Source organism: Poecilia mexicana, unplaced genomic scaffold (genome assembly GCF_051168715.1).
Source record: "Poecilia mexicana isolate PSO_F unplaced genomic scaffold, ASM5116871v1 scaffold_12, whole genome shotgun sequence".
In the NCBI taxonomy this organism is placed as follows: domain Eukaryota; kingdom Metazoa; phylum Chordata; class Actinopteri; order Cyprinodontiformes; family Poeciliidae; genus Poecilia; species Poecilia mexicana.
In genome coordinates this window covers 28249820-28393998 of record NW_028263381.1, presented here as the reverse complement: position 1 = coordinate 28393998, position 144179 = coordinate 28249820, and the positions used below count along the sequence as shown (strand labels likewise).

Here is a 144179-nt window from a genome sequence, read left to right as displayed (position 1 = left end):
TGCTCAGTTAAAATCTGAATAAATAGGAATAAATACTTGCCCATGTTAAAATCTGACATAAATAAGAATAAATAGCGGATTAAAAGTCTGAACAGAGAATAACGTCGCTGCCCCTTTAAGGAACCAGCGTCACAGACGCGACGCCTGGGTGACGCTGCGGTGCACAAACCAGAGGGAGAGAGCAGAGGAGGAATCAGAGGAAAAGAGCGGTTGATTGATTAACGGAAAAAAAAGTTAATATTATAGTTAAGAAGACATAATTTACCTGGTCGGAAACTGACGGGGATTTTATGAGAACTGAGTTACATCGGTTTTGGTGAGTTTTGTGTTTATTTTCTTACATATTCACCGTGTTGTACTTTTCCTTTTGGCAGAAAGCTAACGCTTAAGACGTAGCTGTTTGAAAGAAATGCTCCGTTATAAACTGTGATCAGGTTAATGTATAAACGGTTATCCAGTTAATATGTTGAGTTTATGAAGAAGAATTTATTTGTATAATTTAAGGATTTAAAAAGAGTTTTGTCGTGTTTGTGGCCTGTTACACAGGTCAGGTTTTTTTGTTCGGTTGGAAGCTCGGTCGGAGCGAAGATTGGTCTGCCGTGTGCGACGCCCACATTCACAGACGGGATTCAAGATGGCGAGCCAGACCTAGACCTTCAATTCATCTTCTCCATCATATCAGGGAGGGACTCTCCTGCTATGATAATTCGCTGCCGGAGCGGTAGGAACTACAGGAACTAGTTCAAACCGAACTGAACAGGATTAAGAACTGATTTAAGAACTGGTGAAATTATTATTATTTTTCTGGACTGAATCAAAACTGAAGCTTTTCATTGAACTGAGAACCTGAACTCACATTTGGACTTGAACTTGAGTTTAAAGTGTCATGCTTAAATTTTCATATGTTATGTCTCTGAATGTGAATTGAATAATTGTGGTCCACTTTGATTTGTTTGAGGGTATTTCCTTACCTGTGAAAGAAAAAAAAAACGAGTTAACTCAGAGAAAAAATAGGAATCCTAAAATAGGTGCAACCTAAGAAAAGGAGACTGGTCTAACTAACTTAAATTAGTTTGACTAAAATAACCTAGGAAAAAGAGACTGGTCTAACTAAATTAGATTAGTTTTACTGAAATAAGCTAGGTGAACTAATGAGTAAAAAGAAGTGATACACTTTTCTTTTTCTTCTTTTTTTTGGGGGGTTTTGTGTATTGTGTTTCATGTGTGTTTTGCATTCAGTAAATTGCCGGCTTTTTCCATTTAAAGCAGCGGTCTCTGGTGTTGTTATTCTTGCTTCCCCACTCCTTAGAGCCTAGAACTGGTCCAGTAGCGCAGTTAGCCGTGTGATACCGGTGCTACACTTATTATTTGGGATATTATAATTTAATATAACTATTTTAGTTGCAATTGTTTCATAGATTTAGTTGTCATTTTATAGTTAGTATCTGATTAAAAAGTGGACTATTTGAGGCCTATGGCAAAGCGGACTCCGTATCCCATGTTGCTCGGGAACCTGTTTCCATGGTGATGATAATTCTTTTTCTAACAGCCGCAGTTAGTTTGTATCTTAGCTGAGTTCCGACTCTCTGACATGTATGTATGTTTCGTTCATTCTTAATCCACTAAAGTTCATCTGAAAATCCACCCGACTCCTTTTCGTCATTAAATCAGTCAGTTATTCAATAGACGCTGTTCATTGTTACAGGCTTTCCACCAAGATCAAAGGGGAAGCAGACATCAGAAGAAAAAAACGAAAAAACAAAACAGAACATCATTTGTTACAATTGTCCACTATGAGCTGAGACGTGTAACACATTAAGTGTGCTACAATTGGTGTATAAACAAAATTGGCCCAAATTGTAAGGTTAGCTTAATGTTGTCGGTAGCAGGTCAGCAGTGTGTTGATTAAGTATGGCAAGCCGTTTTAACATAAATTTGGTTTTACCGCACTTACATTCCAGATATCTCAAATGCTTTTATGACTACACATTTAAGTGATTTAAGATATCTTTAATTACATTCTGACTAGTCAAAATTACGTCAGATTTACCATTAAGTTGTACAGAGACTTCAGTTCAAGATATCTACAATGAATTACTGACTATCTGAAATACACATTTCAGATATCTACAATTAAATTGTGATGACTCATAAAGTAAATTCAAGGTATTGATTTTAGTTTTGACTAGTCACAATTCTAATTAAAGATATCTCTGACTCCATAATTCAAGATATCTTAAATGTATTTTTGTATAGGAGATATGTAGTTTTCACTCGTGAAAAGTAAATTATAGATATCTTAAAAGCAAATAATGACTAGACAAAACTAAATTAAATATATCTTGAATTGTAATTTTGACTAGTGAAAATTTCTTTAAGCTATCTCTAAATGAATTAGAGATATTGTGAATTACTCAGCTTTTCCATTTACGATATCTTAAACATTCTGACAAGTCAGAATGACTTTACTGATATACTGAATATGTATACTGTCTAGTCAAAACGTCCCTGACATACATAACAATTTGAAAGTTTAATAAAACAATGACAAATAGAAAAAAATGAAACAAGATATCTGAAAATGCACCACTTTCTGACCAGCTTTGAAAAGCTAAAATCGCTATTGTCAAACCATTTTCAAACAGAAGACCTCTTTCTGTTGAACATTGAAGACCTCTTTCTGCATTGTGGCATTTACAGGCAATTTTGTGCAGGAAACATAAAATTCTGCAGGCAACTGTTTGGACAGCACAAAGGGGCTTCAGATATCTAAAATTGTAATTTTGACAAGTCATAAGATGTGTCACGTCAAATGACGGATCCAGTGACGTAATTTGAGATATCTTGAAAGGAATTTTGACTCGTCAAAATGTAATTGAAGATATCTTGAATTATTATTCTTACTAGTCAGAATGTAAATGCAGATATCTTAAATTACGATTCCAGATAGTTAAAATGTAGTTTTGTCTAGTCAAAATGCAATTTTAGATATCTAAAATGTAATTACAGATAGTCAGACGAAACCGAAGCTATTTTTATGCTAAAAATGGCTTACCATATCCCCAGTCGCTTCATGAATACTATTCATTAATACATCTATTCATGAATACAAATATTCATGAAATTACATCATGAATAGATGTAACTTCTATTCATGATATAAGTTACATCTCTCTTTTCGGTCATAATACAATACTGTGGAAGTCAGCAGAAAAAGACGAAAAAGTAATTTGAGTCTTGTTTTATCCTCAATGTCTTCCAACCAAAACCAAAAATGGAATGAAGGACAACCATTGTCTTCTCACTTCACCTTCTCCCCTTCACAATAAAAGCATACATTCGGGTGTGAAATATATACATTGTATCCGCCACAATATTTAGTTAAACTTGTTCATGGACACACCGTCTATTATCAGAGAGCTGCTTAGGACAAAGGATCGTAATTGAGTTTAATCACGGGGAACGACTGGAACATGATCATTACATTTTGTAAGGAAATGACTGTGACTTAGCAGCACTGCTAGCAGCTCGTTTATCTGAAAAACTGACAGTAATAAAGACAAGAAAAGCAGAGAAGCTGGTCAGAGTTCTGAGCTGTCGTTCTGCGCTGACAGTGTAAAACACCAGAACTACATAATATTAGCTTGGTGTGATGTGAATTTTCCTTTTCGTTTGTATTTAAAAAATAATGAAATTCATAATCTGAGTGTATCATTATGATTGGGCCAGGAAAATTTTTTTATAAGATGAAATAAAATATCTGGGTTCATTCATCACAACCAGAATCGTTGGTTACGTATTGTAACCCCAGATTCTGAGTATAGGCGTAGCCCTTTAAGGTTATTGCTATTGGGTTTATCCCTCGCGTGCAGCACTGAAAAAAGCTTAGTCCACGCCCACCTACTGGGTGGGCCCCACCACGGTCTATATAAATAACGGTCAGACCGGATAAACGGCTCCTTAACAGCCTTTTTCTTCAGCTATTCAGGAACCAGTGAAGCCCACAGCTTAAAGGGCTGCGCAGCCCCTAACCCCTAACCAATGTTCTATTTCGTACAGGCTTCGCCCTTTAGGGTTATCGCTAGTGGGTTAACAGCGAAGCAGGATGTAGTCTATGCCTCACTGGGTCCATCCAGACCACCACCATGAAGCATCTGCACGCATATAACAAAAACAGTCTCAGCCTAGAGTGTGTAATTACGCACTCCCGGCCTCCCATACAGTAGAAGAGCGGAGAGGAGAATAACATCTGGTCAGAAAGGTTGAGACAAACAGACCTGCTGCTGTGAACAGGAACAACGAACGTTACGAACTATAACAGTGTAACGATGAACAGAAGAGGTAACTTATACAGCACTTTGGACGACCATGTTGTTCTCAAATGCTTTGTAAATAAACGTGACAAAAATAACTATTCTGTCAGAACTCTGAGGACAGAATGGGTCATAGAGAACGTGGAAACAGCACACAGGTAAAACTGAATAAATGAGCATGGAGATGACCAGGAAGCTGCTGTGCAAATGTCCTCCACAGACATTCCTTCACGCAGAGCTGTGAAGGATAAAATCCCTCTGGTGGAGTGACTCTCCGATTCTCTGGAGGATCCAATCCAGAAGAAGTGTAAGCCTGTGACAAGCAGGCTCACAAGGAGTGAGAAAGACGCTGGGCAGAAAGGACGCCCCACTGAGTTATCTCTGTAATGCATGAACAGACTCGGAGAGCGATGCAGTGCAGACGTGCAACCCACATAACAAGAGAGCGCGCCCACAGGGCAGAGAAGATGAGAAGCAGCTTCTGTCTCAGATTTATGAGGAGGGAGATAAGAACTCTCTAAAGATATCTTCCTTGATCTGAACAAGCTTGTGATGCTTTGAGGAGTAAAAGCAGGGTTGGGATGCAGCACAGCTGAGCTGCTGTCGACTAGTATTCCGAGACAAGAAGGAGCAACAGAGAGAGCGGAAAAATCGCTCACTTTCTTTGCAGACATAAGGGCCAACAGCAGAGCAGTTTTAAAAGACAGGAACTTCAGAGGAGCCTGATCTAAATGCTCAAATGGAGCTTCAACCAGAGCACACAGGACCACAGAGGAGCAAGTGGGCGTGACACCTCTCTACTTCTACGCACACCTCTCAGAAACCGCTTCATCAGCGAGTGGTTGAAGACCATTCTGTCACCAAAACCCTCATGGCAGGAGAAAATAGCTGCAGCATACATTTTAATGGTGCTGAAAGCTAAGTTTCTGTCTATCAGCTGCTGGAGAAATGACAGCACTCAGCCTAAAGGACATGAAATAGGCTCTGCCCTCTCTCCCGCACACCAGCATTGAAAGGCTGACCACTTCGAAGTATATGACGCTGTGGTAGAAGAGGCTCGTGCACACTGAATGGTGCGCACCACACCCTGAGGGTGTGGAGCTTTCTAGGTGCTCCTGTTCAGCCACCAGACCCAGAGAGGCTCCCCTATTTCTGGGTGGCTCCTGATCTCTGCCCCGGCCTGGGAGAGCGCATCCTCTCTCCGTGGCAGCTTCCACAGTCGACCTGACACCAGCTGCTGCAGACTGGGAAACCACGCCACGTTCTTGGGTGCCAGGATTACCGACAGCTGTTCCTCCTGAACTCAGTCAAGGAGCCATGGAATCAATGGAACTTGGGGAAACGCAAAAAAACCGCCCCTGGACATGATGTCTGCTCCTCTGTTCAAGACGCTGGGGCACCCCCAGCTCCAGATGAGTTTAACAGGATGGGGCATCGAGTTATTTTGGGGGCAAAATTAATCGACGTAGCTGAACATAGACAACAACATCAGTAACCTACAGGCTACTTGTTAACAAGCTTAAGGTGCTGTATTGATATTAACTAGTCATCTTTTAACTAACATCACCTGCATACAACAGCTTTACTCAACTCAGTTAGTTGGGGGGGGAAAACTGTGCAAATTTCTATGCATTATGCTGGTTTGCTGCCATGAGTCTAGCAGCTCCTGAGCCGCTCTGTACAGTAGCAGGTCTCCGTTGCTGCCGTGTAAAACCAGCGGGAGCATCTTAGCGCTCATGTTTCGTTTGAAGGCGCCTTGGAAAAATCAGGTCACAGCATGTTAACAGCAGATTTAATTGCTGATAAAAGTGTGCTTCCACACTTCCCAAGTTATGGGAAGTGTGAAAGTCCCCTACTGTATCAAACTGATATAGGAATCACAGAGTTGACCACTCTAAGGTAAAAACAACAAACAGCTTCCAGTCCAGGAGGGGGGCACGGGCCACGGTGGACTCTGTGGACGGGCAATGTCCCTCAATGCCGCTTGGCCTGCAGTGGGGATGTACACCACTCTGATTGAGAGCAGGTTTACATGCGCCCAGCACAGCAGCTGTCTTGTGATGTTTAACAGCTGAGTGGAGCGCACGCCTCCCTGTAGGCAGCTGCCACTCTGTTGTCTGTGTGGATCAGAACATGTTGACCCTTCAGCAGAGGAGCAAAGTGCTGAGTCACCTCCAGCACCGTGAGGAGCTCCAGCACGTTTATATGAAGAGTCATGTCGTCTGGCCACTGTGCTCCACCCACCTGAGACAGACACGTTCCTCCCCATCCCGATGCGTCTGTGAACACCGATAAGGTGTGACGTGGGTCTGCTGAGGGGAACTCCCTCTGCCAGAATGCCGGGACTTCCCCAGTGGGTCAGATTGGTTCCCACTGAAGGAGGAACAGAGATCATGCGCCTCTTCTTGCGCACAGGATCTATGCGCAGGCGATCGAACCATCTCTCAAGGCGTCTCGTGTAACAAACCCAGTGGAATCACAATGTAAGACGCTGTCATTCCAAGCAGCCGTATGACTGACAGAGCTGCCACTACGCTGCGAGGCCTGACTCGGCGGAGCTGTGCTGACAGAGCCTCGATTCTCGGCTGTGCTAATGGGGCTCCCATCATAACTGATTCAGCTACGCTCCCAGATAAACAATCATCTGGGACGAAATAGCCAAACTCTTTTCCTAGTTGATGGAAAATCCCAGACTCAGCAGATGTGATGTGTTCCTCTCTGGACCGAGCCAGTAAAAGCAGGTTGTCCAGATAGAAGAAGACTCTCATCCCTGCCATATGCAGTGGCTGCAGCGCTGCTTCCACACGCTTCCACACATTTGGAAAACGTGCGCAGGGTGAGAGAATAATTGAAGGGCAGACGGTTGTACTGATACTGGGCCCCTGGAAGGAGAAACGCAGATACTTCCCGTGTTTCAGGATGATGGAGACATGGAAGTATGCGTCTTTTAAATCTATAGAGGAGAACCAGTCGTCCCGGTGAACGTTTTCTAGCACCTGTCTGATTGTCATCATGTGGAATGACCTCTCCAAGACAGAGTTGTTGAACAGGGACAGATCAAGATTTCCAAGAGGAGGTCTCACTCCTCCTGTTTTTGGGGACCAGAAAATAGCGGGAATAAGACACCACATTTTCTTCTCCTTGGGGAACCGTGGAAATTGCACCTTTCGCCACCAGTTCCTGCAGCTCTGACATGAGAGCATCGTTCTGCTGGTAGAACCTCCGCGATCGGAGCTCCTTAAGTCCTGTGCTGTGTGAACTTGTTTAAACCGTTTTACGAAACAAACTGGATTCATTAGGATTACCTTCCCCAGGTAAGGATGAAAGATAAGAATTACTTGACTTTGCAGCCAGAAATTCGCTTTTAAACAACCGAAAAATATTTCCTATGTTGCTAAATTGGCCCGAAATAACCGATGATTGTTAACTTAGCAGCTAATGTTTTCATACTGTTTTCTAATGAGAGAGAGGTGATGAAAAACCACTGTTAGAGGAGAAGTTCATTAGAAACCACACTGTAAAAAAAGTCAGTAAATTTACGGTAAAAAAAGGTAAAAAACCAACAGTTTTTGACCGTCATATCCAAAAACATTTCATTACCGTAGAAATTACATGGAACCACCGTAAGTCGAAACTGCAAAGAAAGTCAGTAAATTTACGGTAAGAAATGGTAAAAGACCAACAGTTTTTGACCGTCGTATCCAAAAACATTGCATTACCGTAGAAATTACATAGAACTACCGTAAGTCGAAACTGCAAAGAAAGTCAGTAAATTTACGGTAAAAAATGGTAAAATACCAGCAGTTACTGACCGTAATATTCACAGCATTATACTGCCGTAGAAAATACATGGCATTATCATAACTGAATAAATATATATCCTAAGTAATTTTGACAGTCACGAATGTAGAAAATACAGAAATATAGTGTAAAAATATAAGTAATTGTAAAGTTCATAAAAAAATTGTAATATTGCCAGCAGTTAATTACCCTAAACTTAACAGTAGTAATCAGCCAAAATTACAAATTTAGCTGATATTTAGATCTACAATGTAAAAGCGTAAACTAGACTGCAAAAGAATTTTTTACAAAGAACAGAATGCTGGTGTGATATTTTGGTTTCTTTTTTAATAATGCCTTTAATACAGTGTTTTTCAACCTCTTTTGAGCCAAGGTACACTTTTTTAATTGAAAAAATCTCGAGGCACACCACCAACCAAAATTGTAAACAAAGATACTCTGTAGTCGCCTATATTACATATATAGTCATTCTTATCAAAGTGTCTTGAATAGGAATCAAATAAACACAAAAATGTATTTTTATTACATTTTACATTTCTTATTTCAAATTGCACGTAACATGTCCACTTCAAAAATACACCTGAACAGCCACAACACTGTGGTGTTAAATTTAAAGAAGTTGTAGAAAACTTCAGTGTTTTACAAACTAACCCACAAGCATTATTTTAGCCAGATTACAGAAAATAATTCTTATTCTGAAAGAAGCAATAATATTTGGGAAAGATTTCACTGTTACAATATGAAGATTTGCATGTACAAAATGTTAATATCTGTATATTTTACCCATCTAGTGTGAAACCTGTGAATGTTTGGATGAAAACAGCTGATTTCCTGGCAGAAATTGAAAAAAGACAAAGCTCTTCCTCAACAGCTCTCAGTCTCTCTCTGGTTTCAGTTTTTATAGTATCCAGGCTTGAGAAGCTCACTTCACACAGACATGCTGTGGGAAATGGACCCATGTTCTTTCCAACTACTGTTGAGCTTCACCGTCTTTTCGTCACTGTCGTCACAGCTAGATACGATGCTCTCACCGCTACCTGTAACATTCATGCATCACTAATTCTCTTGTTTTAATGTAAAATGCTTTGTACCTACTGCCATCTAGTGGTAAGAAAATTACATCATTACGCCGCTAGTCACTACTACAGCAGACACTCGAAGATGGCATTATTTGCAGATAATTAATTCTTTTTCAAAAAATCTTTTTAAACCAATTACCGTATTTTGCAGACTATAGAGCTCACCATACTAACACCTTCAATTTTTTTTTTGAAAAAAAAAAAAAAACAAAACAAAAAAAAACTGGAAGCTGCTCTCGGTTTTCCGTAAGGTCCCAGCAGAGAACTGCGTCCTATGAAATCTGCTGGATATATTAAGGACGCAGCACTACGTCTCCAAAGTCGAACCATGGTTTCGTTCACACAAAGCTTAAGTGCAGCGGCTTTATTTCCCTCTGTAGTGCCAGATCGACAGTCCTCAACTTAAAAGCTGCATCATATGAGTTTGAAAACATTTCTCCGTCGTGCCTGCTGCTAGCATGTGGTTGTTCTAAATGAAAATCAACGAGTTCTTCTTTGATTTACAATTTTGACTTCTAATGATTCACTTCCTGCTAGAGAGCCCCCTGGTGGTTGAAGAAAAATACACAGAAAAGCCTCACCGGGCTACAATCCGCATAGTTCAAAGCTTAGGAAAAAAGTAGCGTCGTATAGACCGGAAAATACGGTACCGTAGGTGAAATTGAATAATTTCCACGGCTTTAATACACCAAACTGAAATCTCAACAGTAGACCAGGCATCGATCTGGCAACCCACCGATTGCAAAGCAAACTCCTACAGCCAACGCCACTATCATTTATGAGAGCATTTGATCATTAACATTAAGAGAACTGTATGTTAGCCCCTCTTGCTTCATTGAAGCTGAAGTTGGTTTCCAATTGCTGCTTCCAATTTGGGAAATGGCTAAAGGGCAATTCCACCTAATTTTTCACTACAATCAGCATCTTTAATTTACTCTAGCTAAAAACTACAACACCTAGACTCTTCAAATCTGGACTAGATTATTCTCAACTCATATCAGAATATTTAAAACCAAGTGTGGGATTTGTAAAACCTTTATCTGATTTGTGAAACTTCAATAAAGAACAATTCTAGTGTTATCCAAAATCATACAAGTTGTAAAGTCACCCATCATTGAAGTTTCACAAATCCCACACTTGGTTTTAAATATTGTGCTATTAGTAGAGAATAGTCTAGAGCAGGGGTCCCCAAACTTTTTCCTGCGAGGGCCACATAGCTGTTCCTTTCTCTGCTCGGGGGCCGGTCTTAGTTTTTGGAGAAAGATACCTTAGAAAATTATTGTCGGCGGGGGGTGCTGTTCTGTCTTTGAAACTGTCGACGGGGGGGGGATTGCTGACTACGACACATTCGTAGATTTTTACCCAGAATGGAAATGGAAAAAACCGTGAGTGAAACGGTGACTGGTACTGACTAGTATATATTTGAGGGAAAGTTAGTTTCACATCTGCTCAAGAGCCCCCTGGTGGTTGAAGAAAAATCCACAAACCAGAAAATACAATATATGAAAAAAATACACTGAATGCTCTCTGGTATGAGGAGGCGGGCCAGATCCGGCATTGCCAGACCAAATGACGCAGGCCGTAGTTTGGGGACCCCTGGTCTAGAGAGTTTTTCATTTTGTTATTGTGATAAATAGCAGGGTTTACAGTAAATGGAGACTGTTATTTGTCATGTAAACAAATAATTATCTAGTTTGCATTGCTGCTTGATCCTTCAGCATCAGCAGCAAGATTCAACACAGTAAAGTCACTGTGCTAACTAAGGTTGCTAACTAGGGTGCTGAGAGCCCAGTAGGCCTGGTCCTTGTCAAAATGCTGCTACTGTCTTTGAAATCAAATTTCTGCTATTTTTGCACGTTCAGGAGGAGAAGGGCAACACATCACAGGTGAGTCCCTTTCACGGTTTTAACTGAAGTTAGCTAGCTTTAACCAACTGACAAAGAAATGTGTAGTTTCTGAGCCATGCTGTTTATGTACATGCACTGCAGCTATATATTTTTACTATACGGAACATTTAATCTTCACAGATGCAACACTTCCATTAATGTTTCTGTAGGAACGGCTGCATAGATTATATTTCTGGTCTACTTTAGACTACATGTGCTTAAAGTTATTGTTAATGGCAGAAGCAACTTTTTCCAAGTTTGGTTCAATAATTAATTTGAATTACTTTGAGTGTGAAATGTTCATGCATGCAAGTTAAATCTCTGAAGAACATGTTAGCTTTTGTTTCAATACTTTGGTAATACTTAGAAGTATAAAGCTTGGCATCAGAGATAATATTTAATATTTTCCTTTGACCTCTTGACTCTCACCCCCAAAATACTTGCACTAAAGTCACTGGGTCCATGACAGTTGATGGATTTTAAGATAAGAGAATTTAAATATTAATATTTTACAGCTTTTCTCAGTTTGGGTGCATCTCTCAGAACAGAATTGAAATTCCTAAAACTACCTGTTCAATCTTCAAATTACTGTGTCACTTCTGCACATCAAAAAAATTAGTTTTGCAAGTTTTGCTTTTGTACATCATGTAGCTGGTTATGTACACTTCTATGCTTTCCCCCCCGTTGTAATTTGCTTTTATCGTCTTGATCAAAATATGTTAACCCTCCTGTTGTCCTCGGGTCAAAATGACCCACCACTGTGTTAAACCCCCCCCCCATAAATCCACTAAATGTAATTTTTTTAACTTGAGATTTTAAGACTTTTCCTAGATTGGCCCAGACAATAGAAAAAGTTCAGTGTTGCTTTTATTCTCATTTCCATGTAAGCTGTACAAAAAAGGTACAAAGATGGTCTTCAGGTCAAAATGACCCGTGAGGCAAATGGAGTTGAAATCAAGGTCTCAGAGTTATTTACAAACCATAAAATGTTACAAAGTTTTAGTTGTGTCTCAGATCAATCAGTAGCAGAAGTAAGCAGAGAGTGGAAGGCCAATTTTCCAAGCCACAATGCCACTCAAACTCTTTCACACCTACTCAAGACTGATACGATTTGATGACCGTGAATCAAGACCAGCAAGACGTATGACAGACAAACTTGCAGCCATAAGAGAGGTATGGGACAAGTGGGTGGAGCGGTTGCCCTACCTCTACAATCCAGGGCCTGATGTAACAGTGGATGAGCAACTGGTTCCATTTAGAGGTAATCTATTTTCATATTTGTAATAAAAGTGATTTTCACTATTGATTTCTTTGACTGTTTTCTGTGACACTGATACTAATCACTGATGCTAATGTCTTTTGTCCAAAGGTTGATGTCCTTTCCGGCAGTATATGCCCAGCAAGCCAGCAAAATATGGGATCAAGTCATGGGTGGCTTCCGAATCAAGCTATGCTTGGAAAATGCAAGTCTATACTGGGAAGTCAACCAGTGGATGCCCAGAGAAGAACCAGGGGTTGCAAGTTGTGCTTGATGTGACAGAGGGACAGAGGGGTCACAATGTGATATGTGACAATTTCTTCACCTCTTATGAACTCGGACAGCAGCTCCTGAAGAGGAAGATCACCATGGTTGGTACAGTTCGAAAGAACAAGCCTGAGCTCCCACCTGCACTGCTTGGGTCAAAGGAGAGAGAGGTCTTCTCCTCAAAGTTTGCCTTCACACCCCACCACCACTCTAGTTTCCTACCTCCCAAAGAAAAACAAGAATGTAGTTCTTCTGAGCACACTGCACAAAGACGGCGACATTAGTGACCGTGAGGACAGGAAGCCAATCATCATCCTGGAATACAACCGAAACAAAGGAGGTGTGGACAACCTAGATAAGGTGATTGGAGCATATAGCTGCAGAAGAATGACTGCCCGCTGGCCCCTGGTCATCTTCCACAACATCATTGATGTGTCCTCCTACAATGCCTTTGTGATTTGGATAGAGATCAACCCAACCTGGATGTCTCATAAGCACAACAAGAGGAGGGTGTTCCTGGAGCAGCTAGGAAAGGCACTTGTAACTCCACTCATTGAAAGAAGGAAGCATGTCCCCCGCACAGAAGCCTCAGCAGCAGTTGTGAAAGCTATTCAGAGTGCAGCAGCTCCTGATCAACCTGAGGATCCATCTACCACAGCCACTTCCCCAGCTAAGCCAAGTAAGAGGAAGAGATGTCAGTTCTGCCCTCAGACTGTAAAACACATACTGTGTGCTGCAGGTGTAAGAAATATATCTGCAAAGGCTTTACACTTGCATACTGCCCTACATGTGCTAATTAGTTGAATGGGTTATGTTATTTTTCATATTTTTGTATTGTACATCCTCTTGTTCTCTGGAGAAAAGTAAAAGAAAATTAGTCACTTTGATGAATAAAAATGCATTCGAAACTCATTTTGCACATTTTTTTTCTTAAGCTATAGAAATTCAAGTGGAGAGGGAAAACTCAAGTATTCACACATTTTGTGGTGAGTGACAATATACAAGATAGAATTTGGTGCTTAAAATTCAATTAAGCTGCTTATATTGGGGGTTTAGTGAAGACGGGTCATTTTGACCCGGAGGATAAAGGGTGTATACAGAAAATGAGGACAACAGGACAACAACGTGTCTGTGTTGAATTCTCAACTTCCAAAATAGCATCAGTTCATTGTGTAAGTCTTAACATGCATAAGTCTTAAAGTTGTCATAATGTGAATCATATATTAATTAATTTATATTCTATTATTTTCTAAATCTGTCCTGAATTTTTCAAATTGCTCCCAAGTGAGTCCTGAGTTTCTCTAACAGGTCAGTGTATGAACCATTAGCTCAACCAATGATCAACCAGTTTTCTGAAACAGATTGGAGGTGCATCTTGTGAACCATCAGTTGGCAACAATATGCTCTATATAGCCAGAACACAACACAATGTTACATGTCTGAGAACTGATGAACAAGTATCTGGACAGAGTGAACAGCCAGAGAGAAGAAGAGGAGTGAGGCTGAGGAGGAAATAGTTGGGAGGAAAGCAGAAGAAGAGTCAGAAGAGGCTGAGGACATCTGCCAGTTTCCATCAGTCCAACATCAGGACATGGCTGCGACCCACAACATGATGCTGATGGAGGTCCTCCCACCCTACTGTTCATTCCTTAACTCCACTGAGGAAAAAAGATTCCTCAGTGGAGTTAAGGAACAAAGTGACTATGGAAATTAAAATGTAATGTAATTTCTACAGCACTGTACAGTTTTCCATGAGGAGATTGTCCTGTGGCTCCTTTTCTACTTTTTTTGTTCTCTGCATTTCTGTCTTTTTCTTTCTTAATCACCAAGGCATGGTCCATGAATAAATTATAGCAAAAGCGTAAATCAGTTTCTCAATCCTGGTCTTCAGCGCCACCCTGTCCTGCAGGTTTAGGTATTTCCCTTCTGCCACACACCTGAATTGTATCTCTGGATGATTAACAGGCTTCTGCAGTACTTGATTGTCATCCAATCATTTGAATCAGCTGTTCTGGAGTAGAGGCACATCTAAAACATGCAGACCAGGGGGGCGGTGAGGACCAGGGTTGATAAACACTGGCGTAAATGATCCTTTTGTAGTCTCTTCCCATGACTAATCAATTTGACTGTCTTATCTGTACATAGAGAAACTATAACTTATTATTTTGAGTCACTGATATGTTAACAGACAGAATTTTAAGAGCTGAACTAAGGATTTTGAAAGCAAACAAATGCTATTTTTCCTGTTTCTACAAATTGTTTTGAGAAATGCGCTTACTGTTTTGTAAATGCCAACAATGACTTGAGAAATGCACCAAAGTGACTGAGGAAAACTAATGTAGCATAAATTGTCTCAGCTGTATCTATTTGTTTGCCTGTATGAAAAGTGTTCACATTTACAGCTTTGTTTCTGCTAGCTTGCAGGAAATGTAACTTACATAAATGGTTGAAGACAACCTATTGGCCTTCATGAGACTCAGATAAATGGTGAGTATCTATTTCATAAATTGCCTAAAACAGTTATATTTGTTTTTATTTATGTTTTTTGTTTGTGTATTTTGTCTGGTTGCAGAGAGGATCACACCTGTTGACAACAAAGAAAGGTTTAACTACTGAATTTTCAGTCAGAAATGATCGCACCACCTGGTTGAAGTACCTGTGTCCATATGCAAGTCAACAAAGGTGAAACAAACATTTAAGCGAATAAGATGTTCACGTAGTGCATCTTTCTAACTTTTTCTTTGTTTGTTTTCCAGCAGAGAGGAAACACCCGATTGACAACATGTGAGTCTCAATTTCAACCTGTGACTGGGAAGACTACAACCATCCTGAGCAAAGTCTGATCTCAGCGACTTGTGACTCTCAACCCAGAACAAGAATCCTTTTATCACCATTTTTTCTTCTACAATATGTTATCTCTTATGTGGACACATACTGTTTTTTTTTGTTTGTTTTGTTTTCCAGATCTCAGTAATACCGTGAGGAAACTGGACAGAAAATAGAATCAGTTCTTTTTTTAACTGACTTTTTAAATAGAAATTGTTTCTTTAAGTGGATTACTCGTAATCTGTATTTTTGTTTAATTTGAAATTATTTTCTTTATAACTTTCTGTATAGAAATGCTTGACAAGTTACACTTCCTTGTGTGTTGTACTATAATTTGTATGGTAAAATTCTGGTAGGAACAGTGACCAGTAATTTACCATACGTTTTTTTTTTTGGGGGCGGGGGGGAGGGTTTACAATAAAATGTCAATATATCATACAGTCTGGATGTGTTTTTCACTCATGTAGATATTATGCCTCAGGCAGCATGACCGTATTTACTACGGCAAAACCACATTTTATTTTTTTTAACATATTTTAGGAAGTACGGTATTTTACCGTATTTTAAAAATACGGTAAAATCCTGCATTTACAAAATACGGTAAAAAACTGGCAGCTGTGGTTGCCAGAATTTTACCGTATTTTAGAAATACGGTAAAAAACTGGCAGCTTTGGTTGCCAGAATTTTACCGTATTTTAGAAATACAGTAAAAAACTGGCAGTTTTGGTTGCCAGAATTTTACTGTATAAAGACGGTAAACTTCTGGCAACTCAGCTGCCAGTTTTTTACCGTAAAATGAGGCCGTTTTTTTTTACAGTGCAGAGGATTTAGTGAGGAAAGATCAGTCAGGATCAGAGCTGGAGCTGCTGTTCTTCAGTCTGTTTCCCAGCTCAGCTTCACCATGTCGGTATTTAGCTATAAAGATGCTACGAGTCAGAGCCCAACATGCTGAAAATGTCTTTTTATGAATGTGAAGGAAACATATACGAAACATATCGTATGTATTTTCTATTACACTTTTGGATAATTTCTCTTTTATCCTTGGCTTCAGTTGGAATTATTTTCACTCTTTGCTGTCAATAGCAGAATTGGCATACTGTAAATTCTCTGGAAAAAAGTAAGAAAAATATGTAGTTTAATGTTTGACAATGACTGATTTATAAATCAAAAGTCATTTCTCAATAACGTATAAAAAATAAATACAGGAAAATTATTTGTTTCTTGTCTTGAAATGTTAAATGTACATTAAATTATGGAATTATGTAATATATTCTTCAATAAAACACTGTAAAAGTGTGTCTGTTCATCAATGTCATTATAAAAATTTTCAGAATCGTTTCTATCAAATAAAACATTGTGCTCTTTAAAGTTAGAAACGATCTCTTTAGTAATTTCTTTGATTGCCAAATATATTAATGTGTGTGAGAAAATGTGTCAATGGCAGGTATTAACTTAAAATACTTTGTAGAACGGCACTTTATCAAGTTCAGCCCATTCACTTGTATTACCTTACTGGCACATATTCCACATTCAGTAAATATGCACACACACACACACACACACACACACACACACACACACACACACACACACACATATATATATATATATATATATATATATATATATATATATATATATAATTTCTTATATATTATTCATATATTTATTATTTGAATAATAAAATATTTATTATTTGTTAACTAATAAAAAATAATATATATTTTATATATACATATATTTTATTATTTAATATATTGATGTCTGTGTGTGTGCATATGTTCATAAATGTTGATTACTGTATATATAAAAACGATTTATCCAAATCAATTGTATTATAGGTTCACATTTATTTTCTTTATTCAGAAATTACAATTAAAATATAATGAAAAGTCATAAATGTTGTCTTTGGTGATTTCCAAATATATTCACGTTTATATGTGAGTGGGTCGATGACGAACATTAGCTAAAAATACTTTGTGGAATGGCATTTTCTGAAGTTCGGTCCATTCATTTGTATTAGCTTACTGGCAGAGATGCCACATTCCATATGGCGGACGCTGTTACGTATCGTTGCAACGGGCCGACCCAGGTCTATGACCCCTCATAGAGGGGTCATAGACGTATTTATGTCTATTACCCCTGCTGATTAGCCTATCCATCCACCTGTCCAAGGAGCATGCGCACCGCATGCTCCTTGGACACATGGTCCTCGCACGAGGCACATCGCCCGTCCAAAACTGATCATCTCCATAATGAATATATGTCCGATCTTCTAATTTCCTTTGCCGCATAATGTACATCACATTTATTCTAGCGTTAGGTAAATGAATCTTGCAGGAGAATAGCACTTAAATAAAAGTTCAACAAGGATATTCATTTAGAATTAAAAATAACTCACCCTGAATTACCATGATAGATATAATGTATGTAATAAAAGTGTGTCATTAATGAAGGGAAAAACTCAATCCAGACTTTTAGTAAATTAAGGTCTGGTTCACAGAGTATAAAGTTAATTTTTATTCACAATTATTCAATGAAAAAATAAATAAACTAACCTCAGTTAAATAAAATAAAATTGTTATCAAAACTTTTGGAATTGTAATGATTTCTTTTTTAAAACCAAAACATTTTCTTAAAATGTTTTTTTAATTAAATAACTCATTTTTGTCTCATGAACTTAAAAAGTTATTTGTCAAACATAAACTTTTATTTGTACACATTAGAAATCTTTTGTTGTGATTTTGGGCCCTGCCGATGACATCATGTGAGAATCACAAGCAAAGCTTTGAGTCAAACAAAAACTTAGAATAGCAAAAAAAGATTTCTTACAAGCGCAAATAAGTTTGTTTTGCAAATAATTTTTTCACTTCATGAAACAAAAAATGTGTAATTTTAATTTTTAAAAAAGTTTTTTTAAGCCAAACTCAGTAGGCTTTTCTCATGGTGACATGCATTAACGATTCAAATTTTGCTTTTGTTTTTTTTTTCCTGCAGTTCCATGTTAAAGTTTGATGCAGCTCTGCTTTCCTGATTGGACCATCTTCATCTCCACTGCAAGTGTAGCAAACAAACAGCTCTTTTTTATAGATTACAGTCCACTAAAATGTTGCATTGTGTCCTTGTTTATATTTTTAATAGTGTAATTCTGTGAAGACAAAATATGTCTGGTGGTCTAGCTCTGATTTAATATCTTAGAGTATTCCAGACAATAGTGGAACACAGAAATTACAAACTTTTTGTGCTGTTGTAACCATTAAGCAACCTTATAAGTTGAAATACATTGTTGATGTTACTATTATAAAATAGCTTGCAATTAAGTTTTGGCAAAGCTCAAAGTAATTTTCACAGGTGGCGGAGTGTTAGCAGCTGCTGAAAGTAACTAAAAAGTTACTTTTAATGTAATTTAGTTACTTTCCAAATCAAGTAATCAGTAATTTAACTAATTTACTTTTTCAAGGAGTAATTGGTAATCCAATTAATGTTACTTTTTCAAAGTAACTATGCCATCACTGTCAGATGAGAGGTGGAGATCCTCCTGGACAGATCACCAGTCCATCACAGGGCCCTGAAAGCTAACAATGAATAAAATGTATGAGAAAGAAGTGGTAGATTAACAAGGGGAATAAATTCTGTCCAATTATTTTCAAATCAAGATGTGTTTATTAAGCACTTGCCGTTGGAAACACACCAGTGTTTGCTGATGTTAAAAATGTAGCCAGCTGCTCTGGTAAAAAAAAAAAAGAAGAAAAAAAGCTTTACACCATGAAGACAATGTGGAGGTTCATCCTCAGAACTGATTGGTGATCTGGTGGAGCCAGAGCCTCTTCTGAAACAGGAAAGTCTTTAGGTTTTCAAACACTTGATCTCTCTGGCTTTCTCTTTCATCTTGATTTGCTTAGACTGCAAAAATGTGTTAAAGACAAAACAATGAAAAATTAGTTATAACAGCCTCACAATATCACAGCCTCTTTGGCATACTGAGTTTAATTAAAACCAGGTTAAGTTTATCAAGAAAACTATATTAAGTTGCAACACACAGAGCCTCCATGCATTTGTAACATGAAGTTGAATGGTTGTTATAATAATATATATTGATTAAATGACTATTTCTCAAACAAACATAGGTATATTTATATAAATTAAGATAATTACCATTTTTATGTGAACTTACCACAAGCTAGCAAGACTTTAGTATCCTTTGCTCCTTTCGCACCATATTTTCCATACAGTTCTTGTCCTGTTGTGTTATTGTCCAACTTGGTCTAGGAGGTCACCAGCTTGAATTGACCAAAACCACTACCCCTTATCAAGGTGCTCTCACTTTAATCAGAGATGTTTTGGAAATCTTCAGCTCATTGGGCATAGATATTGGTCTTATTTTTATAGATCAAGAAAAAGTGTTTGACCAGGTTAAACATCAATATTTGTGGCAATATTTCACTGCTTTTGGTTTCAGCCCAGGTTTCATACCTTTGATCCAGGTTTCCAAGGCCGAGAAAGAGTCACACGCTGTTAGACAAAGGGCCCATAGCAAAGAGTTACATTTTTGATTCTGTTAGACACCAAGGTCCATTTCTCACGAGAAACAGAAACTTATCAGGCCACAGAGACATGGTGTGATTTCAGGGAGTGTCTTCAGTTCATATAATCAGCTGCCCTCCTCTTTCTCCTCAGACGCTGCACAGACTTTTTTAGAAACTCTTCTCGGATGTAATGGTAAAGCGTCTCCTTTCAGCGCTGAAAGTTAATAAAATAAGTAAAGTCTGAATGCTTTTCTTGGCTGATTTTATGCTCCGTGTGTCAATACAAATGATTCATCGATTGAGATTCTCGTTCTCAACAGTACCATGACATTGGGAGTGAACCAGGGGCAGAGCAGCCCAACGCTGACTTGTTCCGCCACTGGAGTGAACTTAAAATAAATGGAGGCTTAAGTGTTCCATTTAATGTTTTAAGGGGAGTGAGGCAAGGTTGTTCTTCATCAGGGATGCTTTATTCCTTGTTAAAATGCTAACATTGACAGGGGCCCTGAAAAGCCTGGGTGTTAGGATCCCAGGTTGTAGAATTGTTTTGGAGTGTGATTTATTGATTCTAGTTTTATTCTGTTTCTCATTGTGATTAGTTTTGTTTCTATTTTTCTTTAGTTCAGTCCTTTCTTAGTGATTCTAGTTTGTTCTTCTGTATTATTGTTAAGTATGTTTCCTATGTTTAGTTATGCTAGTTATGTGTTAGATTCATTTTTCCTAGTCCCCTGTGCCACTTTCTCTCATTCTCTCTCTTTCTCCCCTCCAAACTGCAGTCAGTTAGCCCAGGGGTGAGCAATCCTGGTCCTCGAGGGCCGGTGTCCTGCAACTCTTAGATGTCTCCCTGGTAGTGATGGGCTACTTGAAGCCAGGCTTCGATTTGTATCGAGTAAAAAGGGGGGGTGTCTGATGAAGCCCCGCTTCAAGGCTTGTACGATGCCTCGCATTGCATGGGTCACATGACTGCTTCAATTTGCGTGTCGGTTTTCAAAATAAAAGCGTGATGAGCCGTGCTGCTTCATGGCATGGGTTATTGAATTTGATCGCGCATCAAAGTAGTATTTATCTTCAGCAGTGGCAGAAATAAAAGAAACCTTTTATAGTTCATGTGTATTAACGATTTTGATGATGGCACTCATCAAAATGTAATGTTTGTTACCGGTTTTCTCAACTGTTGATATGGTATATTTTGTGACTTTATATTTGTGTGTTTTTTTTATTATGTAAAAATTGCATTGTTGCTGAAATGTGCCACACAAATAAACTTGATTGACATGGAGCCAGCAAGAAGAAAATATCTGACATCTGGGAAGACTTTGAGATGATCGCTCACAAGATTCTTAAATAAAAAGAATTAACCCCTTCACCTCCAAAATCCACACCTTCCTGAAATTTCCAATATTTCTTTGTTCTGCAAAGATATATCAGTCTTGAACAGCAGAAACACACTTAAAGTTGTTGGAAGAGTAAAATTCTGGCCTGATGAGTCAAAATAAAGGGGATTGGAGAGTCAAAAGAGAATTTTTGAAGAATTATGTCTATCTGAGTGACAAGGCTGTCACAGTTTCAACAGCAGATGTCACTAGTGAGAAATGAATGAACCACCGAGAAATGAACCTTTGGGCAAAGCAATGGGCTGGGAAGCTTCACTGCTTCATAAGGCTTCATTTGGCCATCACTACTCCCTGGTCCAACACACATGAATCCAACAGCTGAATCTCCTCCTCAGTGCAGTCAGGTTCTCCAGAGTCCTGCTAACGACCTCATTATTTGACTCAGGTGTGTTGAAGAAGAGACACACTTAAAAGTTGCAGGAGACCGGCCATGAAGGCCTGGAGTTGCCCACCCCTGAGTTAGTCAATCAGCCCAGGTTTGTTTTTTTCCAGCATTCATTCTCGCAGTACTTGCACACCTTTTAACCTCTTACCCCTCACTTTCTCTCGTTATCTCCCTGTCTATTCCCTAATGTAATTTTTAGATTCCTGTGATTTGCTCTGCTCTGGTTCCCTGTGACCCCTCCTGACCCTACTAAGGGACAAGGGTGTAAAGAAAATGGATGGATGGTTCCCTGTGCTCTCCATGGCTGTTATTGTAAGATTTTATTTTTTCATTAAAAACCACAAAATCTACTTGGTGCCTCCACCTGCTGCATTTTTTGTTGGTGAACCCACCAACAAACACTAAATATGACTCTGGGGATCTTAAGCAGTTGCTTTGTTAATTTTATGCCTTATGTCAACTCTGAATGTGACTAGCATTGTTTTTAATGTATTCTGGCTTATTACTTAATTTACATGATGCCATCTTTCAATTGTTCTAGGGGGTTTATCAGCAAGTGACCAATCAGTAGTACTCGCAATTTGCTCTTAAGTACATGCTTCTTATCTTGAGGAACTGAACCTCCAACAACATTGCTGGGCTTCTCATTGCTAACGAATTGCAGTCATAGAGATTTTGAGGAAAATAATAGGAAATTCTCATCAAACGTTGTCAGAAGGAACATGCAATCCCCTCACCTGTTATCCAGCTGTAAGGGCGTGGAATACAATTTTTTACATTTGCAAAATCCAAGAGGAATCTGGAAAAATGCTAGAGGTGGATTAAGGCCTGCAGCCGACCTCAGGTCCAGCTGAATGAAACTGTGATCGACAAATACATGTTCATCTATTCGAACGTAACTGGTTGTAAATGCAACTGGGTCTATATTAATATTGGTATAATTAAACTAAATATGTTTCTTTAATGTATTTGTCTCTTTATACCTGACTGTTCCTGTGTCTATCATTGGGGGTTTGTTCCTCATGCTCCACCTCACTTTCTTCTTTTTTCCAGGCTCCTCCAGGACTGTTATAATCACTTCTTCTTCCCTTTTGTTATTTGTTCTACTGTGAAGAGGCAAGTTTTATAATCCAGCACATGAAATTGTTCCAATTTAGCATGTAACAGTGCCTTTAATACAGTTCAAATTGTAACTTTCTAGACTTTAATCACAACTAATAAATATTAAGTGCAAAAATAGCTGTTCTGAAAAAGCATGCTTTAAATTAAATAATCATTAACAAACTTAAGATATTACCGATTTTTAATCTTGCTTTAAGTATGCCCAAGTATGCTAAGATTTAATTTACTTTGAATATTTATTTTTCACAAGGGAAGAATACCAGTGTTTTACATAGAAATCTATTAAATAGACATCCCTACTGCTCTACAGAGGGGCGTCCTGCTACTGAAACATCACCTCCTATCGCCCAGCCATTTCCTCACACGCCACCCAGAGGGACTGTGGGATGCATTCAGAACTGCTAATAAGAACAGACACGGCATTTGATCATAGCCAAAAGGCCGGGAATCATCTGCCTGACTGCGTAAGTCATACCCGACTTACATTTAGACATTATTCAGAATAATGTCTAAATGAACTGCAATGAATCAGACCTGCAGCGCCTATGGGACTGCGGTCCACTGCTGTTATTTTTCTGTAAAAGAAGGAATGACCCTGGTTTGTGCTATAGACAATTCTACCTCATTTTTACAGATATGTGAAACGTCGCACGAACCTGCAATGACGATTATCCTGGTCGAGGCGCGCAGTGTTCGGCTGCAACATAAGCTGCAAAAATCCTGCAGTCCGAGTCGGAGTACTGCCCGCTTATGGGACCTAGACACCGCATCATAGTTCAGCTCACCTTAAGCATTGGTCTAGTACAAAGTATGTTTTCAACATATATTTTGTAGGTGCTTAATTCCGAATGGAAGTGGCTCAGTGGGTGGAGAACTAACAAGAGGAGATCAGAGGAGTGTATTCATCATAGTCACCCTGAACCGCTTTATGGAGCAGGTTGGTAACTGCAATGCTTGGAGCATTTTTTGGCACTATAGTGTTATGCCGAGAAACGCATGCTTGTCGAGAATTGCATGCCCTATCGCGGGAACGCGCATCGCTCTAAACTCTCATATTGATGACCGAAGAGGGATCCGTTTCTCCGCATAACACCAGCGCACCCCTGCGATTTGATGAATGAATTCCTCCCCGGCCCTCTCGCCGCCCACTAACAGTGAAATCTTGCACAGAGAAACTTGTGCAACTGGATAGTTTCTTTCTGTTTTGCATACTGAAGTTACCATTTCTACCGAGGTGGCTGCTTCCTTGTTCCCTTCGCATTTACAGTGGTATGTTGCTTTTTATTAAATTTTTAGTATATTTTTATTAAGTTTTTAATTATTTTATTAAGTTCCAGTTGTTTTCACAGGATTACAAACCTCAACCTGGAGAACCAGTTTTATGCTGTATTGGACCAACATGCCTCCCAGCTCCAGAGCTTATTTAGGAAGAAAGCTGCTTCCACTGGAAAAGAGAATGATGTTTTCTGTCTCAGCTCTTCAGAACCCATGATGTCTAGGTTAGTGTTTGTTCTTATTCTTGTTTTGAGCTTTATTAAGTTTTACCTATTTTTTTTTTATTTTACAAAATAAACCAATGAATGGAAGAAAATGTTCTTATGATTCAGGAACGCTGATATTCATGTATGACATGCTGTTCTTCACACCATTTCTCCCTATTTGCACAGACTCCTCCACCTTCATCAAAACTTGGGATGAAAGTTTTCAGCAAATTTAATAATATAATTTATTAACCTTGTTCATGTTTCCCAAAACATAACACTTTGAAAGTGTATGAGAAAGAATCGCCATCCTTTGGGTCCGTCTACAACATTGTCCACGTAATGTCATCAAAACGACAACTATTTATGCTACTCCTTAAGATTATCATAAATAATAATAATTTAAGACTATCACTGCTAATTGTCATTTATTGTCATATGTTATTATTTTTACTTTATTATTTTAATTTTTATTGTGTACTATGCTGGGAAAAACAAAATGTCCCCCCATAGGGGATCCCTTATCTTATTTTATCTTATAATTTTCTAGCCCAACCAAAGATCACTGTACAGTTTACCCAGCTTAAAATTGGATTTCCAATTAATTTTTTTAGTTATTGCTATGACAATGTAACTTTGCTGAAAATATGGTGTATTTTGGCTTGTTGTAGTTGAAACGATTCATTTCTGAGGAGGAATCCAGAAATGTAATTTCTATTGATGAGACTAAGAGGAACAGGAATGTTCAAACAAGGAGAATTTATACAGAACAATTAACCAAACTGTGGGAGGAAGCCAGAGTACCTGGTGAGAACCCACCACGCACAGGGAGAACATGCAAACTCCATGCAGAAAGACCCCAGGTTGTGAATAGGGTATATGCCACAGACTTCCGTTTTAGCACTTCCGCATTTTTTTTCCACATAGCCTGCTTCCGGTGCACAGGTCACTCTGTGTTAGAGATGGAGTTTTTCACTTGGTCCTTGCTGGATTTGCCCAGAGTAACCGTTAACCATTTTAAAAACAAAAAGCATGTAACTTCATAACCTCATTCTCTAAGCAGAATCTCAGAGGGAAAAAAAGAGAAATTACTTTGTCTAACCCAAGAACAGATTATAGCAGCCAAGTGGAAAAATTCACTCTAACGTGGATAATAATGATGAAACAGCAAAGGTAGATAATATATTTGGGATTCGGGAAATACGTGATTTGCACCATTTGTTCTGTGGGTTTTTTATGTGGGTCGGTGCCACTTAAAGGTTTTGGACCTTAATCTGACTGACTTCTTGTGTGGTTTGGAGCATTGCTGCTCTCGGCTGTTTTTAAATTACCGTGCTCGGTATCGCTCCGACTGCATGTTAAATGTATTTTATATAATTGTCACATAAACAAAAACTAAGGAGTTGCCTAAAAATAATTTCATACTCCATATAACATAAACGCACATCAACACACGTATTGACTTACCTTGTGCTGAATCGCTGCCTCTGTTCTCAGCCTGTTCCCGTTGCAGTGGATTTCCTCCGGCATTATTTTCCTCCAACAAATTATTCCACTAAACGAACCACGTACAACTCCCTTTATATCCCCCATCTTCCCATTTCTGACGCTGGATCTTCAATATCCTCAAGCTTTGAAATAGCAGGCAGCTACAAACTGCATGTTAGCTGTAGTGGCTAAGTTTTGGCTACAGTCCGCTGTTGCCTTGATATCAGCTGGAAAATGAAAAAACTAAGCACTGGATGGTACCGACTAATTACTGGACACAACGGCACACAACAAAACTCGATTGTTGTACCAGCAGCTCGCAGATATTTTAAGTTTTGCGTCTTTTTCATGGTACAGATCTTGCAGCTTCGGCCAAGAACAATAGGAGCAAGCAGGACCCGGAACCAACCTATGTGGAATAAATTCAAACGAAAATATGTCACCACCTCTCGTGGCATATACCCCATTGAACCCAGGACCTTCTTGCTGCAAAGCAACAGTGCTACCTACCAACTGCGCCACTGTGTAACCCACCTTGCTCCTAAATCATCCAAAATGTTTGTCCAGCACATTCAACTTTATTCAGAAAGTCTTGATGGAGTGGCAGATGGGAAGTTGAAGTCCAAAGTACTGAGTCTTAAGAATGACTTGTTGGCAGCAGAATAATGCCCAGCCTTGAAGTGTTTGTTCACATTTTTCAGTATATAATTTTTAAGAGTCTGGATCAATTTTTAAAAATTAGAATAGAGAATGTTATTTGAAGAATTGATATTGTATTCATTACCTAACTGACAAAAGGTACTAAGAAGTTTTATAAAACTGCTTTATGTATTTCTAAAGCATTTTTCCATGTAAAATGTTACTACTCTGTTGGTGACAACATGGCTCCATTCTACATATTGGGTTTAACTGGCTTGGATTGAAATGTGTTAATTTACCATCCATTATAAGTCAGAGATATATTTAGTCTTTTTGGTCGTATCTGCATATTGTATGCATTAATGCATTATATACCTTAATATTATTGTTTACATTTGCAATGCTTTGCCAACTGTTTGGGCTAAATATATGTTAAAGTGACTGCTGAGCTGTAAACGCCATTAATGGACGGCAAGGAGAAGCATTGTTGTGATGACGCCCAGAAGGTATAGTGTTGGAAAGGCTGGGAGGAAAAAGAGACATGTACATAATTACTTGCATGATGTACAGAAGTATTTGCAATTTTCTCAAAGGAATGATGAGATTTTTTATTTTATTTTTTATTTTTTTACAAAAGACACAATGATTTGAAGATTAAACGATCTGTTTTGAGAATTTAAATTCTGCTTTGAGAAATGCAACCCAGAAACTGAGAAAAACTGTAAAACATTGAAGTTTCCTTATGTTAAAACTCTTTAACTGTCAGAAGGACACTGGTGTCTGCATGGACCCAATGACTTGCATGTAAATATTTTGGGGTGATAAGAAGTTAAAGGAAAGTGTTAAATATTAACAGTGATACCAAGCTTTCAATCTAAAATAAAAGCTAAAATGTTCTTCAATATTTTAACTTGAATTCACGACCATTTCACACTCAAATTAATTCAAACTTGAAAAAGCTGCTTCTGGCATTAACAATAACTCTAACCATATGAGGTCTAAAGTAGACCTGAAATAATATTTCAAGCATATAAATATATCTGTATTAAATAACTGTTAGTTATTTGAATAGTACTTGCCTTACAGAAATTACAGGGAAACATTTCTTTATCAGTTGCTTAAAGTTAACTAACTTCAGTTAAAACTCTGAAAGGTGCTTATGGGATACAGAAATGTGTTGTCCTTCTCCTCCTCCTGAGCCACAGAAATAGCACAAACTTAATTGCAAAGGTTGGGTCTCAATTCGGTGGCTGCATCTTTCTCAGCACCATTAGGTAGCACTTGAGCACTTGAACTGAAAATACTGTTTTGAGTAGCCCTGTCACAATAATCAATAAATAAATAAATCACATGATAAATTAAAACAAAAAGATGAATTCCATTGGAAAGATTTATCATTTATTTATTTATTTTTCTCTCTTCCTACCAAGAACTGGATGATAAAATCTTCAGTTTAGTGCTTTGGTCTCAACTGGCACTTTTTTTGAAGGACATTTTTGTTTAGAAGGACTTCAAAATTCATTTTATTTTTTGTTTTGTTTATTTATTGTGGATATTTAGCATGTCTTCCAGTTCCGGTGTTAAATGTTCATTAGAATTTAAAGTTTATTGAGATCTTTGAGAATGTGTTCTCGTAGTTTTATTTTGCCATTACCATTATATTACTTATAAATGGTCTCAAAACAGCAATATTATCATTTATCCTAATAACTTCTGGAACAATTTATCATCAAACAAAATTTGTTATCATTACAGGCCAAGTGGTGAGTACAGGAACCCCGGAGCCACTGCTCAACTACAGAATTGCAGCGTTATAAACAAGCAACAGCAGTCTTGCTTTAAGATTTCAATTTGATATACAAAGGCATTGTGAATTAATTTGATTATTCAAAAATAAAAGAAGCCAAAATATCATACCAAAATTCTATTCCCTATAAAAATGATTTTTGCAGTCTGGTTTATGGTTTTACATTGTACATATATCAGCAAAATATATTATTTTGGCTAATTAGTAACGTTAATTTTAGGGTAATTAAGTGCTCACAATATTACAGGATTTTTCTATGAATTTGACAATTTCTAAGATTTTCACAATATATTTATGTGTTTTATTAATTTCATAACAAAAAATTACATTAAATTAGTTTTTTGAGTTTGGTAATTCCGTTTATTTTCTATGACAACATAATGCTTTGGATGTTACAGTCACATTTTTTTTTACCATAAATTTTATGTTTTTTTTTTTTTGTTTGTTTTTTTACAGTGTAAGGCCACCAAAAAGGATCTCCTAGGGACCAATCTGGGGGAACTGAATAGGGATGGTGGTCTCCCTATTCAAAAAGAGGGTCTGCAGAATGTGTTCCAGCTACAGAGAGATCACACTCTTAAGCCTCCCTATGAATGTCTGATTAGAGATTCTGAAGAGGAGGATCCGTTGGATAGTCAAACCTGAGCTTCAGGAAGAGCAGTGTGGTTGACTGAATCAGCTCTACACCCTCAGCAGGTTCCTGGGTTACACAGGCATATTGGTGTGGCGTCTACAGTGAAGCGAGCAGTGTACCGGTCTGTAGTGGTGAAGAGAGAGCTGAGTCAAAAGGCGAATCTCTAGATTTTCTGGTCAATCTACTTTCCTACCCTCATCCATGGTCATGAACTTTGGGATCTGACCGAAAGATTACAGATGCAATTGGCTGAAATGAGTTTTCTCCTCAGGGTTATCAAGCGTCTCTGGAACTCATTACCTTTCCAACTCGGAAAAATCGATTCACTCTCCTGCTGTAACAAATCACAACTCAAAACACATTTGTTCAAAATGGTTTCTCTACCTGATGCCTTTTGCTCTTTCTATCTTAGTAATTTCATTATTGTATTGTATCTTTTAATAAACTGTTGTATTTTGTAAGGTGCTTATAAAAAAGTAACTTTTTTATTATTAAAATAGTATGATTTAAGGTAGAGCTACAAGGCAAAGTACTAGCCCTATGTTAAGATTTTTATTAAAAAGTAGTTATTTTGGACCAACTATTCCAAAATAGCTGTTAAGATAGCTACTAGTTATTTTTGAAACGTGGTACATGGTTTCCTAAACATGCTTAAGCTTTTGTCTGCTGCTGGATTTCTAACTGTTTACTCAATATACCTAGGTATATAAAGTTAAATCTCTTTCTGTGCAACAAGTCAGCAAGAACTAATATATTTAAGCCTTGCCCCAAAAGGAGTATTGGTTTTATTGGCCTTATGAGAAGAGACATACAGCAAAGGTCGCCAGGCCGGGAACCGAACCTGCGACAGACTAAAGCCTCCATGTGTGGGTTAAGCTTAACCCCTGCACCACCACAGCACCTAGACAACCCAATGAAATGGAATTCACCATTGATTTAAGAGTGAAGACAACTGATCAGGTCCTGGAGCTGTGACGTCATTGCGTGGGGTTTCCTTCGTGTGTAGTGAACGTTACGTCGTAATGGCTGAGGCCGGTTGTTTTAGGAAGTCCATGGGCCGCAAACCTGGCTTTGCTCCCTGTAATGCGGTTTAGTGGATGTCTTCTCGGTATTAAGCGGGCAGTGATAGCAGCCCTCCAACAGCCCCACCGTCTTCAGTCACCCAGAGCTTCTGACTGGGCCACCGACCGGGAACTGCAGCTAGCTTGAAGCAGCGTTAGCTCATGCTGCTGTTTTCACAGCAGATCTATTGAGGACCAAAGGAGCTCTAAAAATCAGAAAATCGCATTTTGACAACATTTTGGAGAGGATTGTATATAACACAAAATAAGGTACGCTAATCGATTTGTTCTTTCTAGGCATAAATGAATGAAAAAGTCAGCTAATATTCCATACCAATGCGCCAAAAACCGCGAGAAGTGAAGAGCAAATGAAAACAAGATGGGAGAAGGTGAAGTTTTGTTAGCTGCTTTTGGTTAAATAATCAAAGCGATCTTAACGCCAAACTCTGGTTTACTGTTGCGGCAGATGTTTTCTTAACTATTCACAATGGTTGGTAAAATGTGATGTATAGTTGCTTTGGAGAAATTGATCTTTTTTATTGTGCCCGTACTAGTACAACATTGTGTAATTTTGTTAGCTTCCACGCTAGCCTCGTGCTTTGTAGCGTTAGCTGACACTTGTACACGAATCCCCAACATTAGCAGTTTTTATTGCTTTATCCATCATGAAGTAGAATAAAACGAGGCAAGTATTTTGTTACGCAGGATTGGATTACACGGTATTTGACATTAAGATAAACCGAACTTTTCGTTTAAATTGATCAATTCCAAAGCACAAATCTAGTAGTTCATTTAGTTTAGCAAGAGCATAATTCTTTAACAGCCAACATAGTTAATGAATCAATTCGTCCCGTATATATAAGAAAACGAGTGTTGTCCTTAAATTAAATCAGATGTTTAACTAGTCGCTGGCGCGGAACAGACATATCGCCCCGCCAATAGCTGAGTTCACTTGCGTCAGTAGTCAGATATAGCTTGTTGGCTAATGCTACAAGGTTAACTGCAGCCACGCGTTATAATATCTTGGCTAGATAAACAGTGACCTATTAAGTGATTAACATTAGGTACTTAAATTATTTCGTATATAGAAGGCATGTTTCTTGATGTTTTATGACCGTGGAATACGCGTTCTTTATAGGCCTTTCAGGCCTCTGAAGTGCGGTTGTTTCGGTCTACAGTGCCTCATTTTAACAGCAGAAGCTAAACAGGAAGCGTCGCTGGTTGCCGCTAGCTACGGTTGGGCTTAAGCACTATAGTTAAGGAGGACGAACATTCAAGAAAGGTGAGGAATAAGATGGCAGAGACGCAGTGTTCAGTTGCTGCGTCTCACATTCCCAGAATGATCTATTAGTAGAAGTAAGTGAGAAGGTTGCAGTTCAATTCATTTTATTCAGATAGCACTGATTGACAAGTATTATCTGAAGACACTTTCCAAAAACAGATCCAGTGTATGAATAGAAATATGTGTTTAGTTTAGCCTAGACATGGACTATTTTAAAGTCAGTTGCATGCATAACACAATTCAATTTGGACTGAGATCAGCTTATACTTCCAATTGGTAAAATTTAAGTAAACCCAACATCCTGAATCATGTCATTATGCTTGCAGCAATCCTTCCTATGTGAAGGCAATTTATTAATCAACTTTGCACCCTTATATTGAGTGTGCATTGAATTAATGCTGGAATGAAAAATGTTCTTTTAATAGGAAGAACCCTTGAACGGAACTTGTTTCAGTGTGATCGACCTTTGGAGAGATTCTTTTTAAGAGTAGAATAAAGTTTTCAATTTGTTTTCACAAATCACTGTTTATTGCAGAAATCCAGTCTAATTATTCTAGACATAAAACGAAAGGTGTATAGTTAGTCCAGAGATCTTCAAAGCATTGAAATTTTCCTTTCTGAAAGTTTTGAATCAGTTGTTGAATCAGATGTTGGCAAGCAGAATGAAATGGTGTTAAAACCAGTCACTCATTGACTCTTGTTCCACGAACATGAATGTACCAACAATAAGACATAAAACATGAGAAGGACTCACTGAATCTTGCATTTTAGATGTTTAGAAATACCTCTAGGGAATAAATGCTCAGTCGTGGACAGGCTGCATGCTGTTTTCACAATTTCCACTGCAGTTATTCAAAGTGGATATGGCATGCTGCTTTTAAATTCTTCCTTTTCACATGTAAGTCATTCATTTATGGTATTTAAAGTAGAACAGCAATGCTTTGGTCTGAATTCCTCGTTATAGTTCTTCCGACCCCTCGTTTTGCTGCGGTCTTTTTAAATGTGAAAGAGACATTTCAAGTCCCACTCCCCTCCAGATTGCACAGGGTTCACTTCACTCCATTTGGCCATATTTATAGCTTGATGGCAGCGACACGGTTATCTACTGGTAGAGAAACCTTTTATTCCAAAGTTTATTAAAGATGTCAACAATGGAAGACTTGTCCATCCAACCTTATATATTAGAGCCAGAGTCTGGCCCAGAGCAGGAGGATGAAGACGACCAACCTGCAGAACCACATATCCAAATAAATGCATCACAGTGGTTATTAGTGTATTTTACAGTCTCTCCATCCACACCAATTACATACAATATGGAGTGTAGGTTAACCATAGTTTCCATGGATGTCATATACCTATTGGAATATTAATGGTTCCATAATGTGAGTGGAGTAGGAATGCGGGATATGGTTTAGAACAGCGATTCTGTTGAAGCCGGCCAATGCCTGCAGCCGAACTCTCCTAAACCTTAAAAAAATGAGGGTATTTAAATATTTTCGGGTAAGACATTTCTACAATACCAAAATAAAAGAGGTGTTCCTTCAGAAGGTAACACTATTGTGCAAATTTTTTACAAATGCTTATACTCACCTCCCATGTAAAACCGTTTCCAAACTATATAAGGGGTTCCAGAAACATAATGGAAATAACACCTTGAATATTAAGTCAAATTGGGAAAGGGAATTGGGAGTGAAAATTACAGAGGGTGATTGGCTTTCAATATGTGTGACACAACAGACATCTACCAGCTCTAAAATATGGAAGGAATTTGGATGGAAGTGGTTAATTAGATACTTTATTACACCTCAAATTATTAGTAGACATAGAGGAGAAGAACAGCAATGTTGGAGACTGTGGCCATCAGAACATCAATCACTCTCATGTATTTTGGTCCTGCCCAAAGTTGGCACCTTACTGGGAAGGAATCTGTCAGACTACTGGGATCATTTTGGGGGTATGTCATCCCCAAAGACCCCAGAATTTTTCTGCTGGGGCTGATATCTGGAGAAGTATTTCAAAAAGAAGATGTGTATCTTTTTAAAATTCTATCAATTGCAAGAAAAAAAAGCTATTACAGGGTTTGGCTAAAGAAAAATAGAAATAATCCAGTGTGCGATGAAAATATTGGTTTAAACTATATGATGACTAGTCAAGGCAGCTGTGCTCCTTCTGCATGTGGGAGGAGCACATGCTGAATTCTCTTTCCATCAGATTTCATGATGGAAAAAATGTGGCCTGTGATTCATCACTCAACACAAATTAGCAAAACTCCAGTACAGTTCTGACTTTTTCAAAAACATCTTTTTAACCGGCATTCTCTCTTTCAGGTTTATTTCTGGGAACTTTTTTTACCAGTGGTTCGCACGTCCCTATTGTGGAGTTCAACATGGCTGGGCGCAGTGAAGATGAAAGTGTGAGCAATAGCAATGGAGAGTCAAGGTAAAGTAACTCCTCCTTACAGGATGACTGCACACTGGAACATTGTGTTTTGATAGTTTGTGTCTTGCACATTTAATGCAAATAGTACTGTATAAGGTATTTTTGAAAACTTTGTCTTGGCTGTAGTTCAATTATTTTTAATTGATTGCACATTTATGTTGTTTTTCGTCATTGTCCTGATCATTTTTCTGATTCTATTGACTAAATTGACATTAGCACCCTAAATATAATTAATTTAGTTTGTCACTTCTCTTTATTTTTGCTTATGTCTTGTTTTATTTGAGTTAATTTAATATACATTTAAAGAAGTGTTATTTTTAAGGCTTCCTGCATGTTTATGGAAAATCCTTGTGCTGAACAAAAACATTTCACTAGGAATAAATGGATGTAGTTATATTTTGTGACATGCTGATTGATGCACATGTTAATATTTAGGTTTTAAGCTAGCTTTATTTCTATAACCTTTTTCAATAAATCTCACAAACCATAAAAAGATCTGGAATAAAATCAATTCAAAAATGAAAATGATCAGATTATTTTATGTATGTACATTATTGCTGGTAGACCTGTTCTACCTGCACCACAAATGTATACTGGAAATATTAATGTTTTTTCTACAAGTATGCTGCTACTGTGAAACAATCTGAATGAAAGTTTCAGATAGGTTTTATGAGAAATATCTTTAATATTATCAGGGGTTTAAACTGACTAAATAAATTGAAAAACTCTCAAAATAGTATTAAAAAAACTGGCAAGAAGTGTAGACATTCCAGTGCAAAAATGTCTAAACTTCATTATTAAAAATAAAGAACGAAGCAGTGATTCTTTTAGAAACTTTCAACTGGGTCAGTTTGTAAGACTGCCTGTTTTAGTTTTATGATACTTTGCTTATCTTTCATCTGCATCATAACAACAAAAATCATCATCTTCACTACACTGAGAGGTCATCCTTTGCCATTAGTCTGTTTCGCAGAGGACTACTCTTGTTTAAGCAGCACTTCTTCTATCTGTTGTCTAGGATTATCTGTGGTCTTCTGTGATTGACAAGTATTAGGATTAGTTAGTTTTCATGCAAGATAGAATCTTGATTAAATATTTTAATCATAAGTTTGTATTTACTGGGATGCTAACAAACACTTGTTTGTTGAATTTTGATTTAACTATAAGATTATAAAGTTATGATTTATTTCTTCAACAACTACTAATATGTTTTTGTCTTCTCACACTCAAGTAATTCTGATGATGAGTCTGGGTCAGGCTCAGCCTCTGCTTCGGGTTCCGGCTCCAGTTCCAGCTCCTCCAGCAGTAGCAGCCAGTCGGGGAGCAGCGACTCAGGGAGCGCCTCAGACTCTGGCAGTCAGTCTGAGTCCGACACTGAGAAATCCAGTGAGAAAAAGGAATCACCAAATAAGCCAAACATTGATGGAGCTGAGGTAAACAAATTCAAGATGTCAGTTGGCCTAATGTATTTGTGACTAATTTAAATCGTTCTGGAAAATGGTTCTTTCGTTTGTATTATGGCTTTTTTAGACGATTATTTTAGTAATCGCATATTCTATTGATTATGCTGACAATTAATTGTAATTAAGTAAAAATGTTATAAAATAAGATCTTGGTAAATTCTACCAAAACAGAAGTATTACTATTGGATATGAACATTGGCTCAAATTTTCATGTTTTGCATCTCTACAATTACTTTTCTATACTTTAGAGAACTAGCCAGTAACAGTAATAGCTCACTTTTGAAGTTAACCAGGACAAAAATTATACAAAAATCTGAAATTATACTCAAATTAATAATTAAATAAAGACACTTCTAAAAAATGTCTGCTTCATTTTTTAGTTTATGTATTCATCTTCTGTTAATTTAATAGATGAACTCTCACTTTGCACAGCCATTTATAGCTTTTGTGTCCATGTTAATGACTGGATTTGGCTCCTCCATCACACACAGAAATGCATCTGCCAGCCATGTACCGCCGTGATGCACTACGCCACCCATTTGTATTTGTTGCAACCGGGGTGATATGAAATTTATTTTCTGGTTTGTCTGTAAAGCTACACTTAGGTTAAGCATCAACACACAACTGCCCGGCAGTGTTCAGTCCATCTGCTCACCTGTATAAATACACCTGCAGCGCTCTTCGTTCTGAACCATCCACCAAGCAGCAGCTCTGGGAGGAGAGAGGCTGCGGTACTCCAGGCATCACGCCAGTCAACTTAAGAATGCTGATTGGTCCCCCCAACAATGATAAAAACCTGGACATTATCGTCATTAATGAAATCCCCCCAGACAGAACTTCAAGCTTGTATGTTCATAGGCGGAAGTGAGAACGCTGCGCAACGCAAATAATCACCCTAACCCAGAACACAGAATAATAAAACATAACTAAAGCTTCGAGGCAGCTAATTTTCCTTGAGGACTTTTAATTATCATGGTATTCAAATCATTCGAGGGATCGTTGCAGTCCTAGTTTGTATTCATTTAGTTTTGGTTCTTCATTTAAAAAAGTTACGTGCTGGACACACAGAACTACTAATTTGACTTTATTTTAACATAACATTGCAAATAGATTTTGTTTAAACCACAAAGTCATCAGAGTTTTTTCCTATAATCACAGCTTTGTGAAAGTGTGTTTAAATTTACAAACGGGTTGTACATTCAGCTTCAACACCACTTTGCAACCATTTCTCATATTTTTGGATAAATGCTGAGATGGACAGTAGCTGTTTCTATACAATAATGTATTCATATACATACATGGCATTTGTTCATAGACCTCCAATTTTATGTCACCCTGCTTAATTTGTGTGTGTGTTTCTCTAAATCTGGCAGATTTCATTCATAATGATCTTTTCCTGCTTTATGAAATATACTGTTTTTACAATAACATAATTATGCCACTAGTTAGGCCATATGCACATGTAAATTAAATAAATCCTATAAAGTCCTGATTCTGCTCCAGCAGTCAAGGTTTGTCTGGTTAGTTTGACACATTTTTCTCCTTGCACTTAGGCACTTTTTGGCTTTTGTTCCTGTATTTTTTCTGACCCTCCCCACCTCTTATTTGCTCACTTTTGTCATTAGCTGAAATGACAACAAAGGTCAATGGGCTGGGACTCGATGCTGTGATTCAACTACACCCATAACATTATTTTTGTAATTTAATTTTCATGGGCCTTTTCAGCCTACTGAAATGTTGTTTTTATCTGTTTAGCTGTAAAACACAGTTTTGACTTTTTTTTGGCATCCAAATTAATTTTAATGAGCTGATTTCTAAAAGTTGACTCTGAAACAATGACTCCTGCCTATGTGTTTAATTTCTCTATTATGCAGTTTTTATTTTTAGGCAGATTGCTTTTAGTACAAAAAACATTTGTATTTCTGTTTTTGGGTAAACTTTTCTTGAAAATGCTTCATCCAGCTGACTGGAAAGAAGGGAAATTTTTTGCATAACTGAAAAAGGTCCTTCCATTTGTACCTTACAGCTCTGCTGGATTGATGTTTCCAGTTAGTCAGGCAGCAGCTCTGACCGTTTAAAATCTGTAGACTTTTCTTTTAACTGTACACATTTTTAATGTTGTTTATTTTGGAGCAAATGTCAAAAGTTTTTTCTTGAAAATAAATTACTCAAATTTTAGTATTGCTTCATGTATTTTATTTAACAAAGTCTAAAAGTTAAACTCAGAAGATTATTTTCTATTAAATGTATTTATTGGATGTTGCAGGAGTTGCATTCTTTTTTTCTGTTGCTAATCACTTAGTTGTGTCCTAAACTTGGGTTTAGATTACTAATTTCTTTTGCATTAATCACAGTTCTGGAAGTCCAACCCCAGCATTCTGGCAGTTCAAAGATCGGCTATGCTCAGGAAACAGCAGCAACAACAGAGACAAGCCTCTTCTAACAGTGGGTCAGATGAGGTCTGTATTCAGCTGCTTCTTTGTGTGTTTATGATGTTTAATGCGGGGTATTGCGTATAATATCCTTTTTTGAGTTTTACATATTATTATGTTACTCGTGCATGATATTCCCTCATGCTTGTTTGAGAAATACTTGAATCTCCAATGGCAACCATTCCAGGGCGCCTAAACTTTAATGGTTGCCAGTATTTGTGGCAACCATTCCTCTTTTTCTAATTTAGCCATAAAAATATAAAGACATTAAAAAACTCAACAAAAGTTGCATAAATGAACAAGAACATTCCCATATCTCACTCAACTCCCCTTCCCTAGGACTTGTATCTTATCACACAAATCAATCCTTCTGCATGGTAAAGCGTGCTCCCTTTACCATGCAGTCTTCAAGCCATGCATCGGTGCCACTTTGCTCCTTCAGACTAGTGGCAGCAAGAATTAGCAAACACCTGCTGGAACTGTGCATCTGCTGAGCTTATTATATGAAGTGCTTGTCATTGCAACACTCTTAAAAACATTGTTGAATGGTAAATGGACTGAACTTGTGTAACACTTTTCCAGTCATTTTAATTACTCACAGTGCTTTACACTAGATTTGCACTCAGACACCCACACATTTATAAACTAATGTGTACATTGGTAGGGACACATTGGCATGTGACAGGAGGAATCTAAAACTGAACCTTCCATTTACAAGACAACTACTCTATCCACTGAGCCAGTCACGCACTGAAGGCTTAGTGAAGAAACAGTATTGTGCAGACGTGTTGTCAGAAAAAGCAGGAGCTTCTTGAAGAGACCCAATTTCAAGGTGTTAAATTGTGAAGTCACAGTTTTTTCTCGTCAAAAATGTTTTATTGGGGGATTAGTCATGAAAAATCAAAGCATCAACAATAAAATGTGTCCTCTTTTTCTAACTTGGCCATAAAAATATAAAGACATTAAAAAATTCAACAAAAGTTGCATAAATGAACAAGAACATTCCCATATCTCACTCAACTCTCCTTCCCTAGGACTTGTATCTTATCACACAAACCAGTGTTTCCTCCAGAAAGCTTGCCACGCCCTGTGGTCAGGATGGCAGGGCAGTCCACCAGTGGGCCACCATATTTTTCTAATAAAAAATGTTGACAGGAAATGTAAAATTTTAGGGATACTCTGATCAGGTTTTTTGCTGCCGATTCTGATCACCCATGAGGCCGTTCACAGCCAATTACCTGGATTGGCTGTTCATTTTTCGTGTTGGGTATAAATGCTACAATTTGATCTGTCAAAATTTAAAAAATGATCTAGCAATAAATTCACCTAATTTAGACATAAACATGCAAAAGATTTGCAAGCACAATACAGCAGCTATTCGGTCAAAGGACAACTGAAAAACCTGCAATCAGTAAAATAAACAATAAGATTCTCAGTACTCTAAATTATACTAGTTGTGTAAATTAAAGACAAAACGTAATTACTTAAGTTTTAGACTTATGCAGACATACAGCCATGGATAAAATACCACTATTGTTTTCTTCAGGTTTATTTGTTTTTATGTCCTATACAATTAATAGTTCACAACTGTTTAATTAGAGAACTGATATCTAGCCATTTTACAATAATAGAATATCATGTAATATGTCTTATCTTACTCCGGTGCAACAACAGCAAAATGAGAAACAATCAAGGCAGATAAAGCATGAAAAAACAAATGAAGGGCAACATGCTGTACAATATTGACAGTTATTTATAACTGAGGAATGTCTTTTCATTCTCTGTGCTACGTTGACAAAAACAACTCATTCCTCGCGGCTCCATCGAGCTGCCGCTGAATATTGAATCCGATGCAAAGAAAAGCCGGCATCTTTTTTTTTTTTTTTTTTTTATTGGCTCTAGTGGCCTTTATTCGATAGTTAATTGACAAGATTGTTGGTAATGAGAGAAGGGAGAAGACATGCAGCAAAGGTCACCAGGCCAGGAATCGAACCTGCAACGGCCGCGTCGAGGACTAAGGCCTCCATACATGGGTTGTGCTTAACCCCTGCGCCACCGCATCACACCCAAATGTTGGCATCTTTGTGCACTGCTTGTATCTTCCATCACTTCTGTTGTGCCTTAGTTTTTCTTCTCTCTTTGCTGCTCCGTCTGACCATGCCCACGGCCAATCAGTGAACAGGAGTGACGCTTGCATCACCCACAAAAGCAGGGCCGGCTTTTGTGGCTGACCATGCTCCGAAGCCGGTGGAAAAGGGGCATTATTGAATTGTTTCAATTTGTTTACTAATGAAAACCATGTTTTTTCCAGATGAGAGCCTTACTATTTCCTCCAGCTATTATTTGACAGATGGAATTTCTGTTCTTTTTTTCTTGAAAAGAAATATCAAAACAAGCTGTTTGCTATGATAAAAGTATAGATAACAATTGTTTGTGGCATTCATTAAACTGGTAGAGCTGATCAGAAACTCCAAGTACAATCAAGAGTGCGTACAATCTTAAGCTATATGGAAAATATTTGGTAAAAGTTTTAAGTATGCTTTGCCAAAATGGGGTTAATATTGTACACTAAGGGAGTGATCTTCTAAAATTACAAATAAAGTTCAGTAAATTTTGCAAAGGACAAAAAAATGCTGTGATGCCCCCTCCACTTTTGTTACGGCTCAGAGGGTCATAATGTATGTGCATTAAGTGGGCGCGTTGTTGTCAATCTACAAAGATTGATTGCGCAATTGATTAAAAAGAGCAACAGTGGTGCAGACTGCCCTTTTTAAATGAGGATTTTGTATGAGTCACTGACTGTCATCGTGGAGAGTGATAGAGAACAGAGAGGCTATAAAAGAATAACAAAGTAGAAAGTTATTATACTGGTGGTATAATTTACTTGCTGTCACTGTTTTTCTGATTGCATTTTTCTGGACAGCAGAAGCATTTCCAAACCAGCAGATGATGGAAAAGAATAAAACCCTTTCAATAAAAGCACAATAAAACAGATGAAGAATCTAGCTATGAACATTAAAGAACAACTTTAAAAGTACATTGTTGAGTCTTTGTACTAATGAGATCATTCCATAAATCCCACTTCAATTTGTGATAAAGCACAACACCATGATATTTAAAATATGTAGCAGACTCCATGAGTTCATAGTCAATACACATTGTGCTGGAGGGTTGGCTTTTTCAGAAATCTATGGCAATTCTTTTTTAGTTTTGATTAGACTTAAAGGAGATTGTGTTGTTTACAACAGTTAAGGAAAAAATCTAAAACTGAGCCATGGTCCTCTTCTTCATCAAATAGAACACTAACTAAGGCTGTGTCACTTGCATACTTAATTATTTGTTTAATTCACTGCCAGATAAGGATGTGCGGTACAGGGTTTCCCCCAGAAACTTGCTAAGCCTGGTGGCCGAGGTGGTCCACCGTGTTTTTGCATTAAAAGATGTTAAGTTGACCTAGCGACCACTCATTATCAGTTTTATGCCACAGCCCAATATGTTGTAGTATTTCTAAGAATTTACAGTGACATGCGACCAAAATTTCCCATGGCCTATGGAAGTATCACAAATTCTGTTAGTTGTATTCCTACATATTAACAGCAGACTGACCTGGAATCTTGGTTGGTCAATAGCCTAATATTGATCTCATCTGACCAAAGCACAGTTTTGGCTAAAGTTGCAGGAGGGCTTGGTACCTTTCAAACGTTTACATTTGTGTTTGTTGTTTTTCAGGACTCTTCAAGTAGTGACGAATCTGACACCTCAAGTGGATCCAGAAAGCGAGGGAATTCAGACTCCTCTGACTCTGGATCAGGCTCAGTCTCTGGGAGTGATACTGGGTCAGATTCATCGACAGAGGATAACAGTAATGAAACTGCATCAGACTATGAGCCCAGTCTCAAATTTAAGAGCAGAAAACTTCCAACCAAGTAAGTGTATTGTTGACTGTGAATAGTTGCTGCCAACCAAAAAGAGGTTTACAAGTTTAGGCCACGTCAAGAACTGGCACTTTAGGTTAGGTTTTATTAAAACATTCTTACAAGGACAAACATGGCTTTGTTTAAGCATCTTCCAAAACATTGGAACCTCCCCTTTAACAGAAAGAAATTGCCGACAGACCCTGGCTCAGAGAGAGTGCTCATCTGCCTAGGGATGCACCGACCCACCTATTTCACATAATGTAAAGCACTTTGAATTGCCTTGTTGCTGAAAATGTGCTGTATAAATACAATTACCTTACCTTACTTATGATACGATACACATATCTAGGCCTGTCACGATAACAAATTTTGCTGAGCGATTAATTGTCTAAAAAATTATTGCGATAAACAATAATATTGTTTCAAGACCTTTTGACACTGATTTAATGAAAATGACTAATAATGCATGCTATTTTCTGCCATAGATAAATGCACTTCATTTTCAAAAGAACACATAACACTGGAACTGATAAACTAAACAAAACAACCAAAAATAAAATGGATTCTCAGTCTCCGTTAACAAAAAAACGTACTTGAATAATAACTAAACAACATCAAGCCAAAGTGGAAATGAGTAGTGTGTAGTGTGATTTAGATCGTTGTGACCGCTCTGATCTAAATCAGGGGTTTTCCCCGACTGGGAGCTTAATGTGATAGGTAGCCAATCAGAAAGCGCGGATTCTCCTCCTGCTTTCTGAGGGGAAATTACAGAGGGGAATCACAAACAGCTGACACAATGCAACCCAAAATCCAGCTGACATGATATGTGGAAATATTAATATTTATTTAACATTTCGTGCAAAGAATATAGAAATGACAAGGGGAGGAGTTGGAGCCAAATTGCCTCCGCAGTTGATAAACCCGGTAGGTTTTCAGCTGTTCTTCGTTAACTTGACATAAATAGGTTATAATGATTTTCATTCAGTCAGGACTTTATGCTGACTCTAGCCACATGCATTGCAGATAGATTCTAGGAAAGCATTGATAGCCATTGTAGCCATTATTTTGGGCTACAAGTCCAAAATAATGACTCTGTGGCGGGACACCACACAGCACGATCGAATAATAATAATATAATACTATAATAATAATAATAGTATTATCCCCAAGACATACAGAAAACTCTCCTGCACCCATGTGCTACACTATGTGAAGTCAACCATCTTGGGTTGAAGTTGTGGCACTGTGTGGACTCAGATGGGATTTTGTGACTTGAAGAATTTGCAAAGAAGCCTCACCGTACATGAACAGTTGACCACTCGTATTCAAAACCAGATCACACTAAAAACGTTTGGGATGTCGAGGATAGATTTGGCTTTAGATGAACAGTGGAGACTCCATGTCAGTATCCATAGGCAAAGGAAATCAGAGAGATTTTAAAAGATCTCATCAATGCGACTTGCTTTCTTGCCAAACAGCAGCTGGTGTTTCGTGGAAATGATGAGAGCATGGGCTCTGCTAATCGTGACAACTACAGGTGCTGGTCATAAAATTAAAATATTGTGATAAAGTTCATTATTTTCCGTAATGTCATGATAAAAATTAAATTGTCATATATTTTAGATTCATTGCACACCAACTGAAATATTTCAGGTCTTTTATTGTTTTAATTTTGATGATTTTGGCAAACAGCTCATGAAAACCCAAAATCCCTGTCTCAAAAAATTAGAATATTATGAAACGGTTCTCTGAACGAGCAATAAAAATAATCATCCGAATCAACAAAGTAACTCTAAACACCTGAAAAAGATTCCTGAGGCCTTTAAAAACTCCCAGCCTGGTTCGTTACTCAAAACCGCAATCATGGGTCAGACTGCTGACCTGACTGCTGTCCAGAAGGCCATCACTGACATCCTCAAGCAAGAGGGTGAGAAACGGAAAGAAATTTCTGGACGAATCGGCTGTTTGCAGAGTGTTATATCAAGGCACCTCAGTGGGAAGTCAGTAGGAAGGAAAAAGTGTGGCAGAAAACGCTGCACAACGAGAAGAGGTGACCGGACTCTGAGGAAGATTGTGGAGAAGGGCCGATTCCAGACCTTGGGGGAAGCAGTGGACTGAGTCTGGAGTAGAAACATCCAGAGCCACTGTGCACAGGCGTGTGCAGGAAATGGGCTACAGGTGCCGCATTCCCCAGGTCAAAGGTCAAGCCACTTTTGAACCAGAAACAGCGGCAGAAGCGCCTGACCTGGGCTACAGAGAAGCAGCACTTTGGACCACTGTTGTTCAGTGGTCCAAAGTACTTTTTTCGGATGAAAGCAAACTTTGCATGTCATTCGGAAATCAAAGTGCCAGACTCTGGAGGAAGACTGGGGAGAAGGAAATGCCAAAATGCCAGAAGTCCAGTGTCAAGTACCCACAGTCAGTGATGGTCTGGGTGCCATGTCAGCTGCTGGTGTTGGTCCACTGGGTTTTATCAAGGGCAGGATCAATGCAGCAGCTATCAGAAGATTTTGGAGCACTTCATGCTTCCATCTGCTGAAAAGTTTTATGGAGATGAAAATTTAATTTGGTCTGGAATCGGCCCTTCTCCACAATCTTCCTCAGGGTCCGGTCACCTCTTCTTGTTGTGCAGCGTTTTCTGCCACACTTTTTCCTTCCTACTGACTTCCCACTGAGGTGCCTTGATATAACACTCTGCAAACAGCCGATTCGTTCAGAAATTTCTTTCCGTTTCTCACCCTCTTGCTTGAGGATGTCAGTGATGGCCTTCTGGACAGCAGTCAGGTCAGCAGTCTGACCCATGATTGCGGTTTTGAGTAATGAACCAGGCTGGGAGTTTTTAAAGGCCTCAGGAATCTTTTTCAGGTGTTTAGAGTTACTTTGTTGATTCAGATGATTATTTTTATTGCTCGTTCAGAGAACCTTTTCATAATATTCTAATTTTTTGAGACAAGGATTTTGGGTTTTCATGAGCTGTTTGCCAAAATCATCAAAATTAAAACAATAAAAGACCTGAAATATTTCAGTTGGTGTGCAATGAATCTAAAATATATGACAATTTAATTTTTATCATGACATTATGGAAAACTTAAAAGCTGCGTCATATGAGTTTGAAAACATTTCTCTGTCGTACCAGCTGCTAGCATGTGCTTGTTCAAAATGAAAACTAGCGCATTCTTCTTTGATTTACAATTTTGACTTCGAATGATTCACTTCCTGCTAAAGAGCCCCCTGGTGGTTGAAGAAAAATACACAGAAAAGCCGCACCGGGTTGCATGGTTCAAAGCTTAGGAAAAAAGTAGCGGCTTATAGTCCGGAAAATGTGGTACCGTAGGTGACATTGGATAATTTCCACGGCTCACCTGACGATCACTCAAGGCACATAGTGTGCCGCGGCACAGTGTTTGAAAAACACTGGTATAATGGATCGATACTCGCAGATGACAAATCGATATCTTCCGAGGGGAAAAATATCGATACATACTGTAGAATCAATTTCATTATACAGCCCTAATAATATCGCAAAGTGTCATTCTAAATATATACTGATAAAAATTACTAATCAATTTATAAAAACAACAACTTTGTTCCTAAATATATGTGCCTATGGCAGGATTGTGTTCTTGTGCGTTTAATGTGACTTCTGTTTACGGACATCACTGGACAGCTTCTCAACATCGGGCATGTAAGATGCAACTTTAATCTTGATGTGGCAGCTAATGTAGCGCCTTCCCTAGAAATGTCTTTCAACATTACCATATTTTTCAGACTATAAGCTGCTACCTTTTTCCCACGCTTTGAACCATGCAGCTTATAGCCCAGTGTGGCTTATATATGTACATTTCCAGTTTTCCAATTCTTTGTTGACGGAAATGTTGAAATTTTTTATTTATTCTACACTTTTATAGCATTTGGAAAACGTTAAGAATGATTGTGTCATGTTTGTCCTCATACAGAAAACATATAAAAACAAAAAATATATTTCCCATACCATCTTTTCCCATTTTCAAACATTTTTGAAAAAGCTCCAGGGAGCCACATAATTTCTTCTAATAAATGTAATGTTCTAATAAGAATATGATTTAGAACCTAAGCTATCCCACTTAAATATGTGGGATAGCTATATTATAAAACAATAAAATCAGTTCCAAGTGTTCAGTGTTGTTTAGGAATTTGTAGGTTGTGCTTATATGTAAGAATAACATTTTTTAAATTACTTTGGAGTAGTTTTGTTACACAGATAGTCTAGTTGTATTTGAAAGCACCAATATGGAAATATTGTAATTGCACAATTCAGTTTATGTAGAAGCTGAAATAAAACTGATCATCATACTTGATGACATCAACTTTGACGAAACCTTTACCACTTTTCTACTGCTCTGTGATTTTAGGATGAATTCTCGAAATGGAAAAAGTATCACTCAGAGAAAGAAATCCCAAAAGTGTTCATCTTCTGAGGATGAAAACAACTACGCAAAGATAGCATGTGGAGGGCCACGACGACAGGCCACTGTCAACATAAGTTATAAGGAAGATGAAGACATAAATACAGATTCTGATGATTTGGTGGAGGTTTTGGGTGAAGATGTTCCGATGCCTGAGGAGGAAGAGTTTGAAACAATTGAAAGAGTAATGGACTGCAGGCTAGGACGAAAAAGAGGTAAGAAGACGTCTTTACCTAATCAATAAAGTATATTCTGACTCTGTTAGGTTTAATGAATGAATATAAATACTGAAGATTATTTGGGGAAATGGAGGCGTTTGATCCAGACTGCAGGTTTGCTTTGAGGAGTCCTGTGCAGTTTTATACTTCTCATCTTGGAAATTAAATAAAAATCCAAGTGAGGATGATTAAGCTTAGATATTTTACCTAATGTGATCTTTATTTATTTATTTTTTTCAGCAACAGGAAGTTCAACCACTGTATATGCTGTAGAAGCAGATGGGGACCCCAATTTTGACTTTGATTCAAATAAAGAGAGTGGCGAGGTTCAATATTTCATTAAGTGGAAAAACTGGGCACACATCCATAACACTTGGGAAACTGAAGAAACACTAAAATTGCAGAATGTCAGGGGCATGAAGAAACTGGAAAACTTCAAAAAAAAGGAACAAGAGAAAAGAAAATGGTAAGTGGTCTTTATCTGGGCTCTTTACAGCACTACATCTGACACTTTGCACTTGATAATGTATGGCTTAGATTGAGAATATCACCCCTGTGTATACACACACGCACGCACGCACACACACACACAGGTGGAAATTAAATTTTTTCTCCACCAACCACAGTTTACTTTTAATTTCTATTAATTTTTTTATGCAAAAACTGAGAAGTAGCTTAGGCTGATGTTTTTCAGAGTATACTAAGTTTTTGAATTACTGTTTTGGGTGGTTTTATAAGCTGAAAGCGGAAATTATGTAACGATGAACTTTAAATCGTTTAAACTGGTGGCCTTGAATCTATAACCTATGAAAGTTTGACTTTTTGAGTAGAATAAAAAAACTTTTCCATGATATTCTAATCTTTTGGAAAGGGTGCACACACACACACACACGGGTGGAAATATAAATTTTTCTCCACCAACCACAGTGGCTACAACCCCTGGCAAAAAGTATGGAATCACCAGTGTTGGATGAGCAGTCATTCAGACATTTCATGCTGTAAAACAAACTCGGATCAAAAACATGACACAATATTAAGGTCATTCCAAAGTGCAACTTGTTGGCTTTCAGGAACACTCAAAGAAATGAAGAGAAAACATTGTGGAAGTCAGTGAATGATACTTTTATTGACCAAACACAGGGAAATAAATATGGAATCACTCAATTCTGAGGAAAAAAGTATGGAATCATGAAAAACACATAAACAAAAGACCATTCAAAATACATCACTAGTATTTAGTTGCACCATCTTTGGCTTTTATAACAGCTTTTAGTCTCTGAGGCATGGACTTGATGAGGGACAAACAGTATTTGGTGCCTACTCTCTTTGATAGCAGTTGCCAGATCAGCTTTGCAGGTTGGAGCCTTCTTGTGGAACATTTTTTTCAATCTCCACCACAGGTTTTCTATTGGGTTGAGATCTGGACTATTTGCAGGCCATGACATCGACTGAATGTGTCTTTCTTCAAGGAATGCCTTCACTGTTTTTGCCCTATGGCACGATGCATTGTCATCTTGGAAAATCATTTCATCATCTCCAAACATCTGTTCAATTGAAGGGATGAGAAAACTGTCCAAAATGTCAATGTAAACTTGTGCATTGATAGAAGAATTAACCACAGTCATCTCCCCAGTGCCTTTGCCTGACATGCAGCCCCATATCATCAAGGACTGTGGAAATTTGGTTGTTTTCTTCAGGCAGGCCTCTTCATAAATCTCACTGGAACGGCACCAAACAAAAGTTCCAGCATCATCACCTTGTCCATTGCAGATTCTTGACTCATCACTGAAGACAACTTTCATCCAGTCATCCACAGTCCATGATTGCCTCTCCTTAGCCCATCGGAATCTTGTTCTTTTATGGTTAGGTGTCAATGCTGGTTTTCATTTAGCTTTCCTGTATTGAAATCCCACCTCCTTTAGGCGATTTCTTACGGTTCGGTCACATACATTGACTCCAGCTTCCTCCCATTTATGCTTCATCTGTTTAGTTGTACTTTTTTGGTTTTCAAGACAAATGACCTTTAGTTGTTTGTCTTGACGCTTTAATGTCTTTCTTGGTCTACCAGTACGCTTGGCTTTAACAACCATTCCATGCTGTTTGTATTTGGTTCATATCTTGGATACAGCTGACTGTGAACAGCCCACATCTTTAGCAACCATGCGTGAAGGGTTACCTTCTTCAAGAAGTTTCACAATCCTCTCTTTTGTTTCAAGGGACATTTCTCTTGTTGGAGTCATGGTTCTCGCCACTCCACTTCGTCCAGCAGCCCTCCAAGGTGTCATGACTGCAGGTGTTTTGAACTGCACACTAACGGGCACATCTAATCTGGGGCAGGTGTCCATTTAGGGAAAGGAAATAGACTGGGTGTGTCCTTTTTTCTACCTCCAATTTGAGTGATTCCATACTTTTTTCCTCAGAATTGAGTGATTCCATATTTATTTCCCTGTGTTTGGTCAATAAAAGTATCATTCACTGACTTCCACAATGTTTTCTCTTCATTTCTTTGAGTGTTCCTGAAAGCCAACAAGTTGCACTTTGGAATGACCTTAATATTGTATCATGTTTTTGATCCGAGTTTGTTTTACAGCATGAAATGTCTGAATGACTGCTCATCCAAGACTGGTGATTCCATACTTTTTGCCAGGGGTTGTAGTAGAGAACATTTTTTACTTTCCACTCAGACATTTCACCAGCCTCGATAACAAAACCCCACCAGAACAAGCAAATGACATAAAAGTTATGATTTATTCTTAACTCTATGAAAACCGATTTACTGACAATAAGTTTACCATTTGTATGAATAGAGACTAATTTAACATAAAACATGGATACCTTAACAGAGGTGTTATGATCTGTGTTTTCTGTTTAGTTATTTTTGAGGTTTTTCTGTGTTTTAGTCCATTTTCCCCTGTGAGTCTGTCTTCCCTGTTGATTGCTCCCAGCTGTATCCAGTTCCCTGATTACGTTCCCTGTGTATTTAACCCCACCTCTTGTCTTTGTCTCTTGTCGGGTCCTTGTCTAACATCCGTCTAATGTGGTACCAGTCTGTCTGAGCCGTCTTGCATCTCGTCAGTCAAATAAGTCGTTTTTGTAGTTTAGTTTAAGTCGTCACAGTAGAACTGGAAAGTCCTGTGGCGGCAATGGCTCTTATTTTGTCAGTCTTTGTTTAGTTGCTGCCGGTGCTGAGTTTTTTGTTTCCACTCTGCCGTGCTGCATGTTCTCGGACTGCTTTGAGCTGAATTTGATTATTAAAGACATCAACCTCACTACATCCTGGGTCCTGCGTTCAACCTCACCACCCCTCATTCACTGTACATGATAAGAGGAGTAGTGCAATAAGTTCACTTGAAGTAATTACTAACAGCAAACTTTAACTATGCATCCCTAACATTCTTGCAATCATTTCCACATTTTGGCTACAACCTCCCCAGATAGTATTTATTGAAGATGTGTCTAGTTATTTTTTAAGCGTTTTTAAATGGCATCAATAGCTGTTTTTTAACTGTTCTATTTGTTTTCCCTTACTTATTATGTTTTCTATTGAAATTCACAATTATTCTTCTTATTAAAATATCTCAAGGTGTCCATTATTAATTCAGCGTGTTCATCATTCCTATGTTATTCCAGTGTTTTTCGACTGCCTGCTAGCTTACATGAAGGTTTTCTGCCTTCAAAGTCGAATGCAGCCTGCATTCGACTTTGAATGAACGTTTCCTTTTTTACTTAACTTTATTTGATATATGCGTGTTGTGAGAGTTATTTGACTCGTGTAATTTATGGTACTGAGAACCTTAATGTTAGATATTGTTTTACTGATTGCAGGTTTTTCAGTTGTCCTTTTGACTGAAAGCTGCTATATTGTGCCTGCAAATATTTTGCATATTTTATGTCTAAATTAGGTAAAATTATTGCCAGATCATTTTTCCATTTTGCCAGATCACATAGTAACATTTATACTTGTATATATTTATATTTGCATGTATATGGATATGTATGTGTATATTTTGCTGCTGTTTATTACTCCTAATAGTTTTAAATACCTGATTCCAAACTAAGCACCTGATTTTCTGTTTTCAAATTTAGTCAATACAAGTCATAATCACAAGTATCTGATAAAATTTCCATTTCCATTTGTTATTAAAATATTATTCTTTTCACCTGAGTGTCCAAGACATGTGGCTGCAGATCCGATGAGACAACAAGTCAATCATCGAACTGCGGCCTCAGGTGTCCTGGTACCAAGAGCACATATGGACACCCTTATGCTTGAACATGGTGTTCGTTATGGACAGTCCATGACGAGCACAGAAGTCCCAACAACAGAACACCACTCGGGTTCAGACCACAGGACCATTCCTGCCAACCACACCCCTCTGCGTCTCATTGTCATTGTCCCTTATTTCCTCAGCGATGGAAAAATGTTTCCATTGGTTTTACTCGTCATAAGCTCCACTTTTTCTAGTTCCTCACCGAGGACCTGTCTGCCTTGGGTGACTCAATACTCAAATTCATTTTAACTGTATCTGTTTCTTTAGGTTAAAGGCAGCATCACCAGAAGATAGAGAATATTTTAATTGTCAAGAGGAACTGATGGATGACCTGCATTCTCAGTATCGGCTTGTTGAACGTATCATAGGTATTGTTCTATGATTATTCTGAATGTGTTTGCTAACCCTGAGTTTGTGTGATCCAATAAATGATTGAAATATATTTTGCAGGACATTCAAATCAGAAGTCAGCTGCTGGTTACCCAGACTACCTCTGCAAGTGGCAAGGTTTACCATACTCAGAGTGTAGCTGGGAAGATGGTGCTCTGATTGCCAAAAAGTTCCAGAAATGCATTGATGACTACATGGGCAGAAATCAGTCAAAGACCATTCCCTCTAGAGATTTGAAGGTAAATTTAGACCTTATTTTTTCCAACAATGTTGGCAAAAGTTTCAGAATAAAATGTATGTTCTGTAAAACATTTTTTCCCGTGACACATCATCAATAAAAACAGATTTACTGTACATATCATTTAAACCTGGTTTACTTAGTTATGTCAATTTTATTGACATGTATTTAGTATTGGTTTTTAGAACATGTTTTTAGATATCAGTATTCCACTTAAAGAAATTCAAATGAGGATTTTGTTTTATTAGTTGATGAAACAGAGACCCAGGTTTGTACCAATGAAGAAGCAGCCAGCTTACATTGGAGGGGATGGACTGGAGCTCAGGGACTACCAGCTGGATGGTTTAAACTGGATGGCCCACTCCTGGAGCAAGTATGACTCAACAGTCTTTGTCATTTGGTGATTTATCCTACATCTTAAATGGGAAATCTTCTCATTCTATGGAATTTCTTCATCTATTAGTAATAAGGATTGCTATGACTGGCACACATTGCTCAACTCTAGCTTGAAGTGAAAAACATTTCGCCAGCTAGAATCTGAATATCTAAATGTATTAGACAGCAGGAGAAAGTAAGGCTTTGTTTTAAATTATTTAGATTTGAAGCTAAACCATACTGGTAGGAACATAGTGACAACATCTACCTTCATAAAGCTTTTCCAGCATCATCATCATCTCACAGCCTCTCTTCTGCTTTACTCTCTTTGACCACACTGTAACAGTCCTGGTGACAAATCAGTGCATTTGAAATATACTGATATTTGAGCTTTTCCTAAGCAAAAACCTTAGATCAAAACTATACAACATGGAATGTGCTGCAGGTCAAAAAAGATTAATGTTCAATCATAATAGTAAAATATAAAAAGTTGAGCACAAAATTATAGCACAAAATATCCATAGCAGATTTAGTGTTAAGGAAATGCATTAATTTTCCAACATACGTCTTCTGAATGGAAGCAATACTTCTATTTTCCTCAAAAAAAAAATCCAACTTGTATCTGACAGACAATTTGTGGAGGGAGTTAAAGAATATGACTATGGAACAAACACACTCCAATCTCATTGACTTGGAGCTCATCACCACAGATGAATCATCAAAACATGTCAGCATTTATAAGATGAATTTGTTTGCTGAAATGCAGTTACAGTGTCTTCCACTGATTATTTTAAGCATATAACTTTTTTCAAAGTATACACAATATGTAAATAAAAACTTCCATCCCTCCCTCTCTCCCTCTTCTGCTTATCCGGGGTCGGGTCGTGGGGGTAGCAGCTTAAGTAGGGAGGCCCAGACTTACCCTGCCACCCTTCGAATACACAGCCATACATCAAAGCAAGTCCATTTTAAACTTGCCTATGGGAGTGTGGGTGGTATGTGAGTGTACAGCAGCAGTGAAAAACTCTTTGCTGATGTTCCAGTAACACACAGAAATGGAGAACCTCAAGGTTGGGATTTTTATGGTCTCAGATATAGGGCTGTATAAATAAATTGATTCGGCAATATATATCGATATTTTCCGCCCTCGGAAGGTATCGATTTTTCATCCACGAGTATCGATCCGTTAAACCATAGGGGTCCATAACCTTATAGCTCTTTTTAACGTCTAGTTTGTTACGGCGTAGCAGCAAGACTCCGCCTCCCTCAGTCTCACTTTCAACTTGAGCTTAAAGTGCACATTAGAAACTACACACCAGTTTTTAAATTGTATTAATAGGCCACCGGAGTTATGCTAAAATTAGTAAGCCATATTTTTCCGAATGTCAGAGAAATGTCAAGCGCTGCCATTTCCCGGCTTTTCCGATTATGTGAGAGGGAATGAGCTTCCAAACGTACAAAACGAAACGAAACATTAGATTCCTGTGTTTTTGGAAATGTAAAATCTTCAATAAATAACAATGGGCTGTATTTTGTTGCTGAGAAACGAAGTAAAGTTGCGCAAGTAACCGTGAAAGAGAAGCAGAAAGGAGTAGCGGCGCAAACGGAGCAGCTGCAAAAGCGGTGAGATCGCGAAATTAATGCAAATTTTGACTGGTAGCATTCACTTCGTAATTAGTTTTTAGCTTAGCGGTTTTTGTTCTTTATATATAGGATCACCTGAAGAATGAACATGGGTTGATAACATCCGAAGCGGGCGCGCAGCAGCGCTGTGTTTTGAGCAGGAAGACGAAGAGGAAAAACCCCCAGCCGGAATCCGTGGTGCAGTGAAGATTTCCATGATAACAATGGCTGATCAATCATTGTTATTAGCAACAGATGAAGAGTATCAGAGACTGAGAGTACAATGAGATGCTGGCAGTCTGAGAGGCAGCTACTCAGAGATCCAAGCAGGGGAATGGCGGCGCTGCGTAGCTGCAGGGAGTCGATCACTACGGGGTGAGGCGGAGCCACGACTTTAGCAGTTAGACGAAAGCAGCTTACAGCCACGGCTAACTCCGGGAGCCAAGGTAGAAAAGCCTTTTTCCCCATAGTCCAAAAGACTGCATTTGTGGCTGCATTTTGGAGTAAAAATGTAGCCACAGTGTCCAAAAGCAAAAACATAAGTGCAATCATTAGCATATTGAGAGTCTACAGAGGCTGATAATCTCCGTTTAAACTTTTGAGTTTTATGACAAATCCACATGAATTAAATGACAGAAACTAATTATCTCACTGCATCTTTGATTCATTTTGTCCAGCTGCAGACTGTTACACTGTCCAATCAGAGTCAGGTATTGTGTAGTTGGTGCTTTTTCAGTTAACTAAATCCAAGTCTATGGAACACAAAATGTCACTAAAATCACTCTGTTCTTCTAAAATCTTTCAGAAAATCGTAAAAATGCACTGAACCGTGATACATATCGTATCATGACCAGAATATCGTATATCGTGTCGTATTGGGAAATTATTGTATCGCTACACCCCTACTCAGATATTTCATTTCGCCTTACAGAAATTCATTGCTGAATCAAACGTAAGACAAAACACAATACAGAAATTCAGTTCAGCTGATTATTTTGCTACACATATGAATGTATATGTATTCTGGCACCTTATTTCTTTTCAAATATGTTACTTTTTGGATTTAATGTTAATGTCAAAAAATGTAAAATATGAACTTTATTAAAAAAAATTGTGAAAAATAAAATGCACATCGCCAAACTAAGTTCTGATGTTTCTGACTGGCTGTTGCAAAACTGCATCTCCAACAGTTTTGCACTGCATCAGCTGCACTCTTTCTCTCTTCTTTATGCTGCAGAGAGGCAAACTGCTTGCAAGGCAGCTAAATCACAGACATTCCACTCCAAAACTTCACGCTGCTTGTGATTAAATTCACAATTACACTCATCCAGAATGAGCAGCTCTCTGATATAAGTATATCTTAACGGTCCAGTTGTAGGAGAAATGCTGTTTGGAGTTTGCAGTGATGTAAATCACAAGCCAATCCAGGGTTTCCCCCAGAAAAACTTGCTAAGCCTGGTGGTCGGGGTGCCAAGGCAGTCCACCAGTGAGCCTGTTTTTTGCATTAAAAAACTTTATGTTGACAGAAAATGTAAAAATATCTCTGGTTACTTATGTTACTGGAAGACATTGTTGACAGTGTTTAAGCACACAGCTCCAGTCTTAAAGCCAAAAATATTTCAATTAAAATAAATATATTTTTTGCACATCTGTTAAATCCCAATTAAGTAATCAGCCAGTGGCTATTCAAACACTGTGTAATGCTGGTCACATTTAGAGTTGACCCAAGACATAATTGAACTAAGCAACTACTTTTGGTTCCGCAGACATTCAGGATTCCCATAAATACTAACATTTTAACACAGATTTATCTTGAACTTTAACATTTATTGGGAATATCAATACTGTTAAATTTAATTAAATGGTTTCAGCATTGATAAATCAAAAGAGTTTTTAATTGTTTAACATTTAAATTTAAGATTTTAAAGTGCTGGCAAGTTTACTTTGTAAAATTGCAAACAATCTTCATAGTTTGTTTTCTTACAATAGCGAGAATCCATTGCTTTGAGTTAATCTTTGAGTTTGAGCTTGGTTAGGGTTAGCTCTGCTCAATAGTCAGTTGATTGTTAACAAAGACATGCAAATTCCTTCACATATAATATATTTCTGAATGTATTTTATCTCAGCAAATTACAATTGCCACTCATTGCTTTTCAATGACCCTTGAGGACAAAAGTAACCCTCCTCCTTTGGTTTATTTTTTTGTATGGGTCTTTAATATTTTTATTTTTTATTTTTGAAACACTGAATTTGGAGTTTTCATTAGTTGTCAGTTATAATCATCAACATTTGAAGTATAGTGATCCCTCGTTTTTTGCGGAGGTTACGTTCCGAAAATAACCCACGATAAGTGAAATCCGCGAAGTAGTTACCTTTATTTTTTTTACAACTATTACAGAGCATAATTAAATTCTGTACATTGAAACCAAAGAACAAAACCTGTTTACAGATCAGTGGATGTGCGTGTGGATCAATCACAGCATTAATGTCATCCGGAGTCATGTCATTAAAGCGTCTCCTCCAATCTGCTTTACGAGATTCACAGTTGTATCTACGGCAGAGCCTCCGGCCACATTGTTTTTCAGCAGGCATTCAAAGTTTCAGTTTCCATCTCTTGAATGGCCAATGTGTATTACGTATATTTTAGCCAATCAGGACGCAGAACACAATGCATTGTGAAAAAAACTGCACACAAAAAATCCGTGAAGCAGCGAGACCGCAAAAGGTCAACCGCGTTATAGCGAGGGTTCACTGTATATCAATCTGTGTAATGTATTAATATACAAGTTTAACTTTTTGAATGGAATTACTGACATAAAACAATCAGTCAATCACAATATTCTAATTTTGTGATCTGCACCTGTACTTTAAGAAAATATGAAACAATCTTAGCTTAATGTTTGCAAAGCAATGAAAACAGCCCTGGGGTTTGGGAGGATGCAGTTACTCGAGCATGAAAGCTAAAAGTCAAAATACGTACAGATATTACTTCAATGGAGATGTCTGGGGCATATATTGTGGTGTTACTGGTTGAGCATTTTTAAAAAGAATATTTCCTTTTATATTAATCAGTGTGTCCCCCAGGGACATGGATTTGCGGAGCGGGTGGGTGGTGGGCAAATGTTTAACGATGCTCAGATTGATTGGCCCCATTTTCTTTAATTTTGGGTGATGGATGCAGTTTCACATTTGCATGTGAAACTGATCTTATCCACTGATCTTTTCTACCACCACAAGGATCTAATACAAGGCTGAGTTTAGCAATAGTCAGCCTACTGTTGCCAACTTTGCAGTTTTTTTCCTATACTTAGTACAGAAGCAAATCGAAATGGGTCAAAATCAGACAGGCTTCTTAAATATAGGTGATCAGCCAGAAAACTTCTATCAGTGCATCCCTTCTTTCTTTTAATTACAGCAATCAATCTGTAAAACAATTGACTGGAGTAATCTATGTAATGATCATTAATACCAAAAATGTGGTTAACTGTATTAAAGAACTTAAACATGGTTTTGAATAGCTCTGCATTTTTGACTGAACGTTGTTAAGGAAAAAAAAACTTGAAAATATTCTCTATTAATCTTTCATAAATTGTATTTATATATCTTTTAAATAAATAAACAAACACTCCTGACTCAGTGCATATGAGTGCTGGTGACAGAGTAAAAGAGTGTGCTTTCGTCCAGCTGTTGTCAGCTTTGGCGTTGGCGATTTTGAAAATTTGCGAACAACCACATAGGGATAGAAATTGTTCACAACATGATCTGACGTTACTTCGATAGCCCAATAAAATCAATAACATTAACTGTATATATTTCTATACGAGTACAATTTTTATTCTGGTGACTGTTTATAAAGCAATGTTAAAAAAATCCCTCTGTTTTGAAGTTACGTATTTGTTTGGCCAAACCCAATATAAAAAAGCAAAATATGCCAAATATAATCTGTGATGTTGTTATTGAGGTATTTAAAAAAAATATACAGTGAAAAATGTATCACCTACCCCTTACCCTACCCTACCCCGAACCCTATTGCAGTGAAATTAAGCCGACTGTTTCTCAGATGTTCGAGGAATGATCAGCTCTTAATGACTTAACTTATTGGTTTTGCTTATTGGAATGTATATATGAGCTATTTTAAATAACTTATATTTTATCTATTTAACAATCAAAAGTATGAGAATTTCTTAAACATTTACATATGTTTTTGTTGTTTTTTTTGATTCATAGAGGCAACAGTTGTATTCTTGCTGATGAGATGGGCTTAGGAAAGACCATCCAAACGATCTCTTTCCTCAACTACCTGTTTCATGAGCACCAGCTGTATGGACCATTTCTTCTAGTGGTGCCTCTTTCTACACTTACATCTTGGCAAAGGGAAATACTGTTATGGGCCCCACGGATGAATGTTGTCGTCTACCTCGGAGACATCAACAGCAGGAATATGGTAGGCTGGTGTAGAGTAGGTATAGGATTTTAGCCGTTTATTTACCGACAAGAAAAAGTTACGTTCTGTTTCTTATCGAACAGATACGAACACATGAGTGGATGCATGTCCACAACAAGAGATTGAAATTTAACATCCTCCTCACAACGTACGAAATTCTTCTAAAAGACAAGGTCTGCTTCATTTCTAATCCTACCTGTATATTTCTTTTTTTTTAAGCTTTACAGAAATGTCTCTATGTAAACACACATGTACTACCTATAAAATGTTTGTCCAGTCATTTCTAGGTGGTGTTAACTGGGCCTTCATTGGTGTGGATGAGGCACACAGGCTGAAAAATGACGACTCTCTTCTATACAAAACAATGATTGACTTCAAATCCAGTCACAGGCTTCTAATCACAGGAACACCTCTTCAGAATTCCCTAAAAGAGCTCTGGTCATTGCTTCACTTCATTATGCCTGAAAAGTAGGTCGTATTTATTGTTCCTTGGTATAAAAGTTCTCTTCATGGTAATGTTGTGTACTCCATTCATATGCATATGCTTTTGTTTTTGCTAGTTAGGACTATTTCAGTCCTATCTCATCATTGATGAGGCAACAAATGTTATGGATTTCCCTATCAGTTTTTGTTTTGGTTAGTTAACAATTATGAAACTCACTCTCCTCTTTCTTTCCACCTTCTCAGTACTGGTACAATCCTGAACCTTCTCTAGTTTGTAGACCTTGAAACCTCACCTTGGTTTCAAGATGTCTCTACATTGTCATGTCATGTCTTCAAGCAGTAAAGAAAATGACTTGTTAAATGCAGATTCTTGCTTTAAGCACCGTTTAGACCTTGAAGGATTGCCAAGCATGGAACCTACAAAAATGCTGAAAGCTTCTTTCCTGAACAGATAATATATCTACACCTGTCACTATAACAAACATTGCTGAACTATAAATTGTCCCAGAAGTTATTGCGATAAATTATAATATTGTTGTTTGGAGACCATCATCAATAAATCAATCAATCAATCAAATTTTTATTTGTATAGCACATTTCAGCAGCAAGGCATTTCAAAGTGCTTTACATAATTAAAATAAAAACAGCATGTGACATTGAATAAACAGTGAGAAAGAGAAAGACATTTTGAAAAAGATTAAAAAAGATAAAAACATTAAAACCCGCACCCCTTTTAGGACTTCAGTTAAACTTTGTTTATCTGTCATTTAACTGGGGCTCTAACCCTCTGGGACTTTAATCAAAAACACCGTTTGACAAGGACTCCAACCTCTAGGTTTTTAGTTGAAACACCGTCAACTGGGACTCTAAACCCCTTAGGACTTTAGTTAAACGTCATTTAACAAGGATTCTCACACCCCTAGATATAGATTCTTTGACCTGGGACATTTTCAGCGGGGGCTTTGCATAGACAGTGTAAAAGAGAAAAAAAAGAAGTTAATAAATAGATAAAAAGTAAAGATAAAAACATCGAAGACATCAAAACCCACACTCTAACCCTAATTTAGCCATAAGCAAGGTGGGTTTTAAGTTGAGATTTAAAGGCCCTCAGTGTTTCAGCTGTTTTACAGTTTTCTGGAAGTTTGTTCCAAATTTGTGGTGCATAGAAACTGAATGCTGCTTCTCCTTGTTTGGTTCTGGTTCTGGGGATGCAGAGCAGAACCAGAACCAGAAGACCTGAGGGGTCTAGACGGTTGGTACAGCAACAACAGATCTTTAATGTATTGTGGTGCTAAACCGTTCAGTGATTCATAAACTAGCAACAATATTTTAAAGTCTATTCTCCGAGCTACAGGGAGCCAGTGTAGGGACTTTAAAACTGGTGTGATGTGCTCTGTCTTCCTGGTTTTAGTGGGAATGTGAGCAGCAGCTTCTGGATCAGCTGCAGCTGTTTGATTGATTTATTAGTCAGACCTGTGAAGACGCTGTTGTAATAATCAATGCGGCTAAAGATAAACGCATGGATGAGTTCATCTAGATCGTGCTGAGACATTAGTCCTCTGATCCTGGAGATGTTCTCCAGGTGATAGAAGGCCGACTTTGTGACTGTCTTAATGTGGCTCTGAAGGTTCAGATCAGAGTCCATCACTACTCCCAGGTTTCGGGCCTGATTGCTGGCTTTCAGTTATAATAACTGAAGCTGTAATGTAATGTAACTGTAATGGCATAATAATGCAAGAACACATTCTCAAAAATCAATAAAGTTTAAATTCAGATGAATATTTAACCCTGGAACTGGAAGACATTTTAAATGTCTAAAATAAATCAACAAAATAACGGAAACATCAACTAAAATGAATAATAACGTTCTTAAACCAAAAGTGAGTTGAGACTAGGGCTGTTGTAAACGAATATTTTAGTAATCGAGTAATCTATCGATTATTCTTACGATTAATCGAGTAATCAGATAAAAAAATATATAAAATGAAATATTGGTAAATCTGGCATAATACCGGTGTTACTATCAGATATCAATATCAGTCCAATTTTTCATATTTGAGCATCCCTAACAGTTGCTTTTTTGTAGTTTAGAAAACTAACCTGTAACAATAATAGCTCACTTTCTAAGTTAACCAGAAGAAAAGTTATAGAAAAATCTGAAATTATATTGAATTTAATAACAAAGAGGCAGGCTCACAAATATGCTTATAAAAATGTCTACAATCCAGCTTTTAGTTTATGTATTCATCTTCAGTGAGTTTAATAGATTAATTAAACTCACCTTGCCACCTAACCTGTCACGCTTTGGGTTTGAAAATACGGGAAATGCCGCCTGGAGTGGGAGGAGAGGGCGAATGAACGAACGTAAGATGGAGGGGAGGAAATAGACCAGCGGACTGACGAACCGTTAGACCGGGGGACGAACACGGGGGGAAGCAATACGGGATATTTACGACACCTTCACTGGTCACACTCAGAAACTCATCTACCAGCCATGTACGATGCGCTCCGCCACCCGTTTCTTCAGACCGGGATATGAAATTTATTGTGCGGTTCGTCGGTAAAGCTACATTTACACGGTAAGCATCAGCTACTCAGCCGCCCGCCCTGTTCAGGCTATCCGCTCACCTCAGCGCTCTTCCCGCCGTTCGCTTTCAACCAGCAGCCCCAGAGGAGAAATGCTGCCGTACTCCAGGCATTCCCCCAGTCATTTTAAGGATGCTTATTGGTTCCCCAAAAACGATAAAAAGTCGGGCATTATCATCAATCAATAAAATCCCCAGGGGCCAATCTTGAAGATTGGACTTTATGCCGCTGAGACTTAGCTTTTGTCAACAACTCAGAGGCGGAAGTGAGAGCTCCGCGCAACGCAAATGAAGTCCCGGCCAGAACACGGTCCGCTAACTAATAAAACATAAATTAACGAAGCTTCGAGGCAGGTAAATTTTCCTCGAGGAATTTTAGTAATCGAGGTACTTGAATCATTCGAGGAATCGTTTCAGCCCTAGTTGAGACCAAATCACCAGACTGAAAACTTTTGTCATCCAGTTTTTCGTAGAGGGAGAAAAAAGAAGAAAAAAAAAAATCATACAAATGGAAATTGAGTTTGTTTGAATTTATCGTCCGATTAATTGATTTATTGCTTATTGTAACTGGCCTAAATATGCTTTTCCATGTGGGATAAAAATTTCACTGGTCAAACTGTCATGAATAATCTCTGCTGGAAATAGAATAATTCAGTTAAAGTTTGACCAGTCTATTTAGTTGTTATAAAAAAAACAGTGCCAGACTAATTCAGTCCAATGTCCTTAAAAGTATGAGATTGTGAAATTAGTCGACTAATTAATTTCGGTATTTGCTACTGGTCGCAATGTGTACAGAAATTGGGGCTGGACGATACTACTAAACACTTATTACAGCATAAGCTTTTGATATCAGTCAATGCTGATAATTGTCTATCGATAATTATTGAGTAGTTTTTTTGTCTTAAATATTTGAAATGCTGACAAAATGGTGGCATGACTTTTCCTTGTTTATCCACAGTTTCACTCTGTGCTATTCAATCAATCAATCAAATTTTATTTGTATAGCACATTTCAGCAGCAAGGCATTTCAAGGTGCTTTACATAATTAAAGTAAAAATAAGAACAGCATGTGACATTGAGTAAACTGTAAGAAACGGTATTATCCAGGCCCCGTTGCCTGACGGGTCGGAATTTACAGATTTTTAGTCAAAACGCCATTTGACAAGGATTCTTAAACCTCAGAGTTTTAGTTAAAACGCCATTTAAAAGAAATTAATAAATAGATGAAAAGTAAAGATAAAAACATTAAAAACATTAACATCAAAAACATCGAAGACATCAAAACCCACACTCTAACCCTAATTTAGCCATAAGCAAGGTGGGTTTTAAGTTGAGATTTAAAGGCCCTCAGTGTTTCAGCTGTTTTACAGTTTTCTGGAAGTTTGTTCCAAATTTGTGGTGCATAGAAACTGAATGCTGCTTCTCCTCGTTTGGTTCTGGTTCTGGGGATGCAGAGCAGAACCAGAACCAGAAGATCTGAGGGGTCTAGACGGTTGGTACAGCAACAACAGATCTTTAATGTATTGTGGTGCTAAACCGTTCAGTGATTTATAAACTAATAACAGTATTTTAAAATCTATCTATCTATCTATCTATCTATCTATCTATCTATCTATCTATCTATCTATCTATCTATCTATCTATCTATCTATCTATCTATCTATCTATCTATCTATCTATCTATCTATCTATCTATCTATCTATCTATCTATCTATCTATAAATTTGAAGCTGCTGCACAAGTTACTCAACAGTCTGGTGCTAGGTAATCAAAAAGTGAGTGCGTTGGTTGATGCCATCCACCTTTCTTAGCTCACCATCAGAGGTTGAGCAGCTAAATCCTTTCTGCTGCCTACATCTCCTAGAATGCTGTGGTGAATCGGAGTTCAATGATTATTCCATATATTGAATATTCTCTGATATATTGGTGCTGCAACCCACTTCAGGCTTCAGAGATTCAGCCACCACAGTGCGCGAGGCAGCCAATGCGCAGCATCCTGGCAATGTGATTGGTTTGATGCATTTTCCTTCCGCAATGCATCAACTATGAACTTGACTTTCAGGAAGGACTCAGCTCTGCTGGTGTGCAGCTTAGCAAAACACAACAAAGACACATGCTATTATTATTGTATAAAAAACCTTATTTAAAATAAAAACAAGCAATGCTTTTGCGAGGTCAGGTAAAGCCTGGCGGCCCACCAGGCTTATAATACACTGGGGGAAACCTTGAAGTATTTTTGAATTGAATGGAGATAATAAAGTAATTGAATTAATTGAAACTAAACACATATAATGCACAATAAATTAAAATACTCCACATTTGAGGGTAAAGTAAAGCTTTAAAAAATATTTTAATTGTGAATATCTATAAATTTAATGACTCAAAATAAAAGAAAATTTGAGTGTAGCTATTCTCTTTTGTACCTCTAACGGGGCAATGTATCCCCAGGATACAGACATTTCGTGTTTTGTTATCTAAGCTATTTAAATGTAATTCATGTTTTTTTTTTCAAAAATGTATATTTAAATCACTCATAGAGAACAACATTTTACAAAATCAAGTCCTTTCACATCAGTATGTACAGTGCCTAGCAAAAGTATTCGGCCCCCTTGAACTTTTCAACCTTTTGCCGCTTTTCATGCTTCAAACATAAAGATCTAAAATTTTTATTATTTTGTGAAGAATCAACAAGTGGGACACAATCATGAGGTGGAATGAAATTTATTGGATATTTTAAACTTTAAGAAGTAAAAAACTGCAAAGTGGGGCGTACAATATTATTCGGCCCCTTTATTTTCAGTGGCTCAAACTCACTCCAGAAGTTCACTGAGGATCTCTGAATGATCCAATGTTGTCCTAAATGACTAATGATGATAAATAGAATCCACCTGTGTGCAATCAAGTCCTGTATAAATGCACCTGCTCTGCAATGGACTCAGGGTTGTGTTTAAAGCGCAGAGAACATCATGAAGACCAAGGAACACACCAGGCAGGTCCCAGACACTGTTGTGGAGAAGTTTAAGGTTAGGGTTAACCCTGTCCAAGTCATGAGGTAATCACATGACAATGAGCGAATGCGGTCAGCTATCAATCAAATCACCTCAATGCTGTACCTGGCTCGGTGCAGCTAGTACTATCACTGAAGTAGGTAAGAAAATCTGAGAACAGAAGAGCCACACCTGATCTTCTAATGGAAAATTAATCTGGCTGGGGCGGACCAGGTCCGTACCAGTTAGAGGCACTCTAGTGGAAAATCGCCTTAATGGGCTTCAGACTTATTCTGACTAGTGGCCAATATGTTTCATAATCAGGTTTTAAGATGGTTCATAGTTTTCTTGAAGGTGCTTGCCGAAGACTGTGTTTTATCATAACTTACTCCAGAGAAGCACTAGACAAACTAGCTTTAGCTTTATTACAAATCACAATAGAAACCATCGTTATTCAGATGTCTTATTTTCCACTTGTTTCCTTAAGGTTTCACTCCTGGGAGATGTTTGAGGAGGAGCATGGAAAAGGCAGAGACTCGGGCTACACCAGTCTCCACAAGGAGCTGGAACCTTTCCTGCTGCGTCGTGTCAAGAAGGATGTCGAAAAATCTCTGCCAGCTAAAGTGGAGCAGATTCTCCGAGTGGAGATGAGTGCTATCCAGAAACAGTACTATAAGTAAGAGCAATGGAATCAATATTCTTTTACAAAATTGATATTTAAATTCAGTTTTTACTGTAACCTTTGAGCACTCACTTATCTGTGAAGAGAATCAAGAGAATTTGTATCAGCAACATACACTGAACAAAAATATAAATGCCCCATGTCAAATATAGTTTTATGAACATTTGGGTTACGCAATATATAGAGAAACTGAAAATATATTTTCAGTAATTACTGATCTTCATATTGGTATTGATATCATCGTGGTATGGCCATTTGTAGCGGATTGACAATCCTTTGAACATGATAGGGGTCAGGCTAAGGAATTGCCATTGGCATTCAATATGCCAATGGCATGCTCCGACATAACTTGCGACATCTGAGGCATTATGACTTGTGACAAAATTTGACATTTTGGGGTGGCCTTTTATTGACCCCAGTCCAAGGATTGTCCAGTTGTTGTTCATTTTGTCTGATCACCCACTGGACATGCCCTACCCATGCACTGAGTAAAAAAAAAAATAGCTTTAGCTTTATTACAGCTTTCACATCAGTATGTACCTCAATGACTACTGCTCACCGACAGGAATTTGGGTTAAAAAATTATACACAAATCAAGAGAAATATTACTTTTGTACAATAAAATGTCAGCTAATGCTCATTTACATTTGTTAACAACACATGGCAATGATATTTGACATGGGGCTTTTATATTTTTTTCAGTGTAATATAAATGAGATGGTAGGAAAATGTCGCTCCTCAGCACTGTCTTTTTTAACTTTAATGTTATTTACCCTTCGTTTTGCCTACATATGTTTACTAGAAATGTACAATATATATGATACATGGTAGAAACAATAGACATTTGGCCTATGATAGAGATCTCTATTCAGACACATTCTAGGAAGTGTGTCCAGACCAGCTTGCCCACATGTTCACCTTCATCTTCAATACATCACCATACCAGACCATCATAACCCTAACCCACTGCCCAAGAAACCAACCATCACATGTCTCAATGACTTTGGCTGTGCATAGGTTGCCAAAATCATCAAGACTTTGACTACCTATGGACCACCATCATCACTTCATGATGGTAGAATAACACCCACCATCGTGAAGTGCTTGGAGACGGTGGTTAAGGGCCACATCATTTCCATATTGCCTCCATTATTTGACCCATTCCAGGCTGACGTCTTTCAACATTTTGTAGAAAGTTGCTGGAGTTGTTTTATCAATCTGTTGTTGCCAGCGTCTTGTCATATGCAAGTGGTGTGATGGGGCAGAAACATTTTCAAGGTAGATCTTTCTAAGCTGGAGAAACAAATCAGGTGGTCTGGCTCAGTGGTTGGCACAAGGCTGGACTGTCTGGCAACAACGATGCAGAAACTCCTGGCTATTATGGACCATGCCGGCCACCCTTTGCACATTGTCATCAGCTGCCAGAAAAGTGGGTTCCATTGGGAGATCTCGTCTTCCAAAAGTCAGGGCCAACAAGTTGATGAGGGACTCCTTTGTCTTTTGTCATGCAATTAGACATGGAAACTTTTATGCCTTTTGATTTTACATAAAGTGCTCTCCAAATATAAGTAACAACAACAGCAGTATGATCACCAATACATTATGCTTCTGATATTCAATAGTAATATCAGTTTTTGGTCTGTTAAAATAAGGGCCTGCAAAGCTGCTCCCTCTTTTAGTATTATGTATACAAGTTATATAATCTTTAACTTTTAAATATGTTTTTGATCAGATGGATTTTGACCAGGAACTACAAAGCTCTGAGTAAAGGTACAAAAGGCAGCACATCTGGCTTCCTGAACATCATGATGGAATTGAAGAAATGTTGCAATCACTGTTACCTTATCAAGCCTCCTGATGACAACGAGTCTCTGAACAAAGTGGAAGCTTTACAGGTAAGATTTACACATGAAAATAAAGTGTAGTGAAATGCCGTTTCTTTAAGGCAGCTACTTCAAGGCATTAATTTCGATGAATTAATTGCAAAGTTTTAATGCATTAAACCTTTTTTTATGGAATTCTTTTCTTTTTCTTTTTTAATATTCTTGTGTATGTGGTATGCCGGTCGAAGCAACATCTGCAAAAAGCCTCCATTATTCATGTGTTTCTGGTGTGTTTTGTTGTCAGTGTTCCTTGGGTTATTGTCCTGCTGCATGGTAAAATTCCTCCAAATTAGTTTATGCATTTCTCCATAAAATGGGAGACAAAATGTTTCTGTGCACTTGGGAATACATTTTGCTGCTACCATCATCGTTACATCATCAGTAAAAATTTATGAGCCTGTTGCAGAATCAGCCATGCCCAATCCATGACATTACCTCCACCATGCTTCACAGATGAGATTGTGTGATCATAAGCAGTTCCTTTTTTTTTCTACACACTTTGGCACTTTCCATCACTTTGGTAGAGATTAATCTACCATAAATGTAATACCATAAAACTGTATTCAAGAACTTGAATTCTATTCCATATTGCACATAAATATATTGTTTGTGTACTCACAGCTCAGTGAGACGTCACAGCCTCCATTTGTGATTGGCCAGAAGTGTCTCATCTCTGTGGATTTATGACAGAGTTTTCTGTGAATTATGTTTGTTTTCAAAAAGGAACACACTTGGCATTTAGTAGAAAGATGGACTGTATCTCACTTGTAAAACAGATATGATTGTTGCCTTTTTACTGCAATGTTTTGTCTCCTACTACAGTATTTTTACAAACAAATATCTTTAGCTTTCAGTAATGATCTTGTAATGAGCTAAAAGCAAAATTTTTCCTCCTTAAAGCAACTGGTCCGCAGTAGTGGGAAGCTTGTGCTATTGGACAAACTGCTGGTTCGTTTGAAGGAGCGAGGTCACAGAGTTCTAATCTTCTCCCAGATGGTACGGATGCTCGACATTCTGGCAGAATATTTAAGGAGCAGACAGTTCCTCTTTCAGGTATTTACACACAATGCTGACCAGATTTTATGTCTGAAATGGATACCTGTGTGTATGTCTGAAGAACCAGATAAAATGGAAACTAACTGTTTGTTTTCGCTTTTTGTAGAGATTAGATGGCTCTATCAAAGGAGAAATACGGAAACAAGCTTTGGATCATTTTAATGCAGAGGGCTCAGAGGTACTCTGTTTGATGCACTGAATGTAATGAAATTAAATTAAATTCTTTGACTAAAAGTGAATTTCATCCTTCTCGTTCAGGATTTCTGCTTCTTGTTATCTACACGTGCGGGTGGACTGGGTATCAATCTAGCATCAGCTGACACAGTGGTGATCTTTGACTCAGATTGGAATCCCCAAAATGATCTTCAAGCTCAGGCCAGAGCCCACAGAATTGGACAGAAAAGACAGGTGAGCATAAATTGTCTAAATTGTCAATTTCTGCTCATATTTGACTTTTGTTATGAAAGCAAAGCACATGGATGTGTGTAGTTAGTGCTTGAAGACTTCTGATTTGGATGTTTAAGGAAGGTTAAAAATGATTGGCGAATGAAAGGCAATACACCAGTGAAATAAAAAGAGAAACATGAAGGCAGCATATTTTAAAAGGATCCAGGACTAGTTGAACATGTTGGCCTAAATGTGTTGCAATTTTCCTGTTACCTAAAAAATTGCTGTTTGTGATGCGCCAAAATTCATAACTACTTCACAATGTACATCTTTTGTTACATTTTTCACCCATGAAGGTCGCCATTTTTTAACCGATGGGTTCATGACATGTTTTGGTCCATTCTGCACTGGAGTCTACAGAGTAAACACAGGAAGGCTCATTTTACCGGATTAGTTGTTTATCATATTACATTTGACTGGTGTAATTTTAGATAACCGCCACACTGTGTCGCTATCGACTGTGATTAAAAAATAAAATAAATAATGCAAATCTGGATAATTTCCTACATGAAAGAAAGGAGAGCGCAGTGTGAGAGCCAGAGTGGAACACAGCGAAGGACCTAATCTGGACCCTCGACATTTCTCCACAACACTTTGAGTCATTTATACCAGCAGAATTAATGAAGGCTCTAACAGGTGATCGTTACCTTAACGAGCTCAAAATAAATGCAGTGTTTCTGCTGAGAGAGGCAGAGCTGGATGCTCTTTGAGATGCTAACAGGAGCTATGCTGCCTGCGGTACTGAAACCACCGATCCGACCGGACCCATGGAGGTCTGGTGTCGGTGGTAACAAAGTCTGGTGTCGCTGTTACCATTGCACCGGACTCTAAACAGCAAAGATGTTGCCAAACCGGACACAGCTCTACAGATGCTGGGAGAAACGTCAAAGACGAGCAGCGCTAATGGAGCTATCACTACTGGAAATGGTAATGGAGCTAGAACACCAGTACTGTGAAACCACTACCAACATCGAACAAAGTTTGGACCCTAAACAGTTGTTGCCTAACTGGACACAGAGCTATAGAAATACTTACAGGATCACACAGTCCACCAGAGATATGCATCATTCATTGTTTCATTTACGAAGCTAAAGGCAGCAGCAGCAGCTCCTACGGCCATCTTTGTCCTCTTCCTCTGTTTGGTCCTCCTCATCATCATCACCTCTTGTTATTTCTACGTTCTGATTGGTTTCAGTGCGCTCTGGTTCAAATTAGAAAGGCTTAATAACATTACTCATCACTGTTTTGGCTGGAGGTCCAGGCAGTTGGACAATTACATGTCATTTACCCAGAATGCACTGCAGCGTGAACAACATGGCGATATTCCTGTGAAAATATTTTATAAAAATTTATAGAAACTAAATAACCTACGTTATTATTACTGTATTGGTTTTACATTTAAGAGAAATATTTCCCAAATAAGGTCTATTTTTATAACTAATCATGGTTCCCTTTAAAACCTGGTATGTCCCTGCAAGCTAGAATCGTCAGTACCATCCCTCAGGAGGTAAAAGTGATTGGATCTGACATGAAAATAGACTTATCTAATTTAAAAGGTGCTCTGTGCAATTTTGCTTATCGTAAACTCAAATAAATCACCAAGGATTTAAAAGGCATGAGTGCCTCGTATGAAGTGTATGAGGCAGAAAACAAAGTGTCTGGACTGAGGAAATGGGCAGTTGTGGCTAAAGACACTTTGGGTGAAACACTCAGTAAATTTCGCTAAACGAATCTTATCTGTAAGGCCATGGACCCCTCGTTATACGCGTGTTAGGCACCACAGCCAAATACTTATATCTTAGTCAATTGTTCAGACACCATAGCAGGGTTTCCCCCAGAAAACTTTCTAAGCCCGGTGGTCGGGCCGCTGAGGTGGTCCACCGTGTTTTTGTATTAAGTAGACAGGAAATGTAAAATTATTACTGGGTAACTATATGTTACCAGAAAACATCGCCAGTGAGATGCTATTTAAACCCACAACTAGTCTTAAAAACAACAAATCAAATAATACAATTAAAATAAATACCAATTATTTGCACTTCTGTTTAATCCAAATTAGTCAGCAGCTCCATCAGCCCCCCCCGCAATTCCTTCAGGGGTCTTATAAAGGCTAATATTTTAACGCAGCCCACAGATACATAAATGTTACATTTGTTTTTTGAGATTATCAATGCTGCTGAAATTGATTTAATGGTTTCAGCATACATAAATTAAAAGATTTTAAATTGTTTAACATTTAAATGTAAGATTTTATGGAGCTGGCAAGTTTATTTTGTAGAAGTTGAAAGAGCAATCTTCATAGTTAGATTGTTTTGTTACCACAGCAACAATCTGATGCTGTGAGTTTAATCTTTGAGTTTGAGCTCTGTTTGTTCACCTATACCAGTGCTTCTCAATTATTTTCTGTTACGCCCCCCCTAGCAAGAAGAAAACTATTCGTGCCCCCCACTCCCCACTCCCCACCGTGATTATCCGTCTCTGCATAACATTTTATCCTTAACATTAAAGAAAAAAAAAAAGAAAGACATATGGTCAAACTTACAAAGAATAACTGTATTAAACCGTGTTTTAAGTCTGCAACAGAAAAGATTTTAAGTGCATCAATGCCTGAAATTAAAAATAAATAAATCCTTGTTTAAACTGTAAACATGTTTGACCAACTAATTGCACCATTGCAAAATTAAGTCAAATCAAAAATAATATTTAATAATTATAATAACTAATAAACTACAAAAACTAAAAAAAATAATAACTAATTTATATTCAGTTCAGCAACATTAACTCAGGAGCACAATATATAAAACACTTGAAAATGAATTAAACAATTTGTGCTCATTTTTTCTTTCTTTTGTTGATCAAAATGAGGAGGAAGTCAGGTTTAATGGCTACAATGAGCACGTTTTGCAGTGCACAGCTTTTCGAAGCAAGGTTCGAAGCATGATAGTGCAACTCTCAGCTCCTGCTCAATGTTTAGCTGGGACCTGTACTTGGTCTTCAGTGCAGCAACAGCAGAGAAGCCAATCTCACAAAGGTAAGATGTTGAAAAAGGAAGCAGAATGCTTATAGCTTTCTCCCCTAAGAGTGGATACTGCCTCTCTACACTCAGCCAGAATGCACTGAGTGTCTGTGATGTGAACCTCGGTCTCAATGTGGAGTCAGACATCATGTCAATGAACTGCTCCTCTTCTGCAGAGCTGAAACCAGTTGGAGCTGGTGCACTGAAAGGGTCTCTCACCCAGTCATACTGGGAACTGTTTTCAGGGAAGTACTTTTTAAAGAATCCAATCAGTGAAGAAATATGCTGCTTAATGTGTGGAATCACTGATAGCATCATAGTCATTAGTGTCCACAAATTCATGCAGGTTCTCAAATGAATCGGTGTTTCCTTCATCAAGTTGCCTGCCCCACATTGCAAGCTTTCGGGGGAAAGAGCTAATCTTGTCTGTGACCTGAGGGAGGTGTTTATCTTTCCCTTGAAGCTGTAGATTCAGTTCATTTAGCTTTCCAAATATGTCACTCAGGTAGGCCAATTTTCCCAGGAAGTTCTCATCACAAAATTTTTCTGCCACTTCATACTTATTTGCTCTCTGAGCTCAAAAACTCGGGACAAGACTTTTCCTCGTGACAACCACCTTGCTTCACTGTGATAGAGCACAGCTTGATGTTCAGCTCCCATCTCCTCACAGATGGCAGAGAAGACTCTTGTTTTTAGTGGTCTGGTCTTTATAAAATTGACTACATCTATGATGTCAGTCATAACCTCACTTAATTCAGGGGAAAGTTGCCTGGATGCAAGTGCTTCTCTGTGTATAATACAGTGTGTCCACTCAGCATGAGGTGAGGCTGTCTTGATGAGTGCCCTAAGTCCTTTTCTCTTCCCTGCCATGGTTTGTGCACCATCACTGCAAACACCAATGCAGTTCTCCCACTTTAGCTCATTCTCAGTCAAAAAGCAGTCCAGAATTTTGAATAGCTCTTCAGCTGCAGCTCTGTCTCTGACATATTTACTAAAAAGTAGATCCTCACACAGGGAGTTTGACAAGTCAAAACGTACATAAGCAATAAACAGACAGTCTTTGTTGCTGTCAGTTGCTTCATCAAATTGTAAGGCAAAACATTTGTCTTTGAGTTTATTTACCAGCTGTTCTTGAAGATCGTTAGCAATGTCATCTATACGTCTGGCGACAGTGCCATTGGACAGAGGGATAGTTTTTAGTTTTGCTGCACTGGCGTCGTCCAGCATGACAGAGACCATGTCTAATCCTGCAGGCAGTATCAGCTCCTCTGCTATGGTGTGGGGCTTTTTGCACTGCGCAATTTGGTACGCCACCTTATATGATGCTAACGGCGCTCGATGGTTTACTGAAGTAGCCTTCACAAAGCAGGATGACTGTTGGCAATATTCAGCACGTTTTCGCTGAAAAAACTCTAGCGGCTTATCGGCGTGATTGGAGTGTAACGTATTTAAGTGACACGCTAATTTATTTGGCTTCATGCTGTCCGCTGCGAGCATTTTTAGACACAGCTAACACACCGGTCTTTCCTCTTCTCCAACTGTAGTGACAGTGAAGCCAAGCGCTAAATACGCTTCGTCGTATTTCCTCGTCTTAGCTTTCGGGTGACTTTCTTTTGTCTCATTATCTTTGTCTCTCTCCGCTTTCCTTTTCATCCCTGTTAAATCTTTTTCATGTTGGGGTTGTTATGTTGAATAACGGAGGCTATAGACAGAACGCAGTCGGAGCTTTCTGTTGACTCAACACTGCTAACCAAGGCAAACCTGTTGTCTTGCAAGTCGTAAAATGCAAATGTGACAGAAGTAACAATGACAGCGCCACTGCCGCCTACTGTAGTGGATGCGCAATTACACTTTATACTAGTACAGCCCAAAAAAAAAAAAAGCCTGTTCCCCAGGGTCACACGTGCCCCCCCAGGTATCGCACTGCGCCCCCTTTGGGGGGCGCGCCCCACTATTTGAGAACCATTGACCTATACAAATGAATAAACTGTAATTATAACTTATTGCTTTTTAGGTTGGCCAATTAAACTACTTCCCCTGCCCCAGATTTCACTAAATCTAACACAGAAGCTGTTAGAGATGCTGATGGTTTTAGCAACAAAAGGGGTCTCTAAGTCAAATTCTGCTCAAGGCCTCATACAGCCTTGGACCGGCCCTGCATGATGAGTTAAATCCACTGCACTGCACGCAGAGATGCACAACAAATGGGAGATTTACTTCAATGCTGCTAATGTGGCTCCTCCATTTTGTGTCTGTTGAGTTTTTAATAAGAGTCACAGAAACTGTTTTGGTTGCTCGAGTTCATGGGACAAGTTTCTCAGATCTCCACACGGCCGAGCTCATTATCTCTGTCTAAGTGGACAAAGCATTTGATATGGTTTGATGCTTCGTGTAACCATGAAAATAATACTAAAAATAATATTAAAATAATATAAAACCAGCGTGATGTATGACTACAAAATGAACGTGAAAGCTCCTCACTAGGCTGAACCTGCATGTTGAGGTTAGCTCTGGTTCGTTAACCACTAATGCTCCGCCAACCAGGAACACAGAAATGAACTTTACAGAGAAGACAGAGCCACACGCTGGGCAGCGTGTTGAGATTTAAACGCTGCTCATAATTGTTTGTTCACAAAGATAAATCATTTTCACGGCTCCCTCAAGGCACCTCTGAAAGTGTGACTACAAGTTATTCCTGTGGTTCACATAGAGCTGCGCAACCAGAGTTAACGCGGCGGGGTTTAAACTCCTACCTTGATGTGGAGTTCGCCAAAGAAATATAATTCCTCACAGGGGGTTCATGTAAATATCCATACAGGCTGTGATGTCAGTAACGTGTTACTTGGATTACTCATTACTGAAAAAACTTACTAACGCGTTGCTTTTTCAAATCCAGTAGTCAGACTACAGTTACTTAATGAAATCACTTTGCGTTACTGTGCATTACTATTTTATTTAGTTATTTCTTCTGCGCCTCTTGGGGAGTGATCGCTGTTTCTATGCGAAAGTGTATCAGCAGCAACAGAAATGTAAACAATGGAGGGAAGACGGAGATGCGCATTTGTTCCTGGAAAAACAGGAACTATTTTGAGTTTCGCTCGTCAAGTCCGATTATTATAAGCAGCTTTGGGTTTGTTTTTTTTAAAGTCACTTGCAAATTTAATGAGTCGCGGGTTGCACTTTTTAGGCTTGGAAGTAACCAGACATAAACCCCAGAATTTGTCTGACATCCAGTTAGTTTCAGTCAGACTCTGCCTGTCCATCATTTCCCGGATGATCCATCGCGTTGCGTCTTTGTTAATGTTAAGTTAATATATTACCTGTGAATTACATCGAGCTCTGCGTTGCGCTCCAGAAAACATCGAGACTAATATGAACAGCGCAGTAAACATGAAAACAGCCACCAATGAACAAGTCCGTAAAGTTGTGCAACTAAACGCCATTATAATTATTAATATTAAGATAAGCGTCACAAATCTGTGCAGCGGGACAACTGAGCTGTGGAGCTGCAGGAGGAGCTCTGTGAGCTGGGCTGTGACACCAAACGCAGGGCCGTAAAGCACAACCTGGACCCTGGGGCGGCGGACAGGGGGGTCTAAAATCCTATTTATAGTTTTCCAGACAATACTGGAACACACAAATTACAAAAGTTATTTTTGTATTGTTGTAACCATTAGTTCAACCTTATAAGTGGAGATATGTGTCGCTACTGTATTGTACCCTAACAGTATTTTAAAATGGTAACATCAACACTATTGTTACCATTTTAAAATAACTTATTTAAGTATTGGCAAAGGTCAATGTAATTTTCACAGGTGGCGGAGTGTTAGCAGCTGCTAACTAAAAAAGTTACTTTTAATGTAACTTAGTTACTTTCTAAATCAAGTAATCAGTAATCTAATTAAGTCACTTTTTCAAGGAGTAATCAGTAATCCGATTAGTTACTTTTTCAAAGTAACTATGCCATCACTGCACAGGTCAGTCTGTGTCCAGTTTAAGTGAAAGGAGACGCGCGTGATCCACGCTATGGTAAATTTTAAAGCTCAAGCAGCGGCAGCGCGGGAGGCAATGCGCAGAGGCGCCAGCAGTGTGGTTGGTCTGTTCTCCAGTTTTAAATGCATAAAGTATACCCTTATCTTTTAGAAAAAAGTCTGCTAAGCGAGTGAAACTCTTAGAACAACAGAGAAGCTTGCAATCTGGCTTTAAGATAAAAAAATAAAAAACTAAACGATTTATTTTATTTTTTCCCAATTACAAATTTTTCTAAAAAATAATAATAAGCAACACTTGACCTGGCGGGGGGCCTAGTAAACCATGGCGGGCTGCCAGGCTTATATTACACTGGGGGAAACCCTGCATAGGTACCATAATATGCATTAATGCACACAAGGGAAGCTGTCTTAGTGCTACGGCATAAGCTAATGTTTACAGTCTTCCTTTTTTTTTTTTTTTTGCTGTTAAGGATAGAGCCAATCAGAGCCAAGGAAATCAAATTGCACTTCTGGATTGGCTGCTTTGCAAACGGTATTCTATAGCACATCAGGTAGCATTGGACTGCTTCCCAAACTGCATATTCTTCTGAATATTTTAGATATGATGTACAAAAAAAATGCAAATAGGCATCTTTTCTGCACATAATTTGAAGTTTCCTTCCACAGAAAAGTATGTGAATAGGTGAATAAGATCCCACCTCTCCTGAGCTGTGATGTGGGGCTCCTTATTGGATTCAACTGTCCCAGAACTTTAGCACCAAAACAAGTTGTACTGAGAAAACTTTGAGCCATATGCAGTTCGTACAGACTTAAGATGGAGTATTGTTGGAGGCTTCACACCATCACTTGATGCAACAAAGTCAAGTTTGTGTCACAGAGTCTCAAAAGAATTACCCTCGGTGATGCCATTGGATGTGATTAATGTGCCAAAATCAGATTTCAGAGACACGGAAGGAAGTGACAATATGTTCTCTAAGGAGGATCTCATGTTTTCGGACATACTCAACGAAGGAAAAAGGAAAACTGAACAAGGATACTATGAGATGCCTCTACCATTCAAACAAAGGCCACACTTATCTGACAACAGAAAGCTTGCTGAAATCAGACTTGAACTCTTAAAAGAAAGGTTCAACAAAGTGTAAAGCTACAAAAGAGACTACATAGCTTACATGAAGGACATCATCAAAAAAGATGACATGGAAAAAGTACAAAATGAAAAGAAACAAAGAGAACAGTGGCATATTCCTCAACATGGAATTTATTACCCCATAAAGCACACTAAACTGTTGTGTAATTCTGATATTATAATGTTCATAATCTAATAACTACAAATGGTTACTGTCTGTAGAAAATTATTCGTCCTTCTTTTGATTTAAACAAATACTTATAATTTTGGTGGGAGTGTAAATAACCCCAGGTTAAGCTCCTTATTTGTTATATTCTCAGTTGGTGCTTGTTGCCTTTATTTTGTTTTGTTTTGTGCAATATATGGTTGACTTCTGGTTTTTGATTTGATGCTTTTATTTTGATGAGAGAGCTTCCGCTGTTTATGTTGTGGAGCAGCAGCGTGGCAACAGAAGGAACGGAAGACAAGTTGCAACAGTGTTATAAAAATGTATCTTGTATTAGTGGCCCCCTTGATAGAGGCACAAGGTAGGTAAATAGGTAGGTAGGTTGGTTGGTAGGTTGGTTGGTTGGTTATTCATCCCTTTGGGATTTACCCTCAGGGAAATTGTAGTTCAGTCTCCCACATGGCACCAATATATCAAATCCTTAAACAATTATTTTTTTAACATTAACATTTAGCCTGATTCTATAATTCCTCTGTTTCTATTGTACTCCTGTTAACCCTCCTTCCAACCTCCGGTGAGGAGTTGAAGAGTTTTATTGCGCAAGGCACAAAGGAGTTCCTTAGTCTGTTGGGCCTGCACTTTGGAAGAAGCAGTCTCCCAATGAACCTGCTTTCCTGGCTGCTGACGACAGTGTGCAGAGGGTGGCTGGTGTTGCCCATAATAGCCTTGAGTTTCTGTAATGTTCTCCTCTCTGCCACTGCTGTTAGAGAGTCGAGCCTTGTGCCAACCCCTGTGCCAGCCCTCCTGATTTGCTTCTCCAGCTTAGAAAGGTCTGTCTTAGAGATGCTTCCACCCCAGTAAACCACAGCGTATAATGGGACGCTGGCGACAACAGACTGGTAAAACAACCTCAGCAGCTTTCCACAGATGTTAAAGGATCTCAGGCCCCTCAGGAAAGTACATCCTGGTCTGAGCCTTCTTATAAAGTTGCTTGGTGTTGCTTGTCCAGTCCAGCTTGTTGTCCAGCCACAGGCCAAGATATTTATAGGTCTGCACGACCAGCTCCTACCAGAACTGGTCGTGGACTGCCTCTGTCCCTCCTGAAGTCAATGACCAGTTCCTTTGTCTTGGAAGTATTTAGCTGCAGGTTGTTTCTATGGCACCAGACAACCCATGATGTCATGTCATTAACGTACTTCTGAATATGACACGTTTCAGAGTTATAGCAGAAGTCTGAGGTGTACAGGGTGAAGAGGATGGGTGACAGCACCGTCCCCTGCGGAGCTCCAATGTTGCTGACCACAGTGTCAGACGTGATGTTATTCATCCTGACAAACTGTGGTCTGTCGGTAAGGTAGCTGCAAATCCAGGTGGTCAGGCAGGAGTCCACTTTCATTCTGGTGAGTTTTTCCAGAAGTGCAGGGGCCTGGATCATGTTAAAGACACTTGAAAAATCCAGGAAGAGGATCCTGACATATCCACTTCCCTTATCCAGGTGCGAGAGGAAGAGCCTCTCCAGAGTCTTCATCAGATGTGATGTCAGTGCTACCGGTCTGAAGTCATTCGGCTCACTGGGCCTGCTCTTCTTAGGACAGGAAAGGAATGATTCAAGATGTCTTCCAGGGTGTGGGCACGCTCAAAAGTTGCAGACTAAGGTTGAAGATTCGTTGTAATGGTTCCCCTAACTCAGTAGCACAGATCTTGAGAATCCGAGGGGATATTCTGTTGGGTCCTGCAGCTTTTCGGGGTCGAAGCTTCCTCAGTTCTGCCCTCACTTGATCAGCTGTAAAGCGTGGAGGAGGCTCTGTGGAGGGAAAGGAAGGAGAGGGGCTACTAAGCTGCCTTGGAGGAGGAGGTTGGGTCAGGGGGTTGGTATGAGATAAAGGTATATATATATATATATATATATATATTCAATCAGGTGATCTAGTATTGTCAAGGTGTACTTGGTGAAATGACATGATCTAAGGGTTGTAAAATAATTAAACTTGAGACAAAACTTAAACAACTAAATTGGGTACAGATTTTAAACAAGTACATTTGGATGACAGGTTTAGACTGTTTTCCTAAAATTGTGTTTGGCAAGTTGCAGAATTTAAAACTCATTTTGGCAGATAAAAAACTATGTTCAAAAAAATCGAACTCAAGTTTTGGTAATAGGAAAAACAGGAAGGCTGCTTACTGATTGACATGCTCAGAACATTTGAGCTAGAACACACTCATAACCAGCTAATTTATAAGTAACTGGTTTACTTGAATTAAACCATAATGAATGATTATTGGATACATCTGTTTATCACCATTCTGTGATTTTGAAGTGACAGATCACCATCTCCAACCCTTCACCGTCTCACCCAAACCCAAAAACGTTGGAGTCATTGTCGCTTCCTGAATAGTATTTCTCAAATAAATAGGGTTGCAGTCCTTCATTAGAACCAGCTCCCTCTTCTTCATCAGTCTATCTAGTATCTTTCTCCAAAACAGCAGATAATTTCCTTGGACATTTGCTAAAATTTCTCAGAACTTCCTCTGCTTCTGTGTAATCAGCCTTAGTTATTTACGTTTTGGGTTACCCTGTATGTCACACCGGTGACATATAGAGGATAACCTCAGAAGAAAATTGCAACAAAGCAATGCAATGTAATTTATAGTAGTCTGTGAGAAATGTGTATATTAAAAGCTTTTGTGTAGCAGTGAATCTTTCTCGTGATGTCTTGGTTTTATCTTGTCATGGACTCTTATAGTTAGTAATGCAAGTAAAGAAAATATCCTAGATGTAGTTAAATTGTTTATGATTACTTTCCCAAACATAGTTAATATTGTATTCTTCCATGACAATTGTATAATGTTTTTCTTATGATTTATTTGGACTGGCAGGTAAATATCTATCGACTGGTGACAAAAGGCTCAGTGGAGGAAGATATCATTGAGAGGGCAAAAAAGAAAATGGTTTTAGACCACCTCGTCATTCAAAGAATGGACACTACAGGAAAAACCGTCTTGCATACTGGATCTGCACCTTCTAGGCAAGCAACACAGGCCATACTCTGCTGCTTTCCTTTTTCCTGGCTGCTCTGACAACACTTTAACACTAATTAAAATTTGTGTTACAAAAGTAACAATAATCACTACATCTAATGTCAGTGTTTCTGGTACACAGCTCAGCACCTTTTAGCAAAGAGGAGCTCTCTGCAATTCTGAAGTTTGGTGCTGAAGAACTTTTTAAAGAGCCAGAAGGTGAAGAGCAAGAGCCTCAGGTATGTTGTACAACAATTGCATTACTGCAAAAGTGATCATGGTCGTGGAACTTTCATGAAACAGTTTTTCTACCTTTGCTGTGACATTTACCTTCAACAATTCAACTGTAAAACATTTATTGGCATGGACAGATTAGCCCCAAACACCAGACATCATTCTTAAAATGTTCCATTTAGAAATCTGGGTGTTTAAGTTGACCCAAGGAAGATAAGTGCTGCATTAAAGGTGGAAACTTTAAATTATATTACACGGTCAGTGTTTTTTATATCACAAAAACCTGGTTGAACATGGGTGTGTATATTTTTTTAAGAACAGTTTATTTAATGTTACTGAAATTATCTGTGGTGTGGGCCAAAAATCCATAGAAATTTGATGTATTTTTTTAAAAGTATACATTTTAACATTTTGCTTTGAGATAATATTTAATTACTTTATACAGTAAAATGTGGGTGAGAATAATAGTGATACAATGTTGAATTCAGTAAAATAAGTATTTTGAAATTAGAGATGGGAATTGATACAAATTTAGCAATATTGATTCCATTACCCATCTCACTTAACAATTCGATTCCTCATTAATTCTGTTGTTGATTCTCATTGAGTTAGAAAATAAACAATTTAATAAAAAAAAATGCACCATGTTCTGTTTGATTCAAACAAGCTGGCTTAAAAAATAAGAATCCATCTGTCAAAAGAAATGCAACTTTTCACACAACAGTTTTTGTGCAGAGAAATTTGCATTTCTTTCAAGACACAGGGTGTCTCCAGGTTTTGAAAACATCATCTCAGATGTTACTTAATGCCAGAGGTATTTTTCTCTTCCCTGTCTTGATGGAGGTAGCTAAAACTGTGTGACAGTTTAACCTCTAAGCCAGCATCACTCTGGCAGCCCTCGTCAACTACAGTCATAATCCATAAATTTGAATATTAATGAAAAGTTAATGTATTTCAGTTACTCAGCTCACAAGTTAAACAGATTACACAGATTAACTCCCCACAGAGCCATGTTTTAAAGCTTTTATTTATGTTGAGTTCTTGCTTAAAGCTAATGTAAACATAAAATGTTATGTATTGGTCTGATGGAATATTACATTAAATCAAGAAAAAATATTCTAAATTCTGAAATGTGGGTCTAATGAAAGATAGGCTTCATACCTGCTCAAAGGCATTTTTTGTGAAATGTAAACATACTTCTGCCACAACGCCATCTTGGACATGTTTTAAATCAAAATACAGAGCATGTACAATACGTCATCATGCAAATACATCTCACGTTATTGGAAATTGCCATTAGCCAGGAAGATGAACTATTCTAAGGAACTGAATACCTACTTGAAATGGAAAATAAGCATAGAAAAAATATATATGATTCAAGCCATTGAGCTAAAATTAATAGCAATAAAGAAAGTGGCACAAGAGCCAAACATAAAGGTGAAATTAATGTTATTGCTCTGATTATTTTGTTGGGAATGTTGGCACTTGTTGTGCTGGTCAGGAAATGGACATTGATGAGATCCTGAAGAGAGCTGAGACCAGGGAGAATGACCCTGGGCCGTCCACTGTTGGAGAGGAATTGCTGTCTCAGTTCAAGGTCAGAGAACTTTTATGACTGTTAGTCAACTATCCAATTTCTGAACACTTAATATTTATTTGTTTGGTCTTAATTGTATAGGTTGCTAACTTCTCAATGATGGAAGATGAAGATATTGATATTGATTCTGAGCGAAGTCAACGGAGCTGGGATGACATCATACCTGAAGAACAGAGGAGGAGAATGGAGGAAGAGGAAAGACAGAAGGAGCTTGAGGAAATTTACATGTTGCCACGCATGAGGAATTGTGCTAAACAGGTGCATACCACTCATGATATTATGAATTATATAAATAATATTATGAAGGAGGAATATTCACTTCAAGGCAAAATATTCCATGCAGGCTGCAGGCTGAAAGAATTAGTTTAAGTTTGCTGAGTAAATTGCATGCTTTGTCACTGCTACATTTTGGTGCATAACATGTGTAAAAAGGGTGAGAATTGAAAAGCTGTTTGGAGAGGAGCAGAATTTTCAGAAAGTTTGTTTCTCACTCTAACACTACTAGAATTCCATCATGATCCCAGCACATCATCACACTATTGCACAACCAACACAATTATGTCTGAATACTTTGGGTCTAAAACCCAGAAAATGTGTCACAGGTTATATTTGCTGCATTTTCCACAAAATGTGTGGGCAAAACGGGACTGAGTGGGACAGGTTAGCACAGCCAGACAGCTGATATTTATACAATAAACACAAAATGAAAAACATCATGGTTAATGATGTTTAAGTTTGTGCCAAGTTATTTAAAAAATAATAATAATAATAATTTCAACACATGAGACCAGAAAATCATCACTGACTCAAAAGGATACTGAAGATAAAACAAATGGGAAAAAATCCCCCCACAGTGGAATGGTACCAAACACTATAGCGAAGTGTATTTAAACCCTTGACTTTGAAGAAAGTAATAAAAATTGCCTTAAAGTTCTTTTCCCCATTATTTTGGCATTTAGCAAATAATTTAAAAAAAAGGTAATCCTAATTGACCTAAAACGGAAAATGTTTATTCTGATTTCTGTTGGGGGACGTATATTTTATTGGGATTTTTTTGTTTTGTTTTAGTCATATTCTTGCTTTTAGCAGTGTGAGTTCTATTTGAACAACTGAGTATTTTATTTTATTTTTTTCTGGTTTGTGTTGGCAGATAAGTTTCAATTCTGATAGACGGCAGAGCAGGAATAGAAGATATTCTGGCTCTGACAGCGACTCCACTTCCGACCGAAAGAGACCAAAAAAACGGGGAAGACCTCGAACCATTCCACGGGAAAATATCAAAGGTTTTACAGATGCTGAGATCCGCAGGTGAAGCTCAGATGCATTGCTCTTCCTTATTTTGCTTCAGTGTGGTCTTATATTTAAACTGACTTATGTATGGACTGCTGCCAGGTTTGTCAAGAGTTACAAAAAATTTGGAGGACCACTCGAAAGGTAAGCTGTACTAGTGACTGATTTTTGTAAAGGCTCTCACTAACCCTAATTAAAGATGTATAGAGCCTAACTTAACATCTGCTTTTTAACTCAGGTTGGATGCCATTGCTCGTGATGCTGAACTTGTGGATAAGTCTGAACATGACTTGAAACGCTTGGCAGAGACTGTTCATAATGGATGTGTAAGAACACTACGTGAAAACCCATGTGGGCCAGAGAAAACATCAGGTAGTCCTTTTTTTCTTATGAAAAATTAGGAAGATAAAAAAATACTAAATTTCTTTTTTTTTTTTTTTAAATATCTTTATTGGAATTTTAGCACTTTAGACAAACAGCTTGAATATTCTGCAAAGTATGAAAGCAGCAGTAGTAGCAGCAGCAGTACTGTTCAGGTCAAAATAGAATACAAACAAAAAGAAAAACAAACAAAACAAAACGCCTCTCACAATCCTGGTTCTAATGCAGTCCATCACATATTTCACATATCATCTTTATATTGAGATATTAAGTTCAACAGTGTATGTCCTCTAATAGAATTGTCTTTGAGAACTGCAGTTACCTGTTCTTCAGTCACTTGTACCGTCATCCGAGCTGTTCAGGTCCTTGACATACATAATGAAGGGATTCCAGATGAACTCAAACAGATCCTGTTTGCCCTTTAATACATATGTAATATTTTCCAGAGGGAGGGCAGATGACATCAGCTGCAGCCATTGGTTTACAGTCAATCCATGAATCTTTTTCCAGAACAATGATATACATCTTTTCGCATTGAGCAAACTTAAGTTTATAAAGGTTCGTTCATTTTTAGTATAATTATGTTTTTTAGGGTACAGTCCAAACACAAACAGCTTTGGATCCAAAATTATTTGTTTGGAAATTATTTTCTCAATTACATCTTTTACCTCTTTCCAAAAGAGTACAACTTTCCTACAATACCACATACAGTGAACCAGAGTTCCTCTGTCTTCTGTACATTTTGGACTTGCATCAGGTATCTCCCTGTTATATCTATTGAGGTCCACTGGTGTTATGTAAACCCGCATTGACCATTTGAACTGGATCATTTTAAGAGCTATATTGATAGAGCTAGTGTGGGCCAATTTGCTTGCTGTTTGCCAATCTTCCTCAGATAACTCTAGCAGTAAATCTTTCTTCCAAGACTTAAGTCTATCATGAGATCCTTCAGATAAATGTAACATCATTGAGTGATAAAATTCTGATATACCTTTCTTCAAACTGTCCTTTAACATTTTTTCTGAAGTTGACTTGGCAGGTTTTGTCAGCTCATTATTTTAACTCGTTCTTATGAAGTCTCTGAGTTGAAGATATTTAAAGCAGTGTTTTTTTATCTAGGTGGAATTTATGTTGCAGATCCTGAAAGCACATTAGTATGTCTGAGTCTGGTACATAAAGATTCTGAATCATTTGGAGTCCTTTGTCTTTCCATGCTTTAAATGTTGAATCAGCTCTACCAGGTACAAAGAATTGGTTACCCCACACTAGACTGAACAGAGACAAACAATTTGGCTCATTTAAAAGTTTTTTACCTCTCCACATACTCATCATATTTTTAAGAAATTGATTTTTAGTATGTTTCAGAAGTTTTAATATTGAATTTGAATATAAATATGAAGGGAGAGTCAATTTTAAATCCTGAGTCTCCATGTCGGTCCAATGTGGAGAATGATTACTGTAATAAAACATCATAGACCTCAACTGCACAGCATAGTAATACAAGTGAAAATGTGGGCATTTCAAGCCTCCATGGTCATAAAGGAGGTACAGTAAGGACAAACGGAGTCTATTCATGACTTGTTTGACTTTTTGGAGTCGTTGAAGACCTCTGCAGTTCCATGAAATAAAATAAAATTTTACGGTTTGAGGCATACATTAACAAAAGTAGTGGATTGCTTAATATTATAGAAATGTGAGACACAACAAAACCAGATGTTAGAACGCACATCCAATACACAAAACGTAAACATCTCCCTTCTTCCAAGTTCCTTCCCCAAACTGGGAGAGTCCCACCCACATCCATTGTCTCCCGTTATTGCCAGGAACCAATCCACAACTAGTGAAGATCAGTGGAACCACTCTTGACTTATTCTGCAAAAAATACCCCCGTTACTGCTAAACATTTTTCACCCCTGTCCGCTACTATTGAGTAACATTTTAAAGAACAATTTCACACTTAAGTGATTATTGCTACAAAATTTAGGAACATAGGTATGCAACATATTTAGGAACATAAATATATAACAAACCGAATCAAACGCACTGCAATGCAAAATGAAATTTGCGTTCTGCATGAGTAAGCGCAAACTGTAGAATGTCAAATAATGAATTTCAGTTATTTGTGTACTATACTTTACATGCCACCTGAGGCATTATTCTTTACTTGGTGCTCTGCGTGTCCTGAGCTCTCTTGGATTTTCTTGAGAAACTCACTTGCTTCCCCAGGTCTTTTGAATGCCAGTGTTTTGTTTTCATAAGTCACTAGAAGCGTTGCAGGGTGAGTTACTCCATTGCGAATGGCCAGTTTACGCAGCTCCTCCCGGATCGGATCAAACTTTTTCTCAGCTGGTGAAGCCCGGTGGCCAGGTCGGGGTAGAAGCGGACCCGTTGTTCTTTGTAGAAGACGTCCTTATTTTCTCGTGCGGCTCGAATGGCAGCTTGCTTTTCTCGGTAGTTGAGCAACTTCATTATCAGGGTTCTCGGTCAGGAACCACTGTCCGCTCTCTAAATACGGTGGAAATACGGTCCTCTGCTCGCAACATACGTTCATTATAGTCATTCATTTCCTGTTTCATATCTTGTAGTGTCACCATCAGACCATCAAGCCTCGAGGAAAACTCGTTTCGTAATGATTCCGGTGCGGCCAGGATTTGATCACTTAATATTTTATGACTCGCTTTTTCCTTCTTGCGCAGCCATCTTTTTGTTAGCTTTGCGAGCTTCTCTACAGAGGTTGTGGTCGAACAGCTTCATTTGCTTGAATGCCTCTCTTTTCCCTTTGCGTTGTTTAGTTGAACGAGGCATTATACATCAAATTGTCCTTTTTCTGCATAAATCTTTGGTGAACAGCAGTTTTTTCCCCTTATTAGAGCAGCAAACAGCAGAGCGAAGCTCGGTACGTCTTCTTACGTGGCCGCCATAACTGTAAGTCTAAATTTCTTTTAATAGAGTTTTTTGGTGATTTTTATTACAACTCATTACAATAATGGTAAATGTGACTGGCTACAGAAAATCCAAAAATACGTCTACTTCGGGGTGTTTTGAGTTATTTACATATTCTGAAAGTGTAGATTCCAAGTTTTCAAAATGATATCAAACATGAAAATAAAATAAAAATAAAGAGGTTATGGCCATTTGAATGTTGGCACTCTGGAATCCAAATTCCTGAGAAGATGGCTCTCAAAGTTTCTCCCAAACCTGTTGAGCAATCTGGGTGTTAACAACGAATGTTAAATTACTTGGCATTAATCCCACCTGACTGTCGACAAGTATGCCACACCTAGGAATGTGTGCAGATAAAGGTGTGCTCTCATAAGCCATCTTTTGTCTGGTTTATCTAGTAGGAAATATACTGTATTTCTTTCTACAAAGTTTCAGCTTTTGTCAATTTTTGCAACAAGGCAGTGAGCTTCTGTTTTGTGAACCTTTGTCATGAAGTTGCCTGTGAACCCTGAATTTTAGTGTAGAGGAGTAGAGAAGGAGTAGAGAAACAGAGCCTGTAACTTGGTTATGGCAGCACCACAAAAAGTCTGTCACACCATTATCCTTTTCTGTGCAGTGGCTTCCCACCTATTTTTGAACATTTGGAAAACATCCCACATATGTCATAAACATTCAGTGAATGCTTGCAGACACTGTTGACTTGTTTAATGACAGTAAAGATTAAAGATTACCAAGGCAGAAGTAATGATAAAAACTTTATTTTGCTATACATTTATGCATCTAAAAGACAATATCAGTAAAGCTTCCATTAGAAAAATCTAAATGGGGAAAAAGCATCAATTTTTAATGCTTTGGAAAAAGACATTAACAATTAAAAAAAATTCAAGGAGATGTCAGATTTAATATTTTGATATTTTAAGGTAACAGATGGACAAAGTATAGTTACTTGCAAAATTTTGTATTTTAAAGACTTAAATAGCAAAATCAAATAAATAATGTATATGTATGTTAGAAAAATAGTGAAATCCATTGAAATTGACACCTTGATGCTGTGTGTAATACTACTGATTATTAGCAGCATTTCACTGTTCTATAAAAAGAAATCTCTACATACTAACATCTTCAGCCTGCTCAATTTAGGCTTCACACTGAGGCCTTGGAGACGTGAGCTGGGAGTAATTTCACATGCCATGATGTCGACCTGGCAGCATGATGGCATGGTTTCAGCTTAGCTCTTAAAAAATTCCAGAACTCTTGTTGATGTTTTCACAGTTGATATATATGTATACTGAACAAAAATTTAAACGCCTCATGTGAAATATTGTTGCCATGTCTAGTTAACAACTGTAAATGAGCATTTGATGACATTTTATTTTTACAAAAGTAATATTTCTATTGATTTGTGTATCATTTTTAATCCAACCTGCTGTCAGTGAGCATTACTCAGTGAGTTTTTTTTTTTTTACTCAGTGCATGGGTGGGGCATGTCCAGTGGGTGATCAGACAAAATGAGCAACAACTGGAAAATCCTTGGACTTGGGTCAACAAAAGGTCACTTCAAAATGTCAAATTTTATCACGAGTCATTATATCGCAAATCACTAGCGGAACAAGTCAGCGTCGGGCTGGGGGGCGGGGCCAATGACCGGGCCCCTCACGTGTATCACCTCCGCTGCTGGAAACTTTTGGGGTTGGGCCAGGAAGCACATTGGCTAAACCAGAGGTTCCCAAACTGTGGGGCGTGCCCCCTAGGGGGGGCGCCGTGTCATTGCAGGGGGGGCGCAGGAAGCCGTCTGGATGAAAAAACAAAACAAAACATGAACACTGTATGCGCTGGGTTTTTACCTTAGAATGGCCAACTCTCTGTTATTCCTATGTCAATTTGATACAGTAGAGGCTTCCACACTTCCCATATTTGTGTCCTCTGTCACTTTTATCAGCAGTTAAAACCGTTTAATCCGTTGTTAACATGTTGTAACCTGTTTTTCCGAGCCGCCTTTAGACGCAACATGAGCACTACGACGCTCGCGCTGGGTTTCCACCTGTGAAGGAGACCTGCTGCTGTGCGGAGCTACGTAGGTTTGTGTTAGAATCACGGCAGCAAACCAGCAAAACGCAAAGAACTTTTCACAGTTTTTCCCTCCAAACTAACCGACTGAGTTGAGTAAAGCTGTTGGATGCAGGTAATGTTAGCTAAAAGATGACTAGCTAATATCAATACAGCACCTTAAGCTTAACAAGTACCTTGTAGGCTACCGATGTTGGTGTCTATTTTCAGCTACGTACATTCATTTTGCCCCCAAAAAAGTCGATGCCCTCCCCCCCCACCCCGTCACACGCGTCGTTTCAACCAGACAGCCATTTGTAATCCATAGGGGGGGCGCAGAAAAAGTCTGGGAACCACTGGGCTAAACCATGAGTGAAACAGTCACTGGGACTGACTAATATATATTCCATTGAGGGACAGTAACTTTAACATTCTGAACAGGCGAGGGCGCACTTTAGGCCCTAAGATACAGATGCGCCACAAAAACAAACATTTTACTTTCGTGAAAATTTTAACTCACGATAATGACTAATGGGAGCCCTGAGCTTGTTTCTCTGCAACGAGACGGTCCATCTGGGAGTGATGGGAGAGAATGACACCTGAAGTGTTGCTTATATCCACAGCGTTCTTGGTCTCAACGTGGCGAAGCAGTTTGAAGCTTCATTGCCTCATTAGCAGCCGGTTGCCGCATTTTACGCAGAGCGGGCTTGTAATGTTTGACTCACCTACCGGTCCGGGATAAATCCATTCTCCTGTCTCTTCTCTGGGCCTTTTCCCCTTTGCAAAGAAACTTTCCAAAGACATCTGATCTGTTTCTTACTCATTTTGCTGCTTGTGGGCTCAGTGTTGGCGCGCAAGTAACAGAGAATCCAGCTAAAGGATTTTCAAAATAAAAGATCCTCCAGGCTCAAATAATACATAAAACGGAAATATTTAATTATTTCTTGCGCGGCCTGGTACCAATTGGTCCATGGACCGGGAATGGGGACCACTGCTTTACAGTACAAACCACAGGGTGAATATAGCAATATAAATTATTTTTCCATGATGACAGGTGAGGCTCTGCCTCATCTTCATGTGACCACACATCACTGATATATATATATATATATATATATATATATATATATATATATATATATATATATATATATATATACACACACACACTCCATATTCCAAATCATTATCCAAATTGGATTTAAATGTCATAAAAATAACATTTTTTGTTGTGCTATTAAATTCATTGTGTCTCAGGGTTCTTTGAATATCTATAATTAATTTCAGAGACCTGGGTTGATTAGTTTGCCAGGTGAGCTCAATTAAAGGAAATCTTCTGTGTATCACCAATCTGAGTACACCTCACACATTTCTGCAGATATTTAAGTATATCTTTTCATGGGACAATTCTGACAAAATGACACTTTAACACAATGAAAAGTAGTCTGTGCAGTTTATATAACAGTGTAAATGTATTCTTCCCTTGAAATAATTCCATATACAGCCATTAATGTCTAAACCATTGGCAACAAAAGTAAATACACCCCTAAGAGACTACACCTCTAAATGTCCAAATTGAGCACTGCTTGTCATTTTCCCTCCAAAATGTCACGTGACTAGTTAGTGTTACTAGGCCTAAGGTTTGTATAGGGAGCAGGTGTGTTAACTTTTTTAGGGCTCTCACACTCTCTCATACTGGTTACTGAAAGGTCCAACATGGCACCTCATGGCAAAGAAATTTCTGAGGAGACAAATTGTTGCGCCACATGAAGATGCCCAAGGCTGCAGGAAGACTGCTAAAACCCTGAATCTGTGCTGCAGCACAGTGGCCAAGATCATCCAGCATTTTTAGCTGGGTCCACTCAGAACAGATATAGCGTTGGTCATCCAAAGTAGCTCAGTGCACGTGCTCAGCGTCACATCCAAATGCTGTCTTTGAAAGATGGGTGCAGGGGTTCTGTCAGCATTGCTGCAGAGATTGAAGAGGTGGGAGGTCAGCGTGTCAGTGCTTAGACCATACGCCACACTATATCAACTTGGTCTGCATGGCTGTCACTCCAGAAGGAAGCCTCTTCTGAAGTGTGCACACAAGAAATCCCGCAAACAGTTTGCTCAAGATATGTCAACAAAGGACATGAATTTCTGGAACCAGGTCTTGTGGTCTGATTAAGATTAATTAGTTTGGTTTCAGTAGTTCACGGTACATATTGGAGGTCATGAAATGTAACTCCCAAACATCTGCTGCACTCTTGCAGCCCCAGACCATGGCATTCCCACCACCATGCTTGTTTGTAGGCATCACACACTTATCTTTGTACTCCTCACCTGATTGCAGCCACACATGCTGGAGACCATCTGAACAGAGCCTGATCCCCTCCCTGATTGTACTGTGAAGAGATTTGTGGCTGATTCAGAACAAAGATGGGTTTATGCAGATAAAGGCACAATGAGGAAGGTTTCTGTTGTACAAATTCATTGGATTAAGAGAGCAGCTGCTAAAATGCCGGTGGATGGCCACCACATCCAAACACGGCTGTGACGTCAGCAAGAAGGTGGTGGAGTCATGTTTTGGGCCGAAATCATGGGGAGAGAGCTGGTCGGCCCCTTCAGAGTCCCTGACGGTATGAAAATGACCTTCGCAAAGCATATGGACTTTCTGACTGATCACTTTCTTTCATAGTTCAAAAAGAAGAGCCGTACCTTCAGTAGCAAAATCATCTTCATGCATGACAATGCACCATTTCATGCTGCAAGGAATACCTCTTTGTCATTAGCTGCTATGGGCATAAAAGGGGAGAAACTCATGGTGTGGTCACCATCCTCCTCTGACCTCAACCCTATTGAGAACCTTTGGAGTTTCCTCAAGCAGAAGATCTGAGGGTGGGATGCAGTTCATATCAAAACAGCAGTTCTCGGAAACTATTTGACATCCTGCAAAGACATTCAAGCAGAAACTATCCACAAACTCACAAGAATGGTGCAGGTGATATCAAAGACGGGGTCCTATGTTAACATGTAACTCGGTCTGTTAAGATGTTTTTCATTAAAATAGCTTTTGATTTTAGTACATGTGACCACTTAATGCTGAACATTCAAAGAATGACCGTTTGCAGTTCTATAAAATATTTAGAAAATCTGCAGTGCATAATAATTTGGAACAGTGCATTTTGAGTTTATTTTTGAAAAAAAATACTGTTCTCATTGGGAGGTTTGTTCATTAAAATTTGATTTATACTGTAATAGTTAATGGCTTGAAAATTATACTGACCATCATTTGCATTGACCATTTAGGAAAATCCGAGAAAATATCACTTGCATAATAATGTGTGTGTGCGTGTGTGTGTGTGTGTGTGTGCGCGCGTGCATGTATTGTATATGTGTTATATAAGTATATATTTTTTTAACTCGCCTAAGACGAGAAGTTCTGATTAACTTCAGATAGTGAGGAAAAAAATGTGTATGCATCCTTCCATTTACTTTATGAAAATGTCTGTTTTCAGCTGTCTGAAGTTTCCCTGTACATGAAATTAGTGAATATATATTATATACGTATTGATATTGTACCTACTTCAACCTATTACTTGGCAGCATTACTTTATTTTCCTGGTATGAAATAAATGATTTTTTTTATTTTTTATTGTTCAATAATTATTAGGAGGCAGACGAGGAAAAGTGAAAGGGCCAACATTTAGGATCTCTGGAGTCCAGGTTAATGCCAAGCTTGTTATCTCCCACGAAGAAGAGCTGGCTCCACTCCACAAGGCAATCCCTGCTGATCCTGAGGAGAGAAAGAGGTAAGGTTTCTAAATTTATGTTGTGACTTTCGCTTTTAGCCAGTTCTTTTATTACCCTTGTAATACACACTGAAGTATCAAAACCTTAACAGTTACTACTTAACTGTTTAAACTAGGGCTGAAACAATTTTTCAAATGATTCGAGTACCTCGATTATTAAAATTGCTCAAGGAAAATTTACCTGCCTCAAAGCTTCGTTAAATTATATTTTATTATTCCGGCCGGAACATTATTTGCGTTATGCGTAGCTCTGACTTCAACCTCTGAGTTGTTGACCAAAGCTAAGTGTTAGCAGCATAACGTCCAATTTTCATGTTCGGCCCGTGGGGATTTTATTGATTGATGATAATGCCCGGGTTTTCATCGTTTTTGGGGGACCAATAAGCATCCTTAAAATGATTGGCGCGATGTCTGGAGTATGGCAGCCTTTTTCCTCTGGGAGCTGCTGGTTGAAAGTGAACAGTGGGAAGAGCACTGCAGGAGTATTTATACAGGTAAGCAGATAGACTGAACATGGCGGGCGGCTGAGTAGTTGATGGTTACAGTGTAAGTGTAGCTTTATGGACGAACTGCACAATAAATTTCTTATCATCCCGGTCTCCATAAACGGGTGGCGGAAATCATCGTGGCGGTACACAGCTGGTAGATGAGTTTCTGAGTGTGACGAACTAAGGTGCTGTAAATATCCCGTATTGTTCCCCCCCAGCCCCCGTTCTTACTTTCGACCCTGGTCTACCGGTCCCTGGACTTACGTTCATCTGTCCCCTGGTCTATTTCCTTCCGTCCACTCCCCATCCCAAGCCCCCCCACAATATGGGAAATGTCGCACTGGACTCCAGGCGACATTTCCCATATTCTCAAACCCAAAGCTTGACAGGTTTGGGGCAAGGTGAGAGTTTATCTATTAAACTGACTGAAGATGAAAACAAACTAAAAGCTGGAGTAGAGACATTTTTTATAAGCGTATTTGTTTAATAATAAAGAGGCATCTTTATTATTAAATTGAATGTAATTTCAGATTTTTGTATAACTTCTCCTGTGGTTAACTTAGAAAGTTAACTATTATTGTTATTGTTTCCTAAACTACAAAAAAGTAACTGTTAGGGATGCTAAAAAATGAACAATTGGACTGATATTGATATCCGATAGTAACACTGGTGTTATGCCGAATTTATCAATATTTTATTTTATCAATTTTTTATCCGATTATACTCGATTAATCGTAAGAATAATCGATAGATTACTCGATTAGATTACTAAAATATTTGTTTACAACAGCCCTAGTTTAAACCAAATAAAGACTAGGAATTGAACTTTACTGGAAAGTTACATTACACCAAGTTTCTTATTTATAAAAAATGTAGAGTCATGTACAATTTTCTTCACAATTGTGCACCACTTTCACATTCAATTCCAGTGAATTATATTTATTTGTGATTCTAATATGTAATATAAATATGGAAAGCTTGAAGGGGTATGACTACTTTTACAAGACACTGAAATGTCAAAAAATTACAAGCAAAACAATGTATGTAGAAATGCTCTTTAAACAACAATCTGTTTCCTTATGTTACGTTTTTGTTTCCTTTTCAATGACGGCTTCAGAATGTCTACATTTTGATAAACATATTGTTTTCACCTCACAAAATTGAAACAGTTCAAGCCAGGTAACTACTGCTCTTGACCCTTTGCATGTGACGCCACACTCTCAAGAACCCCGCCCACTCCGCCTTGACAGACTTCAACAACCCAATGCACTCCTTTAAAGCTAGTCTAAAAACGGCTATCTGCAACCTAATATCACTTCTATTTAGTTGATTTCATTGTAAAATGGTCATAGGATGCTGCACAGACAAGGATGCAAACCAATCTTGTCATTTTATTGCATTACTTTTAATGAGGAAAGACAGGCTGGCGATGGATAGCAGCTGTCAATAATAATCACTATCAGCCTTCGGTGTAAATGCGGATTTTCAGCAAATTCTTTTGACAGGGTAAAAAGACTGTCATGTACTTTATAAGTATGTATCAAATATCGCATTATGAAGAAGGTATGCGACAGTGCCGCACCGTCATGTGGCCTAGCACATATGGAAAAACTGGTTAGCATCTCCTCTCTTGTACGTTTTTAATGTTGCTCTGTTGTAAGAAGACACGCTTTTTGACATAGAGACATAAATCATGTGGTGTGAATTCAGGCAAAGTCTGCAATTTGATAAACAAATCAGGAGGGAGGAGAATTCAAGGATATTTTTTATTGTCATACCACCTTTACTTGGGTCCCATATTAAGAAATATGCTACACAAAATAAATAATGAAGTAATTTATCTCATATGGATATGTATATTTTTTTTAAAAAGTTTGTGTGTAAATAATTTATAAGATGAAGTTGAATTTGGTGCAGCTTTAGTTCTGGAGTCTGATGGCTGAAGGGGAGAAACTGTTCCTCAGCCTGGTGGTTTTGCTCTGGATGCTCCTCAGCCTCCTGCCTGAGGGGAGTGGCTGGAACAGTCTGTGCAGGATGGGTGGAGCCTTTGATGATGAGGAGTGCCCTCCTCCTGCATTGTGCTATGTAGAGGTCCAAGGTGGAGGGAAGGCTGCTCCCCACAGTCCTCCATGCAGCCTTAACCACCCACTGCAGATCCATCCTGTCAACAGCAGTGCAGCTGCTGTGCCACACAGTGATGCAGATGCAGAGAACACTCTCCACCACACAGCGATAAAAGCTTCTCAGGACTGAGTTCCCACTACTGCTTTGTTGTCACCATGTGACAGCTGAGGTGTCTTGTCGAGCAGTCATACGTCAGCAGAGTGAAGACGAGGGGCTCAGCACGCAGCCCTGCAGCGAGCTAGTGCTAAGGGTGATGGAGGAGGTGTTGTGGATCCTGACAGTCTGGGGTGTGTTGGTCAAGATGAACAGAATCCAGTTGACCAGTGTAGGACTCAGTCCAAGAGTGGCAGTTTCTGCACCAGGGTCTGTAGAAAGACCGAGAAGAAATCCAGAAAGAGCAGACGGCTGTAGAGTTCCTGCTCTCCAGGTGGGTGAGGGCTGTGTGGATCACCGATGAGATGGCATCAGCAGTGGAGCGGTTCTTCCTGTAGGTGTACTGATGTGGGTCCAAGGTGACATTGATGGAGTGCTCAATGTGGGTCATGACTAACCTTACAAAGCACTTCGTGGCTGCTCATGTTAAGGCTATAGGTCAGTAGTCATTCAGGCCTGTCACTGTGGAACACTTGGGGACAGGGACAGTAGTGGCTGTCTTTTAAGCGGGTCTTACAAATGTGAAAAACTTCTTCACATCGGCTGTGGTCACCCCTAGAACCACTTTTTTTATGTGGTATTAATCTGGTGCTGAAGGGGGAATTAGGGTCCTCAAAGCAAGCTTAGAATTTAAGTGCATCTGGCAGTGAGGAGTTCCTCGGACATTGTGCATCCTTTGTTTTTTTGTAAATTATAAAAATATCCAAACCTCCAAACAGATCGTCAAATAGCGAATGAATTATGAAAATTAAACCTGACAAAATGGGTATCAAAATAAAGATTCAATTGTGAGCTTTAATGTTATATTGGTACCAAACCTATAGAACCAATGTGCGTGATGCCCCATGCATATCAATACACAAACAGACCTCACCCGAGTCGCCCCTTTGAGCTTTTGCTCCTTCCGTAAGCTAAATGTGGCTACGTAGTGAAGCTAGCTAAAAGTGAATAACCTGAGTTTTAAGTCTCCCACATTTCTAAGAGCCGTGGAGTGAACCTCTCCTGAGCTTTTTACCGCGTGCACGGTTCTAGCGGGGTCACCGGTTTAACAGATTTTTTTGTGGTACTGCAAACTGTAAAGCCGACGACGGTGCTCTGCTGCGCTCCACCGTGCTTCTGCTGAGCGTCGCGCTAAGACTGCGGGAGGGGTAAACAGTTAAATCTAGTCAAAACTTTTACAAAAGAGGAGAAATTAAGCAAATATGGTCACTTCACCTCCTCACCTGAACATGGGGTTATTTATTCTCCTCCTCCTGTGGATCACACAGGTAGGCTTTGCTTCCCTGTCCTTATTATTTATTATAACAATAAGTATAATTATAATTAATTTTAAAAAGCGGATTAGATCCACTGTTTTTAAGGGACATGGGCATTATGCATGACGACCTGCATTTGTGTGGTTTAGGTTTGTGCTATTTGTGTGACACGCACATGATGCGCCTTAGCAGATGTGCTCTGTGGCAGTTTCTGACATGAGCGCCATGGGCATGTCAGTCTTACACACACCCCTTCAAATAAAGTGTTACCAAAAAATCTCTATTTTCTATGAGCAATATAAAAATAAGCTACTAAAGATAGCCACAAATAAATGTTATCTGATGCAGCAGCTTGATTGACATCTAGAAAGGAAGGTTCAATTAAATACTTAAAAAATATACAATTTTGATAATTTTTAAGTTTTATTACACTGTCAAATGATTTAACAGTCAAAAATTTTCTAAAATCTGATTTAAAAGAAAAATCCCTATTTCCTACCAGCAATATCAAGAAAACTATTGAAGATGACCAAAAATGAATGCCTTTTTTGGCTGTCCATTTTATTCAGCAGCCTAATTTACCTGTAGTAGAGAAATTTCATTGACATCCAATGGAAAAATACAAGTTGTGGAGTGGTAAAAAAAAAAAAAAAACAATTTTGTCTTTAACTGTCCTGGACTGAGCTTATTAAAATCACATAGCAGGCTGGGCAAAATAGCTTTTGGGGATTTGCTTCAAAATATATTTTTAATATGGTATCCCAAAAATGCCATGTCTGCTGTTAGGGTCAATATTGACATTTGTTTTATTTTTCAAAATAAATTCTTTTTAAAGAATCTTCTTTTTAAAAGTAAGCTACAGTGCCTTGTGAAAATATTCGGCCCCCTGAATCTTTTCAACCTTTTGCCGCTTTTCAGACTTAAAACATAAAAATCTAAAATTTGTATTATTTTGTGAAGAATCAACAAGTGGGACAATCATGAGGTGGAACGAAGTGTATTGGATATTTAAAACTTTTTTAACAAATAAAAAAACCGCAAAGTGGGGCGTACAATATTATTGGGCCGCCTTGTGTTAATACTTTGTAGCGTCGCCTTTTGCTGCGATTACAGCTGCAAGTCACTTGGGGTTTGTCTGTCAGTTTTCCACATCAAGAGACTGAAATTCTTGCTCATTCTTCCTTGCAAACAGCTGGAGCTCAGTCAGGTTGGATGGGGAGCGCTTGTGAACAGCAGTTTTCAGCTCTTTCCACAGATTCTCGATTGGATTCAGGTCTGGACTTTGACTTGGCCATTCTAACACGTTTATACGTTTATTTGTGAACCATTCCTTTGTAGATTTTGCTTTATGTTTGGGATCATTGCTGGAAGATAAATCTCCATCCCAGTCTCAGGTCTTTTGTAGACTCAAACAGGTTTTCTTCCAGAATGGTCTTTTATTCGGCTCCATCCATCTTCCCATCAATTTTAACCATCTTTCCTGTCCCTGCTGAGGAAACGCAGGCCCAAACCATGATGCTGCCACCACGTTTGACAATGGGGATGGTGTGTTCAGGGTGATGAGCTGTGTTGCTTTTACGCCAAACATATCGTTTTGCATTGTGGACAAAAAGTTGGACTTTGCTTTCATCTGACCAGGGCACCTTCTACATTTGCTGTGTCTCCCAGGTGGCTTGTGGCAAACTTTAAACCAGACTTTTTATGGATATATTTGAAAAATGCCTTTCTTCTTGCCACTTTTCCATAAAGGCCAGATCTGTCCAGTGTACCTCTGATTGTTGTCTTATGGACAGACTCTCCCACCTCAGCTGTAGATCTCTGCAGTTGATCCAGAGTGATCCTGGGTCTCTTGGCTGCATCTCTGATCAGTCTTCTCCTTGTTTGAGGTGAAAGTTTAGAGGGACGGCTGGGTCTTGGCAGATTTGCAGTGGTCTGATGCTCCTTCCATTTCTTCATGATGTTCTCTGCGCTTTAAACACAACCCTGAGACCATCACAGAGCAGGTGCATGTATACTGGACTTTATTACACACAGGTGGATTCTATTTATTATCAGTCATTTAGTACAACATTGGATCATTCAGTGATCCATTGAACTTCTGGAGTGAGTTTTATGCACTGAAAGTAAAGGGCCCAAATAATATTGCACGCCCCACTTTGCAGTTTTTTATTTATTAAAAAAGTTTAAAATATCTAATTCATTTAGCTCCACCTCACGATTGTGTCCCACTTGTTGATTCTTCACAAAATAATAAAAATTTTACAACTTTGTTTGAAGCCTGAAAAGCGGCAAAAGGTTGAAAAATTCAAGGGGGTTGAATACTTTCGCAAGGCACTGTATATTATGAATGTGCACCTTGACATGATTGTTGTGTTGTTTTACCAAGAATTCGATCAGAAGTGCCTTGAAAATGGTCGGATGCGCCTCGCTGGCTGCAGTGTGCACTCCCAACACATAAGGAACATATTTTCACAGGGGAACAGAATATCACACAAGACCTGGTCTGTGGAAACATGATTACTTCGTAGTAGAGACGAGTAGAGCTGGGCTGCTGATGTAGAGCTAGTGGAAAAGGTTGCTATTTCGTATCTGTACCCAACTGACATGACAGTTGCTGTGTCAGTTGTTGGTGGTTGCGGTAACACTTTATTTGATGGGGTGTGAGTAAGACTGTCATGCCACTGTCATAAATATGACAGTGGCATGACATGAATAAGTCTTCATGAATATTTATGACTGTTGTCATAAAGTGTCATTTGGTAAATCGACATTTTTAATACAAAGTTGACATTATTCAAAATTAGAGGTGTGCCGATCGATCGGTCACTGATCATAATCGGGCCGATTTCCGTGAAAAAGTGCATGATCGGTGATCGGCGATCATTGGCTCTTGTTGCCGATCACCTGCTTCTCATTTCCAACCTGCCTGTGCAGCTGGTCTCCTCTTTCCTTCACTCTGCGCAAACGCGCAGCAACAAATCCTAAGCGATGTGGAACTATAATGCACTGAGTGAATGGGGAAGTTTGCGTATTGCGGCGGAAAATTAAAGCACGTCAAAATGCATCAACACGATGAATCTAATATGGCATAAAAACAATGACATACTGAAGGGAGTTTGGCTACATCGAGGCTCACTGCAGTAAAAAAGACATACGGAGGATCAGATAGCAGGTAAAGCAGCGCACAGCTACAAACACTCACCCGGATTAGCATGACGGTCAGAAAGCTAAACAAATAACCTGGAAAATTATTTAAGTCTTTGAGCTGCGATGTCAGTCGCTGGTTCTGCTCTCCTGTTGAACCGCTGCTACGCTACAGGTAGTAATATTTGACAGATGGAGCTTCGCTTCTGCTCCACCTGGTAGTGACTCTCACACCGAACCTCTGCTTAAAGCTGCAGCATCTAACTTAAAAAATACATTTTACATACGTATTAAAACTTTCGCTGTCCTAACATGAGACAGATAATCTCTAAAAAAATAATCGATCTCCTCCCTGTTCTGCATAATTACTCCGCTCAGTCAGAAACAGCCAATCAGAGCTAGCAGTAATCAGCTAGCCGCCATGCTATCAGGAAGTTTTCATTCAGTAACTCTGGATTGTTTATTGTAATGGAACCTGTTTTTGCCTTTGAATGTTAAGTTTTATACTTGAACTTTTTGGCAATGTTGAGAGGTTTTATTTTGGCTCTTTGTATTATTTAGCCTCTTCAGAGCCTTCATATGTTATCAGTCTGTTAAAGATAGTATTATCAATAGCAGTACAATTTATGCCTGTTTTGTTTAGTTTTCTTCTTGGAAAAAGTTATTAAAAACAAGTTTTTGTCTAAATTAAGGTGAATTCATGGTTCCTTTTTCCACATAATGTAACCAGTAGGGTTTATGATAAAAAATAAATAAATAATTATGTGATCGGTATCGGTGATCAGTATATCGGCCCTCATGGGTGATCGGTATCGGTATCGGCAGGAAAAAACCTGATCGGCACATCTCTATTCAAAATGTCTTTGACAACATGACAATAACCAAGAATCATCATATGTCAAAATAGTAGTCATAATAATGTCATTAAGTGTTATTGCACTGTCAAACAGACAGTAACAAAACAGTAATTGATATTCCCGCTACATGAAACAAAGCGAAACAAGTAGGACCAACAATAAAGATTTCATTAAGCTTTATTACACTGTCAAATGATTTAACAACAGAGTCATTAATAATTCCTTTTACATCAAGTGGAATAAGTAGCACCAGTTACGAAGATGTCATTAAGTCTTATTACAGTGTCATTAATTCTATTTCTTTCTTCAAGTAAAGTGAAACAAGTAGCAACAATTATAAAGATGTCATTCAGTGTTACAGTGATAAATGCTAAGCTGACAAAGTCATTGATATTAAGTCTTACCTCAAGTGAAGTGAAACACACTGAACTACTTATAACTACCATCATAACTGTAGAACAAACCCTTTGAACAATGGAATAAAACAAAAGATAACTTGTTCTTCAAACAGAAAGTTTAACTTCTGGTCAGTATGTTGTTACTCTGAAAGAATGATTGAAAAACTAAAACAGAATTACTTATTCTTTAACTTAAGAAAATAGGTTCTTTCAACAGTCAGCCGTCCTTCGTCTTAGCCTTCCTGTAACACTCTGAAAACAGGGAGATCTTGTCTTCATTTCCTGGAAGCAGCTCTTTGAAGGTGTCCGGAAATGCTCAGAAATTATAGCTGTTCTTGCAAAAGTTGTGGTCAGTGATAATCATGGTGAAAGCCTTTTCATGAATTCAAACTTAGTGAATCTCTTCTGGTCCTTCTCATAGTGGGTGATAAACACATAAAACAATGTGATCTTAATTCAGCATTTATTTAAATACCATTCCAAAAATGTCCCTTGCTGCACACTGTCAGAATGAGAGACTGGCAGACAAAGGTCTAGTTAACATGACTGGTGGTTATAAAGTGCAATACAATTATTTCTTAATACAGGTAGCATTAGCTCCTGTTTAGCTTTAGTTATCACTAGAGCTAAACAAAATTATTCTGATCAAATATTTGTTTGGCAGAAGTTTATACAGTCTGTTGTTATTCAGAATGCATCATTTAATGTATAATTTTAGGCACATGAGTGTATCTTTTCACTTAATGAGCATTCAAGATTATTTCCACACAAAAATTAATATTTCATCTGCTTCTATCTCTTTGGTCAAACAGGGACTTATTTCCCTGGTGGCTGGTCCTCATTATACTCCACACCTGTAGCATGTCTTCATTAGCCACATTTGCGAGCCCTCTCCACCCCCATCAGCCAAGTTGCTAAATAATGCACATAAATGATAACTTTGACTAACATATTAGATTTTAATTTGCTATATTAAAATTGGAGGGAAAAAACCTATTTGCCTGTCTGTAAAATATGTTAATAACTTTAGGTAACATTAACTTACAGCAATGTAGGATTGGCTTGAATTGCTCATGGCTAACATTACAAAGAACGAGAACATAGTCAATGTTATTTTCTCAAAGAAAATGTAAAGTTAATAAGACACATACCTCATATGTATTAGGTATCAAACTTCGGCTTCTTTTTAAACAGGAGGTTTGGCCGTTATAACTTGTGTTAGGTAGGCCCCACGATTGAAAGATTTCTTCTTTATCAACACACTGCACGCCTGTTCGTGCACTGCTGCCTCTCACTGGTGGAGATGGTGTATTGCACTACTTAAAACAGCCTTAAATAATGTTTCAAATGCTAAGTTCATAAGTGCTTTGTAGACATCTTGCTGTAAAACTTTAGGATCAATTAAATTCAGAAATTTAAGACTAAACAGAATGGCAGAGCAATAAAATATTACCATATAAAGCTACATAATTTTTAAAGTTTAATCTTTAAAATCTTTTATAACAAATTTCTGTCAGATCATGATTTCTTGGTTAATGTCAAGTTGTCATAACAGACATTTCGAATAATGTCAACTTTGTATTAAAAGTGTCATGATTTACTGAATGACACTTTGTGACAACAGTCATAAATATTCATGAAGACTTATTCATGTTCATGACAGGTGTTATGTCATGTTTATGACAGTGTCATGACAGTCTTATTCACACCCCATCAAATAAAGTGTTACCGTGGTTGCTATGATGATCATAATAAACGAGCCAGAACCTTATGGTGCCTTCACGTCAAACACGTTTCGCACGTCAGGTGTGTTTGGTTTACATTCAAAATCCATGTGGAGGCACATCGATGGCCCATCGTGGCGCGGTTCGCAGAGCATTTGACGCGTCAAAGCGTGTCCAACAAATAAGCCAGCAACGGGAAGACAACAGCTAGACCAATTTTGACGTGCCCTCGACACGTTTTTTTTTTTTTTTTTTTTTAAACTTCAAGAAGTCTCTAGAGATGTCTGAAAATTGATTAACATAGTGACAAAGTGGATAAATTGATAGTGCTTCTTTCGTCCTGATCACACCTCGACCCATCTCCTCTGCTCATCCCTTGACTCAGCTGTAACTATTGGATCAGCCACATTTGTTAAATTTTTTCTAAATTTGCCATGGGTGGGGTTTAGCTTTCAGAGGTTAGTTACACTTTAAAGAGTCGCGGCATGCTTTCAAAAGAATAGCTATTGAATTTGATCAGTTTTCTTCTAATATCTATTGATATAGGCTGTTCTTATCTATAGATCGATATAGAACAGAGAGATTCATAGCCACACAGGCACACCCACTAGAAGGAAACAAATTCACCCTCGAGGAGGTTCTCACTGGCCAGTACAGCACTTTCTATCTACAACACATTTCATTCATTCTATTGGCAGAGACGGTTGCCAGGCTACGGTACTTTTTTGTGTTTTTAGAGAGTAGAAGAGAATTTGCAAGCGAGCAGAGAGGTTTGCAAGCAGAGATTTGATCTGAGTAGAGAATATTGAGCAGAGAATACAGTGGATATTTGAAAGAAAGAAGAAGTTTTGAGTGTAAGCATTACAAGTTTTGAGAACAAGACATGAAATCCTGCTTTCAGACTGAACTTGTGTGCTCTCGACTTATGGCAGTGAAATTCCCCCATGTAAGTCCCATTTACTAAAGGAACTCATAAACTGTGTTTAGTCTTGTTTTTTACTGGTGTAAATCTCTAAATTGACAACTTTGCTAGGAATTTGAAAAATAGCATACTGTAGTTCTCAACCACCACCTGAGTTTTTTTTTTTTTTTACATATTCATAATCACAAGAAGTATGTTTTCATGTCTAAGCCTGAACTTTTTTTTAATTGTACAGGTACATGATTCCATGTCACTCGAAGGCAGCACACTTTGACATTGAATGGGGAAAGGAGGATGATTCAAGTCTTCTCATAGGAATTTATGAATATGGATATGGCAGCTGGGAGATGATCAAGATGGACCCGGACCTAAATCTCACACACAAGGTAAGTTCACACCATCTCAATGCAGTCTTAGCTTTGACAGGCTACTAAGCCAGGAAATAATGCAGAAATATGATAGATGTTAAATAATATGGGTGTGTTATCAACCCCATATTGATATGGGGTTGATAATCCTCCCATTCTTGCCAATCCTCCTTGTGAGGGATTGTCGAGGAGATTACATTGACACTATGTGACTTTATCAATGGACTCTCATGACTCTTCTCTGTTCAGGGTTTTTATCAGATCCAGAGTAGGACTCATTTTCAGCCCCGTATTTCCATCCCTCAGACTGGTGCACTTAAGATAATATGGACTTTAATATTAAAATTATCTAATTATATATCGTAATATAACATATTATATAAAAAAAAATAAAATAAAACCCTTGCTCTTTCTATTTTCCATCTTTTAAACACTACTGACCGAATGCATTGACATATTATGTCTATTGCTTCTTTGGAAAAAGGAAGAAATAAAAGAGAAAATTCCCAGTGGAGATAGACCGTTGTCCACCTAAGCAGTAGCAAGGTTATCTGATCAACCCACTGCCATGTCTGGTCACCAGCCCACGGGAAAAAAATGAGAGAGAGAAAGAGAAAACAGGCCCTTGTGGCCCAAACATCAGACTAGCTCACCTAGAATTATCCTGGTTCCTCAGATTCATTAATCCTGGCATGGGTCTTAGGAATAAATTGATTTTCACTGAAAAGAAAGTCAAGACCAGTAAGACAGAGTCAAAGTCAGTTGCATACTTTCTAATTTGATTGTAGTTATTACACAATTTCAGTTTATTATTAAAACTGATAGTTTTCTGTCTTGGGAACCTCCCCGGCTCAAGAAGAGTTTATCGAGAGGGTGGGGAGGGGGGGGCAGATTATATTAAAGTAAATCTTGTTTTACTTTAATAATAAATACGTAAACAAACCTTTATGTAATATTTCAAATAAAATAACCATGTTTATTAATGCAAAATAAACAGTAAGGATATTAACATTGACATGTATAAAATGCTGAGTAATTATACTCAAATTTTCATAAATATTAGCTCATATGTTGCAGAAATCTAATGTTTCCAATCTCTGAAGACCATTTCTTAATCCAAAATCAATCTAATCAAGAAAGAGTAAAAATAATATTAGTCAAGTAAGACAACAAAGTGCAGTGCATTAAATCTACTCTTATTTTTCCCAAAAAAGGGGTAACCAGTACTACCCACTTTTGAACATAGATAACAAAATTATTAACAAGGTCAACGTGATATATTGGCATTATCTAGTCATCATTTAGCTAACATTACCTGTATTGAACAGCTTTACTCAGCTCACTCGGTTAGCTTGGGTTGGGGGGGAGGGACTGTGCAAAGTTCTTTGCGTTTTGCTGATTTGCTCCCACGATTCTAACACACCTGAGCAGTTCTGCACATCAGCAGCATGTCTCCGTTGCTGCCACACTTGCATAAAACGACACAAGTGTTTAAATGTGGCTCAGAAAAACACTTTGCAACATGTTAACAATGAATTACGCAGTTGTAGCGGTTGAAAAAAATGCTTGAGGCACTGGGCTCTGATACAGGAAGTGTGGGAGCCCCTGCTGCATCAAATCGAGATGGGAGTATCAGAAAGTGGGTCACTCAGGTAAAAATGAAAGAAATTGCTTCCTGTACAGGGAGTGCACGGCTGACTGTGGGCAGCTAATGCTCACCCATGCCGCCGGGCCTGCTTGGGAAACCCACCCAATAGCTTTGAATTGCTGATTTGCAGATTCACTCCTAGACGTAAATGAAATGATAATGGGCCGTTGATTGCGTTGAGGCATTAATGTTACAGCAATCCCTCATACTGAGCACGCATGGCACAACAGCTGAACAAACATGTACACGGTCTCTGCACTTCGCATTGCCTCATTGAGCCTGCTGCCCTTTTGATTTCTGTTTTCCTTTTTTCCCCTCTTCCTCCATGTAATGCTTTTGGATCATTAAGATGTATATCTTAGTGATATACATCTTAATGTCAATGTCTTTTGCTAATGTCAATTTGGTAGCATAACTTATTTCATCACACTGTGATAAACAGTTGAAGTATGCTGACAACATGCTGGCTAATGTAAAACAGCAAGACAACAGTGGGTAACCATGGCAACTGGTAATTGTTTAAAAGCACTTTGGCTATATCTGAAGTGAGGTTGCCTGTGCTTTTACTGTATTGACAAACAGATATTCCCTCCAATATCTGTAATAGTAAAGTACCAAGTTTAAAAAAGTTCCAAGTTTTTTTTAAAACTTGGAACATTTATTGGAGAAGGCTGTCAAGGAAGGCATCTGTTTTTTGTGCTTAATACGTTCATTTGTTTTATCTTTTGGGAATGAGAACAGGCTTACGGATTCACTGGGATAATTAGAGCTAGGAATGCACTGATCCACATTTTTCACTTCTGATACCGATTACAGACATCTGACCTTTAGCATCAGCTGATACCAGTCCGATAAATCAAATCAAAATCAAATCAAATTTTATTTGTATAGCACATTTCAGTAGCAAGGCATTTCAAAGTGCTTTACATCATAACAAAAACAAAAATACAAAGTCATGCAACATAGAATCAACAATCAAAACATTACATTAAGTCAAGTGCCATCATTAAATTCGTAATTGATCACGTTTCAAATACAACTCTAAAAAGGTGGGCTTTGAGTCGAGATTTAAAGGCCCTCAGTGTTTCAGCTGTTTTACAGTTTTCTGGAAGTTTGTTCCAGATTTGTGGTGCATAGAAGCTGAATGCTGCTTCTCCTCGTTTGGTTCTGGTTCTGGGGATGCAGAGCAGAACCAGAAGACCTGAGGGGTCTGGAAGGTTGGTACAACAGTAGATCTTTAATATATTGTGGTGCTAAGCCATTCAGTGATTTATAAACTAACAACAGTATTTTAAAGTCTATTCTATGAGCTACAGGGAGCCAATGAAGGACTTTAAAACTGGTGTGATGTGCTCTGTCTTCCTGGTTTTAGTGAGAATGTGAGCAGCAGCTTCTGGATCAGCTGCAGCTGTTTGATTTATTAGTCAGACCTGTGAAGACGCTGTTGCAATAATCAATGCGACTAAAGATAAACGCATGGATGAGTTTCTCTAGATCGTGCTGAGACATTAGTCCTCTGATCCTGAAGATGTTCTTCAGGTGACAGAAGGCCGACTTTGTGAATGTCTTAATGTTTCTCTGAAGGTTCAGGTCAGAGTCCATCACTACTCCCAGGTTTCTATTTAATTGTTTAAACAGCTTTTTCAATAACTTTGCTGATGAATGGGAGGTCATTGTAATTCTGCAGTAGTGATTTGTCCAGATTGTTCTTTTTTATCAGTGGTTTGATAACTGCTGTTTTCAATTCCTGTGGGGACACACCTGAAGAGAGCGATGAGTTACTATTTGGATCAGATCATTAGCAATGACAGGCGGGACTTAAAGAAATGTGTGGCTAGGACATCCAGACAGCAGGAACTTGAGCTTAATTGACTTATAATTTCTTCTAAGATGTTATAATTAAGTAGTTGAAATAAAGTCATTTTTCCTGTACTTGTTTTGTTTGGGCACAGCATTAATAGTGGTTTTAGAGTGGATGTACCGATTAGTCCTCTGATTTTTTGAATTTTCTCTGAAAAGAAGCAGGAAAATCTTTTCCAGGCGGCATTAGATTGAAGTTCAGGTGGTAACGTCATAGGAGGGTTTGTGAGCCTGTCAACAGTAGCAAATAAAGCTCGAGCATTGTTAATGTTTTTGTTTATGACATCTGCAAAGAAACCCTCCCTTGCATGTTTTAGTTTTGAGTGATAGCTACGTAGTCTTTCTTCATAGATTTCCTAACAAACGTGAAGTTGAGTTTTACGCCATTTTCTTTCCGCTCTACTGCAGAGTTGTCTTGCAGATTGAACTGTTTGTGCATTTCTCCATGGAGATTTCTTCCTACCAGACACAACCTTCACTTTAATGAGGGCAATGTAATCAATGATATCTGAAAGTTTAGACTGAAAATCATCTACCAACTTGTCTACGTCATTATAGCTTAAGGGCAAGGAAGAAGAGTAGATTTGATGAAATGTTTCTGCTGTGTTTTCTGTGAAAGAACGTTTTGTGACGGTAGCTGTTTGTCTAAGTGGGTTAACGGATAAAGAACTTTAAAAAATAATAGGAAGTGATCCGACAAGGCGATATCAGTTACAGAGACATTGGAAATATTCACATCCTTACTGATAACCAGGTCCAGTGTGTGTCCATGAGTGTGTGTTGCTTGTTTGACATGCTGTGTTAAACCAAAACACTCTAATATATTAAAGAGTTTTTTGCCCCTTGGTCTTCAGGTTGTCAACATGAATGTTGAAATCACCGACAATTATCAATTATAATCAATGCATATGAGAGATAAACGCTCATTCAAATCTGTAAAGAAATTTTCCACATATGTTGGAGTTTTGTATAAAGTTAGTGTCAAAGTTTGTTTGTGGCATTTTACCTCAATTCCCAGATACTCAAAAGAGGTGAAATGACCCAAAGAGATTTTACTACAATTTATGGTATTCTTAAATATTGAAGCCTCGCCTCCTCCTTTTTTATGTTTTTTATACTCACTTAAAAAATTGTAGTTAGGAGGCACTGATTCAATTAGTATGATTGATTCATTATTGTCATTCAACCATGTTTCTGTCAGAAATAAAACATCAATATTATGCTCAGTGATGAAATCATTAATTAATAGAGCTTTAGCACAGAGAGATCTGGTGTTTAAAAGAGCCAGTTTAAGTGACTTGGAGGCTGAAAGTTCTTCAGTTTGAGGTTCCTTTAGGCAGCAGATCAGTCTGAGGTTTGAATTAAGACCGCTGTTTTTTGTATTTCTGTTTTGGTAACTTTTCTTGTAGTGATCTGGACAGGTAATGCCCTGTTTTACAGTCCCGGGGGGCCAGACACATTCTGGAGGAAGACGGCTGTAAAGATAATATCTGGACCCCGGTCTCAGACCTCTGAAGCGTAGAGTGCTGGATCCTCTGGGAAGTCAGAGGCAGGTGGCTTAAATGAAGTGAGGTTTGCTATGTGAGCACTGAGGAGAGAAGTGCCGAGGCGAACCTGTTGATCCATTCCATCTGTAAATTTAAGAAACTCTTAGATATCTTGTGAATGCAGTGAATGAGTGGAGGAGCAGAGAGGGAGGGGGGGAGGCGGAGGGGAACCAGTCGCTCTGTCTCCAGTCGATGTTTTATCAGCTTGTTTTGGAATAGTTTGCTCCTGATATCTGTAGATATCTATAAAAATCCTGTTTTTACAGGATTTAAGTGTTTGAAACTCTTATTTGCCCTTTAACCATTAATGAAAAATGTCTTGTTATACCTTTAGATGACCAATTACAGAATCCGGTATATATTTAATTTGGTTTAAAATCCGAGTCATAAGCACACCATCTTATAATTCTCAGGTTATAATGTAGTAGGGCTGTTGTAAACGGATATTTTAGTAATCAAGTAATCTATCGATTATTCTTACGATTAATCGAGTAATTGGATAAAAAAAGATAAAGTACAACATTGTTAAATCTAACATAACAGCAGTAGTACTATCGCATATCAACATCAGTCCAATTTTTCACATTTGAGCTTCCCCAACAATAACTTTTCTGTAGTTTAGGAAACTAACCTGTAACAATAATAGCTCACTTTCCAAGTTAACCTGAAGAAAAGTTATACAAAAATCTGAAATTATATTCAATTCAATAAGCTTATAAAAAATGTCTGTACTCCAGCTTTTCGTTTATGCATTCATCTTCAGTCAATTTTATAGATGCCCAGCCATTTATAGCTTTTGTGTTTATGTTAGCAATGGAATTTGACACCTTTGTTCGTCACACACAGATCTACCAGCTACATGCCGTCACAATGAGCTACGCCACCCATTTGTTGAGACCAGGATGATATGAAATAAATTTTCTGGTTCATCCGTAAAGCTACACCTACGTTAATTATCTAATGCGCAGCTGCCCACAGTGTACAGTCTATCCGCTCACCTGTATAAATACACCTGCAGCGCTCCTCCCCGCTCTGAACATCGGCCTCCAGGCAGCAGCTCCAGGAGCCATATGTCAGGCATTGCGCCAGTCATTTTAAGGATGCTTATTGGTCCCCCGAAAAACAACAGAGACCCGGACATTATCATCAATCAATAAAATCCTCCCAGGCCGAACTTGAAAATTGGACGTTATGCTGCTAACATAACGTCCAATTTTCGCTTTCATCAACAACTCAGCACAACGCAAGTAATAACCCGGCCAGAACACGGTGTATTAAATAATAAAATATAACTTAACGAAGCTTCGAGGTAGATAAATTTTCCTTGAGGAATTTTAATAATCGAGGTACTCTAATCACTCGAGGAATCGTTTCAGCCCTATAATGTAGTTTATATTCCTGTTTAACTTTTGACCAGACTTTTAATTGGAATTTTACCAAGAATTTTCAGTTTTGAGTAGAATCCGCTCTAAATCTCTATTCCTAATACTGCCTGCAGAGGAGGATCCAGAATAAGAGCTAATTCAATGTCCTTCCATCAAGCATTATAGGTTTTATTACAAAGGTTTCTCAGTTTAATGTGTGCAGAATAGAAGTAATTATTCAACTGTGGTAAATTCATGCCCCCTTTTTCTTTTGTTTTTCAATCTAATTCTTGGCTCTTTTGCTAGCCATGTAAATTTGGAAAGCATTGTATCCCACTGTATAAATTGCTTTTTTGTCATTTCTACCGGTAGGGCTTGGATCAAGAAGATAAATCTTGGTAATAGGTTCATTTTCACTGATTGTATTCTTTGGGTTAAACTCATGAAGGAGGTGACTGTTCGTCCCTATTTCCAATCTAATTTTAGTCAGATCATGGTTTCAGCTCTATCTGTAAATAAATTTGTCTTTAATGAAAGTAACAGTGTTGTATGAACTGTAATCCAGCTTCTTCCAGATGATCCTGACAAGAAGCCACAAGCCAAGCAGCTCCAAGCCAGAGCAGACTACCTCATCAAATTACTGAGCAAAGACCTGGCCAAAAGAGAAGCACAGAAACAAACTGGAACAGTGGGTCTCATTTTAGTTAATTTATTCTTCCACATTAAGACTTATTCTAAGATCTTAATGTGGACTTAAATGAACTTTTTGTATGTTGTCTAGGCTAATTCACGGAAGAAGAAACCAAGAAGGAAAACCGTCAAAACTCTAAAGTCAATAAAGGGGGATGATGTGATCAAGAGCCCATCTTCAGATCTGACATCAGACAAGAGATCCGATGATGACAATGAAATTGATGTGGAAAAGGTAAATTTGAATCCTACTTGTTATTTACTGCCTTAAATCTTAGTTTTTATGGGTATAGTAACATGGTTTACTGTTTTAGAGGATGGCAACTGGGAAGGCTCCAACCAAACATGTTCAAGAAGACACATTAAAGGGAAAGGACGATTATAATGAGGATCATGAGCATCAAGCTTCTTCATCAGAGGAGAGAGACTGTGAAGAAAAAGAGGGAAAAAAAGAGGAGGCTGAAAGCTGTGACATTAAAGAGAGTAAGGAGCCAATACAGAAACAGGAGGATGACAACGGTGAAAAGGTGGTAAAAGTTGTTTAAAGACAAAGTGAACAACTACATTTTGTTCCTTTTGATCATAAATATAAAATATCTAGCTTTTTCTTTAACTTTGATTCCAAATTCTTTTCATCAGATTGAAGTAAAAACCGAGGTACGAGAAAGGACAAAGAGAGCTTCAAACTTGTCAGTTCAGAAGGCATATACTGCAGATAATGTGCCAGTATGTGAGGAATCTGAGGAATTGGACCAAAGAACTTTCAGTGTGGTATGTTGATCAGTGCTTCAGTCTTTTTCATTCACATTGTGTATATACTGAAGTAGTGAAGTAAACAGCATGTGTTGACACAAGGAGGATAGGACAACAGATTTGACTTATCACAATATTCTTATTCAAGTGAGTTAAACCCATAAGCCCTTTTAAAAATGAGAAATGAACTGGATTTTGAAAATAAGACTAGATCACAGTAGGGGTTGCACCAATTAGTCAACTAGTCGACTCGTCGATTCTTTTCTCTGCAATGACTATTTTTCTGCGCCAGTCGACTAGTCGCAATCACATGACAAGACAGATTTTTCCAAGTAAATGAAAGAAGGTGGACTAGGTGAGTTCGTCAGAAAGCTCAAATTGTATAAAAATGTAAATAATTTAACAAAGACAAACTAAATTACAGCATAGGCTACCGCAATAGGGGCGTTGCGCGGCGCGGTTGTTAGCACGGCGCCCCGCATACAGAGACTTTAGCCCGCGGTAGTCAGGAGTCCGACTCCCGTCCTCCATTCGCTGGGCCCAGGCCTCTCTCCGCTCTCTCTGCCCCCTTACAGTCAGATTGTTGTCAAATAAACTAGTGCCGAAAAAATCCTTAAAAAATTAAATAAATAAAAAAGACTACCGGAGTAATGTGTTACAACGCGTCATGATGTCAGGCTTTTTGATCCCTCAACTACCCCAACTGATCAGCGTCACCCTGCGTATTGAAGCTTTTAACCTGGCAGCTTTACGCTCTTATAAAAATATGGTTTGACTACATCTGGAAACTAAGACCAAGCTTCATCCTGAGGATCTGATAGAGGCGATCTCTGCCGCCGGTTCAGAGAGCCGAACCGACTCTGAGTCAGCAGAGATCCTGCTGCGCATCGGGCGGAGGAGCAGCAGGAGGAGCAGCAGGAGGAGCAGCAGGAGGAGCAGCAGGAGGCTTCGTTGAATTCAACTGAACGGGATCCGTTCATAATAAGTTTTAGTTTGTGATGTTCCAAAAGCATCATTGTGGTCAGTGTGATAATTTGACTCCTATACGAGTAGCTATCCAGAGATCATCAGCATCAGCCAGTGTTTGGAAAAAAAAACCCAAAAAAAAGTCATACCCGACTTTGTATAACGAACTTTTCTCCCTGCTCACGAAGAATGATCTGTTTATTGTTCTTTTAATTCTCCATAATAGACTTAGTAAAAGCAGGAGAAGGGGAGTGTGTGTGGGGGGGGGGCGGGGGGGAGGGTCCATACTTGCCGTGAAAATAGCTGATAAAGCCTCCAATTAGTTGTGAAGAGTTTTTGCGCTTACGTCACTATGACGTCACCGCGACTAGTCGACATCGACTCGACTATAATCATGATGTAGTCGACCTTAAAAAATATGTAGTCGTTCAACCCCTAGATCACAGTAATGTCTCATTATTTTCGCGTTTATAAACTGTAAATTGTTTTTAACATCTAAAATTGCCAACATTACTAAACAGACATAACTTATTGTGAGAAGTTATTGAAGTCACAGTTGAATTTAAAATAGACCGATAGATAGACTGGCCATCTGGTGTATCGGTAGACCGACGCCCACTTATAACCCGGGCCAGGGCTGTCCTAACCAAAAAAGAGCATTACAAATAACTTTTATCAACTGCAAAAGCCCATTGGTTGCTTTTCTCGAAAAACAGCATGCTAATCCAATGACATTTCTCAACCCGCCCTCTCTTTTGAGTAAGGTTATCAAATTTTGCTATTTGAGCTGACCAGAGTTGGAGAGAAGTGAGTTTAAACAGATAAACCTCAAAAGTGCAAGGGGCCACAGAAAAAATCCTTAAAGGCCTCCATGTGGGTGCAACTTTGCTATTGATTGCCACCACAAGTTTGACTGCGGCAAAGCAGGAGAATGAAGGAGATTTAACTGTTCACCCAGAAAAAGGATGAGAGACACATGACCCAGAGACGGACTGAAGAAAATGTTACATTAATTACTGCAAGCTAGCACACAGTCAAAGACACTGAAACGTCTTTGTGAAATAAGAAAGAAAATCTCAACACTGCATATATCAAATATTGTCAAGTAAAAAAGGAAACATTCATTCAAAGTCAAATGTAGGTTGCAATAAAATAAACAATCCTAAGTTCACCCGTCCTTTTTTGTCAGTGAGTAGCTTATCCTAGACTTAGGGCCAAATGCAGGGGTGTCCAACTCTTTTTCATTTTTCATCTCTCCATTCCATGAGTACTTATTAAAATTAAATAATATTGTATAACTTTTCACATTGATTGCAATTTTTCTGTAGATAGAAACTGCTTTAATTTGAAAGATAAAATATTTTTAAGCACACATTTGTTATTTTAAATGTTATATTTATTGTCCTTCTAGTGTCTAGAGGAGGAGTACTTGAATATAAATCTTGAAAGTCCACAGACACTTTTCAAATAGTCAAAAATTCATTTATTATAACTGGTCAAAACACAAGCTGGAAACTCCAGTTTCTTTTTATGCAAAACAATAAACATATGGAACTCCTCTCTGTACAGGGTCTCAATTGTTCATCAGACCATTATGGTACTGCTATAATGGTCTGCAAACTTTAGAACCCTGTTAGAGGAGTGGATGGCTCCACATGACTCCTAACAGCATATAGACAGAACTTTTTGTTTTATAAGTCTACAGGTGTCATTATTTCATCAACCTTTTCAACATTTGTGCACCACACAGTGAAGGCAAAGCATTGAAAGCCTTTCAGTGACTAGTCTGCAGGAAAAGAAAGAAAAACAAAATGGTTGCCTTTGTGACTTTTCCCACTTTTTTGAGAGTTCCAATAATAACATAGGTTTCGTGGGACATTCATAAAGACACAATCAGTTGCTGCTCATAATGACATCCAAATAATCCCAGTGCTTATTCCATGGTAACCAAACAGAGCTTTAAACAGAAGGACGGAGATTCAAGACAAAAGTCTAACAGAGTAGATTTGGCTTAAAAACTTTGATTTTACATGTAGGCTATATGATTGTACTTGTGTTTACTTGAACAAAGTGTTTGTTTGTTTATTGTTGCAGTGCAAAGAGAGAATGCGTCCAGTAAAAGCTGCCCTGAAGCAGTTGGACAGACCAGAGAAAGGACTGTCAGAGCGCGAGCAGCTGGAGCACACCAGACAATGCCTCATAAAGATTGGGGACCACATCACTCAGTGTTTGAAGGAATATTCGAATCCTGATCAGATCAAGCAATGGAGAAAGTTAGTTTTTATATTGCATCTGTTGATTGATAGCATGTTACAGATTCTGACCAAAGTGGTTAAAGTCATTGAACCACATGACATTCATTTTGTTTTACAGGAACCTGTGGATATTTGTCTCTAAATTCACAGAGTTTGATGCAAGAAAACTACACAAACTCTATAAGCACGCAATCAAGAAGAGACAAGAAAATGCCCAAGTATGTAAAATCATTGAATTAAACCTTATTCTTCTCCTCTTAATATTAAATGCTTAAGGAAAAGGTAATATGATCTCTCTTATTAAAAATGTTTCACCTGTCATCCAAATGACCTGTTTTGGTCTGAACATGGTTGGAAGTAACAAACTTAATTGCACAGACATGTTCTGTGGAGGTTTTTAAAGCAAATTTAAGACACACTTGTTCACTCAGTCCTGTCTGTTTTGAATCCTATTGTCTTGATTCAATGGTTTATTTGCATAGTTTTATTTAGTTTTTTATCTCCTTGTAAATGTGTAGTGCTTTGTTTGAAAGCCGTTTGTAAATACTTATCATTGGGCCCGAGCAGCAAAAGCCCTGCAAAGGCCTAATGTAATTGCTCCGTTTCTTATTATGCTTCTGTCAAATGAATTGGCTTTTTGGAGGCTTTGGCATGTTCAAAAACTCACCACACTTCACTCTAAATTGTCACACAACTAACATTTTTGGATTCCAGTGGAATCGCAAGTGTGTGTGACCAAAGTGTTCTACAGTGCCCCCTAACGTGAAATAGGGTGAGAAGCTTGGTCATCCGGGAGGGACTCAGAGTAGAGCCTCTGCTCCTCCACGTTGAGAGGAGCCAGTTGAGGCATCCTGACCATCTGGTTAGGATGCTTCCTGGACGCCTCCCTGGTGAGGTGTTACGGGCACGTCCCACCGGGAGGAGGCCCCGGGGAAGACCTAGGACACGCTGGAGGGACTATGTCTCTCGGCTGGCCTGGGAACGCCTTGGAGTTCCCCCGGAGGAGCTGGAAGAAGTGGCTGGGGAGAGGGAAGTCTGGGCCTCCCTTCTGAAGCTGCTACCCCCACGACCCGACCCCGGATAAGCGGCAGAAAATGGATGGATGGATGGATGCCCCTTAGAATATTTTTAAAAAATTAGACCCAAGCCATGCTTTGACCGACAATTATGAAACTTGGTATACATGTATATCTTATCAGGACCTACAAAAAAGTCTCTTGGAGCTATTGGTCCAAGCCCAACAGGAAGTCAGCAATTTTGGATCATAACCGCCACCTCGTCTTTTGTTGACGTCATATCTGATCGAACTCATCCTTCAGCTTTTGAGACACAGATTTCAGAATGAGTCAGCACTCTCTTGAGGCATTGGAGGTCAAAAGTTATCCTCGGATTTTTTTGTACATTAAAGCATGTGGGTGTGGCTAAGTGTCAAAATCTAACTTTGCCATGAAACATCAAGGTGCAATAACTTCTACATACAAGGTCACAGCTGCATCAGACTTTCTATGTCATTACAAACTAGCCCTCATCACGTTTACATGGCCAATTGGTAACATCACCTAACCCCTACCCCCTTCCAACAGGAAGTCACCTGTTTTTTTCTGCTGGATGTCTTACTTTTACTCTTTGATTCATATAGGGTTACACCTGTGCCAAGTGACATGCAATGACATGATGATCAATTCTGTCAACGTTTGCTGCTGGCTGAACCATATGGGCATTACTAAATGGCAAATATCAATCCCTCGCTGTATACATACGGTTGTCTCTAAATCAAATGCATCATCTAATTTGGACCAAACTTTAAATTACTAATTTTTGTGAACCTCTAAATTGCCCAATAGCATTAAATTGCAATTTGACTCCCCTGCGCCCCCTAGGTTATTCCATCAGCTACATCTCCTCACTACATCAGCTGATGTGCACCAGATTTTTTGTGCATCGTCAGGAAGCACTGCTGAACACATCGATGTGTATTGCCTAGCGGACGGGTGCAGGAACAGTGCAAGACCGTTGATGGTGGTGAGCGGATGACGTTGCTGGAGCTCCCGCGGTTGCCGTGAGGCCGGAGCGGCACTAAGTTGCGAGGGCCGTTTCAGGCCTCTTGCAGCTTTAATTATATTATCATTTTTCTTATATTATCATTATTATTATATGTTGAATTCAGAGCAATGATACTATTAAGTCAATGCTGTACAGCAGGTGTTATAAACATGAAATCTGAGGCCGCCTGCTCTGTTTAGTTTTTGTTTTGATGGTTTCTCTCACTCATCTCTCAAGTTCCTTCCCTGTCAAAAATGTGCACAATGCTGTCGCCAATCGAGTGTTCTTTGTCTTTAAGAAGTATGTTACTTCCAGCCATTTTCAGAACTTGAAGAAGACTTTTGGATGCAAGGTAAATCATGTTACAGGAACAAGACAAGTATCCCAATGTCCCAATTTATTGTCATGTCCTAGATAACTGAGAATCTATGCCAGCGTATTCTCATTTTAATAGAATATGACTATTGTGTCTTTAGACTGTGGAGCAGAACACTAGAACTGTAAACACTCAAGGCTATAAGCATGCAGGTAAGTGTCTTCTGAACGTATAATAAAATCAAGAAGCCACCGTTCATTCATTTTGGATATGTTTTTTGTGCATAGAAGTTGAAAGACTGAAGGACAGTTCCCACCAAGATGACAGCAGCAGAGATAGCTACTGCTCAGACAGACATCAGCCTTCAGGTAGATACTCTGAAAGCAGCAGCAATAAAGACAGACACGGCTCCGAGTACCACAAGAAGACCAGTGTGGTAGACTCCAGGAAAAGACCGTACTCTTCTTTCAGCAATGGGAAAGACCACAGAGACCACTATAAGGCAGACAGCCGAGACAGACAGGACAGGTGAGCATGAACATTCACACAAGGAGACACTTCTTATCTTTCTTAACTTTAAAGTAGAAGTAGAATAACAAATTCACCTTTATTTGCCTTTTTTATATATATATCGGCAATAGCCCTTGCCTGACTATTGTTAAATAGGCATATCTTGGGGCAGCCGCTCTGTTGACACAGTGATGGTCTGTCACAGGGCTACATTTAGGCCCTGGAGGACAGTGATTATTCTGTACATGTACAAGTGCTTTCTAACTTCTGGAAAACATAACTAGTTCTGAAAATGGTAAGATTTATTTTTTAATGGTTTTCAAGCATTTCTAATAAAGTGGATGGATCCAAGAGACATAGCCGAGTGTGGGGATGAGTAGCTGGACAAAATAAACACTTTTCTGAACTTATCTGTAGATAAGTTATATTTATCAAATGTTCAGACTCCTCATGTGACTTTTTTTGTTTCAAAACAGCTACTAATAATAAATCTAGTAATTCTTTTTCTGCGAGAGTCTTAGATAGGCCAACGTTCTAAGATTGTCGTAAGGGGAAAATAGGGGCAGAAAATCGTGTAGTGTGAACTATATTGCAATAGGTAGTTGGATGTGCCCGTCTTTTCTATTTAAATGTAGTGATTACTGAAGGGCATTATAGTATACAGACTTAATAATATACACTCTTTTGGTTGAATGCAGTATTTATTTCCACTTTCGCTTTATGTTGTTTACTTTTTTACTCAAGTATATTTTTTTGTTAATGGAGACAGAGAATCCTTTTTGGTTTTGGTTGTTTTGTTTATTTAGTTTATTAGTTCCAGTGTTATGTGTTCTTTTGAAAATAAAGTCCATCTATCTATAGCAGGAAATGGCATGCATTATTAGTCATTTCCATGAAATGAGTCTCAAAAGGTCTTGAAACAATATTATTGTTTATCACAAAAAAATTTTTTAGACAATTAATCGCTCAGCAAGATTTGTTATCGTGATAGGCCTACTCATGGAGCCATGTTTCCCTCAGCCAATAGGCTGAGGGAAACATGGCTCCATTTTGTAACAATTCAAGAGCTACGTAGCTTTTATCGCTTCGCAAAAAAATTAATCAGCACAGAAACTCCAAAGCACACAAAGAAGCAGTATATATATATATATATATATATATATATATATATATATATATATATATATATATATATATATATATATATATATATATATATATATAAAATATCTCACTTTTGTCATAGTACTCCCAAGGATTTAAAACTACTGTCACCCATGGGAAGTAGTCGTGCTGTCTTCTTCCTCCTGCTACAATGCTCCCTGACGGCGATTTTAGTTGAATTTTAACTACTTCCATTTTGCTTTTGACAGGTGGGAATAAATTTCCACCTACTAAAACAGCTTGAACTACCATCAAATCAATATTTGTGATCATAAAAGCATGTGGTCAGTTTATACACCTCGCTTAGCATTTGTTTTTAAAACAATTTAGTTTGTAAATGTTAACTAATTTGAGAAATCAGTCACATATGCATCTGTCTTTAGTCATCAGCTTTTTTTACTATTTGCTCCAGGTTTACCCAACTGATTCTGATGTGTTTCAGGTATTATAACGACAATAAACATAGGAAACTGGAGGAATTCCGCACCAACAGAGACCATCGGCAGGAGGTGAAGGAGCTTTCTCATTCAGACTACCGTTCTTCCTACCGCTACCATTCAGACTGGCAAACAGATCAGAGAGCGTCAGCAAGTGGAACACGTTCTCCTCGAGATGAACGCTCACCTTGTGAGTCTCACTCACCATTTGACTACTCATCAGACCACAAGAGTACGCCTGAGCAGAACTGGAGCAGCCGTAAGACATAACAGGAGCTGCTTGGTTCTACAGCAACAGTCCTAGACTCGGCAACCCAGTAAATGCCTTACGCTGATTAGGGTTCCCTGCCATGAAGCTGTTTGAAGCACTGTGTTTCAGTCTCTTCATTTCATTATCTCAGTAACAGTGACGGGGTCCTCAACCTGTGAACCCTGTCAGAAAAAGAAAACAGGAAGGACTTGTTGCTCCATTAGACTCTACGGCTCTCAACAAAATGTTACTATCCTCAAGCTTGAAGTGGACATAATTGACCCTTTATGCTGCCTCCAATTCCTCCCAGCAAATGACACTGGATCTTATTTTTGACTTCCCTCAGTGCTTGTCTTTGTATTCAGACTTAATGTGATCATGTTCCTTATTTAAGAGTTAAGACAGTAAGATGTCACTTCTCACGTGAACCGTGACACATAGTGATGTAGAACTGTCTGGTTTAATCCAGTATGGACTCAGGCTCAACACCTGCAGTACCTCATTTACAACATTTTTTTCAGTTTTTCCCACCAGCAACTTTGTAAATTGTTTAATAAGATAAATAGAAAAATGCAACCTGGATTTTTTACATAAAATAATGCTTTTGTACATATTTTTTTATGTTTACTTCTGTAAAATAGTGAATCAGTGAACTGTTTCCTCAGGCTTATTATTATGACTCCACATTTCTCTTAACTCAGGCTTTTTTCATCATTCTATCAGTGAGTTTTTTTGTCAGTAATAATCAGAATGTATTTGTAATGGGGATGCTCACTTTATTCACTACTGCAAAGTTCTTTAGTGTAGTGAAATGAAAAGTGGAAGCTGACCTCCATCACATTCTTATGGTGTAGTTTCAGCAGAAGCCCCTGTAAGAATTAAAATCAACTTGATTTTTATTTTTTACTTTTCAATTTATTTTCCATGTAGGCAATAATATTGTCAATGTGTCTATGCAGCCAAGTATATTTGTTGTGAATCACCTAACTGAATGAAGTCACTGTTAAGGTTTAAACTTGTATAAATTTCCTATATATTTCCAAAGGAATTTACACTGAAAGTGCATGCGTTTTTATGGGCTGTTTTTATATAGTTGTTTATAAAATCATTAAAATATGTCACTGTATTCACATGCAAACTTTTTTTTAACAAACTGCTGTTTTACTCTTATTCTGTTTTGACTCATTGTAGGTTTAGTCAGTGACATCAGCCATCAGAGACATATAACAGTAGTTTCAGGACACTTTAATCACTTGTGATTTCCATAATACAATGGAAGATTAATGACCTTTGTCATCTAAATTTACCTCAAGTCCAGCATGTTCAGTTTGTCAGTCAGCTACTTTGGATGGCATTAAATTGGCTTCTGGTAATAAGGTAAAGAACCTTGGTGTTTTTCTAGAGCAGGACATGTCATTTACATCCCATATTTTTTAATCTCTGGAAAATTGCCAAAATTAGAAATATCCTACCTAAGAGTGCAGCTGGGAAAACCAGTTTATGCATTTGTTACTTCGACGGTAGACCAAATGTAATTCCTTACTATTAGAAAGTCTAAAAATCCAGGTAAAAGTCTTCCACTTATCTAAAATCCTGCAGCAAGAGTTCTAATGAAAAGAATGATAATTTTCTTATTTTAGCTTCTATTCATTAGCTTCCTGTGGAATTCAGAACAAAATTTAAAATAAATGGATAATAAATTCCAATTTATTATCAAGCTCTAACATATATCAGAAACTATTCTATGAGCAAGCTTCCTTTTGCCATGGTAAATATCTCAAGATGTATTTTATAATTCATGTAATGCCCTTGTGAGCCAATTTTACTTGAAAGCAAGCATGCTCAATCTAATTAACAACCACTTTGGTTTCACTACCGTAATGAGACTGAGCATGCACTATCAGATAAGCTTTGATTATTAATCCAAAATGTTCAAAACCCTGGAATAAGTTTAGGTTTCAATCTGCCTCATTTAAACAAAATACACAAAACTTGAACTTCAAGAAAAAATCAAGTTGGCACTGGAATAACACAAGTTCAGTGCAATATTCATGCAGTTTTGGTTCTTTTCAATTCACTTGGCCAATGTTGACATGATTCTGTGCTGCCCAAAACTGCTATCACCACTTACATCTCGAAATATTAGAATATTATGAAGTTTCATATTTTGTCACTTGATTTAGAAAGTTAAAGTTTATATAGATTCATTACAAATGGATTAAAATATTTCAAACCTATTGGTTTTAGTTTGCAGAGTAAAAACCCCAAATTCAGTTTTTAAGAACAATAGATAATGATGTCAGACTTCTGAAAGCTATGCCTTCGGTATTTGGTTTGGACTCCTTTTGTATGAATTACTGCATCATTGTGGCATGTCATAGAGGTCAGCCCTGAAGGCCTCTTCTGAGTTTTCCAGGAAGCTTTTACATTCAGGTCATCTGCACTGCTGGTTCTGGTGTCTATGGTAAATGGACTGAACTTATATAGCATTTTTGACCACTCAAAGTGCTTTACAGTAGAGTCACATTCACCCATTCGCACTCACAAATGCTCACACATTCATACACCGATACACAGATTGGGATTAAGTCCCTTGCCCAAGGGCACATCGCCCTGAGGTGGGAGAAAGCTGGAATCGAACCTACAACCTTCTGATCACAAGACAACTACTCTTCCCACAGTCGCCTCCTGAGTAGCCACCGCCTGAGGGAGTGGCTGCTATCCCTTGCTGGTTATAGTGAAACAGTGCATCAGTACATTGGCCCTAATAGAATTCCACAAGTTAGTTTTGTCATGGACTCACCAAGAAGTCAGCTACAACCCCTGGCAAAAAGTATGGAATCACCAGTGTTGGATGAGCAGTCATTCAGACATTTCATGCTGTAAAACAAACTCGGATCAAAAACATGACACAATATTAAGGTCATTCCAAAGTGCAACTTGTTGGCTTTCAGGAACACTCAAAGAAATGAAGAGAAAACATTGTGGAAGTCAGTGAATGATACTTTTATTGACCAAACACAGGGAAATAAATATGGAATCACTCAATTCTGAGGAAAAAAGTATGGAATCATGAAAAACACATAAACAAAAGACCATTCAAAATACATCACTAGTATTTAGTTGCACCATCTTTGGCTTTTATAACAGCTTTTAGTCTCTGAGGCATGGACTTGATGAGGGACAAACAGTATTTGGTGCCTACTCTCTTTGATAGCAGTTGCCAGATCAGCTTTGCAGGTTGGAGCCTTCTTGTGGAACATTTTTTTCAATCTCCACCACAGGTTTTCTATTGGGTTGAGATCTGGACTATTTGCAGGCCATGACATCGACTGAATGTGTCTTTCTTCAAGGAATGCCTTCACTGTTTTTGCCCTATGGCACGATGCATTGTCATCTTGGAAAATCATTTCATCATCTCCAAACATCTGTTCAATTGAAGGGATGAGAAAACTGTCCAAAATGTCAATGTAAACTTGTGCATTGATAGAAGAATTAACCACAGTCATCTCCCCAGTGCCTTTGCCTGACATGCAGCCCCATATCATCAAGGACTGTGGAAATTTGGTTGTTTTCTTCAGGCAGGCCTCTTCATAAATCTCACTGGAACGGCACCAAACAAAAGTTCCAGCATCATCACCTTGTCCATTGCAGATTCTTGACTCATCACTGAAGACAACTTTCATCCAGTCATCCACAGTCCATGATTGCCTCTCCTTAGCCCATCGGAATCTTGTTCTTTTATGGTTAGGTGTCAATGCTGGTTTTCATTTAGCTTTCCTGTATTGAAATCCCACCTCCTTTAGGCGATTTCTTACGGTTCGGTCACATACATTGACTCCAGCTTCCTCCCATTTATGCTTCATCTGTTTAGTTGTACTGTTTTGGTTTTCAAGACAAATGACCTTTAGTTGTTTGTCTTGACGCTTTAATGTCTTTCTTGGTCTACGCTTGGCTTTAACAACCATTCCATGCTGTTTGTGTTTGGACCATATCTTGGATACAGCTGACTGTGAACAGCCCACATCTTTAGCAACCATGCGTGAAGGGTTACCTTCTTCAAGAAGTTTCACAATCCTCTCTTTTGTTTCAAGGGACATTTCTCTTGTTGGAGTCATGGTTCTCGCCACTCCACTTCGTCCAGCAGCCCTCCAAGGTGTCATGACTGCAGGTGTTTTGAACTGCACACTAACGGGCACATCTAATCTGGGGCAGGTGTCCATTTAGGGAAAGGAAATAGACTGGGTGTGTCCTTTTTTCTACCTCCAATTTGAGTGATTCCATACTTTTTTCCTCAGAATTGAGTGATTCCATATTTATTTCCCTGTGTTTGGTCAATAAAAGTATCATTCACTGACTTCCACAATGTTTTCTCTTCATTTCTTTGAGTGTTCCTGAAAGCCAACAAGTTGCACTTTGGAATGACCTTAATATTGTATCATGTTTTTGATCCGAGTTTGTTTTACAGCATGAAATGTCTGAATGACTGCTCATCCAAGACTGGTGATTCCATACTTTTTGCCAGGGGTTGTATTATCTATAGCCAGGGGCATCTTTAGATTTTTCTTCTTAGGGGCTTAGTGGTGTTGGACTGGAGCACACACACAAATTATAATTTAATCTAAATGCACTGAAGTCATAATTACAATGAACGGTGGCCTTGAATAACAAAACTATTCATTTACCCAAACTAAACATGGATAAAACATCCACAAACTATGAAGTAGATTGATTTGTTAGCGTGGCATACGACAGTGCTACTTTTTATAGTCGCACGTTTAGCCTGTTTAGCTTCCTGTAGCTTTACTGCATACAATTCTGTTTTTATCGGTATTATGTGAAGTCTATTCAACTTACTTATTCAAACTTCAAAAATACTTTATTGATCCTGAAGGAATCATATTAATATGAATTAATTGTTATTGTAGATAGTGATGGCTGTTGGCAGGGAAGAACTCTTGCAGCAGTCTGTATTAATTTGAAGAAGCCTCTGACTGAAGAAACATTGTTTTCCCAAAACGGTCTCATGAAGAGGATGTCAGGGTTCATCCATCCATTTTGTCCCTTAGTAGGGTCAGGAGGGTTGCTAGTGCCTGTCTCCAGGTAACATTCCAGGCAAGGTACACCCAGTCTGTCGCAGGGCAACACAGAGACAGACAGGACACACAACCATGCACACACACCTAGGGATAATTTGGAGAGGCCAATTAACCTGACAGTCATGTTTTTGGACTGTGGGAGGAAGCTGGAGTACCTGGAGAGAACCCACCATGCATAGGGAGAACATGCAAACTCCATGCAGAAAGACCCTGGGCCGGGAATCGAACCCAGAACCTTCTTGCTGCAAAGCAACAGTTCTACCAACTGCACCACTGTGCAGCCCAGATGTCAGGGTTATCCAGAATTAACTTGATTTTATGAAGAATCCTTCTTTGCATCATCATCTCCAGAATTTCCACAGTTGTCCCCAGAATAGAACTAACTTTCTTTATCAGGTTGTTTAACCCTTCTAGGTTCCTGGCTCTGATGCTGCTGCCCCAGCAGATGACGGCGGAAGAGATAACAGACTTTTAGAAGATCTGCAGCATTTTCCTGCAGAAGATCTGCAGGAAAATGCAGGAAAGTCTCCAGCATCAGTCCACCAACCAAACTGATGTTGAACTGACTCCTTTCTCTAATGTAGAGGCATACCTCCTGTCACTTTTTTTTTTTGTTTTTTTTTTTGTAAATGATGTGCAACATTTTCTATTACGCCCTGCTCTTTTTGGAGTAGTGCTAGATATTTTAGAGGTTTTAATATTTTTTTTATACTCTGAATCCCAATGTTCATGCCACATGTCAGTTTTTGGCTAATCAAGAAGTTTTAATGGGTTTTTTCCAATAAGACAAAATGGTGAGGTTTAAAATGCTATTAATGCTACTTTGGCCTTGAGTGTTAAAATACTGGGCCGTACAATGTCCCAGAACCCAGACTTTTTTTTGAGCTGACAATACTCAAAAAGTATTGTCAGCTCTGTCCCTTCTTAAAGATGTAGCGTCTCCAGTCCAGTCTGTTGTCCAGCTGTGGTCTGTTTGTGAGGTAGTCACAGATCCAGGTGATTGTTGAGGTCTCCACTTGTGTCTTTTGGAGTTTCTGATAAAGCAAATCAGGCTGAATTGTGTTAAATGACTGGAGAAATCAAAGAATATGGTCCTCGCAGTGCTCTCTGTTTGTCAATTTAAAGTGAAAAATTGTGGTCCATTATAGATTACAAATGGCAACTACAACTCTCCTTTATGAAGAGGTTTTTTGTTGTTGTTCAGTAGTCTTTATGAAATGGCACATTATCGTGCTGGAAGTAGCCATCAGAAGATGGGTACATTGGTCATAAATGCAGGGCCGTGCAGAGACCTTTGTAGGGGCAGAGGCTCATTGAACAAGATCTTAAAACACAGTACAACATAGCAACAACCCATATCAACAAAGAATCTAATATTTAATCGGACCATATTACACCATGTTCCAAATTATTATGCACAGCAGATTTTCTAAGCATTTTATGGATTATAAAGAACTAAAAACGGTCATTCTTTGAATGTTCACCATTAAGTGGTCACATCAAAAGCTATTTTTTTTAACACTGTCTTTTTATTGAGATCTTTCCTTTTATGCATACAGTTTTTAAATACAGAGAGGTACTTATCCAATAGATACAAAATAATATACAGAAAATTAATCCCTACAAAATAATCCCATTTAGCCCACCCAGGTCACTAGCCAGTAGATCCACGCACCACATTCCTGTCCCTGACAGAAGTCGAACGTAATAGGGTGAATTAACTTAATTAATCTGGAGCCTTATTGTATGTTTTGAAATGAGTCAAGAAAGGGCCCCCATGTTTTTTCAAATTTACTGGTTGAGTGTTGAAGAGAGCATCTAATTCTTTCCAGTTTCAAACACGACATAAGATCATATAACCACTGCTTGTAGGTTGGAGGAGCAGCACCCTTCCACCTGGTCAGAAGTGTACGCCTCGCTAACAGCAAACCAAATGCCAGTGCCTCAATTTAAAGACTGATAAAGGCAACCCCTCACCACTGAATCCAAAAAGAGCCAAGAGAGGGCCAGGTGTTACTGCGACTCCGGCCAGCCTGGACATCGTACGGAAAACATCTGTCCAGAACTGACCAAGAGCGGGACAGGACCAATACATATGAACCAGTGTGGCCACAGCAGTTTTGCATTTATCAGAGTATGGGGTGATTTCTGGATAGAAACGAGATAGTTTGCTTTTGGAGAGATAGACTCTATGTACAATTTTGAACTGAATGAGGCAATGGCGTGCACAAGGAGATGTTGTATTCACCAGTTTAAGTATAGAGGCCCACGTCTCATCCAGTATAGCCATATTCAAGTCTTCTTCCCATGAAGTTTTAAGTTTAGGTGAGGAGGTCTCTTTCATAGTCAACATTTTATTATAAAGTCACGAAACCAGCCCTTTACAAGTCGGGTCCAATAATAGGATGGTTTCTAACAGTTTATGCTCTGGCAGAGAAACTGAGCCTGAAAGGTGAGACTGAAGAAAGTTTCTGGCTTGCAAATATCTAAATAAATGGGATTTCGGTAAACCATATTTATTACCAAGTTCTTCAGAGGATGCCAAATTCCTCTCTATGAAAAGGTCATTAAAATGAGTAAGCCCCCTCCGGTGCCACTCTAGGAACACCCCATCCTGAACAGATTGTTTAAAAAGGTGGTTAAGTGCAATTGGACTTAAGAGAGAAAAATCGTGGAGTTTAAAGTATTTCCTAAACTGGCCCCATATTTTCAGTGAGTGTTTCACTACAGGGTTTAAAATAGGTTTAGCTGTAGCGAGCGAGAGTGGGGAGCAAAGCACGGCCGGGATGGATATGTTGTTACACTGCATAGCTCCATAGCCACCCAGTCAGGGCCAGCCAGTAGAGCTTCACAATGTTGTGCCCCTGCACAACCTGAAGCTCCATTGTTCCATTGAAGGAAAATGCACCCCAAATCATGATGGCGCCCCCACCACTGTGCTGTGTAGAAAACATCTCAGGTGGGATCTCCTTGTCATGCCAGTAACGTTGGAAGCCATCAGGACCATCAAGGTTACATTTTTCTCATCAGAGAAGACAACTTTCTTCCACCTTTCAATGTCCCATATTTGGTGACCCTTGCAAAGTCCAAACGGGCAATTATGTGGCGTTGAAGAAGACGTGGCGTTTGAAGATGTTTTTTGTTTCTGAAGCCCTTCTCTCACAGATGCCGTCTGATGGGCTGATTGGGCTGCAGTCAGCACCAGTAATGGCCTTAATTTGGGTAGAGGATCGTCCCGTGTCTTGACGGACAGCCAATCGGATCCTGCGGCTCAGAGCTGGTGAAATTGTTTTGGGTCTACCACTTGACTTTTTTTTTTTTTTTCCAACAATCCTACCACGTTCAAAGTCAGTGAGCTTTTTTGCTTTTCCCATCAGGAGGTCTTGACAGTGTAAAGACTTGACAGAAAATGACATGGAATCCAGATTTTTGCACAGATTTTGGCTTTTAAAGACTTTGGTCTTAAACTTTTGATCAGCTGAAAAAATAATTTTTGAGTGTAATTGCAGTTTTCAGAAAATTCCCTGCTCAAAAGTTCTTGTCTCTTGTACTGATTTTTTCCTTTAACATTGTGAAGCTCTACTTAGAACCTTCTTAAGATCCAATAGTGTAAAATGCAAATTCTTGCAATTTTTTGACTGGTCTTAAGATTTTGATCAGGAGTGTATCTGTCGGTGGGAGTAACTCAGGCTGTTATAGTCCAGCACTGGGGCAGCCTGATAAAGTTAATGTCAGAAGTTTTCTCTGCAGCTGAAGCATTTCTGTGTTGGGGGGGCGAGGAGGGTTTTTCCCGCTATGACGAGGACAATTACGAAAAATAAATAGAAAGAGTTTTTTCTAAATTCAACATCAGACCTATTGTTTTAATTCACAAATGAGTGTATGTTTTTTTAAAAAAAAAGTATTTTTGCCCATAATGTCATAGAAGGGGGGGGGGGCACAGATCCACCCCCTCCTCCTCACCATGGACCCGTTGTCTTAACAACATGGAAGCTGAGAAACTGAGAATCCATTCTCAGTCATTATTAGACCGAGAGCAGCCAGAGTAATTTATTTTGCTAATTTATTATATTTAGCTAAATATTATTATTGAGGGCCACAAGCAAGGTTCCTGACACAGATTTAAAAAAAATAAAAAAAAATAATGTAAGAAAAAAAAATCAAAAATGCCCCTAGGGACATCAAGGATATAAGGGGTGGGGGTGCAAGCCCATTATTCCCCCCCCCCCCCGTGTGAGAGTATTTTCTCTCCATATCGTCTAACTTGTCCAGGCTTTCAACCGCAGACCACCTTACGGAAGACTATGTCTATTGTTTGATCTCGCAAGAGTTGCTGGTTAATTCAGTGGCAAGTACCTGCCGCTGCTGCAGCTGCTGAACCCTCCTGACCCGGTCTCATCACTGGACCGCCGGGCAGTGGGGACACCAATTGATATGGAGCTCTTCTCCAGGGAAAGATTAAACTCAGAACAGTTTGGGTAGTTTTTACAACTTTTCACCTGGATTCGTTGTCCCCTTAATCCTCTCGCCATTGGAGGGAGGATGTGGATGCTCTGCATCCAGGAAGCCTCCCCTTCAACTCCCTTGGGATTTCGAGTCATAGCTCAGGTTTTATTTTAGCTTTTTAGATGCTAATCAGCAATTTTGATCTGTAAAGAGAATATGTTGTTGTCTCGGTTACTAGGCCTGTCACAATAACAAATTTTACTGGATGATAAATGGTCCCAGAAGTTATTGCGATAAACAATGTTGTTTTAATTATAATGAACATTTAACACTGGAACTGGAAGACATTTTAAATATCCAAAACAAATCAAAACCAGAGAAACAACGAATAAAATTAGTTACGAAGTATCTGTAAACAAAATTGCTGAGACTAGCCAAAGAAAAGTCTAGTTGAGACCAAAATACCAGACTGAAGACTTTTGTCACCCAGTTTTTGGTAGAAAGAGAGAAAAGAGAAAAATGTAAATGGAAATTACTGAGCTTTTTTTTATTTATCATGCGATTAATTGATCTATTTCCTAGACTTATCACAATAATCAATAAACCAATTAATTGTATGATAAATTAAAACAAACGTAATAAATTCCATTGTCAATTTACTTACATAATTGTGATTTTGTCATATTCCAGAAAATGGTCAAATGCATAGAGTTAAACGATCCCCACTGCCCCCTGCAGGCGACCATATTTCTTACTTATTCTGAACTGCTGCCTCAGCCTTACTTGATGTCACGTTATACTTTGTAATTGATACGGCAAGTAACAAAAGTCACATTTACTGTCATACATAAACGCAAATATCGCAAAATTCCTTGATAATATTGTTAGGTTCTGAGGTTTCTTGGGGCGGCTGCTCATTTTATTCCCCACTAGATGGAGTCCGAGAGGCGCTGTTCTGTCAGATCAGCATACGCTGTCAGATAGTCATACGCTTAGCTCAGACATGTATACGCTAATCAGCAACATAGAATCATGACGTACATCATCATACACTTTGTTATTAACAGATGTATGGCATCCTGACTTAGCGGTTAAGTAGGTTAATGAGTTTTACACGGTGTGTTGTAGTTGACTGCAGCTGCAGCCAGACCTGCTTTAAATACACTTTGAAACCACGACAACGCATGTAATTCTATCTAGTTATCATATTATATCATATTATAAAGAATTTAATGACTTATTTTCGTCATAACTTGTTGCGTATGCTGAACTGACAACTCCACTGACGGTCGGACTTCTTAATGCGCATGCGCGGGCATGCGTACTCACTGCACGTATTCTATCCTGCTGACAGAACAGCGGCTGAGTGGTTGGCTCCGCCTATGACGTCATCCCCACACCGGGGATCAATCATCTCGTTATCGGCAGCTTAAGAGAGGTGGAACGCCGGTACTTCGACGCCAGAGTGTCAACCTTTGATGGTACCTCTAAGCCCCTCAGAGTTTGCTCCGAGTTATCTCCTTGTGATCTGTCTTTTTCCCCTGCTATTAGAACATTTACCTCATTGTGATTTTTTTGCTCTTCTCAGGATTCCTCAGAATCTGGATCTGGTTCCAAATTTTCTGCTCACTCCTCGCGACGGGGAAATTACCCCGTCGATGCCCGAGCTCCCAGACTCACCTGTATCCTTGTTTCTGCCTGCCATTCTGGAGTTCCGACCGGTCGTTCCACCCATAGACATAATATAAGAGTAGACCCCGCATTGGCTGCTCTGGCGCGGGAAATACGGCGGCCATCTTGGAGCGGTCGTCCCTCCTACTTTGCTCAACCAAAACGGCATAAGATGCTTCAGCACTGAGGGATATTGTTGTTCAGATCGATGGACTATTAATGTGAGGGCTTGACGGGCAACATTTCACAAGTAAGATGGACATATTATTGTGTATATTTTGTGATTAGAATTGTACTTTACTGTATTTATGTCCACCGGCGAGATACCAGCTAATATTAGCTACAGTGCTTGGTGTAATACGGGGTTCAGCCCCGCTATGAAGGCTAACTGAGATTCTGTAAATCTAAAAAAATTTATTATTCTCTAACATTGACTTAGATTATGTCACACAAGAGCCTATATTAGAAATGAAACAATGTAACATTATAAAACGTATTGTTATAACATTCACCAGCAAAGTTTAAACAGGTGGTAAAGACTATTATTTATATGTAATTCTTTCACTCTGTCAAAAGTAAGATACATCCCAAATCTTCCGTTTTTCTTTTGAAGGTTTCCTAAAGACACGACGTGAGAAAGAAGAGGGAGATATATTTAAAGAGAGACGGAGTCACTGCAGCACGGATGAATCTCGCATCAGATTTTGGACTCAATCTCAGCTGCTGAATCACTCTGAAGCTAGAACTTGTCGGCTGAAAAACATATAAATATATCTATACATATAGTATTCAGTATTAATCATTATGTATTTGTGTCATTAATTTCTTTGCGTTTGTATAGTTATATAAATATGTATTGGTATTACTAAATAAATTATGAACGGCTGTGTGCTTTGTAATATGCTCATCATACATCAATATCAGAATATTCCATTCCTATTCTATTGTTATAGCCACTAAACATATTTAAATATGCTGAACTTTGTATTAAAAACATACTTAAAAATACAATTCTTTATAAATGTAGCTTTGATAGATGTTTGAATATGGTTTCCAGTAGCAAAAAAGCGTATTATGATTGATTAAATCCGCTGATACGTCATTGTGCCTCCTAAACACATAACGCTGAGTGGAGTGGTGTACCGCTCCAAGATGGCCGCCCTAAATCTCGTCAGCGACAATAGGCGAGAGTGGTGCATGAGGCGTCTATTCTTATATTATGTCTATGGTTCCACCGACTCACTGCCGCCTTCAAGTGTAAGGCTACCTGTCCATCCTCCAAACGCCGCTCCCCACTCCTCTGCCAGCCGCTTAGCCTCGCTGGTCAAATCCCCAAGCCCGACGGAGAAAGAATCCCAGAGGCTTTAAAGAATCCTAGGACCAACATTGCTTCTCCCACGCCGTTGATCCACACAGCTCAAGTAAGTTAGAAAACTTACCGCCAACAAATCATCTAAATTCCGACAACCTTGAACTCACCATCTTCCTCATTGTCTCCTCAGTGTGCCATGTGCAGCAGTTCAGTCCCAGGGCCCAATCCCCATCTCATTTATTCTTTGTAAATAAACTTTATATTATTGTTCATTTGTCTCCGGTGGTGTTCTTGCATGTGGGCAAAATCAGTAAAGCCCACCATGACAAATATTTGTAAAGTAGCACTACAAAATTGACTGTTTTAAAACAATACAAAAACTTTGGAGGTTTTGCTATTCATTCAGATAGATTTTCTCTGAAGACTATATGACAGAAGAACAATAAAAATCTTTTAAAGACAAAGATGTTATACTGGCCATCATAATCAATGGGGAAGGCTGATGTCATTGATATTGCAGCAAAGGTTAAGCCTTTGCTACGGAAGCTGACTCTTCACAAAACGCTTTAATCCAAGCATCTTAATGGAAAATTGTGTTGAATTGTGTTGACAAAATCTGGAAAAAAAAAAAAAAAAAACTATAGCCTACAGAGCGGTGATGAAGCAAAGTCCTATCATGAGTTTTTGGTAGTAAGTAAATTTTGCATTTCATTTTGAAATCAAGATCCCAGAGCCTGGAGGAGGCGAGGAGAGGCACGAAATCCACTAGTCCATTGTGCATTATCTAGCCAGTAGATGCAACCATCTACCAAGACATTTCTGAGCTGCAAGGCAACAGCTCTACCAACTGTGGGACTGTACAGCTCATATATATATATATATATATATATATATATATATATACATATATATATGTATATATACTGCTCAAAAAAATAAAGGGAACATTTCACTTTAATTTTGTGTGTGGCTCCAAATCCAGGCCTCCATTGGTTAATAAATTTGATTTCCATTGATGATTTTTGTGTGATTTTGTTGTCAGCACATTCAACTTTGTACAGAACAAAGTATTCAATGAAAATATTTCATTCATTCAGATCTAGGATGTGTTATTTGAGTGTTCCCTTTATTTTTTTGAGCAGTATATATATATATATATATATATATATATATATATATATATATATATATATATATATATATATATATATATATATATATACACACACACACAGTATATATCACCTGACCACCTTGAAGTAGGGTATGGGTTAGGGTTTGGTATTTAAGCTCTCTCGATGACTCCCCCCATCTTGTCTGACGACTGTGCAGTTGAAACTGGGGAGCTAAAGGCAATGCATGGGGCGCAGCACACCGTCCGCAGCTTCTCCATCCTCTGGTCATACCGAAGTAAATGAGTAACCTATCCATATTGATGAGTGGCCATGAGTCTCTTAAAACCCCATAAAACCCAAAGAAAACCTGAAAACTCCTAAACTGACTGATCTTTTTCCTAAACAGCATAATCAAAGTAACAGTGCAAACCTTCAGAATTAAGGTCCATATCAGGATAAAATACATTAACATTGTGGAAGTAAATTTCTTGTTTATTGTGGAGCAATCCTGCTTAACATGTAATGACAGTTCAATTTAACTCGAGTTAAGTATCTTTGTAAAAGCACTTAATTGAAATTAGTTTATTAAAGTTCAAGGACACATCATCAGTAGTGCACCTTGGGTTTTTTTTTTCAGAAGTGAAATTAAAAGCTGTATCAAGCTTCATATCAGGAAAAGGAGTTTTCAAACAAAGAATTAAAAGAGCTTTGTTAAAAAACGGAGTTTTAAAGACAGCACTCAGCCTTCAGAGGAGCAATCAAGTAACTGGGTAAAACTCGCAGACATCTTTGTAGTTCTGATCTTATTGAACCGTTCCAGAGCATGGCAGGGCTCACAAGTGAGAATAGACCCTTTTCACAGTGACGTCAGACATTGGCCGCCATAACTCGAAGCGGTGTATCTTTACTTCCGTATCTTTACTTCCGGTGTGATTTTGCCTCGGGAAACCTTACTGAAAAATTCATGGATACTCATTATCTTAAGGATATAATAAAAGGTAAGGTTAATAATAACAGCATTTAAGTGTTAGATAGCTGTTATTACTCATTGTCAACTCACCATTCTCTGACTTTTTATAAAATAAACAGCCTCCCATCGGAGAATAAACCAGCTAGCAGCAGCTTTAGCCACAGTTAAGAAAAATATCCACCGCTCTGTAAGTGCTGTAACATTTAGAGATTCACTTTATTTATCAACTTTAATAAAACAGCATTTAAGTGTTAGATATCCGTCATTACTCATTGTCAATCCAACATTCTCTGACTGTGTATATAATAAACACCCTCCGATCGGAGAGTAAACCAGCTAACAGTAGCTTTAGCCACAGTGCCTTTCAGTGCTGTGTTGTTAAAAGTTTCACAAAAATCACTGACATCTTCCAACACTGTTGTTTAGAAAAGCATTTTAAATATTGATTTAAGTGCAGTATGCTAAATAATTTACATATTCTGATGTGATTCATAATTTCTCATATTGTTTTGTTCATCTTTCTCAGCAGTAGCCTACCTAACAACCTACCATATCTGAGATGGTCTTGTTCCTCTGTCCATGGCAGGTTCAGTCAATCAACTGTGGGACATCTGCTGCCTAACGTTAAACTATCATGGGCCTCTTGATTTAAAAGGAGAAACCAGTACAGAGCCTCCCTGCTCCTGCAAGTCACACTTCTTGGATGAACACTCAATACTGCAGCTGTGTTAGAAATGAAATCTTTGTGTATCTATTCTGTAATTAATATCTATATGTATCGATTAATAAATGAATTGATGTGTAGAGTTCTGTAAAAACGATTGTAAATAGCTTCTCTTGAGTAATCTACATATGTGCAACTTTTACATTTAAATTGCTTCTTTTTGTAAATTTTACACATCTGGCAACAAAGTATGTGGAGGAGAGGAAATGCTACAATTAAAGCTGCTATTGTGGACCAAAGACATAAGGTTTGTGGCTGTTTCTTTAAAACATCTATTTAATAATTATATTAAACACTCTACATGGTTACTACATTACACAAACATAATTACCACAGTTAATAATTTAAGTCATTGATAGAGAAAATGTATTTACAACAGCATATCAATTTTATTTCAACAGTATGTACTCAGGGTTTACAACTTAAGAAGACATCCATGTAGGGTCCTTGGCAGGTGCCAGTCTGCAGTGAACTGGTGGATGACAGAAGAAATGGTAAACTTTAGTGAGCAGCTTGAAGCAGAAGTCCCACCATGTGATCCACAGGGCTTTCCCAGCTGAGCACAAACTTCATGCACTTTATTTCCACAGGCACCACAGCAGAATCAAGTGTAACCTGTTAAAAGGGATATAAAGTTGTTATTCCTATGTTAATCATAACATTTGATTAATATTCATTGGAGAAATGTGAAGTTAATGAGCTAATATATATATATAGATGGATGGATGGATGGATGGATAGCTCATCACATTTCTCCAATGAAACGTTAATATCTATCTATCTATCTATCTATCTATCTATCTATCTATCTATCTATCTATCTATCTATCTATCTATCTATCTATCACAGCGTCTTCCTCCTCATGTCTTGATCATGTCTTTAACTTCTCAGGACGTGATGGAGTTGCGGGTGTTTTGCATAACTGTCAAGTTTTGGACTTGTGGCTGCAGGTAATGTCGCTACTTAGCAGGTGGTGAAACTAGCATAAGTGAGGAGGGGTTAATGTGATCATGCATTTTACGTGACGGATGGCAACCCCAGTCTATACTATAAAAATCTGAGTAAGATTAGAGCCTAAATACATTCTATTTCCAAAACAGAAAGGCTACGTAATATTAGCCAGCTAACAAATTACTATTGCTATCCTAGCATATCAACTAACAGCTAGAAAAAAAACAAATGTACCTTCGTAGTCAAACTGGTATCAATCAGCGAGGAATTTGTCCAGTTTAGATTATGTTGATGAAGAAAAACTGTTTGCAAATAGTGATATATCTGCACACACCGGAACTAAAGATACACTGTATTGAGTCAAAACGGATGTTGTCTGACGTCATGTGAAAAGGGTCTATAAAGGCTGAATCAAGCTTTGTGTCAGAAAAACTGAGTTAGAAAATAGAGAAATTAAAAAGGAAATAAAAGAACGTAATGAAAAAGGACTCCACAATCAAAATTCCAATCTTCAGAATAGGAAACAAGCAATATTCCTGCATCCTGTGGAAGCTCAGAGCGGAGACCTAAAGCTGAGCAAGGTGTGCGCATTTCATCTCGGGGTCGCCATGTTTGTGTTTGGTGATGTGTTTAATGTATTCATCTCCTTTAGCTAGGGTAGGGTAACCCTAACCCATGTACATGCTGGAGGAGAGAGAGTGCGGAGGGATGAATGAAAGGGTTTTAAGGCACTCCCCCTGCGTAGCATCATAAAACAATATGGAACGGTACACTTTGAAAATATATACAAATACATGAAAACAGAAATGAAAAATACTTCTACAAATAGATGGGCTGTGATTGGTCTTACAGTGTATTACAATAACATGATATCTTGTATACTTAATATCATGCACAGTGTTGTAATATAATAAAATTTGTAATTTGTTATAAAATATATTTTTTTTAATTATTAATATTTGTCGGTCTGTTTAATTTGATCAGGTTTTGATCTGGGTTGGGCATGTTTGGAGAGTTCCATTTTCAATGACAGTCCTATGCTGCCATCTAGTGGAGGGTTAGGAATATAGGATGAAACTCACTTGCACATTAGAGCAGACAAAATAAACAAAAAAATGGTAGGGGGGACAATCTTGGGACAAAGAATATCTTGAAGGGGCTTCACATACCCTCCATGTTTTGTCGGTGTGGCTCCTTCCCTTGACACAGCTGCCATTGACCTCCATTCATTTGAAGAATTGCTCACTCAAAACAACTCCAAAAAAGTGCTCTTTTGACCAAACTTGGTTATCTATGCCCCCTCCAACCCTCTGCAGGTGCCCACCATGTTTGGTGGTCCAAGCTAAAGACTCCCATTATTTTTTCTCCCTAGTCAGTCTGGCTAGGAATGTCCTATAGAGCTGGGTTTTAACTTCAACTTAGCCAGATTTTATTCCATTTTTATGTTTTTTTAGTGTATTTTTTAAAATAAATCACACTTCACTTTTAAAATGCCATCTTTAACCCTCTGTTGGATGAAGGATTTGCTTCTCTAAAGACTGGATTTTGGTTTTAAGGGTCTACTCTTAACTATGTCTTATTTTATTTAATTTCTCTTCAAACTCAGTTTTTAAGACAGAAATCACAGCTCAGATTCAAATCTCATCTCTGAGCTTCTGCTTTGTGACAAAAATGTGTGTAAAAGCCATTCTGAACATCAGAAATGGCTTTTAAAATGTCTGTCAGCATTTCAGCATTTCCCAGAATGCATTGCATAGTGGGGCTTCAAATTCTAGCTTGTAGTTCAACTGTTTTTGCTGCAAACCTTAATAAACCATATACTGTTGTGATCAGAATGAGCTCAGCTATTGAACTGGATGACTTAGAATGAACTTGGAAACATGTAGAAAATCGGCACCATGACTCAGAACGGGGTGCATTTTCTTGAACTGCTGCCTGCTGATCATAGAGGACACATCCCATGGTGGCAGCTTTGGGTAAGTTAATGTGGTCATGTACCCTTTTTGGATCACATAATACTGATCATTCTAGAGGTCTTGCGGTGTATGATGGCACTAGAATGACTCTTTACTCATACTGAATCCCAGCAGGTGCCTGGAGACCTGGAAGGCTGCAGCTTCCTGTAGCTGGTCCAGGTTCTCCTTCCTTCCTTGGGAGGATGGCTGGGTGGTGATACTTTCCTATGGTTGCTTTTGTTCATTCCTCTAGGTGGCACTGTGGCATGGGGAGGTGTAACAACATTGTGGAGATCTGCTGGTACACAGTTCATGTTTGCTAGCTTGGTAAAGGTGAGTCAGTGCCCCACCAAGCAGACCATCGGCACTCAACCCAGACCAAAAGAGAATCAACGGAGAACGCTTCTGCTTCTTGGGCATGCTAGTTCCACCTTGCGGTGTTAACGGATAGCGTGTTTTTGAAACCAGGGGTGCGGTACGTATCAGCCTTCCCAGGTTCCACCTATAGGAACAGCACGTGGGAAAGGTGACTCTAGGACTCAGGAGTCTTAAATGCAGTCCAGTCTTCTATGAGGAATAGCCTCACACACAACATGCACACCAACTGGTATTCTGTCTTCAATCTTACAGCTCCACTCCTAACTGCAAAAGGAATGATTAATTTCAGGAAATCTTCACCTTATAGGTCTGCTAAACAACCTTAACCTCCTAAGACCTGAAGTCTTGTATTATTAAATCCTTTTATTTTTGCAATCATTAGGTCCCAATCAGCCCAAATATAAAATTTGTTTTACATGTAGTTGAGAAAAATTATGTCCACATGAGGACACTCAATTTAAATTGCAGACAACTTTCTCACAATTTATTAATTAAATCCAAAACCTTTAGTTTCTCTTCACATTAGTATCATTTCTGAGTTCAGAAACAAAATGATAAACAGTAGTGACTGTTTCAGCAATGTGTCCCATTCAAAGTACTACTGACAGGTATGGGAAAACATAAGTCCCTAAAGTAAAATCCCTCAAAGTAAATTGCATTGCTGCTGTTCTAAACAGTTCATTTAAATTTTTGAATGTTATGATATTTGAAACATTTAATTCAGTCTTAATGTACTTCAAACTATTTTCCCCTTATGGGATCATTCTTACAGTAATCTGTAAACAGCTTTGTAACAATTGCAATCTGCCTGTAAGCAGAGCACCTTGCAAATAAAACTGCACTCAATTTGTTTTGTTGTGCTTTTTGTTGGATTTTATTTTTTTATGTTGGGTTTATTTCTCTAGTGAGTCTCCATGTTGTCCTGTCCTCACCTTTATTGTTCCCAGGTGTGTCTCATTCCCTGATTATCCCCTCTTTATTTAAACCCACCTGTACTCTTTGTTGTCAGGTCCTTGTCTAAGTTGTAGTTCCAGTCAGTCCATGTTCCTTATTAGCCAGTGCTACCAGTGTGAGAACTTTACTGTCCGCTCATTTGTGCTGCCTGTGTTTTGGAACCATTATGGATAGCTTTTTCATTAAAATCAATTTTTTTCATCTATCAACCTGGTCCCACGACATCTTCCTCACCGCACCTCAATCCAATTCATGACACTTCTATTCTGCATTGCATTTTTCAAGTTTGCTGCCTTTGGCATATGGGCATTAGCCGTTCCATGGACTGAGGCATGGAGCAATGCCTTCACTTGGTGCTTTATCCATTGGAGTAAAATGTCTAGGTCCAATTCCCACTCTTTTAAGTCAGTTATCATCAAGCTAAGTTGAGACAATTTTTCCTACTTCCCTGCAAAACTGCAGGACATGCTTCTTGGTGTGCCACACAGAGGTCTTTACAGTACAATAGCCAGCTATTGGCCAAATCCAAATCTGTAATTGGTACCATCAAAGTCCATTTCTTGCCACTTGTGTGGTCGCAACTCATCATAAGATCAGCTACATCCATCTTGGCGTTTTATATATGGACAATAATTGGTTGTGAGATGGGACACTTTCAGTTTGACATCTTTGTTAGGTATCATCTGGATCTCTTGCATGAACAGTAGACATCATTGGTAGTGGCACATTACAATACCATTTCATCAAGTATATATATATCAATACTTGGTGTAACTTGGGCTGTGGAAGCTCCCCCAACCCTTTAGTTGGTATCTTCATCAAACTGATTCTTACAGTAGTAACCTACATCAATTTTATTTTAATGCATTCTCCACGTTTGGTAGATGTAAATGAACCTTGGCTGCAGTCTGAGACAGATGACTCATCACCAAACCTTCCAAACCCAGATTCTAGATCTTCAACCTTTGAGAATCACACCCATTTAATCCCAGTAACCCCATCTCTTTTCAGAGTAGTGCTCTGAAAAAATTCCCTGTAAATTTTTTTTGTAGATTTATCCATGAAACATGCTATAGTTGTTGTACAAGAGTAAACTACTAAAACCATCACACAATCTAATTTCATTCTCATTTTTTGACATTAATAATACCCTAACATTTTCTACTAAACTAATTCTCAGTTATCATAACTGGACATTATTGGAAATAGTTTAATTATGCAAGTTTTAATTCTAGCTTTAACTTTAGCACATTTTAAAATATTACACTGATCCTGAAACCATAGGATTCTAAAAAATAGACCTCAATTTCGGTTAGATTTACTCAGTTTAATCAATGTATAACTTAATCAGCAGAACACTTTTCTTATAATGATCCCAATTTCATTAAATTTAGTTTGATCATTAAGCTTTCAGTAGATCACATTCTTGAGTGTACTTCATATATTCATCTGAACATGTTTTACTTCATTAAAACCAAAGTAGAAAACTAATCAGAAAGGGTGTTTTGGTATTGAAACTGGTCATATAAGATTTAGAAAATATTGTATGAAACGTGCTATTTTTATAATCAAAATCTGCATATAGATGCACTGGGTCATTTCAGCGTTCAGGAGAGCTCTGTGTGATTTGGGAACCAGTTTTGAGGCAATTTTAAATAAAAACATGGATAGTTGATAAACTTTGTTCCCATTTTCTTTAGTAAAATGTTTCTGTATGAAAATGAACCCATCTATTGTTCCTGCCTTGGGAAAATGCAGGAAGGATTAGACAGCGATGAATTTATCCTTAGCCTTGGTAACGCCTGCATGTTCTCTGTTGTGCAAACAGCAACATGTCATTACGGGCCATTTCAGACCACCTCTAAACTTTGTGTTAGAACACACCAAAAAGTAGAAACGCCTTCATAAAAAGTTGAGCTTAAACAGCTAGTCAGATCACTGGGGTGGAACTTTAACTATCACGCAGTGGTTTCTATAGGTGCATCTTCAGATTTTTGTATTTTGCAAAGAATTTATTTTGTGGCTTTGGTTTCTTATGTTGAGCTGTTGTAATTTCATGCACTTTATTCTTAATAAAATTCTTATTTTGAAATTGGTTACTTTTTTCTGTTTCACTTTCACACACACGACATTATCAGACCTGGGTAGATGAGATAACAAGCAACAGGTAGTAAAATGTGTAATTTCTTAACATGTTCAACAAAATTTAACTATGTACTTATATCCACATTGGTAAATAATTTGAAGAAGCATAGTAAATGATTAAAATAGTTACATTTTGTAAGATGTTATCACATTAAACACTTTTTTACATCTTAAAAAAATAGCAAATGTATTTTTACTGGAGTATAATTTAGATAAGATATTTTTCTGTAACCTGTATTTTGTTTGCCACTAACATGTGACAGTAAAATTACCTCATGTGCTGATTTCCAAAAAATGTGGATGTGAAGTCATAGGACAAGGTCCACATAAATTTGCACTTGGTCCCTTTAATCTAAATTAATAAAATGGCAGTTCATTCAACTTTTTTAGTGTTGTAAATCTTCACATGGTATAAGACTGAATTTTCACATTATCAGTTCACACATTTCAACATGTCAAGTGCAAAAATAGTGATATAAATGCATTTAAATATTTTTAAGGAATAGTCCAACTGGGGAAAACCTAACGTTAGGGGTTTAACGTTAGGGGTTTAACGTTAGGGGTTTAACGTTAGGGGTTTAACGTTAGGGGTTTAACGTTAGGGGTTTAACGTTAGGGGTTTAACGTTAGGGGTTTAACGTTAGGGGTTTAACGTTAGGGGTTTAACGTTAGGGGTTTAACGTTAGGGGTTTAACGTTAGGGGTTTAACGTTAGGGGTTTAACGTTAGGGGTTTAACGTTAGGGGTTTAACGTTAGGGGTTTAACGTTAGGGGTTTAACGTTAGGGGTTTAACGTTAGGGGTTTAACGTTAGGGGTTTAACGTTAGGGGTTTAACGTTAGGGGTTTAACGTTAGGGGTTTAACGTTAGGGGTTTAACGTTAGGGGTTTAACGTTAGGGGTTTAACGTTAGGGGTTTAACGTTAGGGTTAGGGTAAGGGTAGGGTAGGGTTAGGGTAGGGTAGGGTTAGGGTTAGGGTTAGGGTTAGGGTAAGGGTTAGGGTAGGGTTAGGGTTAGGGTTAGGGGTAGACCCAGGGCTCCCATGTGTCCGGAGGTTATAATTGAAAATGCCACGCCATGCCGAAAAATGCTGCCTAGGGGCTATGAGGTCCATGTTGGCCACGGTGCAGCATTTGAATGGGGAATTGGGGATCAGTTTTAGCCATTCGGGCGGACGGGCAGTGTCGTGCCAGACACACTTGGGGGCGCTCTTGTATTGGTTTTTGAAGGGTCCGGGTGTTGTACTGTGGAGAGGGTTTCTCTGAGTTCGGGGGTGATGCCGTTTGGGCTCATTCCTGACACGCGGAGTCAGGCGAATGGGGAAAGCGTTTCCAAATGCGGGATGGAGGTCTGGGGGGGTCGGAAGCGATGCGGGGGGGTGACCTTTGCCCTGAGGAAGCACTTTAGCCACATGGGGGCATTTGGTTATTTGAAGAAATACGTGTTTGGGGTCGATCCGTGACCCCGTGGGTGGGTGGTTGCAGCCATAAGTCGACATGGGTCGGTGCTGCCCTATGTCTGACGGGGGCAGGGTACAACAGCGCTTTCAGTCCGGCTCTCATTTTCACAGGAATTGTGTACGAGTTCCTCTAGCTGAAGTTTTGTTTTTAACTCTGCCTTGACTTGTTTCCGTCGGCCCTTTGACCGGGCGACGGGATGGAGGTGTGGGTGACATTTGGTTATTTGAAGAAGCACGGGTTGGGGGGTCGATCCGTGACCTCGTGGGTTGACGGTTGCAGCCATAAGTCGACATGGGTCGGTGCTGCCCTATGTCTGGGAGTGTTTGGGGCCCCTCAAAACTCTTTTGGAGCTCGGGTCCGGGGCGGGTGGCCTTTGGGCCGGTGGGGGAGTGTCCCGGGAATAAAAGGGGAGCGCTTTTGCCATCCGGAAGCCTTTGGTTAAGGAGCTATAGGGCCGCCACGAGGGAGCCGAAGGTGGTGCTGCCGGATGTCGCGGGCCTGCAGGCCCGAAAGGTCAAGCTCCAGAGGTCACGGGCGGCTAGGAGGGGCCCAGGCGGGCGTCCCGCCGCCCGGCCGCCCTCCGGGCGGTCGGGCGACGGTTCCCCCGAGGTAGGGACCCAGCGGGAGGCGTTACTCTGAAGACAGACCGCGGCGAGAACTACAGGGAACCCCAAGGGACGGTAGGGTCGGGTTCGGGGTCCCCGGAGGTCCCAGAGACGCGGGGTTCGGAGCGTAGGTCGGGCGGGTTCCCGGTTACAAAAGCCCGGGGTCCGTCGGCGCCTGGAGCGGCCCGGTTCTGTAGAACCGGTTCGCCATAAGTCGACATGGGTCGGTGCTGCCCTATGTCTGGGAGTGTGTCGGGCCCTGAAAAAATCTTTTGGAGCTCGGGTCCGGGGCGGGTGGCCTTTGGGCCGGTGGGGGAGTGTCCCGGGAATAAAAGGGGAGCGCTTTTGCCATCCGGAAGCCTTTGGTTGAGGAGCTATAGGGCCGCCACAAGGGAGCCGAAGGTGGTGCTGCCGGATGTCGTGGGCCTGCAGGCCCGAAAGGTCAAGCTCCAGAGGTCACGGGCGGCTAGGAGGGGCCCAGGCGGGCGTCCCGCCGCCCGGCCGCCCTCCGGGCGGTCGGGCGACGGTTCCCCCGAGGTAGGGACCCAGCGGGAGGCGTTAATCTGAAGACAGACCGCGGCGAGAACTACAGGGAACCCCAAGGGACGGTAGGGTCGGGTTCGGGGTCCCCGGAGGTCCCAGAGACGCGGGGTTCGGAGCGTAGGTCGGGCGGGTTCCCGGTTACAAAAGCCCGGGGTCCGTCGGCGCCTGGAGCGGCCCGGTTCTGTAGAACCGGTTCGCCATAAGTCGACATGGGTCGGTGCTGCCCTATGTCTGGGAGTGTGTCGGGCCCTGAAAAAATCTTTTGGAGCTCGGGTCCGGGGCGGGTGGCCTTTGGGCCGGTGGGGGAGGTTCCCGGGAATAAAAGGGGAGCGCTTTTGCCATCCGGAAGCCTTTGGTTGAGGAGCTATAGGGCCGCCACAAGGGAGCCGAAGGTGGTGCTGCCGGATGTCGCGGGCCTGCAGGCCCGAAAGGTCAAGCTCCAGAGGTCACGGGCGGCTAGGAGGGGCCCAGGCGGGCGTCCCGCCGCCCGGCCGCCCTCCGGGCGGTCGGGCGACGGTTCCCCCGAGGTAGGGACCCAGCGGGAGGCGTTAATCTGAAGACAGACCGCGGCGAGAACTACAGGGAACCCCAAGGGACGGTAGGGTCGGGTTCGGGGTCCCCGGAGGTCCCAGAGACGCGGGGTTCGGAGCGTAGGTCGGGCGGGTTCCCGGTTACAAAAGCCCGGGGTCCGTCGGCGCCTGGAGCGGCCCGGTTCTGTAGAACCGGTTCGCCATAAGTCGACATGGGTCGGTGCTGCCCTATGTCTGGGAGTGTGTCGGGCCCTGAAAAAATCTTTTGGAGCTCGGGTCCGGGGCGGGTGGCCTTTGGGCCGGTGGGGGAGGTTCCCGGGAATAAAAGGGGAGCGCTTTTGCCATCCGGAAGCCTTTGGTTGAGGAGCTATAGGGCCGCCACAAGGGAGCCGAAGGTGGTGCTGCCGGATGTCGCGGGCCTGCAGGCCCGAAAGGTCAAGCTCCAGAGGTCACGGGCGGCTAGGAGGGGCCCAGGCGGGCGTCCCGCCGCCCGGCCGCCCTCCGGGCGGTCGGGCGACGGTTCCCCCGAGGTAGGGACCCAGCGGGAGGCGTTACTCTGAAGACAGACCGCGGCGAGAACTACAGGGAACCCCAAGGGACGGTAGGGTCGGGTTCGGGGTCCCCGGAGGTCCCAGAGACGCGGGGTTCGGAGCGTAGGTCGGGCGGGTTCCCGGTTACGAAAGCCCGGGGTCCGTCGGCGCCTGGAGCGGCCCGGTTCTGTAGAACCGGTTCGCCATAAGTCGACATGGGTCGGTGCTGCCCTATGTCTGGGAGTGTGTCGGGCCCTGAAAAAATCTCTTGGAGCTCAGGTCCGGGGCGGGTTGCGTTCGGGCCGGTGGGGGAGGGTCCCGGGAATAAAAGGGGATCGCTGTTGCCATCAGGAACCCTTCGGTC

General features: G+C 39.0%; 1 protein-coding gene and 2 long non-coding RNA genes across 3 annotated transcripts in view; all 3 read left to right on the top strand.

Annotated features, from left to right (window-relative positions):
* LOC106913620 (uncharacterized) overlaps positions 1-1267 on the top strand; it is a 1356-nt gene extending 89 nt beyond the window's left edge. The window contains exons 1-2 of the long non-coding RNA XR_001417359.2: positions 1-316; positions 547-1267. The exon at positions 1-316 is cut by the window's left edge and continues 89 nt beyond it. This is a non-coding gene — a long non-coding RNA (uncharacterized LOC106913620). The remainder of the gene's footprint in view (positions 317-546) is intronic.
* A 32309-nt stretch (positions 1268-33576) lies between these two features.
* Positions 33577-119554, top strand: chd1 (chromodomain helicase DNA binding protein 1). Its single transcript, XM_088011305.1, has 35 exons — positions 33577-33688; positions 34920-35121; positions 37506-37610; positions 41313-41509; positions 45892-46160; positions 46404-46629; positions 50702-50802; positions 50885-51063; positions 51311-51435; positions 57288-57504; positions 57588-57677; positions 57782-57972; positions 64008-64196; positions 65935-66097; positions 66986-67138; positions 67248-67319; positions 67400-67549; positions 78766-78914; positions 79049-79145; positions 80642-80737; positions 80819-80995; positions 81888-82045; positions 82130-82171; positions 82266-82399; positions 91053-91191; positions 102493-102643; positions 109610-109732; positions 109826-109969; positions 110049-110261; positions 110374-110505; positions 113548-113726; positions 113827-113926; positions 116228-116279; positions 116355-116595; positions 118184-119554. The coding sequence occupies exons 1-35, from the start codon at positions 33636-33638 to the stop codon at positions 118446-118448; spliced, it is 5274 nt and encodes a 1757-aa protein (XP_087867431.1). The 5' UTR covers positions 33577-33635; the 3' UTR covers positions 118449-119554.
* A 9816-nt stretch (positions 119555-129370) lies between these two features.
* Positions 129371-131571, top strand: LOC148156314 (uncharacterized). The gene is made up of 3 exons (XR_015764794.1): positions 129371-129454; positions 129562-129894; positions 130258-131571. It is a non-coding gene; the product is annotated as an uncharacterized LOC148156314 (long non-coding RNA).
* Positions 131572-144179: the final 12608 nt, after the last annotated feature.

Excerpts from the sequence above, each read along its gene's own strand:
- chd1 (XM_088011305.1), top strand. The coding sequence starts at position 33,636 with ATGGCTGGGCGCAGTGAAGATGAAAGTGTGAGCAATAGCAATGGAGAG. Across the intron at positions 91,192-102,492 it reads GATCCTGAGGAGAGAAAGAG|GTACATGATTCCATGTCACT; the intron begins GTAAGGTTTCTA and ends TTAATTGTACAG. Across the intron at positions 110,506-113,547 it reads ACCAAAGAACTTTCAGTGTG|TGCAAAGAGAGAATGCGTCC; the intron begins GTATGTTGATCA and ends TTATTGTTGCAG.